Source organism: Cupressus sempervirens, chromosome 3 (assembly GCF_028749045.1).
Source record: "Cupressus sempervirens isolate cs-2001-9-10 chromosome 3, ASM2874904v1, whole genome shotgun sequence".
Taxonomy (NCBI): domain Eukaryota; kingdom Viridiplantae; phylum Streptophyta; class Pinopsida; order Cupressales; family Cupressaceae; genus Cupressus; species Cupressus sempervirens.
Window position 1 is genome coordinate 17,421,322 of NC_143120.1, and position 144,179 is coordinate 17,565,500.

A 144,179-nucleotide genomic window follows, 5' to 3' on the forward strand; every position below is an offset into this window, starting at 1 on the left:
GTTCTTAATTTTAATATTTAATTTTCATTTTTTGAAAAATATTTTTTTCTATTTCCTATTGGTTCGTACTGGAAATAGTTATTGTGCAGAATGCTCATGAATTGTGCAACATACTAAATTGTAATGTTTTATCTTTACTTTGACATTGTCCATAGTATCATCGTTGTACTTTAGTTCTACGAGACAAATGAGAGAATAAGTTTACATTTAATACAACTCATATGAAACTCTGGTCTTACTCAATGCTGAATATTCCATAAATTTTCATTCTTTCTAGAGTCTTCTATCGTTTAGCACCTTCTAATAGTTTGTGATGGGGAAGAGAGGTAAGTGCTTTAGCTGCCTCTATGAATAAAAAAAAGTCTAATAGTCCTCTTTTTTCATTTTTAATACTTTTTAAAGTTTCTATGTTATATTTTCCTTCTCTACGTAAAACCCACTTATTCCTCCTCTTTTGGGCTTCTTTATTGTCGTTCAATGCTTGCACAAGTTTAGTCCTTATATTTATATATAATAGTAGATACATGTTCTAATGATTTTACACATCAAGTAAGGGGTTTTCCATTCACCGCACTACAACGAGAGGGGTCAGATCATTCCATATATTACAAGTTGGTGTTTCATGTAAGTATTGAATTATGTACTTGAAAGAGAGGAATTTATAATTTTTATTTTTATTTTTAAATTTTATCACTTAGTTTATGTTTTTTTATGTTTAATTTTAAAATAGGGATGCAAATTCAAATTTACTTTGGGAAATTCATTTTTAAAAGTTTATTGTGACCAATTTTAGAAAGTGTTTGTGTATAGCTCTCTATTATGTCTCTTTATCATTAATGTTGATCCATCCCATTATGATAGTTTTACTATAACAAGATTAATGTCATTATGTCAAGAGGAATTCTATCTAGTGAGAGCACAAATCCAAATTTCAGCAAGAGAATATGCCAAGATAGATTCCTTGTCAATAAAAAAGAAAAGAGAGAGTTACTAACTTTTAAATTAAATATAGCAAAACAAAACATTCTCGAAATAATAGTTGGTCGAAATAATTGAATGCCAAATGACAAACTCAAAGTATTAGAGCCCCAAAAAATAGGGGAAAATGGTGTTGACAAAATAGGGCCCGAAAATTAAGGGTTGAAAAATAGGGGCCCAAAAAAAAATAGGACCATAAAAATATAAAAATTGAAAAATGAAAAGACATTTTAGTATTCATTTAAAATAAAATAAAATACTTAAAAAAAACTAAAATCAATAAACATAAAAAAATCAACAAACACAAAATAAGAAATGAATAGATTAAATACAATATTTTTTAAAAAAAATGAATAAAATTAATTAAGAAAATCGTAAACATCAAAAGAATACCACCAATGCCCTTGCCATGGGGTGTGATGGGGTGGTGACCCAGTCATTGTTTATAATTTTTTTTTCTTACTTTTTATTAATAACGCCCACCACTTAGTGGTGGGATATTTTTTATTTTAATGAATAATGCTTGGTGACATTTTTTATTTTAATGAATAAAGCTTGGTGACATTTTAAATTTTGTTTACAAATTGAACATTTAGAAGGAAGTGGAGAGAGTGGAAATGAAGAACCTTTTGGTGGAAAACTAAGAGTCTTTATGAGATGGAGATGTGTTTTTATTATTATAAAACACTCTTCTCTCCTTTCACTCTTGCTTTGCAAAGAAGAGTAGATTTGGAGAGAAAGAGATGATATATTGCGAGAGGAAAAGAATTGATTTTGAGAGGGAGAATAGAAATTTTGTTAGGAAGAAACGAGGTTTAGAGAGGAAGAAAATAGATTTGGACATGAGTATTACATTACAAATTTGAAGATCACGAAGGCACATCAAAAAAAAAAGTAAGCTTCATGTAATGTTTTTTTGTTTTGCATTTGGTTTTATTTTGTATTTAGATTACTATTTTCATTTAAATAGTACTTGGATTTAGATTTTTTTCTATATATTGATGTTTATTTATATGTTTACAAGTTACTATTTGAATTATGGATACCTCTAACAAAAAATAAAAAATGATTGATACTAGCCCAACAACTTCAGTGGACTCAAATGATTTCTTTGAGACTGAATTTGACAAGTGCCTACGAATAATTAAAGAGTCATGCACAACTATAATTAAAGTCGTGAAGAATGCAAAATTGTCAATTGACTATGTTGAGGAAACATAAATAATGCAAATGGAAGACATTGCAAAATTCCTACATAGTAAATTTGCAAAAGTGGATGGGTTTCCCTGAATGATGAAAGAAGTATTTCATGATCACTATCCAAATGAAGGCAGCAATACAATCCTAATCATCAAATAATATGCCATGTGTATTTACCCCATTATGGAGAAATGTTTTGTATATAGTTCAATCTTGTCTTTGGTTTTAGACTTTTACTTCTTCTAATTAGTTATATTGGGAGTTGTATTTCCCTATTTTTCTATGTAACTTTTGTTGGAAAAAATTCTTCTATTGTGTATTATCATTGATGTTTACATAAATGTCAGTATTAACTGAGCAATGTAGAGTTTGCAGTATTAACCTTGCGTATCTCAGTATTAATCGAGTAGTCGAGTAAAGAAAACTTTCCAATATTAACCGAGAAGTTAGTTAATCAAATGGATTCCTACTTGCAATATTGACTGAGTGGTCTGGCATTGAAGGCTTGTGGTATTGACCAAGTGGCTGGGCATTGAAGGAGTACAATATTGTCTAAGTGGTCGAGCATTAAAGAGGTCACAATGTCAACCAAGTGTTCACTCATAGTGTTGGCTAAGTGAGAACATAATGAAATTGTCAAATATTTTATTATTGGAGGCTGACTATTTGGATATTTATTAATATTTTTAAAGGATATTCAAATTGGTTATTTTGAATGGTTCATAAGGCACAACACTTGGTGAAGGTTTTGCAAATGGGGTTGCAAGATTTGGGTTTAACTGTGGAGGAAACTCTGTAGTTAAGCCCGCTCAGGCTGGAGTAGTACTAGGATGGGTGACCTCCCGGGTGTACACTCAAAAGTGTCTCACTCTAAACCCTTCTATCCAAACGATTCCATGAGTTCGGAATGCTTGGATGCCGGCTTAGAGCTCCCTATCCATGGAGTGCAAAAGAGTGTATTTCAAGTTCAAGGGCTCTTAGATGAGCCTTAGAGATACTCTTCTTGCTAGTAAACTATGCAATGGGAGGTTCCAAAGACAAGATGCAAGAATGCAAATGTCCCAAGGAGTTCCTCAAGGATGCAATGCAAATGAAAATTAAGCTAGAATGAGATGCAAAGTGGAGCTATGCTAAAACATGTATGAGAGTGTTACAATACCATTATTAAGCTATGTAAGATTAAGCTACATGTAAAAATGAAAGCTAAGCTAAGCTAGAATGCCATGATGCCATGGATGAGAGAATGTAGACAAGAAATAGAATTTCTCCACAAAGCTCCAAAAAAACTTGTTAGAAAACCTGCAACATAACAATATTCAAAATGAGGATGGATTGAGGGGGAAAGCTCTCTCCCTTTTAAAGATGTATGGATGGTAGAGATCAAGATGAAGATGGTGGATGATTAACGATGGAATTCAAAAAGAGGAGTGATCCATGTGCACACACAAGTCAACCAATAGAATATAAGTTGACTTGTCATATAAGACAAAAGTCTCACAAGCCTTTCTTTTTAATTGTAAAACAGAAAAAAGGACTTTATGTGTGCACTTTAAGTGGGTTAGAAGAATGGGGTCTTTTATTTAATTAAAAGGGGACATGTTCTTTTAATCAAATAATGAACTTAGGATAGCATAGTCAAACTATAGGTTATAATTTAATAAATTGATTATTAGCAATTTGGTCTAGGTAAATGATTAAATTAATTTAGCCAAAATGTTGAAAAGGGGGCTAATAGTCTAGATGACCATTTTTAGGTGATTACACCGGAAAGTCCCGATGCTTCACCCCTGTGAGCATCACCTAGATCCAATGAGTGCTAAGTGTTCCATTTATTCTCATGAGAGATGGATTCATGTTGAATCACTACTCATGAAACATGGGTCATCGAGTTTGACTCAAAAATCACATAGTTAAATCTTGATATTCACATCACAATTTGACTAGCTATGGAAATCATCTCCTACTTATCAATTGATGAGCTTAAGGGGCTTTGTAATGAATGGTTCATAAGGCACAACACTTGGTGAAGGTTTTGCAAATGGGGTTGCAAGCTTTGGGTTTAACTATGGAGGAAACTCCGAAGTTAAGCGCGCTCAAGCTAGAGTAGTACTGGGATGGGTGACCTCCCGGGAAGTCCCGGTGCTTCACCCCTATGAGCATCACCTAGATCCAATGAGTGCTAAGTGTTCCATTTATTCTCATGAGAGATGGATTCATGTCAAATCACTACTCATGAAACATGGGTCATCAAGTTTGACTCAAAAATCACACAGTCAAATCCTGATATTCACATTACAATTTGGCTAGCTGTGGAAATCATCTCCTACTTATCAAAGGATATTCAAGCCGAATTTTCCTAGCTTTTGATATGTAAGAAAGGTCAAGTTGTTAGGATAAGATGTAACAAGTGGAATATGAAATATGATGGATATGTGAGCAAAGGCAAAAGGTAGAGTAGGAAAGTGTAAAGGATAAGATGCAAAGATGTTAGAAATTTGTTCAGCACTCCCCTTGGGATTTATGACAAGGGATTAACTGCATCCTATGTACTATAAGTTGAGTGGTTGTATCAGGAATTGATAGATCAGTCTTTTGGTGCAACGACAACCCCACTCTAACAAGTGGTATCAGAGCTTGGTCATAGGTTTGAATCCTCAGACCTTCAGGTAATGCTGAGGGGGAGATTGTTAGAAATTTATTTAGCACTCCCCTTGGGATTCATTACAAGGGATTAACCACCTCACATGTACTATAAGTTGAGTGGTTGTATTGGGCAATGACAAATTGGTCTTCTGGTGCAATGACAACTCCACTCTAACAAAAGATACATCTAATTAGGGAGAATCCAAAGGTCAAGCTAGAACAAAGATCTGACTATGAAAAGAAATTTTCTTCATAAGTCAAGTCAAATTGTTGTTTCTTTCTAACCATTGTAGTAGTAAATAAATCTCTTAACAGAGTTGAGTTTACAATCATTTTGTAAATCCTCTGACAAGGTGACATTTCAAGATTGAAGTGTTTGAAGACCTCTAAGAATGTCACTCCTAATAGGGTGATCTAAATCCTCTAACAAGGTCATATTTAATGGTATGTTTTGTAAACTTTAACAGGGTTGGCTCCTAACAGGGCCCACTTCAGAAGAGTAAAAATTATTGTGACTAGTTGCAAGGCAATTTTTTTCAAAATGGGCTTTGACATTAAATCTTGGTGTTATTTGTGTTCATGTTATTTTCTAATGCTTTAAGTCTCTACAACTAAGTTACTAAAGGATAAAATAGATTAATAAATCTTAAGATTTATTTGTTAATCAAGTAATAGTAAAATTCTAATGTTAACCGAGCTATCCAGTATTGCATGATAAGTGGAAGTTTGTATTGACATCTAAGGGACAATGATTTTTTCTTTTGGTAACTGATTCACCCCTCCCCTCTCAATTACTCCTCTTATATTTCCAACATCTTTCATGAAGAAGAGAACAAGAGAAAATTATATATATATATATATATATATATATATATATAACATCTTTCATGAAGAAGAGAACAAGAGAAAATTATATATATATATATATATATATATATATATATATAACATCTTTCATGAAGAAGAGAACAAGAGAAAATTATATATATATATATATATACATATGTATATATATATATATACATATGTATATATATATATATATACATATATACATATATATATACATATATATATATATATGTATATATATATATATATATATATATACATATATACATATATATATATATATACATATATACATATATACATATATATGTATATATGTATATATATATGTATATGTGTATATATATGTATATATGTATATATATACATATATATGTATATATATGTATATATGTATATATGTATATGTATATATGTATATATATATGTATATATGTATATATATATACATATATATGTATATATATACATATATATGTATATATATACATATATATGTATATATATATATATACATATATACATATATACATATATATGGATGTACCTACTATATATGTTAATTAAAATGGACATCTCACATATCTATGTTGCATGCTAAATTTAGTATAAATCCCATATTCTAATTCTAAGAAACATCTTTATTCTAAGTGTAACCCTTATTTTACTAACATTGATAAAAAAAATTGTAATTCTTCATTCATATCCTTCATGATAGGCAAATTTATTAAATACAATTCTTAGTCATTTTAATAAATCTTGCATTATCATTATTAAATGTTCAACAATATATAATGTTGTCAAATCATTATGGAGAAATGTTTTCCATACAATTTATTTTTATCTTTTATTTCATACTTCTATATCATCTAAATAGTTGTGTTGGGACTTATAAATTTTGATTACATGAACACAATAGAATTAAATAGTTTTCACTCATCAAGTCACATCTTAAATTTATATCAGAATTTTGACCATAGTTCTTTTAGAAATTTTTTAGAATAACTGAGGGGGGGGGGGAAATCAATTATTCAAGGTCTAAATTTCCAATTAAAATGTTTCAACAAGTAAGGTGTGCCCATTAAACTATTCATTCATCCAAGCTTTAACTTTCCTATTTAGCAAGTTACTGTAAATCAACATGCAAGCATGACAACAAGAAAATATCAACACATAACACAGTGATTTATATGAAAACTCAATTTGGGAAAAAATACTAGTAACATGCTACTCAATTCTCACTCTTTTGAAGTGATGCCCTATGAAAGGCCTGCCCTATTAAAGGATACAACACACTGTTAAAAGTGACCTAGTTAAACGATTTAACCATCTTGTTAGAAGTGGGCCTAGTTAGAGGACTTTAGAGAATTCACTTGGAATGGCACCCTATTAAAGGATTTACAAATGGCTATTAGACCAATGTAAGTCCATAGGATTTTTACCCTAATTGATACAATTGCTAGAGTAACAATAAGGGGTTTTAACCTGATTACAACATACAAGTTAACTTGCAAATTTTAGATCACCCTTTAGCTCATAACATTGCCTGGCTTTCAATCTCTGCAACTCTAACAACTTGCCCTCCTTGAGTCTCCATGCTCGATGGATCAGTGTAATCCTCTCTTTCTAACCACCTAACGAAGTAGATTCTCTGTACTCTATTTTTCCTTCTCCTAGATGCTTTCTCCTTGATACCCTTCAACCACTTCGCAATTTGGCACACCAAAAGCTCTTGCTTCTTAGCCTGTGACTTCTTAAATAGAATTATGGAATTTCTTTTCCTTCTTGATTCTTCCCTCCTTTGATTTTAGTTCGAATGGATTAGGTAGGCTTCATCGAATCTAACCCATATTTTGTTACTTCTAGAAACATTATGAAGAATCCTCTTGAATTTGCTCAAAAATAATTTATATAGAATTCTATGCCACTAGCTCATCATCCTCATCCTCCAACTGGTTCACAAAATTCAAAGTAACACTATTGAAATTTTGGTGCTCAACACATACTGTGTTACTTGGCATCAACTATGTTTTACTGATACTTGGCACCTATTGTGGATTCACTTGGCATCCACTAAGTTTTCTATTTGCTTGGCTCTTTCTATATCACTTGACACTTGAACTTCACTCGACACCTGAAGTTTACTGATCACACACCAAATTTTTCTTCTACTTAGCTTCAACTGAGAATTTTCTTGGCTTAAACTAACTTTCTTGACACTCACTAATGAACTTAGTTTAAGCTTTGTAGTCAACATTGTTACAACTTATACTTCTAGCATTTCTAAGTGTGGCCAACCTCTGTATCTTTGAGTATGTTATCAATACATCATTTAACCATTGTCTTAGCTAATCCTTGCACTTCATTAAAAAACCATAACTCAACATTTCCCTTAGGTGCTATTGTTATATCTTATTGATTAAATCCTCTTCATCTATCAACTAAGTGATAGTACTTGGATCTTGTAAGCAATTGTCATTCTAGCAAATAGCAGGTTTGACATCAATGACAAAACAATGATTAAAAAATTTCTTTATCAACCAACTTCATTCCTCTTTCAATAAATCTTCTTCTCACAATGATCTTTTCAATAAGATTTCCAACAATCTCCCTCTTTGGCATTGATTGAAAAGAAAACTGATCAACCATTAGACCAACTATTATACCATGTTATCAAAATCCTAACTAGGTTAGAACTGCAAGTGAAATGCCAAAAAAAAATTGTGTTACCATCAGTTTTTACATCTCCCTCTCTTGATCTGCTATCCTAATTGCTTTACTTCAATTTATTCCTTTTAGCTGTTGTATTCTTTTTCTCCCTCTGCCATTCTGGTGTCAACTACTTCTCTCTCTGTCCATAACTTTGATCAATTTTTTTCATTCTTCTCCCTCAACTATTGTTGATCAGATTTTTCTATTTCTCCCTCTTTGATAATAATGCCAAAGACATATTATCTCAGTATCTTATCATGCAAGTGTAGCATTTGCAAGTTCTTTCAATTTCTCCCTTTGTCACCTTGCTTGTGACTAATTTGAAATTTCAGCACTCTAATTACTTCAGGCATGAATCCTAAAGTAAGTATCCTCTACATCAATGTGTAATATTTCAACAATCAACTCATTTGATGTAGGGCAGTCTTTTTTTTACTTTAAGTAGCCTTGGCTAGAGGTATCATCCCTAACTTACCTCTAAGATATTCAAAAAAATCTTTAGGTAGAGCTTTTGTAAAGATGTCAACAATTTGTTCCTTGGAATTGGCATATTCCATCCTTGTTTTTCTTCCATCAGTTCTCTCACATAGTGATACTTGATTGCAATATGCTTTGTTTTGGCATGCATTACATGATTCTTTGATATGTTGATGACACTTGTATTATCATAGTAAAGTATCATAGGCTCATTCACCTCTTCCTTCATGCCTTGCAATAGATGTTTGATCCATACAATATTGGTGCAATTGATAGCAACTGCAACATTTTTAGCTTCTACTGTAGACTGTGAGGTACAACTTTTCTTTTTGTTGATCCAAGTGGTCAGTCTTTTACCTAAGAAAAGTGCTCCTCTACTAGTGCTTTTTCTGTCATCAATATTACCTCCCCAATCTACATTAGTGTAGGCTCTTAGCTCAAATTTTTCACTTTTGTAGTACAAACCAAAGTCATTAGTTCCTTTTAGGTACCTCACTATTCTCTTTATCGCCATCAAATGATTTTCTCTTGGATTTGTAGAAAATCTTGCCAGTATCCCAACAACTAGTGCAATGTCTGGTCTACTATTTACAACATATTGCAATTTTCCAATCATTGATCTACACATTGTTTGATTCACTTCAGATGACTTATCGTTCTTGGATAGCTTATGTCCTTTTACCATTGGTGTGCTGACTAGTTTTGAGTCTTCTAACCCAAATGTCTTGAGTATCTCATTGATGTATTTTGATTGGGTCAAAAATATGCCATGCTTTAGTTGATGTACTTGCAATCCAACAAAGAATTTGATTTCTCCAAACATTGAAATTTCAAACTCATGTTTCATTTGATCAGAAAAATCTTTGCATAGAGCATCTTTACCTCCATATATTATATCATCAACAAAGATTTTAGATATAAAAATGTCTTTACCTTTTTCTCCCTTGATATACAGGTTGTTGTTTTCATCTATTCTCTCAAATCCTATCTTCACAAGATATTTGTGTAGTCGTTCATACCATGCTCTAGGTGCTTGCTTCAAATCATAGAGTGCCTTATGCAATTTGCAAACCATATCCTTGTTATTGTCATCAAAAAATCTCTCTGGTTGTTCTATGTAGAATACCTCTTCCAGTATACCATTCAGAAAAGCAGACTTTACATCCATTTGGTAGACTTTGAATCCTTTGTAGGTAGCATATGCAAGTAATGTCCTTACTTCTTCCATTCTTACAATAGGGGAATTTTTTTTGCCATAATCCAGTCCTTCCTCTTGTGCATAACCTTTGCAAACTAGTTTGGCTTTATTTTTTGTTATTTCACCATTCTCATAAAGTTTATTCATGAACACCCATTTGGTACCAATTACATTCTTGTCAGTTGGTCAGGAACTAGGCTCCAAGTTTTGTTCTTCTCAATATGATCTATCTCCTCTTCCATAGCTTTATACCAGTCATCATCTTATAGTGCATCTTTTACTGTTTTAGGCTCAGATCCATAATCCATAATCTTCTAACTTCTTGGATTCATCAACTTGGACTTCTTCATGCTCATCAAAATTTACATTTGAATTCTCCACAATCTTGTTAATGTTAGTGTTCAAAGACTTAAATGCTTTTCTTCTAGTCAAGTATCCAAGGAATATGTCTTTATCACTTTTTGCATCAAACTTGCCATTTCTAGTATCTTTAAGAATATAGCATTTGCAACCAAATACTTTGGAATGTTTTACATTAGGTGAGTGACCATACCATAGTTCAAAAGATGTTGCATTTATTCCTTTCTTGACTTGGACTCTATTCAGAGTGTAAACAACAGTGCTTACAACTTCTCTTCAGTACTTTAGAGCAACATTTTTCTCTATGGTTAAGGTTTTGGCATTGTCTATCACTGATCTATTCCTTCTTTCAATAATACGATTCTATGGTGGAATTCTTGGTGTTGATGTTTTCCTTTTGATACCTTTATCATTGTAGAATATCTCAAACTCTTTTGTTGTAAACTCTCCTCCTCTGTCCAATCTTAGGAATTTCAAACTCTTACCTATTTCCTTCTCAACTTTGGCCAAATACCACTTAAACATTTGAAATACATCAGATTTTTTTGCTTCAAAAACATAGCAGACATAATCTTGGAATAGTCATCCACAAATAACATTATATATCTATCTCTTAGGTAGCTTTGTACTTCTATTAGTCCACTTAAATCAATATGGACTAGTTCTAGTACTTCTTTGGAAGTGTATGTTTTTCTTTTGAAACTAGACTTAGTCATCTTTCCTAGTTGACATTGTTTGCACATTGTGTTTTAATGTTTCTTTAGTTTGATCAAACCTCTAACCTTGTTCTTTTTGCAGATGCTAATTAGATTATCAAAGTTAACATGACATAGTCTTTTATGCCATAGCGACACATCATCAAGTCAAACAACAAGACAGGTTGCATCTTCCATATCTAGGTAAAATAGATTACTCCTAGTTTGTTCACCTTTTCCTATCAGATTTCCATTAGTATCATAGATTTTGGCAGTTTTGTTTCCAAATTCTACTTTGCAACCTACATTGCCTAACTATGATACACTCAACAAATTGTAGTTCAATACTTCAAAATAGTATGCATTATCACATGAAATTTTCTCTTTAAATTTAATGAAACCTTTTTCTTTGATTTTATATGGAGCATCATTACTAAATCTAACACTATTTTCATCATATTGGGTAAAGGTATTAAACTTATTTTTGTCTCCTGTCATGTGATGTGAACATCCACTATCTATGATCCACTTGCCATTCTTGTTCACACAGGTTACTAGTGTTGTTGCTTCATCTTCATCTGATTCATCCTTCATGGCCACATAGACTACTTCATCATCATTCTCATCAAAATCTTCTTTAACAATGTAGCATCTTTTTCCTTTGTCCTTGTAATCTTTGCTATCATCTTCTCTTTTGTTCTTGTACTTATTTCCTTCTTTGCAGTTCTTCTTCTATGTACACCTTGCAACAATATGACCTACTTCATTGCAATTAAAACATATGATAGGTAGCTTACCTTTGAACTTACCTTTTTCCTCTATGAAATCTTCTAGCTAGTATTGATTCCAACTATTCCACATCTTCTTCATCTGTGCTACTATCATTAGATGCATGTTTTTTATTTTTTCTCTTCTTCTTTGATTTCACTTCCTTAGTAATTTTTAATGTCATCTTGGCCTTCAAAGAAGATTCAAGATTCTTAGGTTTGTATTTGTCAAAGTTGGACAATTCAAATGCAGTAAGTCTTCCTATTATTCCTTCAAGGGTTAGTGTGTTTCATTATATAGACCTTAGCTCTTGAATGGCTAAAATTCTAATAGCATAGATAGGTAGCAGGGTCCTCAAGTATTTTCTATTGACAGTCTCTTCTTCCAATTGACCACCCAGGCTTCTTATTGCACTTACCACTTCTTTCATTCTATAGTCATATTGAGCAACATTTTCACCTTCCTCCATTTTCATATCATCAAACTTTCCTCTTAGGCTTTCTCTTTTTGCTCTTTGAACATTCTAATCTCCTCCATGGATATATGTTAGGTCTTTCCACATCTTGAATGCAGTGTCGCATCCTTTGATGTCATCAAATTTAGCATCGCTGAGTGCAGAGGCAATCTCCAACATTGCTTGATTGTGCTCCTTCCTTTTGCTCAAATCATCTATAGTAAGAGGTCCAGTTGGGTGTACATGTTTTGCTCCAATTGAGGTTTTTGCATAATCACCTATTGATCCAAGGTGTAGTTTCATTAGACTTTGCCATGCAGTGAAGTTATCTCTGTTAAGCTTGGGACTTCTCTCTTTGATATCTTGATCTTCCTACTTCTAGTACTTTGAACCTAAATTAGCAGATGTCTTTGATACCAATTGTTAGAAATGTTTTAGAATAAATATGAGGGGGGGGGGGGGGGTGGTAAATCATTTATTCAAGGTCTAAATGTTCAATTCAAACTTTTCAACAAGTGTGCCCATTAAACTATTCATTCATTCTGGCTTTAACTTTCCTATTTAACAAGTTGCTGTAAATCAATATGCAAGCATAACACATGAAAAGATCAACACATTACGCAGTGATTTACATGGAAATCTAATTTGGAAAAAACCACTAGTAACATGCTACTCAATTCTGATGAGGTGGAGGAGGAAATGGATACTGATGATTTTGACAAGGTTTCGAAGGAGGAGCTGGATGAGGAGAAACTGAGAAAAAGACAGAAGAGGGAGGGAGAGAGCATGGAGCGCTCCAGTAGTCAGGGAAATGATTCTCTGCACATTCCCCTCTCCCCTATACATCCTCAGCCTCCTTTGGAGGAAAATGACAACTCTGGATAGATTGAGGGGGAAGTGCAAGTTAATAACAGAAGGAAGGCTTGGAAGAACTTCAATGTGAGAACGGCCACTATGGGAATCTACAGAGAGGCGATGAACCCCCAACTCCTGGTGGACGACCTCGAGAAGCCTAGACTCAATGAGCTAATTAACTCGGCTATGGTGGCTATTTCTGATAATGCAAGAGAAACGGGCATGAATCTGTTGAACAATGCCCGAAATAGCATGATCGACAACTTTAGATCAATTAAATGGCTTTTCCATGAGCTCGAGGATGTCAGAGATAGGGTTTCCCAAATGGAAAAAATCAAGAGCAAGACAGGTGCAGAAAGCCAAGGTGACCGGAACAGCTAGGAGACTCTGATGGAGAGGAGAGTAAAAAATATTGAGAACTACAATCACAACCTGGCAAGTCAAATGATCTCCCTCCTCGCTTCGATCAATGACAACATCCTCTCTCTCTTGGAAAATCTCAAAGACAGGAACCAGATGGAGGAAGATGATAAACAGAACAGAGAGAAAGATAGGCTGGATGTGGATAAAGCCAAGGACAACACTATGGAGCAGGATTTGACGAACGCCCAGGATCATAAGGCAAAAGAGCAACAAGAGTGCGCCGAAGCTGCCCAGACCATGCTTGAGATGGAGAAGTAGTCTGCTAGGTTGGGTCTCTGTCCTTTGGTTTTTGTTTCTCCTGGCTTTGGCTTTTTGTCTGGTCTCTATTTTTCTGGTTGGTTCTTTGGCCTTTTAGTGGGCAGTTGTTTCGGGCTGGGCCTTTGGGCTTATTGTCAGCCGTAAGGCTTATGTTTTGGCTGGGCATTTTTTCGCTTATTTTCAGCCTTTCTTGTTGTTAAACTTATGGGTTTTAGGACCCCTTAAAACCTTTTTACCTTATGAAAAACATGCTACTCAATTCTCACTCTTCTAAAGTGATGCCCTGTGAAAGGCTTGCCCTGTTAAAGGCTACAACACACTATTAAATGTGACTTGGTTAAAGGATTTAACCACCTTATTAGAAGTGGACTTGGTTAGAGGACTTTAGAACATTGACTTGGAATTTCACCCTATTAAAAGATTTATAAATGGTTATTAAACCAACCTAAGTCCATAGGATTTTTACCCTAACTGATACAATTTCTAGAGAGTAACAATAAGGGGTTTCGACTTAATTATAGCATACAACTTAACTTGCAAATTTCAAATCACTCTTCAGCTCATAACATTGCTTAGCTTTTAGTCTCTACAACTTTGACAACTTGCACTCCTTTCAAGCTTTGTCTTCTTAAGTTTCCATGCTCGATGTACTAGTGCAATCCTCTCTTTCTAACCACTTAATGAAGTAGTCTTTGTACTCTGTTCTTCCTACTCCTAGATGTTTTCTCCTTGACTCCCTTCAACCATTTTACAATTTGGCACACCAGAAACTCTTGCTTCTTGGCCCGTGACTTCTTAAATAGAAGTTTGGAATTTCTTTTCTCACTGGATTCTTCCCTCCTTCGATTTCAATTCAAATGGATTAGGTAGGATTCATTGAATCTAACCCATATTTTGTTCCTTCTAGAAACATCATGAAGAATCCTCTTGAATTCACTAAAAAATGGTTTACGTAGAATTTTGTGCCACAAGATCATCATCCTTATCCTCCGACTGGTTCAAAAAATTCAAGGTAACAACTTTATCGGCTCAAATTTGGCGAATCTTTGACATTTTCAATAATGTAGTAGGTCAACACTATTGAAATTCTGTTGCTCAGCACATACTATGTTACTCGACATCAACTACATTTTACTGATGCTCAACACCTGTTGTGGATTCACTTGGCATCCATTAAGTTTTTTGTTTGCTCAGTTCCTTCTATATCACTCGGCACTTGAACTTCACTTAGCACCTAAATTTTACTCAACACACACCAAATTTGGCTTCTGCTCGGCTCCAACTAAGAATTTGCTCAACTTAAACTAGCTTGCTCAGCACTCACTAATGAACTTTGTTCAAGCTTTGCAGTCAACCTTGTTACAACTTATACTTCTATCATTTCTAAGTGTGGCCAACCTCTGTATATTTGAGTATGTTATCAATACATCATTTAACCAATATCTTAGCTGATCCTTGCACTTTATTACAAAACCATAACTCAACCTTTCCCTTTGGTGCTATTGTTACATCTTGTTGATTAAATCCTCTTCATCAATCGACTAAGTGATAGTACTTGGATCTTGTAAGCAATTGTCATTCCAACAAATAGTAGCTTTGACATCAATGAAAAAACAATGATTGAAAATATTCTTTATCAACCAACTTCATTCCTCTTTCAATTAATCTTCTTCTCACAATGATCTTTTCAATTAGATTTCCAACAAGTTCTACTCCAAATACTCGTACACTACACCTAAAATTCATACTTCCCTTAACCATGTCCCTTATTTTAGTGTTACACTTAACCAATTATTTATTGGAAATGTAATGACAAGCAAGTGACTGTGAGAGAGGGGGGTGTGAATTAGGAACCAACTAAACTTTCCACACTTAGATTACTTTTGCTTTATTTCATTAGATTATATAATCTATTTTCATGCATGAACATAAAGAAATCAACACCATTACACTTTGACAAAATATTTGGTAACTCAAAAAGCCTCTAAGGAGAAGGTAAAACTAGGGTGGGGATGAAACCCACAATGCTTCACTACTACAGTGATAAACTTGGCCTGTTAGGGCTTACAATTGATCACTTCTAGTGATCTACCATTTTAGGAGTATGAACGATTGTTAGGTCCACCTTGTGAAAGGATTTTACAATACAATGAAGTATGTACTCTATTAAGAGATTTAGTAAAGGACTACATTAGGTCCACCTGATTAGAGGATTTGATAGACACACCTATTTAAATGAATCAATAGGTTGATTGTTGGAAATATATGTATTAGGCTAAGTTACTAAGAGGGGAGGGGTGAATCAGTAACCAATAAAAATTAATCCTTAATTAGCAATTAATCTTTCATAAACATTCTAATCTAATTGCATGCATGAGAAATTAAAAACATAAAAGCATTCATAACACTTTTGACACACAGTTTGGTGACCCAAAAACCTTCCAAGTAGAAAGTAAAACTAGAGTGGGGATGATACCCATAAGCTTTAGTACTATAGTATAAAGTTGGTCGATTAAGGCTTACAATGATCATTTCTAATGATCTTCCCTATTAGGAGCAATAAGGATTGCTAGGTCCACCTTGCAAAAGGATTTACAAACATACAATGAAGTATGCACTCAGTAAAGAGATTTACAAAAGACTGTCAGGTCTACCTTATGAAAGGATTTAACTGATCCACCTATTAGGATAAAATAATACTTGATCTCTAATCTACAACTTGGTTTACTGAATGATATTCTTTGAGTGTAACAATCAACTTGTTGTGATAGATAAATTGTTGTTGCTCCTTATACTACTGTAGCCTTGTATTTTGCTCTTCTACTTTTCTTTGCTTGTTACAAATTAATTCATACTATCTCTTTGGATGTGATACAATACATTACATATATACCAATCCAAATTATAAATTAAAAAGTTGGCTACAATACAAGTTTACACAAAATACACAAAGTTGGCCCAACTGCAGAAACTCAAGTTTTGAAGACTAGCTCGGCGAGGTTCTAATACTCGACATCCATTGTCAATTCTTGGCATTGTTATGCACTTGGTAGATGTAGAAGCTTGGTCCATACTGATCACTTCCAAGTTCTTGAACTTGGTCTACACTAGTGACTCAGTGAATATTGTGAAACTCGACATATAAATTGAGTTACTTGATTATGACTGCATAGCTCGGTAAATGCTATCACTATGAGCTCAATATAAACTAAGTCACTTGGTTAATACTAAATGGCTTGGTCAACACTGGATTCACATCACTATAACTATGAGCTTAGTAAGCATTGCACAACTTTGTTTGCACTAAGGAACTCGATCAAACTTATGAATCTTCGTTTACACTATTGATCAACAACTTGGTGGAAACTGCTTGGTGCAAATTGAATGCTATTTCTTGGATTTTGTAGCAATTTTAGAACTCAGTAGAGTCTAAAATGCTTGGTTAACACTGTTAACTATACAATATGCTCGATAGATACTTACAAGCTAAATAAGTGTATGTCATTAATAAAAAACATGACTGTAATGTCAATAATCTCCTCCTTTGGCATTAGTGACAAAATTACTTATCTTTCAAAATTGAATTCAAAATAAATGTCCAAGAATACCTTTTATTCATCACCTTGTGTCTCCAACTTGGTAGAGTACTCTATTTTTGAGATTTTTCAAAATTGTTTTTGTAAGAGATATATTTCTGAGTATTTGTAAATGTATACTATGATAATGCTCACCCATACATTATACTTTACATCTTTTCTCATGTAATATATACATTCTCTCCCCCTTTATGTATACTTCCTCTTATAATATACATCTTTTTAACAATATACAATCTTCTCCCCCTTTTTTACATTAATGCCAAAGGTTTATGTTATATATTATATAGTAATGCCAAAATGTGACAAGAAATCTACATGTACCTTTAGGATTAGTGCCATTTTCTTGTCCCAATTTTCTTGCAACACCTTGCATGTGTGCAATGCAATATGCACTTCTATTGATAGTTCTATCATGTGGTCTGTAATTGAGAAGTTGTTGTCATGGATGAGTGTTTTGGCATATGTAATATATTTCTATAATGCATCCATGTATGGGATAATCATGCTATGAATGTTTATCAATGTAGCTCTTATTCTGGCTTCTTCTCTCATCAATTATGCTTGCATATTAGTTAAGAATCTGATCTTTGTGTAGTGGGAAGAGTTGTAACTTGGGTCAAGTTGCAACTGTTGTGCACTTTCCTTCAAATCTTCATCAATCTTTGACAATTTATCTCTTATTTCCTTGGCAAAAATTGAAATGTCACAAAGTTTACCAAATAGTGAATATCCATTATGGAAGAAGTCTTCGGTGAGACTAGAATAGTAGATAATTCTACTTGATGAATAGCAATCCCTTGAGCAATAAGTTTCAAAACTTTATTCTCGAATTTCTTCTCAACTCTCTACAACAATTTCTCTTGTCCATTCAAATCTTCATTGAATTTCTGGGCTACCTATGCTAATTGATTCAAAATTGGTTGAGAAGTATCAACCTCTGTGTTTAATGCCTCTACTAGGATATTCTTTGCATCTTCAATTATTTAGAATTCCTTATTTCTTTCATCTCTAAGCCTCTACTACTTAGCTTTCTTTTGAATAAGTTCTCCAAAAATATGCATCTGATTAGGATTAAGATTTGAGATGTCCAATTCGGAATTACAATCTCCTCATCTAGATCAATTTCTTCTTCCTTCTCTTTCCCTTTACCAAAATATTTTGTACTTGATTTAGACTTGGTCTCAACTATCCTTGCACTTATTATTTGCATGTTAGGAATGGAAAAAATAGTAGATATAGTAGGACTAGCTGAAAAAGTAGATACTGCACTTATTGCCGAAGTACCAATTGTAGAAATACCTAGTGTAACCAAAATTGATGTAGAGGGAAGTGCTGGCTACTCGGTAGATGAAGTACTGAGTTGGATAGGTGCAAAAATTGATTGAGTTCTTATACTTACAATGTTTGACACAATCAATCCTATTGTATCTTTCTTAGGACTTGATGTTTTCAATGTTTGGCTTGGAGAATGAGGAAGTGAGGCTATGACTATTGCAACTATTTTCTCTAGGTCAATCTTCTCAGTGTTCTACACTTCAGGTAAGTCTTCCTTGGTAGCTTCTTGCTCCTATTACTCTTCCTCATCATCTATATTTTCATAATGTGTAACTTCTTCATTATCAATTTTCTCATCTTTTTCGTGTTCATCATTATCCTTGTCACTTACATTGACAACAAAATCACATGGCTTGTGAAGAAGATAAATGTTCTTCCATGTATTTGTAGCATTCTTCACCACACATTCAATGTCATTCAATAATATAAGACAAGTGTTGAATCTCAAGATAAGTTTTTCTTCATTCTTCTTCAGAGATTCCTTTACCTCCTTGTCATTCAAACTTGGCATGAGTTGCCTTAGGGTCTACTCATATATGTCTTGTGCAGTTTTCATGATATTCTCCCATCTTGGCTTGATCTTCTCCATTAGATTACTCTAAATATATTGAGCAAGCCGGTCTGGGGAATACTTCCAATTACCCATTTTAGATATTAATACATCTTCTATTTACTTTTGTTCCTCTGTAGTCCTATTCTCATACTTCAGTGCTTTGAAGTTTGGTATGCTTGATCCTAACTCTATATCTTTCAATTTTTCCTGGAAGGTGGGTGGACGTTTTTAAAAGATTACATCTCCTCTTTCTTTATCTAGTTTCTTCGTAGATGATCTACTTGTAAACACAATAGTAGATGGTTTGGTAGGCTTGGTTATATAACTTTTCCTTTCTTCTTTAATGGCTCTTCATCCTTTTATTTTTCTTCAACTTCTACTTTTTCATCCTCAATATCATCTCCTTTTCCTTCAGTCAATATAAGAGTGGTGCTGGTTTTCAATTTTGCAATTCTCTTCTATCCTTTGTTGACTGCTTGAGGGAGTTTGATTTCCAATTCAATTCTTGCCTTAGCTTCATCATAAGTGCCAAAGTATACAGCTTTAGGGTCAACAGGCTCATTAATCAATGCCTAAATATGTCCTTGGTTTCATCTATGTTCACCTCATAACCTAAAGGTTTAACCCATACTATTCTCGATCTAACTGCCTATATATATACTTTATCACTATCAACCATAAAACAACCACCTTCTTTGTAATCATTAACTTGTTTCTTTAGAATCCTAAATTTGTTATTCATCTTATCCTTGAATGCATCAAAGTAATTGTCCATAATACTCGCATAGTTTTCTCTCATTTCAACTATATATTCATTAATCTAATAAAGAATATGTATGTCCTTCCTCCATACTATTCTACCTTTAGATGGGAAAAAATTTTGCACATAGAAAAATAGACAAGTCAAAAGTGAATCGAACTTACAAGGATTGTTTTTGGAAGTTCTTATACTCTCCATGTTCTTGTTGAACTGGTTCAACATTAACTCGGTAAGGTCAAGTGATAAGTTATTTTTGACCACCTTGTATTCGAGATCCATTGCTTTGCATGACACACTATTGAGTCTGCTCGAACTATATATTTTGTGTGCAATGACATGTATCCCAAAATTCAATTCCATGTCTGTGACACAACTGATCTTCATTCCCCTTGCATCCCACTTAGCAAGGGTTTTCTTTTCAAGCTCAACCTGATTGAGGGTTTTGGTTGATTTTGCTTTTGCCAACATAGGAAGACTATTTATCCTATGGATCATCTTCTTGGTTATCAAAATATGTTGTGTCAACCACAACTGACCATTTTGCACATGACTAAGGATATATCTTATCTATTTGATTTGAAATCCCATGAAATATGCAGAATGTGAGTCAAACCCTTTGCTTCACGATGTTGATTTTCTAGTTTCAACACACCATTCACACATAATTCTCTCAATGATTCATCCATTTCCAATGTTTCAATATATTGAATAGTACACTTAAAATGTGAATGAATATTGTTGATTAATAGTACCTTCAATGGAATTTGTGATTGAGCTCTGCTTGGATCTAGGTTTTCCATGATGGTAGGACTCAGCTTAAAGTCTGGTGCCTTCCACTCCATGCCTTGACCTAACATATCAAATCCTTTCTTTGATTTTCTAATGGTGGATGCCATTTCGCTTGGTAGGGTTTTCAACAACACAAAAATCTTTGATAACTCACTTGAATCACTTGAATGATCTAATATTCACTCTGTATAGATAGCTCTCAAAAATTTGCGGTGAGAAATGACTTCAATTTCATCCTTTTATCAGTTTTCCCCTTTTGATTGCCATAAATTCCTGGTATGATTGTTCACTCAAATGATAGGTTTTTATCCACTTCGCTTGCATTAAAAGCTCTAAAGAGTCATCCATAAATCGGTAACCACACAAAGCTTAGTTACTCCCGACCTTGCTCAGTAGAGTCTTATAATTAGACCTTGCTTGGTAAGGTCTATAGCCTTAGTTTTCTTGGTAATGTCTAGAATCATTTGAATACTCAATGATCCCTTTGCATCTTGAATGCTGATATGAATCTTTCATTTTGCTAACTAGAACTGATGTGAGATGTCTTCTTTAGAATCCTAGTTCTAGTTCTCCTTGCAAGAGGTCAAGTAGAAATGCTCGAGTCACCCAATTCTTGAGTGACATGTTCGTTATTGCATGGACTTATATTCTTAGTAGATTTAGGAATCCATTGTTGTCTCATCTACTTTCTAATGTTATTAAATTTTGTCTTCTTTTCATCTTCAATTCTTCCAGTGCTCGTAGAGTTCTTGGTAAGATGACCAAGTTCTGCACAAATGAAACATCAATTCTTCCAGTGCTCATACAGTTCTTGGTAAGATGACCAAGTTCTACACATATGAAACATCTTCTAGTAGTGTCTCTTGTCCTCATGTGATGTTTTACACAATTCATTCCAATATGTCTAAATTCTCCATAGTTATGACATCTGCACCAAGTGTTATAGTCCCAACTAAATATAGCTTTTACAATCTATTCTCCTAGATTCAATATCTTAGTTTTTCATTCTGAGAATTTGTGCCCATGCTTCTTGCATTTGTGACATTTGCCTTCAAATTTAGGTTTCTCTTTGCATTCATTAGCCCTATGACCATGTTGATTGCAATTTTTGCACTTTCCATTAAATTTATCTTTCCCATTGCTCCAAAATTTATTTGATTTATGTCCAATCTTACCATAGTGACTGCAAGTAGGTCTTTCGTTCTTTTGATCTCCTTGCTTGGATGATTCACCTTCTTCTATATATCCAATCTCTACTTTACCCTTTTGTCTATAATGACTTTGATCATTCAATTGATTCATATTTTATTTATATTTCATCAATCTCTCATTGGTTTTCCTTTTACTGTTTAGATCATTCTGCAATCTTTAACTCTCTGATCTTAGATTTATGATTTCTTTATTTGCATTGGTGAGCTGATTAATAAATTATGCTTACTGAAGGGATAGGTGTTGAATTTCATTGTTCTTTCCTTCTATCTCTTCTTTTGTCTTATTTTTCTCTTCCATGACTTCACATAATCTAACTAATAGAATTTCTTGCCCCCTTCTTAATTTTCTTACTTCTTCTTGAATAATACCATTCTTTTCCAATAGTTCTTTGAATTCCTCATTAGCTTCATCTAAATTGCTTGAATGGATGTCTTCAATTCTTTCTTCAATGTAGATTTGGTCATTCATCTAGATTGCCAGACCTTTTCTTCTTTTTAGGAATTGGGAGAGTTGCTCTTTTGGTTTCTTGAGTTGTTAAATAGCCAATTTCAAATCTAACTTCTCATTGTCAATAGCCTTATCAATTCTAAATACCTCCATAGTCTTTGATCTTTACTCAAGTTGTCAAACTTTTCTCTGAGAACCACAAAACTCTAATACCAATTGTTGAAAATATATGTGATAGGCTAAGTTACTAAGAGGGGAGGGGTGAATCAATAACCAATAAAACTTAATCCTTAATTATCAATTAATCCTTCATGAGTATTCTGATCTAATTACATGCATGAGAAACTGAAAACATAAAAGCATTCATAACACTTTTGACACACAATTTGGCGACCTAGAAACCTTCCAAGTAGAAAGTAAAACTGGGGTGGGGATGATACCCACAAGCTTTAGTACTGTAGTATAAAGTTGGCATGTTTAGGCTTACAGTGATCACTTTTGATGATCTGCCCTACTAGGAGCAATAAGGACTACTAGGTCCACCTTGCAAAAGGATTTACAAACATACAATGAAGTATGCACTCAGTAAAGAGATTTACAAAAGACTGTCATGTCTACCTTGTGAAAGGATTTAACTGATCCACCTATTAGGATGAAATGGTAGCTGATCTTTTCTTTGCAACTTGGTTTGCTAAGTGAGATTCCTTGAGTGTAATGATCACCTTGCCATGATAGATAAATCATTTATGTTCCTTATACTACTATAGCCTTGTATTTCGCTCTTCTACTTTTCTTTTCTTGTTACATTACTTCATACTATGTCTTTGGATGTGATACCAACATGGTTTCGAATTACTCTAATGAGGACAAGATACATCTAGGGGTAGGTACTTCCCATCTTCAACATACTATTTCAAACACTAGGCCAACTATAAGGCTTGACCCTTCTTCTACTTCAAGCTCTGTGAATCCTAGGCAGGTGGACCTATAGATTCTTTATATGGTACCAGTTGTCAAAGCATACATTGTATCTAAACAAAATAGATTAAACCCCAATTTCTCCTATACTTATGCAATGAAAAAGATATACAGTAGCGAATTGTAACTCTATGAAATCCATAAGCTGAGTGAGGGTAACACTTTTTAGCTCTTCAACATTAAAGGGAAAAATATTTGATTAATGATGTTAATTTCAGAAAAAGCCCAAATATGTAGCAGTAAGAACAAATTAATCTTGGAGCTAATTAGTGCCTTATCTATTGGACAATTCCACAAATTAAATACATACATCTGTGATACCAATGACATATTCCATACATTAAGATACCATATCTATCTTATCACTTTGTGAATTAGATATCAATGTTCATAAAGACCTCATTCTTATGAAGTATCCTTCTCAAATAACCAAAAACCCTATCAAACACATCAAGCATTTACTTGGCCCTTTGTTCCAACAACAAAACATATCAGACATACAACCTTAAGGGGATGCAAATGGGTCTTATTTTTTTGTCCTTAAACCATATAAGACTGCAGATTCAAGAGATATTGGATGACAATCAAAATAAAACTAAAGATATTTTTCTCATTTATATTCATTTCTTTTAAAACTATACATTTAAATGCATGTAAAACAACTCATAAAACTACTAAACATATCAGAACTAGCTATATTATGTTCACTACTATTGTTCGTACAAGATAAAATATGCTAAGGAATGCGGTGTCACAATGATGAGAACACATCAAAATTGGATCCATGGTTTCACAAATCTGAGAACACTTAAGATTGGAGCACATGGTATCACAATAGTGAGTCATTTTTTCTCCCAAAACCGGAACAAACCCCTACAATGAATGAGAAAGAGAAAGATATAGAGGAAGAATGGAATCTTGGATCTAATATAAAGATGACATGTGTCCACTTGAATCTCCATCCTTTTTTGTTATAAGACATCTCTCCTATTTCTACCCCTCTGATCTGATTTAGTTTTCATCATTATTCTATAACAAACTTGGAAATATCTCATATGAATGATGATAATCCTTGTGTCACCAAAATATCTAAAGTCCCTCTTGGAATACTAATAAAATATGGATTTAATTGACTTGAAGGTGACCAAACTCACCCCTAATTGCATTTTAACTACCTATTATGCACATTTTTATCAACCTGCTAGAAATTACATTTGAACTTCAATACCTGAATATGGTTGCAAACTGAGAATTTGAGAAAAAAAACCACATATAATCTGAACAGATGGCCTCTTGAGCAAAAAAAAAATCTATAAACATAAGGTTCATCTTCTCCTGATTCCGTCGATATATAATATCATTATATTAGCCTATCATAAATGCCTAGAGTATTATTTTGAAAAATATACCCCTCGTTAAAAGACTTTGGTCTGCACTTTTATTTTTCAAAAATTGAAAATAATCTAAAGTTCAAACTTTAGGTTTATCTTTTTTTGAATTTAAAAGCTCTGTACATGACTTTTTTTTCGAATAAAACTATTAAAAAATCACTTTTTAATCACTTCTGAATTTTCTCCTCACCATGCATTTTGGGTCAAACCCACTTTGACCAGGCTTATTGGTCAACCTTTAAATCATCAATTTCCATAGGGAACCACATGGCACCTTTTGATTTGTCTGCTAATTACCACCACATGGCACTACCTCATTCGTTACTCGACCATCCTGTCAGTGCCATGTCACTGCTTTGTTAGCACTTGCCACATCACCACCACGTGGCACTTTGTTATTGGCTGGGATCTACATTTCCATTTCATTAAGAGCCTCACTAGGCACTTCCTCGCATTGCTTATCTTTTGAACATCTTTGCAATGCAAGAATGCACTAACCGTCAGATGTGGCCATGTGTCATCATTTGGTGCATCCATCTTGATCCTGCCACATCATCTCTGATTGGGGCCTACTAATACATGTCAGCTAGGTGCTTCCCTATATTACAGTCAGTAGGTTGCTAATTGTACATGTGGGGATGCACCTTTGTGACATGTGTCCACCATGCCATGTCAGCACACTAGAACCCGCACCTAGCTGGAGTCTTCTTTGACACTTGTCATCCCATGACTATTCTTAGGTAGCCATGTGTCAACTTTGGAATTGTTCTCAGGTCCATGTGTTCTGCCATGTCATTTTCTCAATTGGAGCCACGTATCAAAATTTCTTTACATCTTCTTCTAGCTTGGGACCCATGCACAAGTCTGGGCTTCCAAAAGCATTCTATCTTCAAGACACTTTTTGTTATTTGTAATTTGGTATTTGAACAACTAAGACATCATCTTACCACTCAATGTGGGATTTTTTTTTTATGGGTTTCACCTTCTCTCCTCCATTACACAGTTTTCCTAAGAATATGCTTGCAAAGCTATCTCAAAATAGGTGGCCCGATGCTCAACGTCCATAGCAAAGTTTACCCTAAACATGCAACAGGGTCCCCTCCTTTTCTCTTGGTCGATTTGGGCCTAGTTAAATTGTATTTGGGTATTGACATTGATATGGAGGTGATAAATGCATGTCCCCTGCTACAGATTTTTTTTTGAATTAATCATGTGACCATGATACTTTGGTTTTCCTCCTATAGGCAGGAAAAGCCCATACCAATGTAGATGGCCACCTTATGATGATGTGGCAGCGTGATCTAGAGCTTGTTGTTGAGATGACATCAATAAAAAGGCAAGCAACAATGCCCACCATCCTACTTCCTTTCAAACCTCTATTTGAAACATGTAGTGCTAGATTCTCTCTTACATTGGACTACTTCATTGCCATATTTGCATCATGCAGTGTTGAATTACCCCCAACATTGGACCTGGACAGTATCAGAGCAATGTTTGAATGTCACAGTGCTAAATCCTTGTCATTTGTGGATTCATTTTCACTCTCATAACTCTCCTTAGAAGACTCCTTCTCTTCTCCCTCATTATCCTTAGAAGAACCCTCTTCATCTCCCACCTTCAGCTTGCTTCTCTAGATCAGATTACATTTTGTGCCTTTACATGTTGTCTCTACCTCCATGAATTTGGCCCCATCTACAATTTGCACAACATGTATAAGCTTCAAACACTACACCTTGTCATTTCTGGTCTTTCAAATATTACAAATTTTCCATTGTGAAGCTTAGTAAATAAAGGTGAAAGGTGGTATTTTAAAGCCACCCATGAAAAACAATGTTAAATTATGTGAATGAGCCCCAAAGAAATTTTAAAACAAACATCCTTGTTAATTGGTCAAAAAATGCTTTTCTTCACGCCACCATCATACCACCATCATCTATATTGTCATTGGAGTGGGATTCTTTAAAAAGACAAAAACTTTTTTAAAAAAATTCATCTCTAGCATCTAAATTTTTTTTATGATGTTCTTCTTGAAACTAATTCACCAATCTTCTCATAGGTAAAAATAAAGTCAGACTAATTTGTAAGAAATGCCCATATTCATTGTTGAGTCTACATCTTCATAATCTCATGACATTTGGAACATGGATGTTTTATTTTGCTTCTTTGATTATATGCACATTTCTCTTATTTAATTGTCCATAACTTTCCCCTTTTAAAACATCCTCTATTCTCCTTGAAATTGGTCAAGCCTGGTGGAATTAGTCAGGTCCCAAAGTGGGTCTGACTAATTTTTTTAAATTTTTGGACAACTAACATCTCAAATTGATCTATTCACCATTTAGCATTGATTTGAAACAAATTCAAGCTTTGGAAACAAATTTACAACTTGCTTTACATCTTTTTGCAACTTGTTAACTTAGTGCCAGGAGGTCCTTTGACTAGCCTTAAAATCTAACCAAAACATCTGACAGGGCTTTGAAATCCAACACTTTGATTCTCTATTCCACATTCCTGCACTTTGTCAAATCTCATCTCATAAAAAATTCATCGTCAAAAGAGATTGAATGTCAAAATTGCCCTCTTAGAAGTGCTTGCAAGAAAACATGTTAGAAAACCATAAAACACGTTCGGATTTGGCTTTGAAAACTGGGCAAACTAATGCTTGGGGGAGTGGGAATCGGGATACTAGTTCGATATAATGAGAAGAATATGAATCTACAATTAGGGCTCATGACGAAAAATAGTGTGAAAATGGCAAACAGTCAAAGTGGTCTACTCAGAATTGCAAACTAGAAACACTAGCAGAATAATATTTTTTGCAAAAAGAATGAACTTGGGAAAGTGTGCAAACGAATTCATAAAGATTTTAAAATTGGCATGCTTAAAGTATTTTCAGAAAGGAATGCAATGGTACAATCCACTTGATATCATGGATTCAGAGATATGACATCACAAACAGGGGTACCGACAAATCTACACTTTCTTGACACTAGTAAAGAGTTACAAATTAAATTTGGAATCACATTCAAAAATTGATCAAACGGATTCATTATAAGCTCAAAATTGAAACATAGGAAGTCTTTGACCTCTATAATGTAATGCAAAAGTAATTTTATCATTTTGGTCAATTAGGTCAAAGTTATAACAAGTCAAACAGGGCCTCCCAAAATTTTGAACAATTTGCATCACCATGACAACAATAAATGACCGACTTTGAGGGATTCAAAACCTAGTTAAAACATGTCAAAATGACTCAAAATCTGAAACATAAGTTCTCTAGTATCCACGCTAAATAATCCCAAAATGGTGAATGATGGAATATAACTGGGTGCAAGATATTCAAATGCAAACAAGGCCTCCTGTCGTTGTTTGACACTCAGGTAAAAATATAGATTTGGACATTGCTCAAAACAAAACTTCATAAGATGACTTAGAATGGAAATTTTTCTTTATAGGATGAGTGGATATACTAAATCCAAGGTGTTAGAAACATTAAACACCTCTTAGGCCTCAAATAGACAACTGGGTACACATGCATCAAAAGCACTTATAGGACTTGATTTTTTCAATGGTACTCAAAATCAAGGCTTCAATTTTGTGTCTCAACACAATACATTACATATACCAATCCAAATTATAAATTAAAAATTTGACTACAATACAAGTTTACACAAAATATACAAAGTTATCCCAACTGCAAAAACTTGGCTTCTGAAGACTATTTTGGTGAGGTTCTAATACTCGACATCCACTGTCAATGCTTGGCATCATCATGCACTTAGTAGAAATATAAGCTCAGTCCATACTGATCACTTCCAAGTAGTCTTAAACTCAATTTGCACTGGTGACTCAGTGAATACTATGAAACTTGACATATAAAATGAGTCACTTGATTCTTACTGCATAGCTTGGTAGATGCTATCACTACAAGCTCAGTATAAATTGAGTCACTTGGTTAATACTATGTAGCTTGGTCAACACTAGATTCACATCATTGTAACTGCGAGCTTGGTAAGCACTGCACAACTTGGTTTGCACTGAGGAACTCAATAAACCTTATGAAGCTTGATTTAAACAACTTGGTGGAAACTACTCGACACAAACTGAATATTGTTTCTTGGATTCAGTAGCAACTGTAGAATTCGGTAGGGTCTAAAATGCTTGGTTAACACTGTTAACTATACAATATTCTCGGTAGATACTTACAAGATGGATAAGTGTATGTCACTAATAACAAACATGACTGTAATGTCAAGATTGATCTCTTCTTTGCAACTCTATTTGTTGATGTAGATCCTTTGAATAATATAATCACCTGATTGTGATAGGTCTCTGCTTTCCCTTTATACTACTTTGTAGCCTGCTTACTCAATATGATCCATATTCTCTTATTATCTTCAAATAAACATATATATCACATCTTATACTTATTACACACCTTAGAAAAATGAATTTGTCATCCTTATATACCCATCAATCAATAATTTCATACCAAGTCAACTCAAACAAGAGATATCTTCATAATAATCAAGTTATACCTTCAAGTCGACCCAACTGCTGATGCTTGGGCAAAATTGTGCATTTGATGTTATGTTGATGCTTGGGAAAAATAGTGAGCTCAGGTGATACTGTAGCACTCAGGTAGCATTGGATGCTCGAGTAACACTTTATCACTCGGGTGACACTCGAGAAATATAACTTGAACTAGTTAGCTCGATTCATATAAAGAGCTTGGCTAACACTTTGAGCTTGATTCACACTGGGAACTTAGTTTCCACTGACAACTCAGATAACTCTATTTATACTATGAGCTTGGTTAACACAGAATGACCTTCATTTTCTTGGGCTACACTAAAATCTTCTTATTGATGGAAAGCTCGATTGCAGTATTAACTGACCTTTTTGGATAGCTTAAGTGGTTTGTCACTAACTGACATCATAACTTGCCATAGGGTCAACAATCTCCCACTTTGGTATTAGTGCAAAAAAAACTTATCTTGAGTAGTTCTATCAGTAATAAAAAATTTACTTATTTAAAAGTTTATGTCAAAATTCATCTTTGCATATGCTTGGTTCTACAACTTGGTTTGAACTGAAAATTGTGGCTTAGTCACAACTAATCTAAATTTGAGTTTTTGAAAATTGATTGTGTTCATTTGTACATCTAATCATCATCTGCATCATATACATATTCCTATATACATTTTGACTACATGTTTCCTCTGTGTTTACATATTATACTTTCCCCCTTTTTTTTATTACAAATGCCTTAACATGTACTTACAAGGTAATGCCAAAATGTGTGAGGAAATCATTATGCACTTTGAAAAATAAAGACATAGTTTTATCCCAATTTTCTTGCATTATGATCTAGTTATAAAGATCTAGGAAATTATATACTAAGTGAAAATTTGCATCGAAGTGTACAGATACTTAATGTCTAATGTTTAACTAAAAATACATTAAATTTTAAGAATGACATGAACTAGATGAAAGCTAAATACAGAGAAAGTGAGTGTTCTAAAATCCTCAATGTGCTAGTTCAATGCGTTAAAACACTAAACTCTATGCCAATTTACTTAACCACTTCAATTTAGTTTAATGTGGAATAAAGAACTTAAATGATAGTTAAGTGAAACTAATAGCACATATCAGCACAAGAAACAGAGAGTGAGTGAGAGAGAACCAATTTGATTTTGAAGTTCGTCCGGTTGAACGGACTATATTGCCAGGTCTAGCTCAACTAAGTGACCGGTGTATAATTGATGCTCTAAAAGTTGATTTACAACATGTTATAATCCATCCACAAAGTCATTATACATATCTCGGCTCGAACCATCTTGTATGAAAGCTCGCAAGGCGCAAAACTGGTTACTGAAGAGTAGAGAAGACTTTGCCTGAAAAGAGTCAACTGCAAACAAAGAACATCAACATCGTGGAATGGCTTTCAAAAAATTTCCTCTTCTCAAATGCTCTCTAATGGAATGCCCTCTAAAAATATCCTTTAGAATTCTCTAGGATGCTCTAGAATCCTCTCTGGATTGTCCAAAATTCTCTCCTTCGGAATGGCCTCTAAAAATATCCTTTAGAATTCTCTAGAATGCTCTAGAATTCTCTCTGGATTGTCCAAAATTCTCTCCTCTGGAATGGCCTCTCTGGAATGGGAAGAATGCCCTCATAGGAAAAACTTCCCCCTTTTTATACAAAAATTTAGCCTAAAATGGGCTTAGCCCAATTTATTATGAGATAACTCTTTTATCTTGATAAGATAAAATGTATCCCATAATAATCTTTGATATAAACAAATCCACCAACAACTTAAACCCAATTATAATCTTTTACAATTTTCAAGTTCTTAACAATAGTTTAAATTTGGGCTATTTAAGTTAAAAGATCCCATGAAATTGGGGAATGATGGAATTTGGATAAGGACAAGTATAAGTAATCCCAAAATATTTGCATGGACTAAACATAGTGCAATGGCCACTAAAACCTTTGTGAAACCGATGGTCAAGTGTTCCATCCCTGCCAGTCTCACTTTCCTCCATTTGGTGATTTCATTGAAAATAAAACTGTGAACAATGTTAAAATAACATAAGCATGTAGTATTGTTCAAACAACATGTGCGGTGTATTGGTTATCGAAAAGGCACTTAAGGCTTTAAGGTTGGGAGAAGGTTGTGGGTTCAAGGCTTACAACTGCCCACTTTTTGTCTTATCCCTATTTTGTCTTATATGGAGTAAAAGACAAATTACAAATCTATGCGCCACTGCATATGGTGTGATGGTCAATTAAGGGATTATAAAGGTAGAGGTGAAGGGTTTGAAGTGTATTAGAAAATTTTGTATACCTATTTCCTTGAGATGCCATGTCAATTTGCAATTAGTCCTCTAATAGCTGAATGTACTTTTTTTGACATCATCATTTGACTTGGTCAAATCAACAACTTTGACTATCCATAACTCCTACATACGAACTCCATTTTTGACTAAACAAATTGTTTGGAATCATGACAATGAGACTTTTGACTTGATGCCATTTTCAACTGATTTGGTGATGGTCAAAATTTCATGCTTATTTTTTGTTAACCCTGGATATGCTTGTTTGACCATGACTTTGACTCGGCATAACTTTTGCATCTAGGCTCCAATGAAATGAATATCGTCAAAAAGCTCTTGACAGACCCTTCAGTTTGATGCCAACTTTGAACAATATCAGAGAGTTTCAAATTTTTTCCTTTTTTACGGCCTCTAGTCCAAGGTTTAACCCAACTTTGACCGGTCGTAACTTGAGCATACAAACTCCTGTTTCGCCCATTCAAGTTGCATTAGGTCTAGAATTTTGAGGACTTCAATCTAATGTAGATTCCTATTTCCCCAAATCACAATACCTTTAAGATGTATAGTTCAATCTGAAGTTCAACTGATAACTCTATCATGAGATCTACAACTGAGAATTTTGTATCATGAACTAATGTCTTTGCATGTGCAAGATTCTTTTGCATCACATCCATGTGAGGTAGTATCATAGTCTGAATATCTGATATAGTTTCCCTTATTCTGACTTCCTCCCTCAACAATGCTTCTTGCAAATCTATAAAAAATATGACCTTTACAAAATGATTAGACTTGGAACTTGGGAAAAGTGCTAACTGACTAGCACTGTTCTTCAAGTCTTCATTAATCTTTGTTAGTTTATCTTTTATTTCCTTGGTGAAAATTGAAGTATCACATAATTTTGGGAGCAAGGAAACAACATTATTTAATCTAATCTTCATAATCTAATCTAGTTTCATACATGAACATAAAGAAATCAACACCATTACACTTTGAGACAATATTTGGTAACCCAAAAACCCTCCAAGGAGAAGGTAAAACTAGGGTGAGGATGACACCCATAATGCTTCACTATGACAGTAATAAAGTCAGCTTGTTAGGGCTTACAATTTATCACTTCTGGTGATCTACTCTGTTAGGAGTATGAAGGACTGTTAAGTCCACCTTGTGAAAGGATTTTACAATACAATAAAGTATATACTCTATTAAGAGATTCAATAAAGGACTGTTAGGTCCACTTGGTTAGAGGATTTGACTAATGCACCTATCAAAATGAACCAACATGTTGATCTCTTCTTTGAAACTTTGTTTGCTAATGTAGATCCTTTGAATAATATAAATACATGACTATGATAGATAAGTCTACGCTTTTCCCTTTATACTAGTTTGTAGTTTTCTTACTCAATCTTCTCCATATTCACTTCTTGTCTTCAAATATTCATATATATCACATCTTATACTTATTACACACCTTAGACAAATGAATTTGTCTTCCTTATATACTCATCAATCAATAACTTCATAACAAGTCAACTCACACAAGAGATATCTTCATAATAATTAAGTTATACCTTCAAGTTGACTCAACTATTGATGCTTAGGAAATACTATGCATTTGATGTTCTACTAATGCTTGTGAAAAATAGTGAGATTGGGTGATACTATGGCACTCGGGTAGTACTAGATGTTCGGGTAACACTTTATCACTCAGGTGACACTAGAGCAATCTGACTTGAACTAGTTATCTTAGTTCATATAGAGAGCACGACTAACACTATGAACTTGATTCATAATAGGAACTTGGTTTCCACTAGCAACTTGGATAACTTAGTTTATATCATGAGATTGGTTAACATATTATAACCTTCATTTGCTTAGGCTACACTACAATATGCTTATTGATGGAAAGCTCAGTTGTAGTATTAACTGACCTTCCTAGATAACTTAAGTGGTAAGTTACTAATTAACAATATGTCTTTCCATAGGGTTAACATTATTAACCCTAACCATAACACTGAGTGTCATATAGATAAAATTGTAAACCTTGGATCCTAACTCTAATCCTATCTCTATATGTAATTGTACAAATTGTTTAGTAAATTATATACCTAACCATAACACAACACTAGTAAATAGATTTTTTTTTGATAGGTAATGTTTTTAGTAGAGTTCAATATATTAGAGATAGGGGAATAGATATGAATATAATGGGGTGAGAGAGAGAGAGAGAGAGAGAGAGAGAGAGAGAGAGAGAGAGAGAGAGATTAGGGGATGCATCTAGAGATAAGAGGAGGATTACATTATAGTTTTTATAGAGTGATGTTTTCAGTAGAGCTCATTATATTAGAGATAGGGGTAGAGATATGCATATAATGGAGAGAGAGAGAGAGAGAGAGAGAGAGAGAGAGAGAGAGAGTAGGGGGAGAGAGATTAGGGGGTGTATGTGGAGAGAGAGAGAGAGATTATGGGTCTATCTAGAGATTAGGGGGATATTTGTATATTAGGGGGCATATCTAGAGAGAAGGATCAAGGGGTTTGTCTCTCATACTATAAAATACATCTAATCTAAAAACCTAACCCTAACCTTACTCCTAATCATAACAATAACTATAACCCTAACCCTAACCAAACTTCTAAATGTAACCCTTTCCCCAATCATGTTTCCTAAGCCTTAAATATAATATCAAGTTACTTAGTATTATAGGTCCTAACTCTACTCTATCCCTAATCTTATACTAACCCTAACCCTAATCCTAACCTTAACTATAACCCTAACTCAAACCCTAACCCTAACCCTAACCCTAACCTTAAACCTAACCCTAACTTTCTTTGGTAACTGAATGAAATCAATTAGCACTGGTTCCATCCAACTTTTCTTTGTTAACCAAGTGAGCTCGGTTAACACTCAACTTCTACTAACTTCTCTTCGATGCTCGAGTGAACTTGGAAGACACTATCTTTTGAACTTGACAAACACTAGAATACTCATTTGACATAAGAAACTGTCTTTATTGTCTGATTGAGCTTGACATACACTGACTAGTAAAGATATGACATTTTGTGTAACTATTGTCACAAAAGCTTCCACCCTTGTCCAAATTTTTTACCTAAGGACAAACTTGTGAAACATGGAAACAACTTCCAAGCTATGGAACTTGAGCTATGAGGTTGAGTCTCCAGAGAAGGTTGACTTCCTCTACTATTAGGATGCACTTCAACGATTCTTGAAGATAAAAGGGAGAAGGAATGCATGGAAGTAACTATCTAATCTATTTTAAAGAGGTGATGCACCAAAATAGGGTGTTCGTACCAGTCTCTGCCCATACATGCACAGTTCCATTATTATGACAGTCTAAAGATATATAGATTCAGACTTGCTTTAATCTATCAACTACATAGAGATCAAGCAGCCACATGAGTGACTCAAGGAAAAAAATGCTTCACTTCTTATCATTCATAGGCCAAAAAAGATATAGAAATGTAGATTATAGATATTAATAGCACACCAAAGAGAGGTAGATAAAGCTTGCATAGTACATCAGTGGTTGGAGGAGATAAGATAGGATTTCATATAGCTTATAGGAAAAGAGGGAATTTATAGTAGCATGCCAAAGCAATATCAGAGAAACAAAGAAGATCCGACCATAAGAAAGAGTACAACATTTTCTTTTATATTGCAAGCATAACTTACATAACTTCCATTATAAGGAAAAATTAAACCACTACAATCAAATCCACAGAGAATAATCACTGCCAAAACTAGAATGATCTAATCATAACTTGAATCCGTACACAAGAAAAACATTTCTCTACCAAAGAAGGCTCTAAGAGATTATGAATGATGATCATTAACTTCTAACTGAATGGATGGATCAATAGGTGCTAGTGGAGCATCTCTTTGCATTTATCAAACCTAGGGAATGATGAAGGTGGTTGCAGGAGATTGAAAAGATTAGGTTCATCATCAAGGAACTACTTCTGCTAAAGTTATTCTTGCTAAATTTAGCCGTGTTATTTGGTCAATTGGATTTAACCATCAAGTCTTGCCACATGGACCACAATTCTTACCATTTTGCCACTCTTTCAGAAATTCAACCTTATGCCTTGTGTTTGACCATCCATGATTGCAACCTTGCCACCAACTTCTCTTAATAACAGTTATTGCTTGCAAAATTGTGACCATTAGGTTATCACTACCTTACAACTCACTCTTAACATTCTTCTTTAACTATCGCGACCTTGCAAAGGATGAAATCTGACCATATCCACATCGTCACCACCTTAACCTAAGTTTCCTTTCTAACCTTTACGACCAAGTGAAACAAGTGGAATCACTAGATCACAACTCAAATATTAACCATTTCTTGACTTGTTGTGATCGTGCACTAGCCATAGATCTAAAAGATCTAATGGTAAAAAATATATCTTTGAAGTATTGAAGATCTTCTCTTTCCACACTGTCACAACCTAAACCATAGTGCATTAACATAACAATGCAATCAAGTGAAAACAAAGAAATCAAGTCCTTGCCATCTTGGCCTTGGTTAGTGCTCAATAAACTATAACATGCAAATCTCATGGGCACGACTTAAAATATTATAAGGCATAATATGAAATAGATCCAATGCTAAATTAAAACCTTACACAACTGTTAAGAATATTATTATTTGAATTTGGTTTCTGATGGGAGGGCATTTTGGGTAACATTTTCGATGACTCAGAAGGAGTGCAAGGCTACTTAGTATATGAATAGTAGCCATCAAAAGATCCATTGGGCTATGGAGTCCATGAAACCACAAAACTTATCAAATTTATTGTTTATGCCACATTTTGAGCCATAACATGCCTTTCTTCCTCTTTAATTTACCAAAACTGTCTACTACAAAAAAAAAACATGTGCCCATGCACATCTTGGAAAATAGGAAAGAACAAAAAGAAGAACTACTCTAATTATGTACAAGAACATTTATTTTCATCAAAAACAAGGGTTCATATATATTCCATTGACTAGAATAGGAAAGATTTCACCATTAAACCTGCTCAACTAAAAAGCATTGGCTTGCTTGCAACTGATGATTACATAGGGACCACTCCATAAGGCATCAAACTTTGAGTGCCTCCCTTCTTTTTCCCGTCTGCATCCCATTTCAGCACAAGATCACCTTCCTTGAAATTTTTGACCTTAGCCTTCTTATCAAAGCTCCTCTTTACCTATTACTAATGTATTTCTAATGTATGTATTGCTTGACCTCTTTTCTCCTCTAGCTCCATCAAATCTGCCATTCTTACAGACATAACATCATTTTCAATTAATTCCAGCTAATGAGCTAGCTCAAGAGTAGGAAACTTTAATGAGATAGGAAGCCTAGCTTCCCTACCATATACTAACATGAAAGGATAATTTCCTATGGCTCTCTTGGGTGTTATTCTGTCATCCCACATGGCAGTCTTTAATTTCTAGTGCCAACACCTTTGGTTATCTTCAATAGTTCTCTTGATGATTCCGATCAATTTTTTATTGGACAACTTAGACAAACCATTGCCTTGGGGTAGTGTTTAGAAGATGTGCTCAAGTAAATTTCATGATCAATTTCCCATGTACAAATCTAAGCCCCTACAAATGATTTAGCATCATATGATATTATGATGGAAGGAGCACCAAATCTTGTGATAATTCCATTAAGAAATTCCATAATTGAAGCTTTTGTAGAATCTTTTAGGGCTACTACCTCTGTCCACCTTGTAAAATAATATGTAGTAGCTAGAATCATTTGTGACCAAAGCTAGAAGGAAAATTAATAGGACCAATAAAATCTAATCCCCACTAGGTAAAAGGTTGATCAACCTGGATAGGGTGAAGTGGAAGGGCTGCAAGTATTTTTTATACCTAAGAAGAAGGAACAATTTTAACACTTATTTACATGCCTATGGCAGTCATGGAACAAAGATGGCCAGTAGTGACCAACTCTTATGATCTTCATTGCAATGGTTCTTGTTGAAAAGTGGCCACCATCAAAACCATCATGAAGTTCTTTAACTATCCTCTCTGCTTGCTCTGCATCAATACATCTTAGCAAGGCTTCATTAAAGTCTCTCCTAAAAAGAACACCATTAACTATAGAATAAGGAATGGACTACAGTCTAAACTATCTTTTTTTAAGCTTTATCCAACCCTTGAGGATATCCAGTTCTAGCTAAGAAGGTCTTCATATAATCTATCCAACTCCTTGGATTGCCATTTCTTGCCTCCTACTATCTTTCCAACACCAAGACAACTTCTTCATCCAAGCTCATGACATGAGATCATCTGTTTGCACAATCCCTTCCTCCTTACCAGTTTGGTAATCTGAATGTCCACATCATACTCCATTATCTTGGTGATCCAACTAGCTCTTTTCTCACTAATATCTTTGCTCAACAAGAAATCTTATCACTTAAATGAGGAACCAAAAAATAAATTTTTTCATGAGACAACAATTGTCTAAATTTCTTCAAGGCTCTTATGATCGTAGGGGCCTGCTTTTCCACATAGCTATACTTATTTTCATACTCTTTTCATCCTTTACTAAAGAAATCAATAGGCTACTCTTGATTTTTTTCATTTAATTGAGTCAAAATAGCAAAAATACTTGACTCACCTCCCAAGGTGTAAAGAATGAAATCTTTATCAAAATTTGGATTAATGAGAGTAGGAGCTGAAGCTATGGCTACTTTGATCTCTTCAAAACTTTATTTTCCTATTTTGGTCCATAAAAATGCCATATTCCTTTTGAGCATAGCTATAAGAGGTTTCACCATGGTAGCTAGGTTAGGAATAAATCTTCTCACAAAATTTATTGTACCAAGAAAACTTTGCAGACCTTTCTTATGACTAGGAAGAGGAAAGGGAAAGTATTGCCTTTGTTCTCTCTGGATCAATAGTCAAACCATCCTTAGATACAATATGTCCTAATAATTTTCCTTGATTAGTGGCAATGACACACTTTCTTGGATTCAAAGATACTATGTACTCTCTACATCTTATAAACACTTGTCTGAGATGACCAAAATGCTCTGCTACATCATTTGAATATATTGCGATATCATCAAGGTAGACTAACACAAACCTTTCAATCATATTTTTTAAGGCCATCTCCATTTCTTTTTGAAATATGGCATCTATATTTGTTAGTACAAAAGGAATTTTACTATAGGCATAGGTGCCCCATTTGGTAGTGAAAGAAATTTTGTATCTATCGGCTTCTTTGACTAACACTTGATTATAACCCAAGAATCCATTTAAGTAGGAGAATCTCTCTAAACCACTAACCTTAGAAAATATCTATTCCATGGAAGGGAGAAGATGATGATCTTTAAGGGAGGTTTGGTTAAGATCCCTATAATCTACACATAGTCTAATTTCTCCATTCTTTTTCCTAACAGGGACAAGGTTTTCCACCCAAGAGGAGTGCTTGATAGGGAAAATAATACTAGGGTCAAAACCCTTTAAATCAGAACATGTCCAAGAAAATATATCATTAAATTATTGACATAGATGAAACAAACTTTCTTGCTCAGTTTTAGAACATACCTTCCCCATATTTAACGTCCTTCCATCCGCAATTGTGATTGGCATATGCTCTGCAATTTTTTAGCAAGATTCATGCCTCTATCTCTCACTTGATCATCAAGATTGAAGACATTTTCTAAGGGAATGATACCCTTAGGAAACCTATTGGAGTTGAGGTTGATTATTTGATCACCATATTGATCGTGCAATCTCGATTGATTTTTATCTAAGAACTCTGCTTCATTCTATAAGAAACTCACAATTGGTGCATCAGATTCAAAAACTTGCCAATTGATATCATTACCAGGGACAATGAGTTTGACCAACACTTTAATCTTCTGCTTTCTCTCATCTTTGAGGCTCCGTGGGACATCATAAGATGCACCCACTGCGGCAAGTCTATCAACATGTCTACTTCCTCTTATATGGATGGTTTGAATAATAAACATGTCAAAACCTTCAAGCTAATCCCATACTCTATATTTATAAGGCTTGAGAAAACTATTCTTAGTAACATTTTGACTCCTCACCTAATTGATCACCAACTCACTATCTCCATACAAACTTAATGCTTGAATTCCTCTTCTTTGAGCAAGCAAGAGACCCTGAATCAATGCCTCATACTTTGCCACATTATTAGTACAATTGAATTGAAGCCTAAATGAGAAGTAGTACCTTTCTAATGTAGGAAAAATCAACATTACCCCAACACTTACTCCATTCTTATTTCTTGACCCATCAAAATATATATTCCATATCCCACTTGTACCTTATTTAGTTTTCACTAAGTTGGGGATAAGAGTATCCTTCTCTGATATACAATAAGTACCTAGGCCTATCTCTAAGGCTTCTGATATAGGATCAATCTGGTATGCATTAGTCTACTCATCCAAGAGGTAATCAGGTGTATTAGCTAAAGAAGTGGCATGTTCATTTGTTGTATCATTTTTATCTATTTCTAGGATGGTGTAATTCATATTGATGAGATTAAAAGTGTAGGGCTCAATATGATGGAAGGTTAATGGTTTTACTCTGATTGAAGATTTGGTTCCATATCTAGTTCTAAAAAAACATATATGACCAATTATAAGATATGTAACCACCTATTTGAGCAGTAAAGTCTCTTGAAAGACAAAGGGAAAAGTGTGGCTTAACCTCAACAGTTGATACATCTTGAACTACGATACAACTTGGGCATGCATGTAAGGTCATTTCAAAATTTCTAAGGATTATCATAGTCTTGATAGTACTATAATCTAACTACAATACATCCCTAACAATAGGTTCATATTTCACTTCTAAAATATCAACAACACATTTGGGCATTAATGAACTACTAGCCCCTAAATCAATTATGTAGTTATGGACTAGCTTATCTCCTATAATCACAAAAACATAAAATGGAGGAGATCTAACCTTTTTACTTATTTATAATTCCTTTGATGGTTGCACCGAACTCACAACATCCTCCATCCTAGGGGCTAGTCTCTGAGTTCAATGCTTTCCAACTCCTACTGTAGTAGCCTCCTTTGTGATGGCATGGTAGTTACAACATCCCACATAGAAATATTCACATTGGTCTTCCTCATTTGATCTACCACACTAAAAGAAGCATTAGATGTTTTGGTAGAAGCTTTAGAAGTTGAAGCTTGAGGTGGGACAATCTGTGGGTTATCCATATTATCTTTGCTTTCAGTCTGCCTTTGCTACCGACGGACATTAGCAGGCTAGTTAGCATTTTTTTGTTGGGCAACTCCTTATAAATGTGGTGCTACAGTTGATGTTGAAATCTAAGTAGGAGATTGAGGAGCAACCTCTTCCACAACTCCTCTCTTGCTTCTAGTATTGTAAGCACATGAATCCTGGTTTACATTACCATGCTCTTCCACTAGGCAGTTCATGAAAGAAAAATCACCTAGCTACAAAGTATTAGCAGGATTAATGGCATTGTATTTTTTGGCAACTACTCACTGTGGTACAGTCAAAGCCAAGTAAGATTCTATCTTTTGACACATGCAATATCCATAGGAGTAGTTACAAGAAGGGCAAAAATCTTGATCTTGGGAAAGGTTGTTCTAAGGGACTAAAGCCGTATTTAGGTTGATGTTTGAAGGCTAGGGGTGGTCGATAGGTTTATTTTGATTGTAGCAGACTTGACTTTGGTTTGGTGGTCTACCATGAATGGTACCTTGACTCTGGAGTTGGAGAGGCTTATTATTTGAAGTTTTTTGCCTCTTCATGGTAACCAACTCATTTCCCATGTTTTGTATTATGGTACTATTGTCCTCCATCTTTTCTTGATTCAACATCCTCCTATCAACATTCTGTATCAGTGTCTGCATCATGGCCTCAATCCTATCAATTCCATTAGAGGATGTAGAAGCTATTGGAACCATAGCAAGAGGCTAACTTACAGAAGAAACATGAATAGGGACTATAGTAGGCTGATGATTGGGCAAGTTGGGGAAGAAAGGCATTGGGGGCCTTGGAGATAACTTCCCTCCATATATCAACATGTTTTAATCTCTTATAGCAACCTCATAAGCATTTGGTAGAGTTTACCCATCCATAGATTGTAGAGTGGTAGCAATACCACTGTTAAAGGCTCTGAGATAATACAAGAATGCATTACTAAGAGAGGGCTTCACTATAGTAGATATTTTTTCCCATGTCTTCTATAATTAAAATCAGTCATACATTCATGGGGGGGTCTCTTGATAGTTGTCAATTGTTCTAAAAGTGATAGGTGCTCACTTTTATCCTCAAAATGCTTGCATAGAGTTGCCCCTAACCCATCCCAATTAGTAATAGAGTTATGAGGAAAACCTCTATACCATTGTAGTGCTTTTTCCTTTCAAGGATGAGGAAAAAATCTAACTTCTACATTATCCTTGGTGATACTATGAATGTTACAGAGATTAGACACCTCTTGAATATGCTCAATAGGGGAGATGGAGTTTTCACTAGTAAACTCAGGTATACTTTTGAGAGCTGATATTAGTATGTCATGCCTTTGGGCTAATAGAAGGAGGCTTCCACCATTAAAGGTAGCAAAAGCATGAGCTCTAGCCATGTAAGTATGTTTTATGTTGATATGAGCAAATGGTATTCCAGGCTGAGACCTAACAACAGGAGTGGAGATATTTCTTGTAGGGGTATGTGTTACTATCACACACGTAATTGGTGATAGAGATACTCTAATTTTTCTTCCTGGATTAGAAAGAGAAAGCTCTTGGTATTGTAAATTACCTATGGAAGATGCCCTTGTGTGTTACTTGAGCATGAATCATAACAACTTTAGTCTGGAAACCAGATTGTGGTTGAAGCTTAGAGTTACCAAGTAATACTAAACAATGAGCCTCTTGAAGGCTTTATACTAAAGGAAGTAATATCTCTTCAATATGAACATGAAATATTTTCTTGATGTCAATGAACTTTAAATGTTTAAATATATTGTCCCACCAGGCACGCAAAAAAATATTGTCACAAAAGCTTGTGCCCTTGTCCAAAATTTTTACCTAAGGACAACCTTGTGAAACATGGAAACAACCTCCAAGTTGTGGAACTTGAACTATGAGTTTGAGTCTTCGGAGAAGGTTGGCTTCCTCTACTATTAGGATGCATTTAAACTATTCTTGAAGAAAAAAGGGAGAAGGAATTCATGAAAGTAACTACTAAATCTATTCTAAAGAGGTAATGCACCAAAATAGGGTATTCAGACTAGTCTTTGCCCACACATGTGTAGTACCATTATTATGACATTCTAAATATATATGGATTTAGACTTTCTTTAATCTATAAACTACATAGAGATTAGGAAACCACATGATTGACTGAAGGAAAAAATGCTTCACTTCTTATCATTCATGGGCCAACAGAGATACAAAAATGTAGATTATATATATTCATTGTACATCAAAAAGAGGAAAATAAAGCTTGCACAATAGATCAGTGGCTGAAGGAGATAAGATAGCATATCATACAACTTAGAGGGAAAGAGGGAATTTGTAGTAGCATCCCAAAGTAATACCAGGGAAACAGAGAAGATCCAACCATAAGAAAGAGTGCAACATTTTCTTTTATAGTGCAAACATAACTTAGATAACTTCCATTGTAAGGCAAAATTCAACCACAACAATCAAATTCATAGAGAATAATCACTACCAAAATTGGAAAGGTCTAATCACAATGAAAATCCATACATAAGAAGATCACTTATTTATGAAACAAAACTTTGAGAGGTCAAGAATGACGGTCATTAACTTTTGACTAAATGGATGGATCAATAGGTGGTGGTGGAGTGTCTCTTTGCATTTATCAGACCTAGGGAATGATGAAAGTGGTTGTTGTTGGAAATATAAGAGGAGTAAATGAGAGGGGAGAGGAGAATCAGTTACTACAAAAATAAATCCTAGATCCCTTAGATGTCAGTACAAAATAAAGTCTGAAAGATGAACTTTGCTAAAGCTTGGTAAACACACAGAAAATGTTGTAACTTGGTAAACACTCAAATTCTCTACAAATACTTAACATGAAAATCTTAAGATGTTATCTATGATTACTTATTACTTTAACTTTGTTGCAAAAACATAAGAGAAATAACATGAACACATTTGACACTAGGATTTAATGTTGAAACCCAATTTGGGAAAAACCACCAATTGCAACTAGTTACTAATTTTCACTCTTCTAAAGTGAGCCCAATTAGGACCCAACCCTATTAAAGGTTACAAAAAATTTTTTTAGGTGTGACCCTCTTAAAGGATTCAATCGCCCTATTAGGAGTGGCCTTGTTAGAGATCTTTGGACAATTGAATAGAAATGCCACCTTGTTAGAGGATTTACAAATAGTTGTTAGCCCAACTTTGTTAAGATATTTAGATCATTGCTACAATGGTTAGAGTGTAACAATGAGATGATCTGATTTCTAATGCAATTGAATTACTAATTATAGATCTCAATTCTGGCTTCTATACTTGATTCTTCTTGATCAAATGTATCTTTTCAGCTTCACAAGGATATTCTGCTTTATCCTTCTAATTCTCTTCCTCTTAGCATTGTCAGATCTTCAATTATCATCCATGAATTCACACTTTCTAAATTTCAACTTAACCTTATATTTATATCTTTCATATTGTCAAGTCGACTAGAATATAAATTAGAATAATTAATATTTATTCATTTCCTTAGTCAGCTAGAACCAAATACCATTCAATTGAACTTAATATGCCAAAATAAAAAAATCCTTCGTTAGCTAACCTTTCTCGATAGATACTAACTTGGAAAGAATTTTCCTATGTTAACCAAGTGAACTTGATTAGCACTACATACTCACAAATCTTGTTTGGTAATTGAGTGAGCTCAATTTGTATTGGTTCCATCCAACATTTCCTTCATTAACTAGGTGAGCTTTGCTAACACCCAACTTTCACAAGCCTTCTCTTTGATGACCGAGTGAACTTAGTAGATACTATCTTCTAAACTAGGAAAACTCTGAAATGCTTGATAGACACATAAAACTATCTTCAATGCCCAAGTGAGCTCGGCATACACTGACTAGTAATGACATGAAATTTTGTGTAACATCAAAGACAATACACAATTAATCAATTGTTTCAATAATCTCCCTCTTTGGAATTGATAGAAACACAATATATCATAATACAATGAATTTTTTGGAGCAAAAATAAAGTAAGGAACATATCCTTAGTTTCATTCATATTCTCATCCATGAGAACTCCCTCTATTAGTTTGAACTCTTTCTACCTTCAACTTCTCCCTTTGTTAGAAAAATTTTGTTTGCTAAAACTATGCCTTTGATATAAGACCAAATTCATTCTCCCTCTTTGAATCTCTTTCTCTTTACAAAATTTCTAGGAGATATGATAGAAAACTTCTCCCTCTTTGAAATCTCATGCCAAAGACAAGAATCAATGAATATCAATGTACCTCAAGTACTGATTCATTTGCAATATGCCCTTGTCAATATTGCACTAATTGAATGATCTTTAACATGTGCTGGTTTATGCATCACTAAACTTCATTTAGTGAGCTTTAGATAGGGGAATGACCCCTAGCTTACCTCTTAGATAAAAAAATGCATTCTTAGGTAATGGCTTGGTGAATATGTCTGTAATTTGTTCTTTAGTATTTACATATTCCAATCTGACTTCTTTATCTTGTACCAATTCTCTCAAGAAATAATATTTTATAGCAATGTGTTTTGTTTTGATATGCATTACTCAATTTTTTGATATATTGATTTCGTTTGTGTTATCATATTATATGACTACTGGATCCTTGATGTCTATCTTCATACCTACCAATAGTTGTTTGAACCAAATAATGTTAGAATAATTGACTGCAACTGCCACATATTTTGCCTCTATTATGGACTGAGAGATACAATTTTGTTTCTTTATTGTCTAAGTCACTAGTCTTTTACCAAGAAAGAATGCTCCACACTGGTGCTTTTTCTGTCATTAATAATTCCTACTCAATCAACATCTATGAATACGTTTAAGTCCAAATTGCCTCTTATTTTGTACCATAAACCATATTCTTTAGTACCTTTTAGATACCTCATGATTCTTTTGATTTCCATCATGTGATTCTCTTTGGGATTTGCTGAGAATCTTACCACCATACCGATTGCTAATGCAATATCAAGTCTTGTTTGCACTACATACTGCAATTTTCCAATCATTGATTTGTACATGTTCTTATCTACCTCTTTGGAATCATCATTTTTGGAAAGCTTATGTCCAGTAGAATAAGGGTTCCAATTTTTTTGGAGTCTTCCATTCTAAATTTCTTTAGTATCTCCTTGATATATTTAGACTGAATAATGTAGATACCATCTTTCTTCTATTGTATCTGCAATCCAACAAAGAATTTTATCTCTCCAAACATAAATATCTCAAATTCTTTACTCATTTCTTCTAAAAATGTCTTGCACAAGTCATCATTTCTTGTGAATAAAGTATCATCAATGAATATTTTTGGCAACACAATCTTCTTATCTAGTCATTTTTGATATACAAACTATCGTTAGCATTTGTTCTTTGAAAGCCAATCTATACCAAGTAGTTGTGGAGTCTTTCATACCAAGCTCTAGGAGCTTGCTTGAGACCACATAATTCCTTTTGTAATTTGTAGACCATGTCTCTTTTGCTATGATCTAAAAAACCTTCAAGTCATTTAATGTAAACTTCCTCATCAAGAATTTCATTCCAGAATGTAGATTTTACATCTATTTGATAAGATTTTTATCCTCTGTGAGCTGCATATGCTAGTAAAGTTTTGACACTTTCTAATCTTGCAACAAGAGAAAAAGTTTCACCATAATCAATACCTTCTTCTTGAGAATAGCCTTTACATACCAACCTTTCTTTGTTTCTAGAAACTTTTCCATCTTCATTTAACTTGTTCCTGAATACCCACTTTGTGCCAATTACATGTTTATCCTTGGTTCTAGGAACAAGAGTGCAAATTTTTTTCTTCTCTATCTATTCTATTTCTTCATTCATTTCTTTAATCCAACTTTCATTATCCAAAGCATCTTTAACATTTCTAGGTTCAAATTTAGCAAGTAAACATGTACCTTTCAATTTATTTCTTGTCATTGTTCCATCTTGTTTGTCTCCAATGATCTGATTAGGTGCATGATACCTTCTGACCTATCTTTCTCACACAAGTTCTTTGGATTTGGAGTGTGTTTCACTAATATCATCATGAACTTCAATATTAAGCTTGGGTCTCACTAATTGTGACTCGGGTTCATCAAACTTAGTTTGCTCTTGTAGTAGCTTGGTAGCTTTTGACTATGACTCAAGTCCTTTAGACAGTGACTCAAGTTATACTGTCTACAACTCGATAGTTGTTGGAGATTTTGAGAACTCAGGAGGTGAAGCCTCCTTTCTTTGAGATAGATTTGGCAAGGTTTCAGGTTCATAGTAAAAAAATCTTCTATAATCTTCTAGCTTTTTGTTTCTTTCTTCTTCACTCTTTTCTACAAACTCATCAATTCTCACATGTGCACTTTCTATGATTTTATGAGTAGACAATTTTAAACATTTGTATGCTTTACTTCTACAGGAGTATCCTAGGAATATGGTTTCATCACCTTTGACATCAAATTTACCTTTCCTAGATTCCTTCAAGATATAACATTTACTGCCAAATACTTTCAAGTAACTTACATTAGGTTTGTAGTCATACCATAGTTCATAAGGAGCTTGATTTGAGTCTTTCTTCAATCGCACTCTGCTCAAGGTATATACTGTAGTGTTGATTACTTCCTTCCAGTATTTGATTGCAACATTCTTTCCTATCATTAGTATTCTTGCACAATCTATGATAGATATGTTTCTTCTTTCGGCTATACCATTATGTTGAGGTGTACCAGGTGTTGACACTTGCCTTTTAATTCTTTTTTCAATATAGAATTCACCACCTATATTTGATCTCAAACATTTTAGCTTATTTCTAGTTTCATTTTCTACTCTTGCTAGATACCACTTGAATTTTTCAAAGGCTTTAGATTTTTCTTTTAGATACATTAGAGTCATCATCCTAGAATAGTCATCAACAAAAGGAATAAATAAATAATCTCCATTGTAACTCTCTATTCAAATAGGTCCACATAAGTCTGCATGCACAAGTTATAAGAATTCTTTAGAATGATAGTTCTTGCTTTTGAAACTAGTCTTTTCCATCGTACCAATTTAATTTCTTTTACATAGACCCATATCAAGTTTCCTCAAGCTAGGAATACCTCTTACTCTTTTCTATTTGCTTACCTTACCCAGGTTATCAAAGTTTACATGACATAATCTTTTGTACCATAACCAACTTTCTTCTACTTGAGAAATAAAACATGAACTTTCAGTTAGATCTAGGTAGAATAGATTACTTTTAGTTTGCTTGCTAGATCCAACTAGATTTCCTTTTCCATCCAATAGTTTGGCCTTCCCATTAATAAATTCCACCTTGAATCCAATGTTTTTCAACTATGCCACACTCAGTAGATTATGCTTTAATCCTTCAACCCAATAAACATTATCACATATAAGTTCATTGGTTAATAAGATGCATCCCTTTACTTTTATGTAACAAGGTTCATTGTTTCCAAATCTCACACTACCACCATCATAATATTCCATGTGTTCAAATTTTGTTCTGTCTCTAGTAATATGATGTGAGCAGCCACTGTCATTAATGCAGATATAATTTTTGCTAACATGAGAGATAAGTACCATCTTATCTCCTTCATCATCAAATTCATCTTTTACAGTAATATATACCATTTCATCTTCACTGTTATCAAAATCTTTAACCATAAAACAAGATTTCTTACCTTTGTCCTTGTAGTTTTTAAATTCTTTCTTGCCTTTGAACTTTTCTTTTTTTTTTTCATCATTGTTTTCTCTATTTGGGCACCTTGCAACAATGTGACCAACATCTTCACAAGAAAAATAGATTAGAGGAATCTTACCTTTGTATTTTCTTTTGCCTTTGGAATATTTCCTTGCGAGTAGGGCTTCAACAACTCAAGATCACTGTCTGAACTTTCTTCTTCATCTTCTTGATTGATTGACCTTTGATTTATTACTCTTTTTCTTGAGTGAGAGTTTGGCTTCAAATGCAGACTTAATACCTTTGGAACTAGGAACATAGCTATCATAGTTATCTAGCTCAAAAGCTATCAATCTTCCAACTAGAGCATCCAAAGTTATCTTTCTATTTAGATTACATCTCATTTCTTAAATAATAGATACTCTAATTGTATAGATAGGAAAAAGGGTTCTGAGTACCTTGCTTACAACATTTTTGTTATAAATTTCTCCTCTAGATGCTTTGATTGCACTTACACTTGCTTTGATTCTTTCAAATATTTTTCAATATTTTCATCTTCTCTCATCTTCATTTGATCAAATTATCCTCCAAGATTTTTGGTGTTGGCTCTTCTTACATTTTCATCTCGTCCATAAATGTCTTTTAGTTTGATCCACATTTCATGAGCTATAGTAAAACTTTTGACTTCATCAAATTCAACATAATTTAGAGCAGCTACAATGTCAATCATCATGATGTTATGTTTTTTCTTTTCAGCAATATCTTCAACTCATAATGTTCTTGTAGGAGTTTTATATTTAGTATAAAGATACTTACAACTTGAATCATTGATATTTTCTAGATGTAACCTCATAGGTGCTTTCTATGTTGCAAAGTTGTCTCAATTCAACCTGAGAATCTCTCTTTTGTAAGACATCCTGATCTTTAGCTGAAGTCATTGAAACCTTCTCTACAAACACCAAAAGCTCTGATACCAATTGTTATAAATATAAGAGGAGTAACTGGGGGGGGATGGGTGAATCAATCACTACAAAAATAAATTTTAGATCCCTTAGATGTCAGTACAAAATAAACTCTGAAAATTGAACTTTGCTAAAGCTCGGTAAACACACATAAAATGTTGTAACTCGGTAAACACTCAAAATGATCGAAAAATACTTAACATGAAAATCTCAAGCTGTTATCTATGATTACTTATTACTTCAACTTAGTTGTAAACACATAATAGAAATAACATGAACACATTTGACACCAGGATTTAACGTGGAAACTCAATTTGGGAAAAAACTACCAATTGCAACTAGTTACTAATTTTTCTCTTATGAAGTGAGCCCTATTAGGAGCCAACCTTGTTAAAGGTTACAAAACACACTGTTAGGTGTGACCCTATTAGAGGATTTGATCACCATGTTAAGAGTGGCCTTATTAGAGGTCTTTGGACAATTCAATAAAAATGCCACCTTGTTAGAGGATTTACAAATAGTTGTTAAGCCAACTTTGTTAAGAGATTTAGATCACAGCTAAAATGGTTAGAGAGTAACAATGAGATTACCTAATTTTTGATGCAATTGAATTGTTGATTATAGATCTCAATTTTGGCTTGTATACTTCATCTTTTTTGATCGAATATATCTTTTTAGCTTCACAAGGATATTCTGCTTTATCCTTCTAGTTGGATTCCTCTTAGCATCATCAAATCTTCAATTATCATCCATGCATTCACACATTCTAAATCTCAACTTGACCTTATATTTATATCTTTCATATTGTCAGCTAGAATATAACTTAGAATAATTAATATTCATTTCCTCAGTTGACTAGAACCAACAGACCATTCAATTGAATTTAATATGCCTAAACAAGATACTCCTTTGCTAGCCGAACTTGGTCGGTAGATTCTATCTCAAAAATAATTTTCCTGTGTTAACCAAGTGAATTCAATCAATACTACATACTCACAAAGTTCATTTGGTAACTGTGTGAGCTCAGTTAACACTGGTTCCATGCAACATGTCCTTCATTAACTGAGTGAGCTTGGTTAACACTCAAATTTTGTAAGCCTTTTTTTTAATGACTAAGTGAACTCAGTAGATAATATCTTCTGAACTAGGAAAACTTTGGAATGCTTGACAGACATAGAAAATTATCTTGAATTCTTGAGTGAGCTCGACATACACTGACTGGTAATGCCATGAAATTGTGTGACATCAAAGATAATACACAATTAATCAATTGTTTCAACAATTGTAGGAGATTGGAAAGATTTGGTTCATCATCAAGGAACTACTTCCATTGTCATTATTCTTGCCAAATTTAGCCATATTATTTGGTCAATTGGATTAAACCATTAAATCTTGCCATGTGGACCAAAATTTTTACTATTCTACCACTCTGTCAGCAATTCAACCTTATGCCTTGTGTTTGACCATCTGTGTTTGCAAGCTCGCCACTACATTCCTTTAATAATAGTTACTACTTGTGAAAATGTGACCATTAGGTTGTCATTGCCTCACAACCCACTCCTAACATTATTCTTTAACCGCTGCAACCTTGTGAAGGCTGAAATTTGACCATATCTACACCATTGCCACCTTAATCTGAGTTTCCTTTCTAACCTTTGTGACAGAGCAAAAAAAGGGAAATCACTCAATCGCAACTCAAAACTTAACCATTTTTTGACCTATTACATGTTAGAAATTCTTTATAATAACTGAGAGGGTGGATGAATCAGTTATTCAAGGTCCAAATGTCCAATTAAAACTTTTTGATCAAGTAAAGTGAGCCTATACAACTGTTCATGCATCCAAACTTAAACTTTCCTACTTAGCAAGTTATTGTAAATCAACATGCAAGCATAACACATGAAAGATCAACACATAACACAGTGATTTATGTGGAAACCCAATTTGAGAAAAACCACCAGTAACATGCTACTCAATTCTCACTCTTCTAAAGTGATTCCTTGTGAAAAGCCTACCTTGTTAAAGGCTACAATACACTATTAAATGTGACCTAGTTAAAGGATTTAACCACCCTGTTAGAAGTGAGCCTGGTTAGAGCATTTTAGAACATTCACTTGGAATGGAACCCTATTAAAAGATTTATAAATGGTTGTTAAACCAACCTAAGTCCATAGGATTTTTACCCTAGCTTGCACAATTGTTAGAGAGTAACGACAAGGGCTTTTGACCTGATATAACTCACAACTTAACTTGCAAATTTTAGATCACAATTCAACTGTTCATAATTTTCTTGGCTTTAAGTCTCTGTAGCTCTGATAGCTTGGCTTCCTTTCAAATTTCGTCTCCTTGAGTCTTCATGCTCGATGTACCAGTGCAATTTTCTTTTATGACCACTTATCAAAGTAGAGTCTCTATGCTTTGTTCTTCCTTCTCTTCTTCTCCTCGACACCTTTCAACAACTTTGCATTGTTGCACCCCCAACTACTCTTGCTTCTTGGTCTATGACTCCTTAAATAAAAGTCTAGAATTTCTTTTCTTGCTCGATTCTTCCCTCCTTTAATTTCAATTTGAATGGATTAGGTAGGATTCATTGAATGTAATCCATATCTTGCTCCTTCTAGAAACACTATGAAGAATCCTCTTGAATTCGCCCAAAAATGGTTTACCTAAAATTATGTGCCACCAGTTCATCATCCTTATCCTTCATTTGGTTCACAAAATTCAAGGTAACAAACTTTTCAGCTTAGATCTGGCAAATCTTTGACTTTTCCAATAGTATAATAGCTCGACACTATTGAAATTCTGGTGCTCAACAAATACTATATTACTCAGCATCAACTGTGTTTTACTGATGCTCAACACTTACTATGGATTCACTCAACATCCACTAAGTTTTATTGATGCTTGGCACTTTTTACTTTTCTCAACACCTAAACACACTCGGCTCCTAGCTTGCTCAACACTCACTAATGAACTTAGTTAAGCTTTGTAGACAACCTTGTTGCAACTTATTCTTCCAATGTTTCTAAGTGTAGCCAACCTCTGTATCTTCAAGTATATTATCAATACATCATTTTACCATTGTCTTAACTAATCCTTTATACTTTATTACAAAACCATAACATAATCTTTTATGTAGTTATTCTTTTTACATCTTGTTGATTAAATCCTCTTCATCAATCAACTAAGTGATAGTACTTAGATCTTATAAGCAATTATCATTCCAAAAAATAGTAGGTTTGACATCAATGATAAAACAATGATTGAAAAAATTCTTTATCAACCATCTTCCTTCTTTGCAAAAATTTCCCTCTTTGATAGTATTCATTTTCAATCAGATTTCCAACAGTTGTGATCATGTACTGGTCATAGATCTAAAAGATCTAACGGTGCAAAATATATCTTTGAAGCATTGAAGATTTGCTCTTTCCACATTGTTGTGACTTAAACCATAGTGCATTAACATAACCATGTGATTAGGCAAAAACAAAGCAATAGTGCTCTTGCCATCTTGACTCTAGTTAACTCTCAACAAACTAGGACTGCGCAAATTCCATGCTGACGACTGTGCAAATCACATGGTCGTGACTGTAAACATTCTAAGCCATAATATGAAATAGAGCCAATGATAACTTAAAACCTTTGGTGACCATTAAGTAGATTATTATTTAAATTTGATTTCTAGCGAGAGGACATTTTGGCTAATAGTAACATCAAAGACAATTGATCAATTGATCAATTGCTTTTGAAAAATCTCCCTCTTTGGCATTGATGGTAACACAATATGTCATAATACAATAAAATTTTAGAGAAAAATAATATTAAGCATAATATCCTTAGTTTTATTCTAATTCTTAACCATGAGAAATCCCTCTATCAATGTGAACTCCCTCTGACTTCAATTTCTCCCTCTGTCAACAAACTCTGCCTTCAACATCTTCTTCTGATAGCAAGCTCTAGCTCTTTGATATCAGATCAAGTTCTTCCTCTTTGAAATCTTCAATTAAATTTTTTTTGATAAGTATACTCTCCCTCTTAATAAAAATTTGGTGATATGACACATCAAACTCTCTCTCTTTGATATGTTATGCCAAAGACAATATTTAGTGAATATCAATGTACCTTATGTACTGATTTATATGAAATCTTCTCTTTCATTACTACAACTTGACTGATCTTCAACATGCTCTGGTTGATGCATCTCTAAAATTCATTTAGTGAGCTTCAGATAGGAGAATTGGAACAATTAATTGCTGCTGCAACATACTATGCCTCTACAGTAGATTGAGAAATATAGTTATGCTTCTTACTTGTCCAAGACACTAATCTTTTCTCAAGAAATAATGCTCCACCACTGGTGCTCTTGTTGTCATCAAAACTTCATGCCCAATCAGCATAAGTGAAGGCTTTCAAATCTAAATTGCCTCCTTTATTGTACCACAATCCATAGTCTTAAATACCCTTCAAAAACCTCATGACTCTCTTGATTGCCATCATATAATTTTCTTTAGGATTAGCTAAAAATCTTGCCACCATACCAATTGTAAGAGCAATATTTGGCCTTGTATGCACTACATATTGCAGTTTTCCAATCATTGATCTATATGTGGTTTGATCTACCTCCTTAGAATCATCATTTTTGGAAAGCTAATGTCTAGTAGACATAGGTGTTTCAACTGGTCTTGATCAACTTGACTGATTTTCAACATGCTCTGGTTGATGCATCACTAAAATTTATTTAGTGAGCTTCAGATAGGGGAATTGGAATAATTAACTACTACTACAACATGCTATGCCTCTGTTGTAGAATAAGAAATGTAGTTCTACTTCTTACTTGTCCAAGACACTAGTCATTTGCCAAGAAATAATGCTCCACCATTGGTGCTCTTCTTGTCATCAACACTTCATGCCCAATCAACATAAGTGAACTCTTTCAAGTCTAAATTGCATCCTTTCTTGTACCAAAATAGATAGTCTTCAGTACCCTTTAGAAACCTCATGACTCTCTTGATTGCCATCGTATGATTCTCTTTAGGATTAGCTAAAAATCTTGCCACCATACCAATTGTAAGAGCAATATCCGGCCTTGTATGCACTACATATTGCAGTTTTCCAATCATTGATATGTATGTGGTTTGATCTACCTCCTTGGAATCATCATTTTTGGAAAGCTAATGTCCAGTAGACATAGGTGTTTCAACTGGCCTTGAATCTTCCATTCAGTAATGTAGATATCATCCTTCTTTTGTTGAATCTACAATCCAACAAATAATTTCATCTTTCCAAACATGGACATCTCAAATTCCTTACTCATTTCCTCTAAAAAAGATTTGCACAAGTCATTATTTCCAGTAAACAATGTGTCATCCACAAAGATTTTTACCAACACAATCTTCTTATCTTGTCCTTCCTTGATGTATAGGCTGTTGTTATCATTTGTCCTTTGAAAACCAATCTTCATGAGATAATTATGAAGTATTTCATACGAAACTCAAAGAGCTTGTTCGAGACCATACAATGCTTTGTGCAACTTTCAAACCATATTCTTTTTGTTGGGATCTATAGAACCTTCAAGTTTCTCTATGTAGACTTCTTCTTCAAGAATTACATTCAAGAATGTAGATTTCACATCCATTTGATAAAATTTAAATCCTATATGTGAAACATAGGTAATTAAGGTCCTAACACCTTCTAATCTTGCAATAGGAGAAAAAGTTTCACCATAATCAATACCTTATTCTTGAGAATAACCTTTGTATACTAACCTTACTTTATTTCTTGAAACTTCTCCATCTTCATTCTGCTTATTTTTAAAAACCCATTTTGTGTCAATCACATTCTTATCCTTGGTTCTAGGAACAAGAGTCCAGGTCTTATTCCTTTCTATCTGTTCTATCTCTTCATTCACTGCTTCAATTCAACTTTCATTATCCAAAGCATCATTAACTGATCTAAGTTCAAATTTAGTAAGAAAACACGCACCTTTCAATTTTTTCCTTGTCATTATTCCATTTGACTTGTCTCCAATGATCTAATCAGGTGCATGGTGTCTTCTAACATATCTTGCTAACACAAGTATGTTGGATTTAGAACTTGTTCCACTTTCCTTGATATGATCTTCTACATCATGCTTGGGTCCCAATTTCTGTGAGTTGAGTCCTTTGGATTCAAACTCAAGTTGCACTGGTTGCAACTCAGTAGCCTCTAATTGCAACTCATGTACTTCTAATGTAATGTTAATCCAGGTGTACCCCAAAATGATGTAATCCAAAAACCAACAAACAAATACACAGTGGAAAGTGAACAATAGGAAGGAGATTCAAATCCAAAGAGACAATATTTCATATATTCGAATCAATAAGTTTACATCCAACATGCCTAATTGTACAACCTTCCAGGTTACAACCATTACAAAGAAGAAAACATAATTCAAAGAAGGACAGATCTTCAAACTCAAATGTAGAGTTGTATCTTTAAGCTACTCCATGGTAAGAGCCCTTAACTAAAATGACTTCTGCAAGCTTCTCTACATCTCCATGCTTGAACAATAATCCAACATCGAATCATAATGCCTAAAACTCTACCCAAGACCCCTTTAAATAATTGCATAGCCACAAGTCAGCCTATTATAAATTACCAAATAAAGAAACCCTTACATTAAATATATAACCAAGGCACAAGTTAGCTCTCAACAAATATTAAATACCCATCAGGCTTAAACTAGAAACATACACATAAAACTAATACTGGCACTCAACACATATAGGAAAACTTGGCACCAACAAGAAGACTCAGCACACATTCCAACTTGGCAAACACTAAAACTGACCAACTCAGTACTTGAATGATTGCTTGGTCGAAACTAGTAGAATAAATGGGATAACACGCTAACCAGTATGTTGACATGACATGGGATAAGTTCAACTCGAAAATAACTAAAACTTTACTAGCACTCAATAATTGTTGCAACTCAGCAGCAACCAACAGAGTTAGTGGGATAAAGAAACAACTAGGATGCCCCTGCATCAGACTACTGGGGTAAATAGAAAAAACCTCAGATGCTCCTACATTAGACTCACCAAGTAAATAGAAAAATGTGTCCCATATTTTGCTTTTGAAAGAAAATTTTGTACTCAGCTTCATCTTTACAAAATGTTTCCACTCCATAAAAGAAAAGAGATCAAATCTGAAAATCAACCATCTATGCTTCATCCATTAAAAAATTAGAATCTCATTCAACCAATCAACATACAAACTCAACTAAAAATCACAATGCTCCATCTACAACTTATCATTAGTATCATCCATATCATCATCCTTATACATGAAAACCAGATCAGCAACAATATCCAAATCATAAACCTGACCAACAACAACATATGAACTCAGATCCATAATAGCAACAACATACAAGTCCATAATAGAAACAACATGTATATTCATTCCTCCAGAAACAAATAGATCAACAACATCATGAAAATCCACATTAGTAACAACATCTGTATCCTTCAACATCTCAGTAGCAACATATAAGTTTGGATCCATATCAGCAAGAACAACATCATGTAAATCCACATCAATAACACCTCTAAAATCCTCAACCATATTACCAGCAAGTAAATCCATCTTCTTCCCACAAGCAACATCCAGATCAACATCATTCATAATAGAATGAACATATAACTCTATAACAGTAACGAAAACAATAGATAAGTCCTCAATCACATCCATTCCAACATTAACATCATTCAAATTAACAACATCCAATTCCTAAACCAACATAAGTAAAACCCTCCTCTTTAGTAATTTCATTGCATACAACAAGATGCTCTACAACTTTCATGTCAGATCTATTCATCTGCTCATGAAAACCAAAAGATACTTCCTCTATTTCAGCAAAATCATCATGTACTTCCACGATCTGTCTTCTTCTCTTCATGATCTCTTTAACTAGCCAACAAACCTTCTTTATAATCTTTAAATGCCAACTCAAATTAGACTCTTCTAGATCATCAATCCTTTCATGTGATTCATCCCAAAAAGAAGCATACTCATTGCTCTTAACATCATCAAGATGTCTTCCATGGTCTTGTGCTAACTCAATAGTTTTTACTTTGGCTACAAGTTTCCTCAACATGTTGAATAATTCTAGATTTGCATCTCTCCTTCCACAAACCATCTTTACACATATAAACAACAGGCCAAAATCACAGATCTACAACCCTACACCAAATTGCTAACTAGCTAGAACTTCCAAAATCAAAACCCTTCTCTAATAAAATTTTCCTAACCAAGGTCCTGGTACAAAATGCCTCACACTTTGGCAATTTTCTTGCACACTTAGGAACAACTGAGCTTTGATACCACCTGATGTAGTGTTAATCCGGCTGTACCCCAAAATGAAGTAATCCAAAAACTAACAAAAAAATACACAATGGAAAATGAACAAGAGGAATGAGATCCAAATCCAGAGAGACAATATTTCATATATTCGAATCAAGAAGTTCACATCCAACATGCCTGGCTATACGACCTTTTGGGTTAAGGCCATTAAAAAGAAGAAAACATAATTCAAAGAAGGAAATATCTTCAAACTCAAATGTAGACTTCCATCTTGAACTTACTTTATGGTAAGAGCCCTTAAGAAAAATGACTTTGTCAGGCTTCTCTACATCTCCATGCTTGAACAATAATCCAACATCGAATCATAATGCCTTAGACTCTACCCAAGACCCCTTTAAATACTTGCATAACTATAAGTTGGCCTATTATAAACTACCAAATAAAAAAACCCTTGCATTAAATGTATAACCAAGCTAGAAATTAACTCTGAAAAAATATTAAATACCCATCACAAAATTAAATACGCTCTAGGTTGGCTTAAACTTGAAATGGACACAGAAAACTAATACTGGTGCTCAACACATATAGGAAAACTTGACACCAATAGGAACACTCGGCACACATTGCAACTCAACAAACAATACAACTCAAAAAACACTACAACCGACCAACTCAATAATTGAAGGATCACTCGATCAAAACTAGTAGAATAAATGGGATAACATGCTAACCAATATCTTAACATGACATGGGATAACTTCAACTCAACAATGACTAAAAATTTACTAGCACTTGGTAATTGTTGCAACTTGGCAAAAACCAATAGAATCAACAGGATAACGTGACAACTAGGATGCCCCTACATCAGATTACTAGGGTAAATAGAAAAAAGCTCAGATGCTCATGCATCACCTTTTGACTATGACTCTGTTTGTGCTGGATGCAACTCGGGTGCTTCTGGAGATTTTGGGGACTTGAGAGGTGAAGTTTATTGACTACTAATTGGATTTGGCAATGTATTAGGTTTGAAGTAAATAAAATTTCTATAATCTTTACGTTCTTTGGTGCTCTCTTCTTCACTCTTTTCTGCAAACTCATTAATTCTCACGTGTTTTTTCTATGATCTTATGAGTAGTCAGATTCAAACATTTATATGCTTTACTTCTACTAGAATATCTTAGGAATATGCCTTCATCACCTTTGACATCAAATTTACCTTTCCTAGTCTCTTTTAGAATATAACATTTTCTACCAAATACTTTTAAGTTACTTATATTAGGTTTGCAGCCATATCATAGTTTGTAAGGAGTTTGATTTGAGTCTTTCTTGAGCTATACTTTGTTCAAGGTATGAACTATTGTACAGATTGCATCCTTCCAGTATTTGATTGCAACGTTCTTTTCTATCATCGAGGTTCTTGCACAATCCATGATTAATTTATTCCTTCTTTTTGCTATACCATTCTACTGTGGGGTACCACGGGCTGATACTTGTCTTCAGATTCCTCTTTTAATACAAAATTCATTGAAATTATTAGAAATGAAATCACCTCCTCTATCTGATCTCAAAAAATTTAGCTTCTTTCCTATTTCTTTTTCAACTCTAGCCAGATACCACTTATACATTTGAAAGGCTTCAAACTTATTTCTTAGATACATTACAGTCATCATTCTAGAATAATCATCAACAAAAAGAATAAAACACTTATCTCTATTGTAGCTCTCAATTCCAATGGGTCCACAAAGGTCTATATAAACCAACTCCAAGACTTCTTCAGAATGATAGTTCTTGCTCTTGAAACTTGTCATGCTCATCTTACCAATTTGACAATTTTTACAAAGGCCCATATCAAGTTTCCTCAAACTAGGAATACCTCTCACTCTTTTGTTTTTGCTTATCTTGATCAGGTTATCAAAGTTCACATGACACAACCTCTTATGCCATCACCAACCTTCTTCTACTTAAGCAATGAAACATGAAATTTCACTTAAGATCTAGGTAGAATGAGTTATCTTTTATTTGGTTACCAAATCCAATTAGATTTTCTTTTCCATCTAGCAGCTTGGCCTTCCCATTCATGATTTCTACCTTGAATCCAATGTTATTCAATTGTGCCACACTTAGTAGATTATGTTTCAGTCCCTCAACCCAATAAGTATTATCACATCTAAGTTCATTGGTTAGTGAGATACAACCTTTTCCCTTTATGCAACACGATTCATGGTTTTCAAATCTTATGCTTCCACCGTCATAGTGTTCCATATGTTCAAACTTTGTTTTATCACCAATCATAATGTGTGAACTAACACTATCAATAATCCATGTATCATTTTTGCTAACATGAGAAATAAGTGTCATTTTATCTTCTTCATTATTAGATTCATCTTTTACAACAATTTAAACCATTTCATCATCATCACTACTATCTAAATATTTCTCCATGAAAGAAGACTTCTTACCTTTGTCCTTGTGGTCTTTGAAGTTCTTGAAATCCTTCTGGCCTTCATACTTGATGTTATTCTTTCCATATTTTTCTTCTTTGTTTGGACACCTTGCAGTAATGTGACTAACTTCTTCACAAGAAATGAAGATTAAAGGAAATTTATCTTTGTACTTTCCTTTGCCTTTGGGATACCTTCTTGTAAGTAATGCTTCAATGGCTTCAAGATCACTATTAGAACTATCTTCCTCTTCACTTTTAGATTATTTTCCTTTAGACTTTGTAGCTCTCTTCTTAAGTGACAACTTGGCTTCAAATGCAAACTCAAGATTGTTAGAACTAGGAACATAATTATCATAGTTATCTAGCTCAAATGTTGTCAATATTCCAAATACTACATCCAATGTTAGATCATTCTTTTAGTTGCATCTCATCTATTGAATTGCTGAAACTCTAATTGTATATATAGGAAGAAGTGTTCTAAGAAACTTACTACTGTCTCATCTTCAAGCTTTCCTCCTAAGGCTTTGATTGCACAAACACTGGCTTTGATTCTATCACTATACTTTGCAATGTTCTCATATTCTCTCATCTTTATTTGATCAAATTGTCCTCTAAGACTTTCACCTTTGGCTCTTTTTACATTATCATCTCCACCATAAATAGCTTTCAACTTGATCCACATTTCATAAGCAATACCACAATCTTTGACTTCATCAAATTTGACATAGTTGAGAGTTGAATCAATATCAATCATACTGGCGTTATGATTCTTCTTCTCTATAATTTCTTCAAGTCATATTCTAGTAGGTGCTACTTACTTGGAGTTAAGATATTTCAAACTTGAATCACTATTGGTTGCCAAATGTAACTTCATAAGTTCTTGCCATGCATTGAATTTATCCTTGTTCAACTTGGGTATCTCACTTCTGTAAGACATCTTGATCTTTAGCTTAGGTCATTGAAAACTTCTCTGCAAGAACCAAAAATCTCTAATACCAACTATTGGAATTATAAGAAGAGTAATTGAGAGGGGAGGGGTGAATAAATTACCACTAAAATAAATCCCAAATCCCTTAGATGTCAGTACCAAACATAAATTCTATTGAAGCTATTGTTACTCGGTTAGGACATAGGTACTCAATTAACACTAGTAATATGTTGTAACTTGGTAACCACTAGAAAATACTAAACATGCAAAACTTAATATATTATCTATGATTAATCCTAATTAACTTAGTTGCATACACATGAAAGAAATAGCATGAACACAAGTGACAACAAGATTTGACGTGGAAACCCAATTTGGGAAAAACCACCAATTGCAACTAGTTACTATTTTTCACTCTTTTGAAGTGAGCCTTATTACGAAACAACCTTGTTAAATGTTACAAGACAAACAATTAGGTGTGACCTTGCTAGAGGATTTAATCACCTTGTTAGGAGTGGCCTTTTTAGAGGCCTTTAGACACTTCAATCTACAAATGCCACCTTGTTAGAGGATTTACAAATAGCTGTTAAAGCAACACTGTTAAGAGATTTAGTTCATTGCTACAATGGTTAGAGAGTAACAATGATATGAACTAATTTATAATGCAACTATATTGCTTATTTTAGATCTCAATTCTAGCTCGAATACTTGATCCTTCCTGATTCAATGTATCTTTGTAGCTCCTCAAGGATATTATGCTTATCCTTCTAATTTTCTTCCTCTTAGCATCTTCTATTCTTTCATACACTCACACACATTCAATCCTCAACTTGACCTTATATTTATACCTTATTCATTGTCAAGTTAGATTGAATTCACCTTAGAATGATTAATATTCATCTCCTTAGTTCGCTAGAACCAAAAAACAAATCCATTAAACTCAATATGTCAAAACAAAAAGTCCTTTGTTAGCTGACCTTGCTCAGTAGACACTAACACTGAAATGATTTTCCTATGTTAACCAAGTGAACTTAGTTAACACTACATCTTTGCAAACTTTCTTTAGTAACTAAGTGAGCTCAGTTAGCATTGGTTCCATCCAACTTTCCTTCATTAATCGAGTGAGCTCAATTAACATTCAAATTCTACTAACTTCTCTTTGCCACCTGAGTGAACTCGGTAGACACTGTCTTCTAAACTTGGGAAACACTGGAATGTTTAGCAGACACTAAAAACTATCTTTATTGCCCTAGTGATCTTGACATACACTGACTGGAAAAGATATGACATTTTGTGTAACATCAAATACAATATACAATTGATCAATTATTTTCAACAAAATCATAGTGTAATTATAACCCTAATTCAACTTCTAAGAGTAACCCTTGTCTGTAGTCATATTTTGGTTGCCTTAAATGTAATCCTAAATCATTGATTATCATAGGTCCTAACCCTAATTCTAGTTATAACCCTAACCCTAACCCTAACCCTAACCTTGAATCTAACCCTAACCATAACTGCAACCCTAAACCTAAACATAACCCTAACCCTAACCCTAACCCTAATCCTAATTCTAAGCCTAATGCTAACCCTAACTTTAAATCTAACTCTAACTCTAACTCCAACTCTAACCCTAAGCTTAACCCTAACTCTAACTCTAAGCCTAACCATAAGTCTACTCATGATTGTAACATTTTGCGTAATACTTTCCTTTAAAAATAATAATCAAAGTGGTGCAAATTAAACACCATATATAGAATTAAAAAAACAAAATTTTGAAGAATAACTTTATGGTAACATTATACAACTATATACAACAATAAATTTAATGTAACTTTATACAACTATAATATGAAATTAAATAATAATCTAACATTAACCTTAAAAAAATAGAAAAATTAAAAAATACTTTTTTTTTTGTTGCATTGCGACTGCCACTAGCTTATATATACGTATATATATATATATATATATTACGCCAAGAGTAATCATTCTCAAGGCACCTATTTTTATAAATCCCAACTGATACAAATAACCTTGGGATTAAATGAAAATAGGTGCCTCAAGAATGATTACTCTCGATGTTATATTTAAGCTAGTTAGTTTTCTATTACATAGTAGGAAGTTCTATTTTAGACTTGTTAGATAATGCAATAAATGTCATTGCTTGACTATAATTTTTGTATAAATAAAAAAATATTTGCACATAATAAAAAAAGGACTCTAGTTTTTGTCAATCTCTAACTATTAATATATATTAAAAATATTAAAACCATAAATATATAGGTACAAAAAAACATAGAAGCAATGCTACAAATATGATAGCATTTGACTATAATTAAATTTTGAAAATATTTGAAGTAAAATATAAATAAGTCCATTTGCGTTGTGCAAAAAATAAAAATTTATGATAGAAGAGATTCAAAATTTAATGATGTTATAAATGAAAAATTCTAACTAAATCGTTATAAATTTAAAAAAATATTAAGACACATAAGAAAAATACCTCTCCAATCATGATGTCTAAGTTGTTCATTGTATTGAACTCATTTTAACTAAAAATAAAAGGCCATAAAATTTATGCAATATTTGAGTAACTCTAAACTTTATATTCGAAGTCAAATTATAACATATTCTACAAATGTTTAAAACACTATTTTTCATTTTCAAAAGTGGGTTTCATTGCAAATTTATTTGTTGTCATTAATAAGTAAATCATGTGCTTAGTAAGTAATTATATGGTAAGATACTCTTTTTAAAGTTTTCCTCTCATTTTTACAAATGAATTTGCATTGGTTATTTTTCAATAAAGCTCAATCATTGTTGATTGTTAAATTGCTAACTTGTTTTGATAAATTGTTCCATCAGTTTCGTACATGAAAATAAAATTACGATGTTATATTATATATAAAACAAACATACCTCACAACTCATATAGTTGTCTTTCACAAAAAAAGTTTTTATCTCTTTACAATTTGTGGGGCACAAGATCAAGTAAATATCCTATGTATTAAACCATTTGTTTTGTGTCATGTCCAAGTATTCTTTATTTTGTACAATATGTTACTAAAGACAAAGGTCATCTATCCTCATCCATTTGCTCAATTTGTTTAAAATATCTTATAACTCACACCATAACACTTGCTTTAAATAGAGCAACCCTCACCTCAGTCAACATAAATAGTGGACTTCTAAATTTGAACTTGTTTGTAATCAAGTATTTTTAAATTTTATCAATCTCCTTTGACTATGAATTAGAATTGTTATCAATCAACAATTCATAGCTATTGAAAACAATGAGAAGCATGAAAACCCCAAAGAAAGTCTGGGTAGTTTTCAAATCTCATAGCTTTGGCTCTTGACATCTATTTTGGAAGCAAAAAATTCTTCTTAATCTCCCATTTAAAAAAATAAAAATTGTGCCCTTTCCAAATAATTTTTTTATTTAAGTCAATTTTAAGACATTTGTAATCTGACACTTCTTCAAGAATACTACCTTCAAAGTAAAACTTATATTGGTTATGTTTTCTTTTATTAAAGAAATCTTCCATTTTTATCTTGCTTATATCAACTTGCACCCCCACAATTCTACAAAAATGCTTCAAGTAAAGTAAGTGTTTTGGTAAGCCAAGAACATAATCAAAGATCAAAATAAGGTCGTCCACATACAAAAGAATCCTTATAAAAAACTTGTCCAAGTGGACACCATCACCTCCTTTAAGTTTAATGAATCTCCAAGTTTTTCAATATATAAACCCAAAAGGGTAGGGGATAATGGGCGCCCTTTCTTGACACTGATAACACTTGTAAAAGATTTGGAGATGTTGTCTAAAGTTTTAATTTTGACTTCAACCTACTTATGTAGCCTATTAACAACTTCTCTATTATGAATAGGGACCCTAAGTTCCTCTAACCTAAGCAAAAACATGTTCCTAAGGACTGTGTCAAAATATTTTTTGAGATCTATAATGCAACAAAATGCTTCCTTCTTTTTCTCCAAAAAAAATTAAATGATGTACCTTAAAATTATACCATAACCAATTCTAAAATGCTTTGGTTGAAACTTGTTTTCCCTTTAACTTGTTTATCCCTATTTTATACCCACTTGTTAATTCGATTGTTTTAGCATACTTCCAAATAACTTTGTAAATAAAAGGCTTATCATAATGGTTCTATGACTGGTAGGTCCTGAATTGCCACTCTTGAAAAGGCGAATAACAAGACTAGTTATCCAATCTAAAGGGAACCCTTGCCAAATGATGTTGTTTAAAAATTTTATAATGTGAGTTGGAATAATTTTTGTACCCCACTTTAGATGCTTTTCTTGAAGATTCATAAGGCCTTTCACCTTTCTAACACCCAATTACTTGATACCCATTTGTATCTCTTGAATAGTGAAGAGTATAAAAGAAGCATTGACCAAGTGGGGGTTGTCAACCTTAGACTCTTGCTCATAAAGTCACCCAGCATAATCAAACCATTGAGAAGTAGTAATATTACTCTCAATTTAATTTTTCTTAGAGTCAAGTCCTTCCAAAATAATTTGGATTTTTTTGTTTCCCAAGAAAGATTAGCTCTTCCTGCCTTGTAATGATCAGGAAATCAATTGTTTTTCTTTCTTAAAATATAAGTTTGTAAACATTGATGTTTATTTTCTCCTTATTTGAGTCTTTCAAAGTTCTCCTTGCCTCTTTGCATTCTCATCAACCCAAGCATTAACTCATGAACAATTTGTTGTAGGTTTCTTATTTTTTTCCCTTTTACATTATAAATAATTAATTTGTGATCAAATATTTTCATACCATCCTCAAATGATGAGCAATTGGAATTTAAAATATATTCCCATAAAGCTTTTCCAAGTTTTACCTCCATTATTAATATATTTGGTCATCCATATATACAATGATAATTGTATTATTTCGATTCTCAAAAGACAAGCTCATTGCCCTCTAGAATGTAGAATTTGTATTAATATAGCTTTAGAGAATTGAAATGAATCAAAGTGATTTGATATGGGGTATAATTATATGTTTTTGTTCTTACACTAGTTTTGGAGATTTTATGATGATTTATATATAATATGACGATGGTTAATATAATAAGATATTTGATCGATCTAAATTAGAATATAGATGTATTATTTAATATTATTTCATATTCTAAAAATGCAAATAGAGCATAAAACATGTCCATTATATCTGGAAGTGTTATATTTTTTGAAATGTGAGAACCTTGTAAAAACTATGAAATATGACATCATTTTGACCCTTAAAATGTCAATATTTTTTCAAGGCATTGAAATGCAAAATTTTAGTAATAAAAATAAGAAAAAGTATTTACACAATCATCCACAAAAAAAATCTTATTAAAATGTAATTTTTAAATAAAAAACTTAATAAAAAGGTCTTAAAATAATAAAATGATTTCTTCTATTAAAAACACACATTAATTTAAAATTAATAATAAATGATAAATTACATATTTACATAAACATAGAGGCCTAAGATAAACAAATTGTATCCTCACATGGTTAAATCTATATATTCATGTTACAAGACAAGGTGAGACTGTAGTGAAAAATCACACTTCTATTTGGCATAAGGTTATTGTTTTATTATAATTGTAGATATATGAAAGAGAAGGAACAAAGGAGAAGACTAAAAATATTGATTTCCCCTAATTTCATATTAAAGAAATGACAATACCCACCTAGAAGTGAGACCATTGCAAAATACACATGAATCTGATAATCACCAATCACTAGTGTGTTGTGTAATGAAGAATAAATTGTATAATAATATAATCATAAAAGTCTAAGGTAAAATAAATCCTAGCTCTATACACTTAGATCTACATAATCCCAATACAAGAGAGGTGAGATTTCTCTAAAAGAACACTCCTAGATTACATAAGCAATTGTTATATTATTTTAACATTATATGGTAGATATGAGAAAGATAAGGAAAGCAAGAGAAGCCTAAAAATATCTATAGCTCGTAATTTATATCAAATACTTTCAATTACCCACCAAGAAGTGTCATCATTGCAATAGACACATGAATCTAGGAATCACCAATCACTACTATGTTGCATTATGACCAACATCTTAAGTGGGTCCATCTTTACTTTTTCTACACCACAAAAATGCAACACTACTCTTCATAGGTTGCTCCATGTTTTCACTTTTATTTTTGTGGCTTCACTAGGCAAAGCATTAACTTTCAATGTTGAAGGGCTCTCTTTTCCTTTTAGGGGAAGAAGAAGGGCCATTTTGATGACCACTCTTATTGTTCTTCTAATTTCTTATTCTTTTAAGAAATAAAAAATTTTATTGAAATTTTATCAATAAATATCACATCTATCTATAGTCAATTCCTTGTTTTCTCAATAGTTAAAGTTTGTCTACTTTAATTGGAGTAATTGTGTAGCTTTATTTGTACTCGTATTACACAAAATTTGGGGCACTAGTGCATGAGCATTAGTAAAAATAATTCTTATAGGAAAGTGTATTGGTTTTTAGAGGAATGTGTAATGGATTAGTTGTGAAAATTCTTTAGGTAGCTGCAGTAAACAATTATTGGGGAATCAATAAGTAAGTATTTGGGTGACACTTCCAGATGAACACTTTTTGGCCCTTGTGTAATTAACAAATAAAATGCCTATATATTTTGGATACCCAAAATCCATAACAATAGTTGTAAGAAACTAAGTTTCATAAAACGACATTCAAAATAAATAATTGAAATCTAATGTATTGTTTAGAAGCATAGATTGCATTAAGTTAGGTAAAACAACTCTAGAAGCCTTCCTCTAGAATTCAAAGTTAATGCTTTTATGGATGTGCCTAACACAAAGTTGTACTTTTATTAATGCTAAATCAGGATTTTTTATTTAGTAAGATTAATGTTGTTAATATTATCTATTAAAATATCTTTAATTAAGCAAGTTATGTTATTTCATAGTAAATGAAAAAGTGATCTATCTTATTGATATTTCATTTCTTTGTTGCTTAGTCTTTAATTTTATTCATTGCAAGCTATCTTTTTCTTATTAAATTCATTCCACTTGATGAAGAGTGTGGCATTGGGTTTATCCTCCTATATGTCATTAGATATGCACCTACACACACAAAATGGAGGAAAATGATTATTTTCTATAGGGGCTTGCCTATTTCAAACCTTATGTCGGTATTCTAACATCTACAATATCAATGATTGATGAAAAGGGGAATTTATTCTTAGAAAGGAGTAAGGCTAAATTGACAATAGAAATGTTGGAATGACAAGACTAAGAATGGAAATGTTTGTGATGTAATTCTCTTAGAAAATTTGTTAAAATTTAATACAATAATGTATGCTAGAAATTCAACATGAATTTATAGCTAAATCTTGAGTATTGTAGCTTGCAACTCAATATGTTAAACACCCAAATTTGAAATGTGTGTTCCATAATGATAGATCGATTAAAATTCATCTTAGATTTTTTTAGACCTTACAAATGATAGAAGATTGCTTTGTATAGGTTCTTAATGGTGTTTCCAAAATTATGTTGGCCATTATTTGCCAAATGAAGAGTGGAGCCAAATCATGAATGATAGAGGTCAACACTCCCAAGCATCTCAGTTCGGGTGCTTGTTAGAGGAACTAAGAAACAAGGTGCCTTATCCCATTAAAAAGGATTCTTAGAGTATCATGTATTTAAGGGGAAAAGGGAGATATTTTAGTAGGATTATAGATCTCCACTTTACGCCACCAAGCCATTCCAATATGTATGTGAGGGTAAGAGAGAATATCCTAATATGATTCTTTTTTAAATCCAAATTAGATTAGCAAGGCCAAAAGGAGAAAGGGCACTAATACTTAATTTGAATTGTAGGAAGGAATAAAATATAAGGAAATGTATACTCTATGTGTGTGATAATATGAAAAAGTAAACTAATTGACTGAATAATGTAGGTCTAGATGGTAAGTGTATACAATCAGCCCAATGAAGATATAGATCTAAGATAAAGATATGAAAGGAAATAAAATATAAAAGATTCAAATTGAAATATGTAGTAGAAGATGTATTTTAGCTCAAAAATCCATGGATCCAAACCTATTTTTGAATATCCGATTGTGGGTACCTAAATAAAATGACAAAAGGAACAAATTCTAAAAGTCATTCGTCCAGAAAAGCAGTAAGGACCAGGTTGTCCAGGAAGGACCACTTCTTGAGGAGTTTACATAGTCCAAATGAACTATAGAAAATTCAAACCAACCTCTCCAAGAAGGACTCTGGAAGTGTTTTCTAGATCTACATGTAAAATTTTTCTATCTTGCTCCTACACATAGAAAATGAAGGGTTTTTGTGTTTTTCAAGTGAGGGGTTGCGTTGGTCAAGCCCTAAATTGAGGAATCAACCTTGAATTGAAATGTAATTGATAAAAGAAATGATAACATGTAGTAGATTTAATAATATCAAATGAAATATACAATTACCTTCATAGATGCAATTGCATTGATATGTGATCAAGTATGTAAGTGTAATAGCCTTGACTCAAAGAATCCATAAGGAAATCAAAGAAGCCAAAACCTACTATATGGAAATGTATGTGACATGCCATGATGAATAATATAAGAACTTGAATGGATTAGAATGATAGATCTTATCCTTAGAGCGAAAGTCCACTACCACTTTGAAAGAAGAATCTTGATGCAAGAAGGAGATGCCTAGACTTCAATGCTTGAAGATACATTGCTTGTTGATGCCTTAGCTTGTGAATATGAGATATGAAAATGAAGCCCCCAAGACTCCTTTTATACTAATTTTCGGGTAGGAACACAACTTAGGCTGACTGAGAAGTAAAACTCGAGGTATTTCAGGTTGTGAACCCCACAACCACAAGGGACAAGTTCAACCTGATCAAATTTGACCTAGATGAGGTCAACCTAGTCAACCTATACCCAAGGGAGGTGATAGGAAGATGTCAAAAATTCCTAGAAGGAGGTGCAAGTGATACTAGAAGATAATAGGTTGATCAATAGATATGGTCAAAAAAGTAGTAATGTGACACCTAGAAGACCATATTAGAAAGTGAGAGGTGATGAAGAAGCATGAAATAGGAGGGAGGAGAAAATGAAACTAAGACCACACTAAGGAGGGATAAAATGTCTCAAAATAAGTGTGTTCATTTTAAGACGATACATCATGATCCATATTATAAGACCTAGTCTTGAAATTAGCATGTGATGAAAATTAGTTGTGGGTTTAACAATTTAACTATAAGACATGATAGATCTCCAATAGGTTTTGAATGATCTAGGAGGAGGAACACTAGGGTAGGTGTCAAAGTAGAATGTGAAATTACACACTGCAAAAATTTATTAGTATTTATGAGTCGCAAGGTTGATTTTTTGATAAAAAATGAGATAAAATGATCATAAACAAAAATTGTGACCAAATTCCATAATGAAAAGGTTGAAACTCAAATATTTAAAATTTTGAAAGACTTGGTAGGACACATGTGATAGTACTTAGGTCCCACTAATCTACCACCTTCAAAGGGGATATAGAAGAATCTAGACATGTGGTGTTAGATCTTGTCCCAATTTCAGTTTTTCCACTAATTAAATGTGGAGCACAATAAAAATAAAATATGAGACATCTTCTTCACTTGAGGGGAAAATTCAAGACTAGAAATGGTCCTAAATTTGACTAGAGGAGTAGAAAGTATTTCAAGTAATAAGGAGAATTAAAATTGGAATTACAATTTATGCCACTATAGATAGATAAATTTGGCCTAGTTGATAGTTCAAATAAATAATTATTAATTACTACATAAATATGGAAATAAAAATATTAAATTGTGAGGTGCTTTGCCCAAACTTTGATGTATATGTCATTTTGGACTTTATTTCTAACTTGTGAGTCTAGTTATGCATAAACTAGGTGATAACAATGAGTGTGTAAGGTTATGAGTTGAAAATGAAAATGTGAAAGAGTATCTATATATCACACACCTAATATGGCTACTTTCTAGAATTTCTAACTTATTTGCCTTGATTTCTGAATATGTATTGGGACATCTAATTTTAACAAAGGTCTTTATGGTTACCAAATCATAAGATTGAAATTCTTCTCAATTAGATACTTAAAATATATATTTAAGAAATCTAATACAAAGGTTTGAAGATAGAATCAAAGAATGTAATGTACCTATGATAATGCATTGTGTTGGAACTCTTTGGAAATTCTACTAAATTCATTTCATCCTCATTAAGTGTCATTTTAACATGAGACAATGACTATGAATTTGGGATATAATTTCCCCTTTTAAAAAAATAATAGAATTATTCCTAAGGTTTATTTAGGTTCTTTGTCAACTACCTGGATAACTTAATTGAAGACTTATGTGAATTGTTCATGAGGAGGCCTTTGCCAATCCAAAGAAAATTGTAGTTTGTAAGCAATGTCAGTAACAACTTTTTTTTTATGGCATGCAATTCTATCCATGCACATTAATCTGTTGCTAAAATGAATTCCTATTTAATTAATATTTCCAAAAACATATAAGGGGTATATGTTAACTAGGATAATCACATTATTGAAATTGAAAACCTAACAAACATAAATAATCATTGTATCATCTTGTGAATTAAACCACTAGGAGCATGAAGAAACCGCACAAAACATAAACTAGAATTACTCATAATTTATGCTTTGTAGATGCAATCAACAATGAAAAATATTCAGATTTAAAATATGTCAATTCATCAAAATTGTGAAGCCACTATGAATGTATGAAACCATGAGATAAATTTATTTAATAGAACCAATAGAAACCTTCCTTATGGATCATCACAAAAAGGTAATCGAAATAATGTTAATGTCCAAAATTAAATGATTGTAGATATAAATCACAATAAACACAAATGGCTCTTTAGAACTCATAAACTAACATCACCAATTCACAAAATTTGCATAGATTATAGAACTTGCACACCATGAACGAAGCAACAATTGCATATAGATCTATTCCAAAAAATATTGACCTTTATTACATTTTTTATGGTGTATATATAGTACTTCACCTCTAAAATGAAGAACACGGTAGCTAGGATGATAACCTATAATACAACGGTAAATTGTGAACCTCTCATTGAGGAGATCTTGGGTTTGAATCTATTCAAGATTAACACATAAAAATAATAATTAATCTTAACAATAATAATAAATAATCTAGGCTACGATTGATTACCTATCAAAAAAAAGTAGCGGCTAGGATTTCAACTACGCATGAAATTAAAAATAAATAAAAAATCTTGTTTTATATGAAAATCCACTTCTAAAAAAGTTGATAATTACTATGCATTAATTTAAATCCATTTACAACATGCATTTATGACAAAAACAATTTAATATCCATCCAAATACAGAGGAAAATAAGTTGCAACTCCACCATTCTTCATCTCTAGTTGAACATGAATTTGGAAATATTTTCTTGAATCCTTTACATGGAAGCCCTTGCACATATGCAACTAATTATGAACTCCAAGGAATGCAAAATGACCCCAAATGTGCATGTGAATTGGCCAAAAATATATTCCACATACAAAATTGTGAAAAGATGTGACTCCCTAGAAATTTCTGGCCCAACCCTAACTTTGAAAAAAGAAGTCCAAAACATGGTGAAGTCTGGAACATAATTTTTAGATTTCATTAATCTTGATTTTTTTTGGACTTTGAAAGTCTAAAACTCCAAAAAAATGGATCCCAAAAATTTCTAATCTTGGAAAATTGAATTTTGCATCCTGCTCACTTTTGGACTTAATCATCTTGTAGAATTCTTGGATAAAGTGCATAGAGTCTATCTATCATTTTATTCACTTCTTCATTACTAGGCATTGACATTGATTTCAATATATTTTTTTTTTTACCTTCTTAAAAATATTTATTTTAAGGTTGATCTTCTCCAAATCTAGAACTCCTATCATGATATGTTGATTGTCTTCCTTATCTTTGAATGATTGTTGAAGATCATTCTTAGTGTTCACTATCTCAATGATACCTTGGAACTATTGGATATCTTTTCCGACTGGATACATTTGGATATTATTTGTAACTTGGTATATCTTGAGATAGTGTCCTTCATAAAACTTGTCTCCTTTTGCAACCCAAAAAATTACATTTCTTCTCATAGCTTCAATTTCCCCAAACATGGATGCATATTCATTTACACTGATATAAATAGTACTCAGCCAATCATCAAATTTATCAAGCTCATCCCTCTGATAAAGTTTGAGGAAATTTGGAATCTCTTCTTCCTCTTCTTCTTCAAGTGAAGCCTCATAGCTTCCTAAGTTTCTATCAAATAGTATACTCTATTGACACTTTCTATCATACTTACTTGTTGGGCTCTACAATTGACAATGATCATAAAATTTTGTAATATAATGTCCAAACTTACTATGTTGTATGTTTAAAAACTATATTTCCATTCTATATAGACCCTTATAAAACAATTAAAAGAATAAATGTTCTAGATCACTCACTTTTTGAGCATAGCCTATAATGTGGCCTCTTGATTATTTGGGTCAATTAGAACAATAATTCCATTAAAACTTGATTTTATATCTTCAATTCCTATTTTAGAATCCCATCTTGATTAATGTACTTAGAAAACTACTTTAGACCTAGTGCAACCAATGCCTCCCACCCTCTCTCATGGTTTCACCCAAATTGACCTTCTCTATGATGTACACCATGTATAATATCTATAATATTTTGCCTTGTAGGATTGAACAAAGATTAGGCAAGCTTAAGGAGAATCAACTCAACTTAATCCTACCAACATTCCCTGCTCAAAGTTATGCATGGAAGTAACACACAATAAGGAAAGATTCTAGACTTTAACTTAGGTGTAATTAATAAGAAACACATTGAATATAAATCTTGGTAATTGGTTGCCACACTATTGTAATAATTAGAAGAAATCAAGAAACACGACCGATTGTGAGGCCTTTCGGTTAAGGCCATATACAAAGAGATTAGGAAATGTGAATCCAAACTCCTATCCTATCTTTTTCTTCAATGTCCTCTCCTATATATTGGCTTCTCTTTTAGTTCTAACCAAGCTTCTTATATAGCTAACTGAGCCACAATTCAGCTAGTCAGGAATTTAATTACATCATAGGTCCAACCTTGGAGATATAAACCACAACCAAATAAAATATAAACATGAAATGACCTGCACTCAAAGGTGGATCCACACGTGTCCAAGGAGTCGACCCCTAACTTTGCAACATGCCAACATGACTTAGAAAACTATACCAAGAAAAATAATATGCCTCACAGGGAGAAAAACAGAAGGAAATAAAGGCTACAAAGAACAATATACAACTCAAGGAAAAAAAATGGCCAAGGCTTGTGCACTTAGGATGAAGATCCCAAATAGGTCCTCAACAAGATGTTATTTTTGAATGCCACGAAACTTTAGATAGAAATGACTACTTCATGAACAACAAACTAGTATAGAAAATAAGAAATATTTTTTGGTTGGTGCAAGATTGTTCTTCGACCCAAGATGCTCTTGCATCAGACACCTTGGATTAATAAAGAGTTATGTCAACAATAGGCACTGCTCATATTCTGACCTAAATCAAGAAAATCTAATTTAGCTTGTGTAATCGATAAACTATCTTCAATTGGTTTGTATTTCCACTGAACAGGTATTCCATGTAGTCCTTTCGTGTAGTACTCTTTCTTACTTTGCTATTTAGAATCTTCTCAACATTATCTTTCTAATTTCTAGGATAATTTGGGTTATGGTCATTCTCATCTTCAGACTCATAGTACTCAAAGATGTATGTAATGTTGAATATACATGATATATCCATAACTTTTGGTAATTCTACTTCATAGGCACTTCCACTATCTAGCTTCTTCAAAATATTACAAGGCCCAAAATTTATCAATTTGAACTTATTATAGGTACCAATTGGAAATCTATTATTCTTTAAGTGAATCATAAGCTCATTACCAACTTCAAAAGATTTGTGTCTCTTTATATTATCAACTCTCTATTTATACTTTTGATTATTGTCTTCCAAATTCCTTTTAACTTCCTTATATAAAGTCCTCATGAAAATTGCAAAGTCCTTAGTTTCATCACTCCTTGTCTTAGTATGAAATTCTCTCAACTCTATGGTTCTTTTAGGATGAAATTCTGTAACAATCTCAAAATGTATCCTCTTAGTGCTTCTATTGACAAAATTACTGTAAGAAAAATCTTCTTGTGCCTAAACTAAGTCCCAATTAGCAGAATTATCTCCAACTAAACATCTCAATATGCTACTCAAACTCTTGTTCACTATTTCAGTTTGTCCATCTATCTGTGGGTGAAATGCAGAGCTAAACTTCAATTCTATATTCATTTTTTTCCAAAGTGTTCTCCAAAATTAACAAGTAAACTTAGAATCTCTATTTGAAACAATAGTCTTATTCAAACCATGCAATCCTACCACTCCCTTGAAAAATAACTTGGCTACATGAAATACAGGATAGGTCTTCCTACAAGGTATGAAATGAGCCATTTTTAAAAATTGGTGAACCAATACCAAAGTAGAATCACTACCTCTCTGATTTCTAGGAAATCCAGGAACAAAATTGATGCTCACATCTTCCCAAGGTCTATTAAGTACACATAAAGGTGAATACAATCCCACATTCTTACTAGTTCCTTTTTCCACTTGACAAATTCTACAACCTCTAACCATTTTTTGCACATCTCTATAAATCTATGGCCAAAAGTATCTCTCCAAAATCAGTTTAACACTCTTATCAATTCAAAAATGTCCAGAAAGTCCACCACTATGTTTTTCCTTCATTGTGTTCTCTTTCATAGATCCTCTAGGTATGTAAATTTGAATTCCTCTGAACAACATATTGTTGATATCTCCAAGTCTTGTTGTCTATTAGTGTTGAAGACTTTGTCATATATAAGGTAGAGTTAGATGGTCATCACTATGACCAAGGTACTCTATATAGGTTGAGTCATGTAAAGACTTGTAAATAATCATGTATATGTCGAGCTTCATTGGAGTTGAGAAAGTATTTGATCACTGAGTATTTTTGGTATAAGTCAAGACTAGTGAATGTCAAGTAGGCAGGGCACATTGATGCCAAGTCATACAAAAGGTGTCGAGTACAATTAAGGCTAAGAAACAACAGAGATAATAGTTATGAATGAGCATCAGAAACAATGAGTTTTGAGTAACACAAAGAGAACATAAAATTATAGAATGATACAAACTTCGAGGTAAACTATTCCAAGCTAACATGGACATTACATTTAATAATCGTAGAGTTTGTTATATAGGTTGTTGCATGCTTTGACATGGATCATCGATCCCTATGAGGAATGAACAACCAATCAAATGAAGAGGTAAAAATGGAAGCATCTAGAAGACTCCACATAGACATATCCAAACCGTATTTTTATATAGAGGATTGAGCTATAGCAAAAGATTTTTTGAAGTATGCAAAGAAAGAAAAGTATTTTTAAGTTTTGTATTGTTAAGTTTTGGATGTTGCATGCATTAGAAAGTTGTGAAGAATAGAGTATAATGACCTTATGAAGCAATGAAGGACTAAGTAAAGATATAACAGATTGGAGATATGATTAGATATTGGAAGGAGGAGATCCATAATCAGCAAATACAATCTAAACTGAAGGATCAGGTACTGAGAAAGTTCTAACAAATTGAATCTAGGCAAATCTCTTAGCAAAGTGGTTATAACAGACCTTTGTAAATATCCTATCAAATTCCTTACTTTAGTGTATGTGTAAAATCCTTTAACAAAGTAAGACCAAATAGTCTTGAATGCCTTTAGTAGGGCAGACCCCTCATAGGGTGGATCATCAAAAGTAATCAAGATTTTAGCCCTAACAAGTTAACTTTGTTACTGCAGTAGTGAAGATTTATGGGTGTCATCCCCACCCCAATTTTTTCTTCACCTTTTAAGGTTTCTATATAACCAAATATTTTGTGTAATGTGTTTACATTTCATGGATGTGATTGATATTTAGATCTATTTATTATAGCATTTGATTTTACAAGTTATAATATGCATAAACTAGACATGAGAAGGTCAATATGGTGAATGTAGTAAAGTTGTTTTAGAGGATAAATTTTTTATAGATTATGATTCACCCCCCCTCTTAGTATCTTAGTTTCCCAATCAAACTTTCGACAATTTGTATTAGGGGATTAGTTATCTTAGAGGAAGTCTAACAACTTGTGAGCTTAGATCTTGGATATGGCGGCTTACAAATTTGGAAAGGTTATTGATAGTTAGGTGATTGACATCCAACTCATACCGCAACAAATTGAAGTAACAAGAGAGGAACTGAGAAAATCAAGCAAAAAGAGAAAGGACCTGGTTATTCAACATAATGATACACATTATGAAGAAGTAGACAATGGAAATTTTAATGAGAAAGATGCATCCATTGCAAATCTACTGGAGAAGAATAGTATCCTAAATGAAGAAGTTAGAGGATTGAAGAGAAAGCATGATATCCAATCAGTAAGGCTATGTGAAGTGATTGAACAGAAGAAGAAAATTGAAGAAGATAAAGCTATAATTATGGAAGAAAAACAACAAATATCATCTAATGTACAAAATCTTACAAACACTCAACTAGACATGACGAATCAATTGATGCTTGCAAATCAGGAATTGAATATTAAAGACATGAAGATAAAAAAAATTGAGATCACAGACTAACCTACTGAGGAATGAGTTAAAATTTGAGAAAGAACTTGTGGAAAAGATGAATAAGCCTAGTGAAGCATTTCAATACTTTGAAGAACTAATGAAATCACTTAGGTCATCGGGCAACACTTATGGATAAGGACATACAAAGAAACATTCATCCAAGATTGGAGAACTAAGGAATACAAAGTCAAAAGGAAAACCAACATGCTATCATTGTGGTAAGTTTGGACATACTATGAACATTTGCAGAAGTAACAATGATATGAAAAACCCCAAATCTAAGTTTATTTTTTATTCATTTTACTACAAGAAGTAAGGACATCAAATACATGAGTGTAGATCAAGAATGAAAAAAACACCTACTACACCTAGATTTGAAGGTTATTATTACTGCATTATTTTATTATATTTTATTATTTTATTATTTATTTAGGTGAGACACTTAGGAGTTTGCATACTCTCATGAGTTATCATGTTGACAACATTGTAGTAAGCAACTCTAATTTAGCACATGGTGTCTACAACACTAGAGTTTGCATCATTCACTGAGTTCTAATGTAGACAACATAGTTATTCACACTCCCATTTTAGCACATGTTGTCTACAACATTATTTTGCATGCTACATCATTGTAGGCTTATCTTATCATCATCGTACTTACTCTTGTGCTTAATGGAGGATAACCCATATCTGATGGACATTTGCCTAGTTGTATGACTTATCATGTTGCTAATTTCTATGCATTCTAGAAGCTTTCTAATTATACAGGCACTCCTAGTGTACTTTCATATTGATTATTTAATGAATATATCATCATTCTGATCATACTCTCTTTAGTCTACTGTTGTGCTTGTGTTTGAGTTCCTTGGTCTTGGGTGAATTCTGCCCTAAGGCAAATTCTTATATGGTATCACAGCTCAGGGAGATTCTCTTCACATAGCCATTTGAGACCATTGTCGCTTCAGCACCTCAACCCAAATCTAGAGAATCTGTAGAAATTGGGAGCATTTAGAGCCAAATTAGACCTCATCATTACGTCTGAAACATCGATTCGGTAAAAAATGGCTATAAATTTGCATATGTTGGGCTAAAGTTGATTGTGAGGAAATTTTTTTTTGCAAACTGGCACTCGAAGGCACCAATTTGCAAACTGGGTATGATCATTTAATCGATCTATGCATTTATTTTTCGATCTAAATTTAATTTATTCTCTACTTTTTTTGAATTTGTCAGTATTTTCGAAAACAATTTGCCAAGTCGGGCTAGCAGAGATTTTTTTTTTGCAGGAACTGGGTAGTCACACCCTAGCTCCTGTAAGGAGTATTCCCTAAGTAATTCAAAATATTCCTTATTTGGCATATCATTTTTTGGTGGCCATACCAAATTTTTGGCTGAGCACATAATACCTGATGGGCACCCCAACTAGTGGCCACAAATAAAGGAAAGGGAAAGAATAAGAAATCGAAGAATAAAAAATCAGAGAATGCAGAAAAGGAAACACCACAATCAAATCAACAAGGCAAGTCTTTAAATTCAAATAAAAAGGGAGATAGTAAGAAGGACAAGAAAAAGTGTGCTTATTGCAAGAAATTGGGTCATACAGAACATGAGTTTTATCATAAAAAGATTGATGAGTTGATGACTATCATGAAGAAACATAATGTTCCACTTCCTAATGCTTACAAGGAGAAAGGATCTTCTTCAGATTCAAATGGCAAAGGGCAAGCACTCATGGAAAATTCAAATTCTTCAAAGGAATGGATTCTTGACTCTGGTACCTCATTTCATATGGGTTCTTCAAAAGGAGATTTTTCTTCATTGAAGTAGTCAAAGGTACCACATATCTTTTTGGGAGATGATACAAAAATGGAAGTTGAAGGGAAAGAAAATGTGGAGATCAAAAATGGAGAGTTCAAATATGTTCTCTATGTTCCAAACCTAAGTTCTAATCTCCTCTCAATTTACCAAATCACTCACCTTGGAGATGGTCATAAAGTTGAGTTCCTTCATGACTTGTTAAAGGTGCATATTCTAAAAGATGACTCATTGGTTGTAGTGGGGAATGTTAATCATAACACAAGGTTGTATTCTTTCTCTCACTTTGTGCCCAAGTCTCCTTCACAAGCCTTTTTGACTCAATCCAATTCTCAAATCAAATTATGGCATGAGCGGTTTGGTCATATTACCTTCTATTATCTTCAACAACTTTGCACAAACAATATGGTCAAAGGTCCACCTACAATCAACTTTTCCCAAGGTGACTGTTTAATAGGTTTAGTGGATATGCATCTAGAGGAGAAGTTAACTAAAGGGAAGTCTTCAAGTGCACCAGTTGTTCTTTAGATGGTTCACATGGTACTAGCAGGTCTTCTTGTAGTGACATCAATCAGCCAGGGTCGCTATATACTTACTTTCATTGATGAGTTTTCACAATATACTTGGGTATACTTTCTTCATCACAAGAATGAAGTGTTGGACAAGTTTCTAGCCTTCAAGAATCATGTTGAATAGAAATCAAGAAAAGCCATCAAAGTTCTAAGGATGGAAAATGAAAGTAGATATGTGAACAAAAGACTTAAAGAATTTTGCAAAGTTGTGGGTGTTGATCTTCAGAATCCACTAGCATTCAGTCTACACAAGACATATATTGTAGCATTAAGGATCCAAACTCTTAAGTCCATGGGAAGTTGCATGATACAAGCCAAGTCTCTAGATCCATCACTTGAAGTTGAAGCAATCAACAGTGCCAATCACATAATTAATAGGTCTCCTCATCCTACCTTACATGGAAAAACTCCTTTTGAGGTATGGTGTGGTAGAAAACCAATTGTGACACACTTAAGAGTCCTTAGTTGTCCAGCATGGGCAAACATATCATCAAGGGGATGCAACACACCAACACCTAGGCCTTGTACTTGCATTAGATATGAAGATGGTGTGAAGGTATACAGACTTATGGATCCTGAGACATGAGATCTTTGTGGAGAAGGATGTACACTTTGATGAAATTTCGCCCAACTTATCCTCTAATCCTCTCGACACATCATACATTGTGGAAATTGATAGTGACACCAACAATAGTGCTTCAAAAAATTTATATACATGGGGTTCTATCGAGAGTTGTAGCTAGAGGTCATGATATCAGCACATTCCACATGCATCTATTGCCACAATGATAGGTCTAGCAAAGCAAGGTACACCTAGTCTTCTAGCTCCAGCATTAGAGGATGACTACATAGCATACATTTTAGGTTTGTTTGTGGAGTCATACATAATGGATTTGGGGGACATCATTGACAATATACATCTTCTCTTTGATGGAGAAGATTCTTCTATAGTTGTTGCTAGGGCTCACTCTAACCCTCATGTCCATTTTCTACATGATCAATCTTCACAGGTTGATGTGATTGTGGATACTTATGTACAATAGTTACAGGAGGTCTCTTTATTAGTTGGGAAGACTATACATTCTTTGTGACAAGTTCTACATTTTTTCTTCACAAGGATAGTTGAGCAGGTTTCAGGGGCATCAATGTTCATCAAGATTCTTTCTACACACAGCAGAAGCATCTCTATTGTAGCTATGGTATTGTTTCTTCCAAAGGGGAGGAACACTATTCTGCATTCCTGGATTAGCTTCTACATTGGAGCAGCTATCACTATCGACACTCTTCTTTTGTGGGGCAAGGGGAGAGGGAAGACTATCTTGTCTCTCTTCTTCTTCTCTCTTGTGGGGGGGGGGGGGGGGGGGACCTTTTCCTCTTTTGGGATAGTGTTCTTCTCACATTTTTCTATTGTATATACTTGATGTATGTCATAATGGGGGGGTCTTGATTACTCGATCCATGCATCAAGTCTTTTCATCTCTCTTTTTAGGGGAGGATTTTTCCCATGAGGTTTTCCCTTTTTCTCTGTTTTATGAGAGATTGCATTTCATTATGTACATGGGTACCTAAAATGGCCTAGTAGTTAGGACCCATTATGCATTTTATCCTAGTTTTCCTAAGCTTAAGGGCATTCCCCTAAGTTACACTTAAGGGGGGGTGTTGGTGTAAATAAGTATTTACTATTTACACTTTACTTAAGTTTATTTAGGTTAATTCATTATTTTATTATTTATTTAGGTGAGAGACTTAGGAGTTTGCGTACTCTCATGAGTTGTCATGTTGATAACACTAGAGTTTGGATTATTCACTAAGTTGTCATGTAGACAACATAGTTATTTGCACTCCCCTTTTAGCACATGTTGTCTACAAGATTATTTTGTGTGCTACACCATTGTAGGCTTATCCTCTCATCATCGCACTTACTCCTGTTCTTAATGGAGGATAACCCATATCTACTGGACATGTGTCTAGTTGTATAACTTATCATGTTGCTGACTTCTATACATTCTAAAATCTTTCCAGAGGCCTTTATATACAGGCACTCTTAGTGTACTTTCATACTGATTATTGAATGAATATATCATCATTCTAATCACACTCTCTTTGGTCTACTGTTGTGCTTGTGTTTGAGTTCCTTGGTCTTGGGTGAATTCTACCCTAAGACAAATTCTTATAGTTACAATTGTCAAAAGCTTGGGCATAGAGCATATGAGTGAAAATCATAGACAAAAACATACTAGACAAATAGGAATGTACCAAAGAAATTTTATTCTAATTGTCACAAGATTAGACGTGTGAATAAGAATTATAGGACTTGAACACCAATACCAAATAATGAACAAAACAAGGGTAAAGGAAAAATAGATGTTGGACAAAAAAAGGAGATGAATCAATCCTTGAAGAAAAAGGTGGAAACTAGAGACAGTGGAACAAATGAAGTTAAGGTCACCCAATCCAATGGAGAAGGTGATCATATCACCTTAAACTAATCAAGAAAGGTATATAAGGAGTTGAACACTTAATGATTTATCTTACATCAGTTCCTAACATAAAATGTGCAAAATTTTATATTAGCATGAAGAAAGATGCATTAGAATAGATCTATGGAAAGAATAGTGCAAAAGAATCATTTACACAATGGGTGTTGAACATTAGTCAAATTATCTATATTGACTGAGCATTACAATATAGACCGAACACCCCAAATGTTAGACTGATGTATAGGCCAAGTTAGATTGAATTGGCTGAATTAAACAGTGGAGATCAAGTTCAAAAGTTTAGTAATGACTAGGAGATTTGAATTCCACCTAAAAAAGTTTACAATATTAATGGAGATCCTAACTTGAATGAATGAAGGTATATATTGAGAATTCAAAGGTATTTTTCACACCTTGTCTTTAAATTTTTAGAGCACAAAGTGATTTTACCAATTAGTGAAGCAATTTGAAAAGTGATTGGAAGCAAAAAACTAGTAGCGAAAGAGTGATTGAGGGACGAATAGTTTAGAAAGAAAAGTTTCAGTAAACTAACATGAGAATATGACATCTTCATCATCTATAGTGAAGAATCAAGGAGTAGAGGTAAGAAATGTTCAAAATTGGTGATGAGTGACTCTTGTCCTCCACCAAATTTTCGTGCTATTCTTGATATTGCTATGAAAGGATATTCAATAGGTACCTTATCATCAATACCACCTAAGGTTATCATGATACATGATGTATGGAGCTGCTACATGTGTAAAATTGGTGAAGTTGGAGACTATGAGATTCATGTGGCATATGAGAAACTATGTGATGAAGGTATACTGAAGGATGAGTTCAAAATTGTTGAGAGGAAAGGGTTAACTTGTGCCCTAGATTTTCCAAGGAATTTTAAGATTGAATGGATTAAAGTGTTTCTAAGAAGAATTCATGACATGAAGTTGTGGTTGAAAAATGGACAACATTTTGAAGAAAGTAATTCATAACGTAACCCAGTATCCAACGATGGATAAGAAGAAGACAATGTGTTGCCTAAGAAGAGAAGATATTGAGGCTAATAAAAAATCCAAGTGGAATGGACAAGGATTGTCTCTTTCAACCATTACAAATTCAATGATTAATTTCATAGTGAGGATCATCTCTCACAAATTTTATTAGTCAAGTAGACTAAATAACGTGCCTTGTATGGCAGTTGACCAAGCATGAAAGATCATGATGAAGGATCATGAATATGATCTTGCGGAGTTGTAGAGGGTCACAACTAGTAGAGAATGTGACATCAATAAAGAAGGCTAAAAATTCTATATAAGTTTGGACCATTGGTAATGTGTATTTTCTTCTATGTTTAGAATTATTTTCATACTATTAGAAATATTTTTTGGGAGAAAGGCAAACCAATTACAAGACAGATTAGTGAGTACATAACACAGTTAGGAGAAAATTTTGAAAATTTTATAGGTAAGTATTTAAAGGAATTCAAACTAAAGATGAGACAAAGAATGAGGATCCCAACATCATTAGTGATGAAGCACTACAATGATGTGTGTTTTTTGGTAGATACAGATAATACATTTGTTTAGGAAGTTAAGCCTTAGAAAGCATGGATTAAACCCTTTTATTATGAGATTGAAGCTGATAATGTCAGTGCAAGCATTGCTACACTACTCAAGGAAGAAATTGATGCAAAGGCAGAGCCCTTTGGAAAGTTTGAAGAAGCAAAGGCTAGAATAACAGTTGATATCAAGATTGCTTCTACAAATAAGAAGCAAAAGAGAATGATTGAAGACCTAGAAGGTAAACTAGGAAAACAGACAAATGGAAAAGACCTTTGATGCTGACCCAAGGTCCAAGAGAAGATGAAGAAAATGATAGTGGTGATGAAGAAGAGAAAGAAAGTGAAGAGAAAAAGGGCAAAGCCCTAACACTGGTTCCCCCACTAGCAAAGAAGGCTAAGACAGTGAAAATCACAAAGCCTAAGGTGGTAAAGGTTGTTGAGAAGACAACACCTAAGCCAATCTTTCCTCCTACACTAAAAAGACCAAGGACCAGGGTAGCAACAAAAATAAGTGTCGAATCACCAATGAAGAAAGGAGTGGTTAAAATCATGAAACCTAGTAGCACCAGTACAGTGAAGAGGAAAGTAGCATACTTTAGAGGCTAGACAGTAGAGACCAGACAAAGAGGAGAAGATAGTAAAGAAGAAAGATATTCTAAAGGAAGATGTAGAGAAGATTGAGTCTGATGAACCTAGACATCACCAAGTCATAGTACCAACAAAGCCAAGAAATATTGACCAGGTATGTGCCAACATCAGAAGCTCTGCATGATTATCAAGTTGTATAGATGTAATTATGATACATTGAGAAATGCTAATAAATCCAAGCTAGAAGAGGCCATGATAGATATGATGGTTAATAATAAACTAACTCCTACTAAATTGGAAAAGAAGATCCCAAATAATTTTTATAGTATATTAGATAGAAGATGGGAATAAGAATCAATAGTAGAGAAACAAATAAGAGAAGGCACAAGATTATGCCTGATCTATCAAATAAATAAAAGATAACATTTTTGGAGAAGCATAGGAACTGATTCATTCCTAAATTTAGGATATTCATGATTTTACTAAATAATATTGAGGCTATTGTACAACAAAATGAGTTGCTATGGAATAGTATTTTTGGATTAACTACCAAGAAAGTTGAACTGGAAAAAGTAGTGGACACAATGGCTATTGAAGATGATCAAAGTAATCAAGAAAGCTCAGGTGTACTAAGTCCTCAAGGTAACTTATCACCTATTCATGATACTACACCTAAAACTCTCATTGTTGAACAAAAAAGACCTCTGAAGCCAAGGAAGAAGAAAGGGAGAAGGAAGAGCAAGAAGAACTAGTCAAGTAAACCAATGAAGAAACTTCTACTATAGGTCAAGGAGGACCACATATCTCAATACCTCAGGGTGAGGGAGATAAGGAGACTAGCCAAGAGGAAACAATAAAAGAGAATGTAGTACCAAGTGCTACCATTGTTGTTCCAAGAATTGAAGTACAAGTAATACCTCGTGGCGACCTCTCATTAACTACTCTTACTCTAGCAGTGTGGAGAAAAAGCATTCCAATGTGAAGTAAAGGAAAGAAAGCTAAGAAAAACTCTCCATATATTACTGTTAGTCTGGATGAAGTAATTGGTATGCAAAAATGGGATCTAGCCAATCTCACTCTTGAGAAAATTGTCACTTTACAAGAAATATTAGCAAAGAAGAAGAAGCAAGAAGATATGAAAAGAGAATAGTAACAAAAAAAAGTGTTGGATGACATTAAAAACATATATGTTGATGCTTTTGACATTCAGACCATTGATGAGAAGGTCCCCATTATCTCTTAGTTGGTATATATTGTTGAAAAGGTCAACACTAAAGATATTGAGGTGAATGAAAAATTGATGGCATCATTTGAGAAGAAATTCAAGAAGAGAGTCATAGAGAATGTTTTTACTACCATTGTAGTTAGAAAAGTGGTTTTACAAAAACTTGTATAGTAAAGAAAGCACAAGATCTGTACAACATACTTTGTGACATGCCTAGGTTCATAGATGAGTTTCAGGAAAGCATGCAAAGGATTCAAGATGATATGAAGCAATTAGGAGAATCTATTTCTTAGTTAGCGAAATCAAGCTCAATTCACTATAAAGAAAAAATGTTTGCACAAGGAAGGCTACCTAAGCTAAATACAACAAATAGTGGAATGAGATCCAAATTGATCTCTATACAATCAATATTGATACCTCATTTGGACGTTATGCAACAAGAGCTGATTTCAACAAAGGATCTAGTGCAAAAGGATCATAATCTTTTGATTGCTGACAACTTGATTGACTTAGCAACAAATTTGGAGTTCAATATTCATGTTTTGGAATCAACATGAACCACATGGGATCATACATTTTCTATGATCAACCAAATTCACAAAACATTATTGATAAATATGGTATTATTCCACCCTCACAACCCCAAAAGCTAAATCATTAGACACAAGTGTCAAAAATAGAAATTATACAAGGTATAACAAAGTTCCAATCATACTATTTTTAAGTCATGTAATGTATTGTATTGTAAAGGGAATTTTTATAGTTCTATAGGAACTGAGTCATAGGCTTAGAGGGAGTACCATTATTCTTTGTTTTGTAAAGATGTAATCATGAAAATGTACTTTTACCATTAATGTCAAAGAGTGGGGTTGTTGATATCTCTAAGTATTGTTGTCTATTAGTGTCAAACACTTGGTCATATAGAAGGCAGAGTTAGACGATCATCACTACGACCAAGCTACTCTATATAGGTCAATTCATGTAAAGACTTGTAAATAATCATGGATATGCCAAGCTCTACAGGAGTCAAGAAAGCCTTTCATTACCAGGTATTTTTAGTACAAGCTGAGCCTAGTGAATGTTAAGTAGACATAGCACATTGATCTCGAATCATATAGAAGGTTCCAAGTATAGTTAAGTCTTAGCAACAACATAGATAATAGTTATGACTATGCATCATAAATAGTGAGTTTTGAGTAACACAAAGAGAACATAAAAGTCTCGAATGATACAAATTTTGAGGTAAACCATTTCAAGTTGACATGGACATGATATTTAATGATCGTAGAGCTTGTTATGTGTTTTGATGTGGATCATCGATCCCTATGAGGAATGAACAACCAATCAGATGAAGAGGCAAAAAGGAAAGCATCTAGAAGACTCCACATAAGTCTTTAAATTAGTAGATTGAGCTATCGTAGAAGATTTTGTAATGTGTGTGAAGGAAGTGAAGTATTGCTAAGTTTTGGATGTTGCAAGCATGAGAGAGTTATGAAGAACATAGTATAGTGACCTTATGAAGTAGTGAAGGACTGAGGAAAGATATATTATATTTTAGTTCTAACAAATTGAATCAAGGAAAATCACTTGACAAAAAGCAAGTATTGTTTCCCTTGATTGAAAGTCCAAATGAGTTTTATTGTACTACAGTTCAAGTTTGTGTGGCCAATGGGAAGCAATTTGAAAAGGAAATGAAGAAGAATCAAATTTGTTTTTCCATAATTCTTAGAAGAGAAATTTGTTCTAGTAGTAATTGAGTGAGAGAAAATAGTGATGATCGAGTGGCAGAAAATAATGGCTAAGTGTTAGAGGATAGTAGTAATTGACTGAAAACAAAAACTAGTAGTATTAATCAAGTGACATTAGAAATTAAAATTTTACTTGATGAATAAAAGGAGATTAGTGTAGAAGTTATACCTAATGGTTTACCCCCAGTAAGAAGTATAAGTCATTGTATGGATTTGATTCTTGGAGCTAGTTTGTCGAATAAAGCACCATATAGATTGACACCTACAGAAAATGAAAAACTTAATAGACAAGTGGAAGTGTTGTTGCGGAAATGTTTGATCAAAGAAAGTTTGAGTCCATGTGATGTACCTATTGTATTAGCACCTAAGAAAAATGGAGAATGGAGAATGTGTACTGATTCTAGAGCTATTAACAAGATCACAGTGAAATATAGATTTCATATGCAAAGGATGGATGACATAATGGATTGTTTGAGTGGAGCAAAGCATTTTACCAAGATTGATTTAAAGAGTTGTTATCATTAGATCAAAATCAGAGAAGGTGATGAATAGAAGATTACTTTCAAGACAAAAGATGGTCTATATGAATGGTTGGTTATGCCTTTTGGTTTGACTAATTCACTTAGTACTTTTATGAGGTTGATGAATAAAGTTCTCAAGATATTTTTGGGTAAGTTTGTGATTATTTATTTGGATGATAGTCTAATCTTCAGTAAGACTAAGGAAGAACACCTTGAGCATGTTAGACAAGTATTGTAGAAATTTAAAGAGGAGAAGTTGTGGATTAATTTGAAGAAGTGTTCCTTTATACAAGAGGAAATTGTGTATTTAAAATTTGTGATTTCAGCTGATGGTTTGAGAATAGATAATGCAAAGGTTAAAGCAATTTTGGATTGGCCTACTAGTTGGTATTAAAAAATGTATGCAAGATTATACAACTACCCAAACATGCAATTATACAATGTAATTCTTATATATAAAAGAGATAGATACAAAAACCTCTTCACCATTGTCTATTGTACTTTGCAATCTTCTGATCATACATCAGATTTCACATCACATATACCTCACATAGCCTTCACGTAAGTTCACATATCATATTCAACACATTTACATATTACACATGTCAACACATTACTTTGCATAATTTCATCTTTTACTTATACCTTTACATTTTACAAAACTTGACCTACTAGTCTTCAAACATTCACACACATGGCATAATAGAAAAATAAATCTTGCTAACATAGAGTTAATATCTAGGATTTCATCCCTATTTAGTTAAGTAATTATTTCATAACTAAAAAATTTCATTAACCTTTAATTCACCTTTTTCTATTGTGCTATGTTTACTGCCTTTACTAATAAAACTAATATATCTGATGTCGTATTGTCCATACCATATCTCGCACCTAGCCATTTTATCAAGACACTTTGTACTACCTGTCCTTAACTACACATTTGCCAAATATCTCTATATACTACACATTATCAAAACTGCTCATGTGTTGCTAGTTAAACTGTCTAAGACTTAGACAATTTTTTGTCATAGACTACGAGTTCTTTAACTATCAATTGTGCCTTCAAATATTGATATATATGTTTCCATAAATGAAAACTCCAACTTCTCTTACTTTCTTTAGTGAATAATTTTAATGATGGTAAAAGGAAGTATTATGTGTATGATCAAGAGTTTTATGCTATTGTTCAAGTCTCAAAGAAGTGGAGGCATTATTTGATCCCTAAAGAGTTTGTGTTGTATACTAATCATAAAAATTTACAGTATTTGGGAAGTCAATATAAGTTGAATTAGGGACATATGAAGTGGGTTGAATACTTGAAGAGTTTCACATTTGTGATCAAACATAAGAGTGGAGTTACCAACTAAGTTACTGATGCACTTAGTAGAAAATGTTCTTTTTTTACCAAGATGTAGGTTGAAGTTCTTGGTTTTGATAGCATGAATGAATTGTATGATATTGACCCTAATTTTTCTAAGGTGTGGGTAGAGTCTAGAGCACCAAATCTATTAGATCAAATGAGTAAGTTTGATGAGTATTTCATTCATGAAGGTATGCAGTTCAAAGGAATTCAGTTGTGTATACCAAAAAGTTTTATGAGAGTTAATTTGATTAACAAAAAGCATTCATCTGACATTGAGTTTTCTTAAGAATAAGTTGTAGAACAAGAATTTGGTGTGCAAAGAACATTAACAAATAAAGTAAACATTCAAAAACCAAAAACTAAATTCACATATATGCTTAGACTAAGAAAGAAAATAAGAAGTGCAAACCTCACAAGAGAAAACACTCCATGCTTTCTTGATTCTGTAGATGTGTCCTTTTGCTGTGGATGTATGCTCAAGATGCTCAAAAGTTGCTTCAATGGAGATGGGTAGTTGAAAATTGGTAGCTTTGTGAGCTCTCAATTTGGCATTATAAGGGTATGGTTGATGGCTTTGGTTCTCAAAATAGCATGGTAACTTTAGCTCAAAGATTGTTGATGAAATGGCTTGGGATGGGATTCAATTTATAGGCTAAGGGGTAGAGAGATGGAGGGCTTAGATGCAAGGATGGATGAAGGCTTAAGGAGGGCTAGGATGCACTCAAAGGAGAGCACATGGATTGTGCTTGTTTAGCACCAATGGGAAGGTGAAACTTGTCACAAGGAGGATGAGTGTGAGAGGGTAGGGTAAAGGGTTGGTTAAAGGCATGATGAGTGGGGTTGAGTATGTAAGAGGGATGTAAGAGGAATGAGTGTGGAAGAGGGAAGAGTGTGGGAGATGGGTGTAAGAGTCATGAGTGGGCTTGTAAAAGTCTTTATGTTTTGTAAGAGCACTCATGACTTAGTGGTTGGGTTTTTTGAGGGGAGACTTTGGTTTGGATTAGGAAAGTCTTAAACTTGTTTAAGGAATGTGACAACATTAGGGGGTGGATTAGGCTTGGGTTTAGGATTAGCTTAGGGATGTTAGAGATGTGCAAGTGCATGGCATTAATGAGGGTGGGTGAGTTAGTGGCTAAGCTTGGTTAGTATGGGTGGATGGGGTGGATTAGGCTAAATGGAGGATTAGAGATAGGTTAGGGGTTTTTGAATTTGAGGATTTCATTTATTAAATAGATTTATTTAATAAATGGGTATTTTTGGAATTAGATAGAAGAATAGGATTTAATTGATATATAATAGATTATTTGATTTATCAATTAGGACTATAGATGATTAATTAATTTAATCAACTAGGGATGGCAAAGGATTAATTAAATAAGAATTTAATTAATGATGCCTTTAAAGACGGCTAAATTAGATTACCAAAGCAGTGTAATCAAATTTAGGTGTCTACATAAGTATTATTGGCCACAAATGTATAAGAATGTTTAGAACTCTATAAGGAGTTGCAGAATTTGGTAGGTTACAAAATGAGTAAGTCAAAATATTGGATTGTATACACCTATTTTTGTTCCAAAAAAACCTTGGAATGACATCGGTATGGATTTTGTTCTTGGATTACCTAAGATAGCAAGAGGGTATGATTCCATATTTGTTGTTGTGGATAGATTTTTTAAAATGACACATCATACCATGTCTAACAGAGAGTAAGTTTTGGTTTTTTTTAAGGACTTTATGGAAGAAGTCAGATACTGAGTTGGAGTTTAATCTATATTCCATCCACACACAGATGGATAAACATAGGTTGTGAATAGAAGCTTGAGTAATTTGCTGAGATGTTTAGTTGGAGATAAGCTGAGTAATTGGGATAAGATATTGGCACAAGATGAGTTTTCATATAATAATTTTGTGAATAGGAGTAGAGGAAAAACACCTTTTGAGATTGTTACTGGAATGCGGCCAAGAGGAGTATTAGATTTGAGGGATGTTGCTAGTGAAGAGAAGAGAAGTGTTGAAGAGGAAGAATTTGTTGATTTTATGAAGTCTTTTCATTAGGATATGAAGTTGAAGTTGAAGTTGGAACAAAGTAATCAAAAGTGTAAGGATAATGCAGATAAGTCTAGGAGACATCATGTTTTTGAAGTTGGTGATGAGGTGTTGGTTTGTTTGAAGAGAGACATATTTCCTATTAGAACATATAGTAAGCTAAAAATGAAGAAGTTTGGACCTTGTAAGGGCTTGAGGACATTTTCCAGTGGTAATGCTTATGAAGTTGAGTTACATGATGACATGGATATATCTCCTATATTCAATGTTGCTGATTTGTATAAGTATCATGAATTAGATGATGAAGTTGTTCTATCAAACGATTATCCTAAGAAGTTGATTGAAGAGGTTGAATAGATATTGGATCTGAGAGTTGATAAAAGCACAAGAGGAAAATATTACTATGAATATTTGGTGAAGTGTAAGAATAGACAAGTTGAAGATGCTACATGGTTTTCTCAATTTGAGTTGGATTCAACTCAAACTGTGACAACTTAATAATTTAGGAGAATCATGCCTTTCAACCCTAAGTGTTTGATGCAGAGCATCTTGAGTCACCTTGTTATCTTTAGGACTAGGAAAATGGGTTAAATGAATAACATATTATGAGAAAATCACAAACTCAATCAATATATGCTAACACCCACTAGTCTACCATGAAAGCCAAATGACAAAACAAGAAAGCAAATATAAAACTCCCTCTTTCATTTGTAGCTCCCATGTCCTTCTTTCTTCTCCATGTGATGTAGCTCCAAATTGCCTATAATGCATACAATTATGAAGAAAAATCCTAAGATGATGATAATTCTATGAGAATAATTGAAGTTGTGATTTTAGTGTGATAACAAGAGTGCAAAAGATGAGAAAACTAGGGACTCAAGAACTCAAGAATTAGGAGCGGAAATGAGAGGAAGAATGCTCATTTTATAATCAACACGGAGGATGAGAGCATTGGAATTGTCACCTTGGATATGCAACATGGAAAGACATTCTTTGGAGAATCCATAATGCATATGACACAAGATGCCAAATGCAGGATTGTATGATGCTTGGAAGTCAAACTTGGCTAAAGATGGAAGAGAATCTATGATGTGTCATAAGACACCTCAAGCCCACTTAAAGCCAAGAATCTATGACAAAGGAAGGTAAAGATAGACATGCATAAGGGAATAATAATATTGGATTATGACATATCTTAGTCAAATGTCAAAGGAGAATCCACGAGGTGTCATACCCGAGTGTCATGATGATGTCAATATTTCATGGAATATTTGAATTAAAAATCTTTTATTCCACAAAATAGAAATTAGTAAAAATGGAATTAATGGAGGAAAATGTGACTTAAGAAATTAAGAATTTCAATGGTTTGCAAATTTTGAATCAATTAATTAATTAATTAATTGAGGATGTTAGTTAAGAAGAATAATTTGTAATGACATAGGATTAAATTATGGGTTGTTTAATCTTATAGAGAAAATTAGTAGATGATTGGTCATATTGATTAAATAAGTGTGATAGTATCCTTTGATGAAACGTGATGATGATACAAATTGAATAGGATGATGATAGGTAAACCAAAGCCATGGTCAAATTGATTGATTGATTGAAATTGATAACATGCCTAGGAGACATGACAAGAACTAAAGATATGTAACATTTAACTAACATTGTAAATGCTACAAGATCGAGATTGATTAATAAGGTTGATCATAAAAATATCGACAAAAATAGTCAATATTATTAAAGAGGTTGATAATGTCATGATCCGACACTGAAAGCCTTAACAATGTCAAAGATCGGATGACATAAATGATAGTTTGACCTAGCATTGAGAGCCATGATAGTATTAAGGTCAGATTGATAAGTTTCCAAGGCACTAAAAGCCACAACAATGTCGAGGATCAGATAAATGATGGTTGATTTGGGATGTTTGATATGTTTTGTGATGATTAGGATCGATTCTGAGTAATTTCGAGTTGATTTGGGGTGATTTTGAGTTGGTATGAAATGATTTCAAATTGATATGAAATTGATGTGAAAGAGGATACAAATGATGAAAAATGATTAGTTTGGCCAAAAGATTAGAGTTAGTGGAATGAGAAAATGGGGCAAATTAGTATGAAGAAGTGATGAAATCGTAGATGTGAACCATTTTTTAGCATCTACATTTTGCCCCTCTTTGATACAATATGATTTAGAGTGTTGTGTCAAGGAATAACTGATGAGAAAGCCACAACATGCTCTTTTTGGTTCATTTTGCCAATTTCTATCGAGTTCCAGTGTTAACCGAGTTCCATTGTTGACTGAGTGTTCCTTCATGCGCTGAGTGAACTTGATTTTTGTTGATGCTCGGTTCTTTCTTTGACTGATTTTGTTTGTGATTGGTTCTTAGTTTGAGCTGACTTATGTATTTAACTTAGATCATGAATTTAATGATAGGATCTTGTCTTGGGATGTGTTCAGACCATTTTAAGGTCGACCTTTCTATTTTGTAATAATCTAGAATCTTCTGTAAGCCATTTTGGCAAGTATAAGTAGGGATATTTGGTTTAGGTTAGGTAGAACTTAGAGAGTTTAAAGTAGATATTTCTAGAAGTTCTCTTTTGTATATAGCCATAATCTAGAAGGCCTTATAGCTAGGCATGTATGCTGATAATTGGATGACTCAATAAAATGATTTTCATTCTCTCTCTCCTTAGTGTTGTTCTATGTCTATTTTCTTTTATTATGTTTGCTCAGCAAAGTGTTTGGATAGTTAGGTGTGCCTCTGGCCCTAGCTATTTAAATTCCTCCTTGTGTCATATTTTGACAATAGTTCCTACAAGATTGTAACCTTCTACAAGGTGTAGGTTAGATCTTAGATCTACCACCCTACAACCAATCCAATGAGGTTCCCCACAATCCAATCTACAAGAAAGAACCTGCTCTTATACCACTTGACACAAAGAGATTATTCAAGATTAAGGAGAATCAACCCAACTTATGCCTACCAATATCCCTTTCTCAAAGTTACACATATAAGAAACACACAATAAGGAAAGATTCCAGACTATTACTTAGGTGTAATTAATAAGCAATACATTGAACATAAAGCTCAACAATTGGTCACTACTTTTTTGTAATAGTTAGAAGAAAACAAGCAACATGCCCAGCTATGAGGCCTTTCAATTTAAGGCCATATATGAAGAGATTAGGAAATAAGAATCCAAACTCACATCTTATCTTCTTCTTCAATGTCCTCTCTTATATATTGCCTACTCTTTTACTTCTAACCAAGCTTCTTATATAGGCAACTAAGCCACAAGCTAGCTAGTCAAGAATTTAATTAGATTATAGGTCCAACCTTGGAGATATAAACCACAACCAAAGAAAATATAAACATGAAGTGATGCAGACTCGAAGGTGGATCCACACATGTTTGAGGTGTTGACGCCTAACTTTGCAACATGCCAACATGACTTAGAAAACTGCTCCAAGAGAAATAACACACCTCACAAGGAGAGAACACAAGAAATACAGACTGAAAAGAATGTCACACAACTCAAGGAAAACAAATGGCTAGGGTGTGTGCACCAAGGTATTTTTTAGTGGCTAATTTTAGAAATTTTTCGCTGGTAATTTGTCTAGTAATTTAAGATTTAACTAGTGCAAGGGCACCTTGAAACATAGGGCCCTCACCACTTGCAATTTTGTTGTGCTATTCTTTAAGGGAGCCTTATAGTTAGAATAAAGGTTTGAGGACCCAGGTGTGTGTTTTGGCAACATTGGCTAGGGGATAGGAAGTCATTAAATGGCCTTGCAATCAAGGTATTCCTTGTCATGAAGTCATAAGTGACCTTATAATTTAAGAGATTCCATGAAGTCATAGAATAGGTCTCTAGCATATGGAAGGGTCTCTAGCATTAAAAAGCTAAGAGATAGCCAATTTGGCAAGAAAAGATGTCAACTAGATGTCAACATAAAAATTGTGAAAAGTTGCAATTTTGCAAAATTGTTGATTAACTTGCAAAAAACCCTTGCAAGCATGGTGGAGGCCAATGGAAGCCCTAATTATGAGGTTAAAAGACCTAAGAGGCCATATATAAGCCTACTAAACCCTAAAGTTACCAGAAGTTGGGAGTCAGTGTATGAACTATATGTTGTAGCATGGTTTTTGAATATAAAAAGAAAAAATATAGACCGAAGAAAGTTTTTGAATGTTAATTTCATTGTTGTATTCATTTGGCATTATAAATAGGCTTGTTTAGGACACTTTTGCTTCAGTAGGTTAGGTTTCCTTGTGTTTCTTTTCATTGATTTGTAAATCTTTCTGTTCCAACCAGTTTGTTGTCTTGAACTAGGCAGTTGGCATTGAAGGAGATGTAACTCACTATCCCACCATAGAAATAGTACAACCTCTTGGGGATAGTGAGTGTACTCTATTTACTTCCTTTTTTTTTTTTAAAGGACCCTCAAAAGCCATGGAGGCATTTTTAGTCTCTTTCCCTAGGTGAGCAAGAGCATGCCCGACTAGGGAACATTAACATTACAAAGCTCCATGACAACAGGGTTATGGAGATCATCAGCAGAGAAATTGTGGAGAGTCAAGGGGAGTAAGTGAAGGTCCCTTGGGAGGAAGGAAAGGGTGCTAGAAATATATTAAGGCACCTAGCCAATCTAAACAACAGATTGGCCTTGTAAAGGCCTAGAAACCTTTAAAACCCTTAATTTTTGTAGAGGTATTGTATGACAGTTTTGAGGCCCAAAACCTAGAAATTTAGTTAGTGCTAATAAATTTAATGGAGGCTTATGAATGAAGTTTTAGTTTATTAGTGGAGGAAATTCGAAGAAATCCCTAATTTCTAGGAATAAGAGGGCTAATTGGGGTTCTTTTCTAGTAGCCCTATTTTGGTGCAAAAGTCTGAAATTGGTAACAAGGTTAATTACATTGAGTTACCTTGGACAAAAAAGAAGTGCGTTACAAGGTCTTACATGACCTCCATGATCCTACAAGTTGAGTGTGAGGATTAGTCAAGAAATACCTAGATCAATTTTTAAACCTTGAGTGTTCTCCACCTAGTATGAAAACCTAATAGTTGGCAAGAGGAGGATTTGTTCAAGATAGAAGAGTGGGGCTTAGGATTGGGGGATATCTCCCTAATAGGGGTCCTATAGGTCCATTTTGTGAACTTGGAAGTCACCTTAGGTCTTAGTGGCAAACTAGGAGCATGAACTAATGATTAGTTCATCCCCTCTCCCTATCATTAACACAACCTAAATTGCCATATATTATTGGAGAAATTAAAATTAATTCACTAATCATTATCATAATTATTAGTTATGTTATGGATATGTCACCAATATTTAGTATTCACTATTGATTTAAAATATAATGTAATGACCCTCATAATATTCCACGAGTTAAAAAAATATTCAATTTTCATTTGTAATATTCTATGCCAATTAATGAAATTTCTATTATTATTGAGATTTGACAATATTTTCTATAGAAAAATTATGATTCCAAAATAATCACAAATATAAATAATATTTAAACTTAAAAATTTGAAAGATTCATGAATAGACTTTTTTTTTCAAAATAATGAAATATTCACCAATATTTTATATCTTTTTTTGGAGGCAGATTTCCTAAAGTTTACCCTATTGCACACTTAGGATAAATATCACAAATAGGTCCTTGACAAGATGTTAACTTCATATGCAAAAAAATTTGAAGTAGCCATGACTACTTCATGAATGACATACTAGCATAGAAAACAAGAAATATTTTTTGGTTGATGCAAGATTGCTCTTAGACTCGAGATGTTCCTGCATCATACCTACTTGTTCCTTCCATCATCCAACATCAACCTATGTCATGTATGACATGTGTTGAGATACTAAAATAGATTTATCTCTATGGAAATATTGCCAAGGACAAGCATATCCACATCCTCATTTTCTATATAGGTCATTTTCCTTGGTTGAGCTTCCTTAGCCAACCACACAAGCTTGGAATATGCAAACACATGCTCATATGGTACAATCAGATTTTTACCAATAGATGAAACTTTAGGTTTATAACTTTCTTATATTTGTTACATTTTCATCTCGAGAGTCTTTTCTTTATGTGGTTGTGGAAAAGGAATAGTTGGTGGTGGAAGCTCCAAAGAAACCTAATCTTATTAATATGTGAAGTTCATGACATAAGGTAGGATGATAGCTAAGGCCAATGGCTCACCCAGTTACCATGTAACCACACTAAGTTAACAAAATGAAAGAAAAAAAACCAAAAGACAACACCAAAAGGAGAGAGAATAGCATATCTATATTGATTCAAAATTTTACTTCATGCATGTCGAGCTATAAGGCATTCTCAGTTGTGGCCAAATACAAAGATTTGATTACATATTAGAATCCTCATGCATCATGCATGATCCACAATCTTCTTGACTTACTATTTCCCACTTCTCTCTCTCCCTCTCTCCTAAACTGAAAAACTCAACTCTCTATTTACACTTTCCAAACTAGCTTACATAAGATTCTAGATCTGCATTGGATAAAGCAACAAGCTAAAATAGGTCCATACACTTCTCAGTGACCAATCTCATTCATAAGATCTAGATCATAAATTAAATACATAGGTTGGTTCTTAAAGAAGAACCAAATAGACAACTCGATGAAAAAAGAATCAAAGCATTCTCGAATAGATAAAGACAAGACAATAAAGACACTCAGTGAATAGAGAAAATCATCACTCGACAAATGAAGCAAGAATCACTCAGCAAAAATTTATATGAAGCCAAGCCAACTTGGTGAAAGAAGACATAATGAATAGGTTAGCCATCTTTTTAGCTAAGTTTTATTTGAATTCTCATTGTGATCCTGGGTTTTAAAAATTGATATTATTATAATCTTTTAGGTGCCTTTTCAAAATTTTAGAGGCAAGCCCTAGGTAAAAAAATTAAACCCTTTTTATGTCCTTTATTTTCTCCTAGTTTGGCATCTCATTTTAATTAAATGTCTTTACGAAAGTCACATTGGTGGGATTATTGCTTTCTGGTAAAATGTAAGCATACGTGACAGTTTTGTCTTTCAAAATGTTTGAATTATCTGCATTTGTCACATTTCTATTGGTTGAATGTTTACCCTGTTGAGAAAAAAAAACCAAAATAATTGCCTCATATCCAACCATCATATCTTGGAAGATCTATGGGCATCATATAGTTGCTATGATAAGATGCAAGGTTCTTACCTTTTGCAAAAATGTGAGAACCTGATGCATGTCCAGTGGACCAGGCAAAGCATAAAGTCTAGCTACATAACCACCTCACTTCAAAATCATCAGATCTTTCAAAATCAATGGATGTCACTTTTTCTCTCTAATAAAGTGTGGGTTTGTTAATGGAAGCAAGAATGTGATGTTGTGGCATGCGTCCAAGAGTTTCCAGTTTGTACTAATCTCCTAGCAACTGTCAAATCTCAACAAATCTATGGCCATTTCTTTCTCACCATGAGAAGATGTGTGAGATTGACCAAAAGAAAGAATGCAATAGATAGACACCTATTCAGTGGGACCATTCATAGCGAGACAAAAGAACATTTTTCATCTTTTTTTGCAATTGTTAGATCTTTTAAGATCAATGGTTGTCATTTTCAAGGAAAGCAATAATGCGATAGCATGACATGTGTACATGGTGGGCATGATGTAAGGGAAAGAAATAAAGGAGAAAAGGAGGATGTATCGAAAGATTATGGATTTTATTAATGCTATTGATCAAGATTATGACCCATTGAGAGATGCAAAGCAATCGGATGACAAATTGAATAAGCCAATGACACATTTTGCTAAGATTTTTCAAGTTTTGAATGAAAAGAAGAATGCCTTAGTAAATGCATATCTAGATAAGGAAAATGAGGTGATGACAAGAGTCTAAAATGTATCTTAAATGAACTTAGGAAGATACACTCTCCAAAGGAAGATTGGGTTTGTTATTGTGAGGAACACATTTATTCATCCTACCTCTGTCTATAAGAGACAATACTCTAAGAGCCCTCCTAGTAAGCCCTCTGCAAAGAAGCATAAATTGAAGGAAGGAACATCATAAAAGGTTGAGAAATATTTTACTTCCCATACCCCAATGCATTTTGATAATGAACAAGAAATGGTTGAACATTTCAAGCAAATGGGAGGTCGAGATGATGTTTTGGTAACTACTAAAAAATTAGAGGAGAGGATGTTATAGGAGCTGCTAATGCTAGTGTTGGATCTTGTTGTGGCCTCACAACACATGTCCTATTTTGAGTCACAAAATGGGCACCCTCAGAGGTGCTCACCTTCAAAGTTCCCACCTGTGGGGTTGTGCACTCTGACCCCCCCCCCCCCCCCCCCCCAATGTAAGACCCCCTTTGCTTGCACAATGAAAATGAAAATGTGCACGTTTGTGCACATGTAAACCATTCACACCTTGTCAAGGTGTGCATGTGTGCTAGTGTACAACAGTGCACTTTGCTATTTCCAGGGAAAATTACTACACTAGCACACCTTCCAAGGTGTGCTAGTGTGCAAAACTAGCTTTTTTGGGGGGAAAATTCATTGTCTTGTTTACCTTGACTGGTATTGACCCAATTTTTTGTTAGTCTAAGTCTTGTGGAGTCCTCTTTTGGGTTTTTCAACATAAGATAACTCGTGTTTGTTTCTTTGTGTAGATAAATTGACATCATCACTATCTATAGCCCAAAAAAATCCATGATATTGCATAACTTGTTGGCATCATAACATTTGACCTAGAGCTCTGATGAAAATTTCAACTTAAAATTTGGGGCAAGAGACCTCCTAAAAAGCCAATTAAAAAGGCCTAAAAAATCTTGTTAAAAAATATTTGAAATTTTTTCAAACATTTGATCATTTTGGATAATTTGGATCACCCGGTCTCTAACCGAGAAATATCAGACAGTTAGAGAGAACAAAAAATCAAGGAATAGACTTCACAGTGCACAAAGATGTGCATAACACAAAGGTGTGAAAGTGCACATAACATGAAGGTGTTGCACATAATGCACAAGTGCATAGATTATCATAGCATCTTCATTATCAGCAGCAATATAGATCTCACCTAAGCTATTAACATTCACCTTCAATGGAGTCACACATATGTTTTGATTCATGAATTTACACAGAAGATCAAAGAAATAGAGGTTGGACACATGAACCAAAACAAGTTCCTCATCTTAGGAAACTCTTAAGGATAAGATTCAACACATGTACTTTGGGAATTTAGATAGAAGAAGCAAAAGGAGTTCAAGTCTATGACAATGGTGGGCTATAAAGAGGGTATAAATTATCAAAATTTTGAAAATAAGCACAAAGGAGTGCTCCTAGACCTCATCTGAGAAAAACCCAAAAACTATTTTCAAAACAAAGAACTTTGATTTTTTGGTGAATTAAGCACCTTGCACAAATTCTCTGAAGGTGCCTAGGTGCACAGGTACACAGATGCACTATTGATAAAGGTGCATCGACAATTTTGAAGAAGTAATAATGCACTGATAGTTAACTAACAGTTCCTAATTTAGAGCTTTCCATGCACCGAAAACACATTCTAACAGTAGTTCAACTCCTAGAAACACCCAGAGAAAGTCAAGCTTCCATTTTTAGAGTTTACAGTGACTCTCAGATCCTCTTGCACCTTCCTTCTTGTTATCTCCTTCTTTTATTATTTTAAGTCATGTAAAGGCTCATAACCAATTAATTGATATAAATGAGGGTGAGGACCTACTTAGCACCAGATAGAGCTAGTTTGTATATAATTAGATTTTTTAAATTAGTTTTTAGCATGTGTTTGCATTTTAAGAGCTCACACTCTCAACACAAAAATAGGAGATGTTTTCTTATAAATACATGGATGTAATATGTACTCTAGGCTGTTATTTTGATGCAATAATATTGGTGCTCTCATTTTGAGTGTAGTTATTCTTGCTAAAGTGTGTTATTTTTGTGAATGCATGTTCATGAATAATAATGGATTCAATGATTTTGTTGTGTTGATTTGATTGTGCAATCTTTTAGTTCTGGTTTTTGCCACATGTTAACGAATTCCATTCACATACCAAGTTGGAGAAAAGATCACATATTATTCTTGCATAGCTTCTTGTCTCACATGAGCACACTTTCTATGGCCTTGCAATTTGACGAGAAGGGAAACATTTTTAGGTTATCATTAAGTTCTCATCGATGATTGCATCAGTGGGATTGAGGAAGCATTGCTCCTATTTTTATTGGTTTCCTACCTGATATTTTCAACGATTTAACTCACAGATGTGTTGTTACCATCATTTATGTCTATTAGGAATTTTCCTTTCAAGTTATTTATTTTAATCTCTCGTTACCTTATCTTTGTTATTTAATTTTATAAAACTTGGTTAAATTAGGAATTCATATAGTTGCATTGACAAATTGCATTCATCATAAAATAGAAAATACCAAAATTATATCTCTTTTGTTGTTAATTTTGAAAACAGCAGGTCAAACGTCATATTTGAAATTGGTTGGAACCAACAAAAGCCTCCCTATGAAAAAATACATTTTTCTTCAATTGAGTAGATTCTAGTAGGTTGCAAGAATTCCTAGAACCTTGGATTTGATCCTAGATTAGCCTTTCAAGAAAAGAGTTTGAAAGGATTCATGTCATTAAGCATTGTGCAAAACGACAGCTCAATAGATCTTACAGTAGAGAATTTTAAGGGGAACGAGTTGGACCTTGTTATAGAGAAACCTTGCAAGAAATTCATCTATGATGATGATTTTGTTAAATCAAAGGCTTTTGTTCATTTTTTATGGAGGTCAAGTATGTCAAATTTTGAAGAAAAGTGCAAAAAGATGAAAATAGAGCAACTTGATAAAGAGGACTTTATTATAAGAGAAGAGATAAAAGAGGAATTGATGGAAAGATTCAATAAATTTACTCTAGAAGAAAGGAGACAACTGTTAAAGGATAATGGTGTATTGAATATCCATGAGTGAGATATTGCCAATGCTATGGTATTTGATACCATCATAAAGGAAAATGATACTAGGTACCGAACCAAAGAAGAAGTCAAGGAGGCTCATAAAGGAATAAAGTATAGTAAAGACCATGATGCTTTGGTGATGGGGACTTTACAAAAAAGTGATAAGTCAAGGCATCAAGAAGCCTCTGACACAAGCCAAATGGGAAGCTTAATGATGCTTAAAGTGGTGGAGACTGATAATGAACAGTCAGCTCTCATGAGAAAAGAAATATCTGATTTCAACTTGGATGTGGCTAGAAAATTTTAAAAAACAATTACTGATTTAAACAACAAGTATGAAAGGGTGCTAGAAGCATATGAAGAATGAGAGAGAAAAATCAATGAAATGGACAAGATTATTGCAATGTTTGAGAAGCAACAAGGAAAGCAGAAGGCGGTGGGTGAATCTTCTTAGATAATGATTGCATCATCACCGACTCCCCATCCCCCTACTAGCCTAACCATTGAACTTCCCCAGACCTCAATAAATTATGGAGAATTATCAAATGAAGAAATTGAAAAAGAGAAGAGTAAGCTCAAAATTTATCAATTGGAAGTTGTGAGGAGATATGAGGATAAAGTGAGGAGCACTATTTTGCATCTAGCATCAAGAATTGACACTAGGTTGCTTCATCAAGAGATATCAAAGCTCTTGGTTATTGAGAAATCCTTGAATGAAAATGAAGATATGTTAAGGAAAATTTTGCATAAGTTGTTTGATCAAGAAGAAGAAATGGTCAATGCATGTACAAATATCATAGACGAAGACCACATTGATGATTGAATTGAGAAAATAGGTGATTATGTCATGGGTTTGATAGAGTTTGATATAAATAGAGAAGTAATATAGAGAAAGGTAAAATTTAATCTCTCCAAATACATGAATAAGAATTTTGACCTATTTCGATCTATTTTCAATAAGGATCTCAGTTTGAAAACTTTTGAAGAGTGGGATGAAGATTTATATATCTTGCTCAACAACAGAATGAATGACATAATAAACAATGATGGTAATGATCTATTTGCCAAAACTACAAAGAGAACAATAGAAGTAAGATTTTTTTGTAAATCTTATATTTCTAATGTTAAGTAGTTGAGGGAAAAATGGAAAGAAGTTACTGTTGGAAGCTTGGGAAGATTGTTGGAAGCATGAATTCTGATGATATTCCTATGGAGGAGTACTACTATGATGATATGTTACATTCATGACTGAGTTTGTCATTGATGTCAACATAGTAGTTTTGTATGATATTTGATAGAAGAACAGTGGAAAGATCAAGTTGGTATGGACGGCTAGCTGAGCATTATAACCACCCAAGGTTATGGGAGATACTTCTAAGTATCTAGTATATGTAGTTAATGTTAGAAGAAGAAAGGATAAGTCTAGAAGAAATTACGTAAGTTTTGGTGATGTTTGTTCTAAGATAGAGTTTACAAAGGCATGTTCTGGTAAACTTGTTGTATCTCTTAGCAGAGCTAATATCTTGAGGATCAAGGTTGAGGACATAGAGAAGACATGTTGAGGATGATGTGGCTAAGCTTGATCATCATAATATTGCATGTACGGAAATTTATTTATGTTGCAAGGCGAAAGATTAATGTTATCACTAAGTCTAACATGTTCTTAATGTGGTCCTATAATAATTAATTGAGAAGGTCTAGCAGATGACTCAAGGAATTGTTTTATGCACTCGGGAGGCAAAGGAAACTTCATTATTGAGGTTTTGTATTTGAATTTGATGTATGTGACTTGGTCTACAAGGTCTGACAGTGATTGGATTGGTTGACATGACAAAGGAAAGAGAAAAGAAAGGGAGAAGATAATAGTAAATTACTTGTTTGGGCAGTGAGCTCTTCTTGTAGTTGAAATCAAGCATGTTTGGGTAGTGGGCTCTTCTTGCATACATTATAACACAACTCCTAACAGGGTTGGAATCTCCTAACAGGGATTCAAAGTCTCCTAACAAAGACTCATTGTACTAAATGTTGTAATAGAATCCTAATAGGGTCCATCCTCTAACAAGGAATATTTGTATTAGTACATCATCTTGTGGGCATCATTCCCACTAAGGTTCTCCCTCTGATGAAGGGTTTCCCTAGTCAACATATCTGGTATAATTGTCAATGAGCATTTTATTATGGTTGTTGTTTACTTTGGTTGAATGGTTAAGCTTATTTAAAGAAGATAAATGTTTTAATTATTGGATAACTAATTCCCCCCCCCCCACCCCCTCATTATCTTGGTGGACTATTGTTTCTAATAGTTACTAGCATGGAAAAGGAGATCATGGAATTTAATTGGCCCAGTGATACTACTTACAATGAATTGATAACAAAGTATGCATCCAAGAGTGGGGACTCATAGGTGGAGATTGAGGGATAGTTATAGGAGCAAGAAGAAACATAGAAGGCTTTACAACCTACTGAAGAGGTTAGCTCTCAACCTGTTGAGGAGGTTGCTCTAGAACCTGTTAAAAAGAATGTTCCTGAAATAAAAGAGGTTACAAAACCAATTAAATAGGTTCGTGGGTATGTAGATAACAAAAGAGGTTACAAAACTAACTGAATAGGTTGCAAGGTATGTAGATAAAGTCATTGAACCAATAGTTGAAGGAGACACATCAGAAGAAGCAAAAGAAGAAAACCTACATGTAGTAGTTGATGAAAAAAATTAGGACAAAGTCGGAGAAATCGTTACCCCATCAGAAATAAAGGATAGTTGAGAAGCATGCTGGAAATAATCATCTATAAATATCAAAAGAGAAAGAAGCAGATATCTAAATAGCGTATCTTACTTTTTTTGTTCATCCACTATGGATACGCCTTCTTGAAAAATTATGAAACTATCTTCAAAACATGTAAACTATCAACTATATGTTTTGTAAAAGTTGTTGATAACGATAATTTGTCTCTTGTGAAACTATGTTATGTATCATATTATTGAAAGACATGTGTCTATCACTCTCCTATGTTTGAATCTTGTTACAATCCTTGTTTGTAAAAGGATTTCCAAGATTGGTATTCAGGGTCTAAAAATTTGGAAGAGAATAGAGTTTCTATGTTTTCTCAAAGTCGGCCTAGTTGTTGTGTATTTTTATGATTTAGAATGGTGAAGAAAACAATTGCATATCTAATTTTGAGTTGATATTTACAAGGTTTCAACATAAAGATTGTATTATTTTCAAGCAAAATGAATACAAAGGAAGAAGTATTTTAAGTGCCCAATTCTAATCTTGTCTCTTCTCATGTTGTTTTCTAAGAAAAAATATTCTGAACTCCAATTATGATTCATTTAGAATCATACCTTAGGTCATATTTTTCTGATAATAAAAAATGATTATATAAATGCTTCATATGATTTAAGGGAATTGGAAATATCATAGGGACATGTGATAAGTATAGGATTTAGAATTAATTATTGATGTTCTTTTCACAAAGTGAGAGAAATAGATCCATTGCAATATGTCCAAGTTCTATGAATAAATTCCCAAATGGAGAAAGCCTGATCATATGTTGATGATAAATAGATCATGTAAGGATGCACATTATTAAAATCATAAATCAAAATCAAATATCTTATTTGTAGATCCACAATGATACCGTATGCTTGATTTAGAGAAAAGGTCTAGGGTGTGAAATAATAGTTGAATTACATTCCATATATAGTCTTTCAGTTAGAAGAATTAAAGGAAAAAATTTGTTATACAAGAATTTATGGTGAATAGTGTTATAAGAGGAAATACTAATAAATTCCTGGGTATACGCACCTAAATCCTACAAAATTCAAAGGGAAGAAGATTGCAAAGCCTTTTCAATTGGTCCTTTTGGTTTTCTTGAGAATATTTTCTATGGTATTTAGCTAATTCCTAGGTTTTATCTGCATTCTCAAAAGGTAGTTAAAATCATTGTCAAATCAAGAGCCAACAAAATCCATGAAGCCAACTATAGAAACTATTGAGAAGGTTCAAAGAAGTAACCGAATACATACACAATGACCTAAGAAGGATAACCAAACAACCCAAGATACTCCTACATTAGACATTTAAGGTTGAAATAAATGATTCTCTAAACCATGAAGGTATCACAACCTAATTTGAATCCAACTTAGATTGAGAAATCCACGTAACATATTCAATAGGTCTATTTTTTCTACTTTACCAAATACTCCATGAAATATTTTTCTCTTGTTTTCTTTCCAACTCTTTTGTTCAAAATCTATTCAATCACTTCCATAATTTCTTAGGATAATCACTCAATGCAAAAACTTCTTCATTGGATTCATGATATTCATACAAATTAGCAACATTGAATACAAGTGATATTTCCATGTCATCAAGTAACTCAACTTCATAAACATTGGCATCGTAAAATCTTCACAAGATCTTATAATGACCAAACTTCTTCATCTTCAACTTACTATATGTGCCAATAGGTAATCTACCTTTCTTTAAATGAACCATCACCTCATTACTTGCTTCAAAAAAAACAAGTCTTCTTGATCTATTTTCATTGACCTTATATTTTTTATTACTTTGTTCCAACTTGTGCTTCACTTTCTCATGCAAAGACTTCATGACTTCAACAAATTCTTTTCCTTCAACACCCTGCTTCTCTTTTCCAACAATATTCTTTATATATGATATACCTCTTTGTTGTATATCTATAATAATCTCAAAAGGTGTCTTTCTAGTACTCCTATTCACAAATTTTTTATATGCAAACTTTTCTTGTATAAATACTAAATCCAAACTACTCAATTTATCTTCAACTAAGCATCTCAATAGGTTACCCAAACTATTGTTTACAAATTATGTCTTCCCATCAATCTATAGATGAAATTCAAAACTAAAATTTAACTCTATACCCAGCTTCTTTCACAAAGTCTTATAGAAATAACAAACAAACTTACTATCACAATCATAGATGATGCTACTCAGTAATCCATGTAATCTGACAACCTCCTTAAAGAAAATTTCTACAATATGTACAACATATGATTTTTTCTTACATGGTATGAAATGTGACATCTTAGAAAATATATCCACAACAATAATATAGAGTTGTTCTCTCTTGTTGTACAATATCCATGTTGATATTAGTCCAAAGGTTTCTCAGAAACTGAAATAGATGTATAAAATATAATGTTTTGACTTACTCCTTTTGCCACATGATAAACTCCACAACTCCTTACAAACTTTTGAACATCCTTTTACAACTGAGGCCAATAATATTTCTCCTTAAGAAAACTAAATGTCTTATCAATACCAAAATATCCAACCAATCCACTATTGTGCTTTTCCTTTTTCAAATTAGTTCTCATTGATCCCCTCATTATACATAATTGAATTCCTTTAAACAACATACCTTCGTGAATGAAATAATCTTCATACTTAATTGGTTTATTCAGTTGATCTAAAATATTTGATGCTCTGCATGCTCTCCAAGGCTCAAAAAAATCAAGATCAGTTTCATACAAAGGTTTCATCTCATCAAAACTAAGAACTTCAACCTTATTCTTGATCAACAAAGATCCCCTTCTAGTCAATGCATATGCAACTCAGTTAGTGACTCCACTTTTATGCTTCATGGCAAATGTGAAATTTTACAAATACTCAACCCACTTCATATGCCTCTAATTTAATTTATGTTGACATTCCAAATACTATAAAGCCTTGTGATCAGTATGCAACACAAACTAATCAGGTACCAAATATTGTTTCCACTTCTTCAAAGATTGAGCAATAGCATAGAGTTCTTGATCATACACATAATATTGCTTATTTGCATCATTCAACGTGTCACTAAAGAAAGCAATAGGTTTACCTTCTTGAGTTAACAAAACTCCAATGGAGCTACCACTTGCATCACATTCAACTTGAAATATCTTATTGAGATTAGATAAAGATAGCACAAGTAATTCAACAACCTTCTATTTTAAAGTCCCAAAACTTTTATCAACTCGATGTATCCAATTTCTGATATTTCTAATGAACTAAAATTTCTGATGAACTTCCTATAGAAACTTGCTAATCCATGAAAGGATTTAACTTCCCTCACATTCTCAGGTGTAGACCAATCAAGAATTTATTTTACCTTTTTAAGACCCATGTTCGAACTATTAGCAAAACTCATAAATCCCAAATCTACAATCTCCTCTTTCAAGAATGAGCACTTTTTCAAATTAATCAACAACTTCTCTTCTTTCAATTTCTCCAACACTTGTCTAATATGTAACAAATGTTCTTCTCTAGATCTCTTGAATATGAAAAATCATCAAGGTATACAATCACAAACTTGCCCATGAATTTCTTAAAAACCTCATTCATAAATCTCAAGAAGTTACTCAGTGCATTAGATAAACCAAAAGGCACAACCATCTACTCATACAAACCATCCTTTTTTATAAAATAAGTCTTCCATTCATTACCTTCTTTGGCTCTAATCTAATGATATCCACTCATCAAATCATTCTTTGTAAAATATCTTGTACCACTCAAACAATCTATTATATCATTTATCCTCGACATAGGAAACCTATACTGTACTATTATCTAATTTATTATCCTGGAATCAGTGCACATTATCCATTCTCTATTCCTTTTAGATGAAAATACAACAAGTACTTCACACAAACTAAAAATTTTTCTAGTCAAATATTTTTTCAATAATTAATGCACTTTCCTATTAAGTTATTCATTCTTGATCTATGTCAATCTATAAGGTGATTTACTAAGAAAACCAGCTCCAAGAATTAGGTCCATGTAATGACTTATACTTCTTACTATTGGTTAAGCATTAGGTACATTCTCTAAAATAATCCCCTTGTACTTGACAAGTAACTCTTCAATTTCTATTGGAACTTAGTCAATACTATCACTACTTAGTTTACTAGGGATTACAACAAAGAAAGCATTTTTCTTCTTCACATTTTTGACAAATTGATGTCTATTTACTAGGAAAACCCTGACTATTGTAGAGTGATCATCTAGTGTCTCTATCAAAGGTAGTGACACTTGTCACTTTCTATTATCCCAAATGGTATATTCATTAGTCTTTCATTATGCACTTCTTGTGTATCATACTATGAAGGTCTACCTAAAAGTATTTGACAATAATCCATAGGCATGATATCACATAGGACTTCATCATAATATCTTCCAAACTTGAATTTCATAATTCATTGTTCACTTACCAGTATGTTATGCTCATTTCTAATCTAACTAATATGGTATGGTTTAGGATGTCTCATGTAACTGTAACTTGTTAACCAACTCCTCTAATGCCAGGTTATCTAAACTCCCACTATCAATGATTAACTTGCATTATCTATTTGCAATCTTGCATCTAATCTTGAACAAACTTCTTATAATAGGTTCTTATTATCTTTCTCATTCCACAATGTTCTCCTCATCATCAAGTTCCTTCCATTTTCAAGTTTATTAGGTCTTGAGCCACTATATTTTAACTACTATTTCACATCTTTTTAGAGTGAGTAAATTCAAAGGCTCTATGACCGTCTTCTCCACACTTAAATCAAGTTCCAAAAAATCCTTCTCTTCTATAACTACCTCAATGAAAACTACTTCTTCCTTAGTGTGAACTACCACATCTCCACTCAGTCTTGTCTCTATCTTGTTCTTTCCATTGACCTTTTCCTTTATCTTGCATTATGCCATCAAATCTTCTATTTTCTCCATAAGATATGCCTCTACCTCTCTGAAATCTTCATCTTCTTCCTCTTTGTCTTTTTCATGTCTCTTTGCCAAGACCTCTTCAACTTTCAACGCATACTGGTATGTTTCCTCAACATAATCTATCTTTACATAGTTGATCTCATCTTGAATTATAGTCCTCAATCCATTCAGCTATCTAGAAAAATTGTCAACCTCATCATCCACATGTATAGATCTGATGTCTAACTTGTAGAACTCCTCAGTATGAGCCTTCACAATCGTATCTTTCAATCTCAAATTTTGCATTCTCCTAAAAAAATTAACCTGGTAATCCATAGGGAGGAACTTCTTCTTCAACTTACCCATTAGTTTCTCCCAAATTCTAATATTCTCTTTTCCTTTCCTCTGTCTATTTATTTGTGAATGTTTCCACCAAAGTGAAGTGTGGCCTTTCGATTTGGTGACTGTTATTTTCATTTTCCTATTATCATGGGTTCACTCATACTGAAAGAACTTCTCCATCTCAGAGATCCAATCCAACAAGGCATTGGTGTCCAATTTCCCATCATAAATAGAAACTTCAACGATAGGTTTAGATTTTTCCCAAGAAAAAACCCTTAAAATCCTCTCTTCATCCTTTTCTACTTTAGGTTCTAGATTAGGATCCATTATTGCTTCATCATCCCTAACATCATCAAGATGCACTCCTCTCCTTTAGAATATCTAAAAACATTTAGTCTAGTTGTAATTTGTCTCAATATATCCAGAATAACATTTCCTCTATCTCAAACCATCTTGACAATAGGTTCTTGCAAGATCATAACCCTATGCAAGATATAGGTAAGAAATAAGATTTTCTACCCTACGACCAATCCAACTAGGGTTCTCCACAATTATGATGCAAGAGCATCCTAGGTGTAAAAGGAAATCTCGCATCACCCAAAAATATTTTTGTTTTTCAATTTTCAATAAGGGCTATTTCAGCACAAAGTTACTATTTGTGGAAACTTACTATTTTTAGTAAGTGGTCATATAATATTGAATGTTTTGATTTCACAAGTGGAGGTTCATCTTAGTCAAATTAGCCTACAAGTGGAGCCACATTTTTATACCATATGTATTGCATAAGTTCTTGAGCTTTTTGGGCATGAAATCTTTGAGCTTAGATTTGAATGAGATGTTCTAGAGTGAATTTGTGCTTTGGTTGACTTAGGACTGATGTTTGTGCATGTCAAGCATTGTAGTTCAAAAGTTATTGATTTTGAAAAGTACTTATAGTTGAAAATTAAAAGTATGGTTTGAAATTTATGGCCTCCAAGACTTGGGGTACCTAAAAACATAATTAGGGTCGAATCAATGTAATAATTTAGGAAACAATGTTTAATTAGATTTTTTTTATCCGCAAGGTTTAGTAGGGTTAATGTCTAGAACCTTCTCGGGAGATGACATATTTCTTATATAAGGAAGGCTCATAGTGATGTTTAGGCAATTTTGGGTGGTAGTTTGTGGCTCTGTGTTGAATAATATTGTAAAGAATTAACCCATGTAGCTTTTCATATTTTATTTATGAAATTTGTAATTCTACATTTCTGGGGATGATAGAAATCCCATATTTTGTTCTTGGCAATTGTTGTTATTTCTCTATTTCTATTTTGTATTTGTGGTATTAAGGGGAGCGCTCTTAATCAAGTGGTATTAGAGGAGTTCTCAAGTTTGTAAATGGATCACCGACTATGAGGTAGTTGCACTAGCACTATGTTTTGGGCTAAGCATGTAGGCAGATTATCAATTGTGAGGCAATTTGCACTAGGGCTTCAGTGGAACTACGAAAATGCCTCCATAAAGAGAGTGTGGTGGAAGAGTCACAGGTGTTACACCTAAGTGTTTAAGAGCCTTCTAGAAAAAACTACAAGAATTGGAAGAACACATGTGTAGAGGAATAATCCTTGTCTTAAGAGATGAAAGTGAGGATGAAAGAGATGAAGAAGAAAATTTTGAAGATGAATTAGTTCTTATTCTAGAAGAAGAGATTTATTTTAGGATCCCACATTTTGGGAAAATCTTAACCCAGAGGAATTAATTAATTGGATCAATGAATTAGAAGAATACTTTGAGTATGAAGATATTGAGGATCCATATAGGGTCAAATTTGCAAAGGGAAAAATAAAGGGGTATGCAAAGATCCGGTGGCTAGAGATTTAGTTGGAGAAAAATAGAAGAGGAAAGGATAAAATCACAAGATGGGATTGGATGATAGCTAATTTGAAGTGGTAATTCATTCTCATGGATTATGAGTTTGATCTATTGAAGAAAATACAAGGTTTGAAGCAAGCGGGGAGATTTGCTCAAGAGCATATAGAAGAGTTCTACTGAGTTATTATTAAAATCAGCCATACAAAAGCTCAAAAGGATAAAGTTGTCCATTATCTTAATGGGTTGAGGCCAAGAATTCAAGAGGAATTGAGCCTAGTCCAAATGAACAAAATTGAATAGACATAATAGTTTTCCCTAAGAGTTGAGGAAACGTTGAACCAGAAGCTTGATAACAAGAATAGTGAAAGAGGTTACGGTGGAATATTTGGCAAACGACCTTATAGAGGCCGAAATGATGATCAAAATAATAAGGATGAGGCCAATAATAGTAGTTAGAACCAGAGGGGAAATAATTCCAATCATTTCCATTATTAGAAAAATAGATATCAAAGAGGAAGAGGAAGAGGGAAAGGATCTGGAAGAGGAGGTTTCTATGGAAAATATTTTCACTATGGAGAAGAAGGGAGCAGAGCATTTGAATATTCTCAGTGCCAAAGAAGGACTAATAGAAGAATAGAAGTCCAGGCCAGAATTGTGCATGTTGATGAAGATGCCAAATCATCACATTCTAAAGATGCTAAGAGAGGATAAGTCCTAGTTAACAAAAGATTCCTATTGACTGGTGAGAATAAACCTGATCAAATGAGGAACTTTTTTTCAGACAAGCTACAAATGTGAAGATAAGTGTTGTGATGTGATCATTGATAGTGATAGTACTAACAATCTGGTGCTAGAAAAGATCGTCACCAAGTTAAAAATAAAAAGGAAGAAACATCTACATCCATATTGTATTTATTGGGTATATGATGACCATAAGGTCATGATAAATGAGCAATTCTTAATGAAGTTCAACCAAGACAAGGTGCTTTGTGATACTATACCTATGGACATATGTCATATATTGCTAGGTAGGTTGTGGCAGTTTAATAGGCATGCAAATACCTACACTGTAACAGAGGATGAAGTGTAATATAAGATGAAGTCATTGAAGGATACATATGAAAAGCATGTACTACTACCAACGAATATTTTTTTGATGTTTGTAGAGGGTATGAGGTGTGAACATATGTGTTTTTCTATGATTCCAAAAGATGATAAAGAAGAAGTAGAAGAGGTTCCTATAGAAGTTGCAAATTTGTTAGAGTTTTTAGATATTGTTTCAAATAATGTCCCTGATGAATTACCACCAGTGTAGAAGATCAGTCACCAGATGGAATTGATTCCAATAGCCACTTTTCCAAACAAGGCAGACATAGAATGACACCGATAGAAAGTGAAGAGTTGAATAGAAAAGTCCATGAGTTATTGCAAAAGGGATTGATTTGAGAGAGTCTCAGTCCATGTGTTGTAATAGTAGTATTAGCACCAAAGAAGAATGAAGAATAAAGGATGTGCATAGATTTGTCAACTATCAACAAGATCACAATCAAGTACATATTTCTTTTTCTACAAATGGATGATATTATTGACTATTTGAGTGGAGCTCTGTATTTCACAAAGATAGATATCAAGGGTTGGTACCATCAAATTCACATTAGAGAAGGAGATGAGTGGAAAATTGCCTTCAAGACAAGGGAAGGATTGTACGAGTGGTTAGTAATATCTTTTGGGCTAGCTAATGCACTGAGCACTTTCATAAGGCTCATGAATGAGGTAATGAAGGAGTTTCTAGGTAAGTTTTTTATTATTTACCTAGATGATATTTTGATCTTTAGTAACAAAATTAGAGGAGCATTTGATGCACATTCATAAGGTGTTGGATAAGGTGACGGAGGAAACATTTCTGATAAATTTAATGAAGTTTAGTTTTTTGAAGAAGGAGTTGGTGTACCTAGGGTTTGTAGTTTTGTCAAAAGGTTTAAAAATGGATCTTAAGAAATTGATGTTTATCCTTGAATGGACTATTCCAAGGACTACAACTGAGGTTAGATCTTTTCATGAATTGGAAAGTTTTAACATAAATTTCATAAGGGTTTTTAGCAATATTTGTGGACCCTTGAGTAAAACAATGAGAGGGGATAGGAAAGAGTTTATGTGGACTATGGGAGAAGATAAGAGTTTCAATTTGTTGAAATAGAAAGTTATAAAACAACTTATTTTAGCACTTCCAAATATTAACAAGGTATTTCAATTAGACTATGATGCTAGTTGTCTATCAAAAGGGGTTGTTTTGAGCCAAGAAGTTAGACTTATTGCTCATTTCAGTGAGAAGTTGAATCATGTCATAAGATAATATTTCTTAAATTATGATTAGGAATTTTATGCTATAGTTTAGGCATTGAAGAAGTGGAAATACTATCTTCTTCCTAAGGATTTTGTTTTGTCTATTGATCATCAAGCTTTGCAATATTTGAATAGTCAAGGAAAATTGAACCAAAGGCATTTGAAATGGGTTGAGTTTTTGCAGAGTTATACATTTGTTTTGAAACACGGAAGTGGAAAGTGTAATAGATTTGCTGATGCTCTTAGCAAAACATGAATTTTGCTGACATAAATACAAATTGAGGTGGTTCGGTTCAAGGAACTCAAGAATTTGTAGCTAGATGATCTTGATTTTTGTGAAGCTTGGAGAGATTTTACAAATCATGTTACACTTGATAGGACAAAGTGGTTGGATTACATAATCTAGAAAGGTACGTTGCTCAAATGAAGTTAGATGTGCATCCCAAGAAGTTGTATGAGGGAGAATATCATCAAGGAGAAGCATAGTGGAGGATTGACTGGATATTTTGTAAAATATAAAACCATTACTTTGGTTGCTAAGAATTATTATTGGCCACAGTTGCAACAAGATGTGAAGAAGTTTGTGCAGAGTTGTAGAGTATGACAAATAGCAATGGGAGTGAAGCAAAACACTAAGTTCTACCAATCTTTACTTGTACCTAAGAAGGTGTGGGAGGATCTTAGCATGGACTTCATCCTTAGTTTTCAAAGGACTTGGTATGGTCATGATTCTATATTTTTGGTGGTTGACAGATTTGCAAATATGACACATTTCATTCCCTGCAAGAAGAATATTGTTGATGTTTATGTGACAAAGGTGTTTGGCAAAGAAGTGATAATACTACATGGTCTACCAAATAGTATAGTTTCGGATGGAGATACTAAGTTTGCAGGGTACTTATGGCATACACTATAGAAGAAATTTAAGGCATATTTGAATTTTAGTCCATCACATCATCCATAGACTAATGGATGGACATAAGTTGTGAATAAGAGTTTGGGGAACTTGGGAAGATATTTGGTTGGACATAAACCAAAGGGCTAGGATCCTATTTTACCACAGGAAGAATTTGCATGCAATAATCATATCAATAGAAGTACTAGTAGATCACCACTCCAGATTGTTTATGGGAGCAATCTCAAAAATGCTTCTAAATTGAGGGGGTTGGATAAAGGAGAGATAAGTAGTGCTGAAGTAGAGGATTTTGTAGAAGATTTGAACAACATCCATGAGGAGATGAGGAACCACATTACAAGGATGGTTACATAATATAAGGCTAAGGAAGATGAGAAAACAAGGTATAAGGAATTTTAGATTGCAGATGAACTCATGGTTCATTTATCGAAGGAGAAACTTTTAGTCCATAAATATAATAAGCTGAAAATGAAGAGATTTGGACCATGCAAGATAGTGAAAAAGTGTGATTCTAAAAATGCCTATGAAGTAGAGTTACTTGTCGAAATGAATATTTTACCAATATTTAGCATTTCAGATTTGACAAAATATTATGAAGGAGGTGAGGGAGATGAATTTGCAGAAGCATAGTGGAGTATTTTAACAATTACTTCAACTACAATTGAGATTAAGGACATTATAAATAGTCAAGTTGGTAGAAGTACAAGGAACAAATAATATGCATTATATAAGGTCAAGTGGAAATGAAAACTTGTTGAGAATTCATCATGGTTGACCATGGAGGAGGTTATCTTCCTTGGTTTTCCTCTAAACACCTAAGATGTGACAAGGTCACTTCTCAAATTACCCTAGGTGTTTGATGTAGGAGCATCCTGGGTGTAAGAATCTTGCATCACCCAAAAATATTTTTGTTTTGCAATAAGGGTCATTTCAGTACATGGCAGCTATTTATGAAAACTAACTACTTTTAGAATGTGTGTCATACAATCTCAAAATGTTCTGATTTCATAGGTGGAGGTTCTTCTTAGTCATATCAGCCTACTAGTTGAGCTGCATTTTTTAGAAATATAAGAGGGGTAATTGAGAGGGGAGGGGTGAATCAATTACCACTAAAATAAATCTCAGATCCATTAGATGTTAGTACAAAATTACAAAATAAATTCTAAGAACTGAATACTGTTAAAACTCGGTAAACACACATAAAATGATGTCACTCGATAAGTATTGAATATGAAAATATTTATATGTTATCTGTCATTATCCTTTCTTTAACTTAGTTGCAAACATATAAAATAAAATAGCATGAAAACATTTGACACCAGGATTTAATGTGGAAACCCAATTTGGGAAAAACCACCAACTACAACTAGTTACTATTTTCACTCTTCTGAAGTGAGCTCTATTAGGAGCCAAATCTATTAAAGGTTACAAAACAAACTATTAAGTGTGACCCTGTTAGATGATTTAATCACCCTGTTAGGAGTGGCCTTGTTAAAGGTCTTTAGACAATTCAACATAACTGTCATCTTGTTAGAGGATTTACAAATAGTTGTTAAGCCAAATCTATTAAGAGATTTTGATCACTGCTATAATGGTTAGAGAGTAACAATGAGATGATCTAATTTGAATGCAACTGAATTGCTGATTATAGGTCTTTGTTCTAGCTTGTACTTGATCCTTCTTAATTGAATACAACTTTTCTGTTCCACAAGGATATTCTTCTTATCCTTCAATTTGCTTCCTCTCTTCATCATTAAATCTTGAATACATTCACTACTTCTCAAACTTCTTGAACCCACAACTTGACCTTATACTTATATCTTTCATATTGTCAAGTTAGCTCATATACAACTTAGAATAACTTAATATTCATCATCTCAATCAGCTAGAACCAATAGATAAATCAATTAAACTTAATATGTCAAAATATGAAAATTCTTTGTTAGCTGACCTAGCTCTGTAGACACTAATTCAAAAATGATTTTCTATGTTAACCAACAGAAGCTTGGTTAACATTGCAAACTTGAAAAATCCTTTGGCAACCAAGTGAGCTTGGCTAACACTACTTTCATCCAACTTTTCTTCATTAACTGAGTGAACTTGGTTAACACTCATCTTCTACAAACTTTCCTTTGATGCCTGAGTGAACTCAATAGACATTGTCTTCATAGCTTCGCAAAATCAGGAACGCTTGGTAGATACAAAACACTTTCTTCATTACTCGAGTGAGTTCAACATACACTGACTAATGATGATATGACATTTTTGTAACATCAAAGATAATACACAATTAATCAATTGTATCCAACAATCTCCCTCTTTGACATTGATGGCAACATGTCATAACACAATGAAATTTTGGAACAAGAATAAAGTAAGAAACATATGCTTGGTTTTATTCATGAAAACTCCCTATGTCAGTGTGAACTCTTTCTGTCTTCAGTTTCTCCCTCTATCAAAAAACTTCTTTCTGCATCAACTTATGCCAAGTTCATTCTCCGTCTCAAATAGCTCTATGATAGCAAACTTCTCCCTCTTACAGCAAACTTCTCCTTCTTAATAAAAAAAATGTCTCTGAGATATGGCAGTAACCTTCTCCCTCTTTAACAACACATGCCAAAGATAGCAACTCTATTAATATCAATGTACCTTAAGTAATGATTCATTTGCAATATGCCCTTGCCAATTTTGCACTAGCTAATTGATCTTCAATATACTCTAGTTGATTAATCACTAAACTTTATTTAGTGAACTTCAGATAGGGGAATGACCCTATTAGTGAACAGATTGTCCTTCGAGAAAATGTATGCATTTCTAACCCTGAACGCCCAAGTGAAAGGAAAAACTAACACCAACAGTTGGATAGGTTATCATGGGATTGATAACCTTCCTCTAATTTTTTATCGAGTACAACTCCTCGTATAAAATATAAAATGAATTAAATATAAATGCTTTTACCAGAAAGCATAAAAGGACCATAGACATCTACCCATAAACATAGAGTAGATGTGAAACCTAAAAACCTAAAAAAAAGAAAAGCAAGGAGTAGCAGATGACACAAAGTTCATTTACTGAATGCTACATTATAAAGGACAAAGGCCAAAAGAACAATTGCCATTCTCCTGAGAAAAGACGAATCAAAGCTTCCAAAAGATCTTGATATCAAATGCATTTAGAAAATAGCACATCTGATACACTTAAAGAAAACTGAAATTTACAGCAACATAACCATCAGTGGAAAGAAAACTACATAGACTCAAAGTTCTAATTTGCAGATATCTTTCAAACCTCTCCTCTTTAAGATGTAAAAGACTACATAGATCCTATTACACATGCATCAGAAAATAAAAACCATCTCCCTTAAATTACATTTCAAAATCAAATTCCTCTTTAATCATTAACACAAATTCTAGCAAGTATAGCTCTATTCTGCTATAGCTCCAAAGTCTGCATTCTTTTCCTTCAAAACTGAAAAATCTCCCCCTACTGACAGCACACAGTCTGTAGCTACTGGAAGAAAAAGTGGAACCCCTAAGGTAATGTGAAAATCTTCAATAAATAAGCTTCCCTCTGCCTTTTCGGTTTCTCGACAGTTTAAATAATTGATTCTTGGGAGTTCAATATTTATAAAAGTTACTCAAACTTTTCATGAAAATCCTTATGATATTTATAACTTTGGAAGCGAGAATCAATATTAAATTCATATCCCTAGTGCTATGAGAAATGCTAAAGCCTTTTCTCATTACGATGAAAAGAAAACTGAGCACAAGGGATCTCTGCAATAATAACTTCCTCAAATTGCCATGGTTCCCACTGTTTTCACTTGATAGGTTAACATATGCCAACCCCTTATCTTCCCATGGAATTTCTAGATGATCCTACTATCGTTCCTCTATTCAAAGCTTAATAGGAAACAAACTCGGATAGGCAATTTATCAAATAGTTCATGTACTTTGCCAGTGCCAACCTCTATGTCATTCATGAAGAACAAATTATTTCCATCGGTACACACTGGTTATTATATTCCTACATATGGAGAATGTTGTGAGTTGTGAAACCTGTGGCTCTCTTAATCCATGTTTCCAACCAAGACACGTGTGACTTTGTGTTTATCCTTACATATCTTGCTGACTCATGACTGCTCACATTTTACCTTTGAACATTCAGAACCATGGTGACCGGGTTTCCATTAGCAAATCCTCTCCTAAGTTTTGCGAATTCCAAACTTGGCTACCATTTTAAGATCTAATTTGAGTATCCCATACCGTGGGTCCCTGAGTTTTAGATGCTCTTCAAACCTTTAAACTATGTGTCTAAATTCTTCACTATACACCAGGCTACTACTGCCTGTGTAATCAAAGGTTGTTCATTGTATGGATTTGCGATCGAGCTTTGCTTTCTTATAAGATCATTGATGGTGTAAAAAGGATCAACATTTGAAAGATGCACAACAAAATCCGTGTTTCTCCAAGACTTGATTTTAACCATTGTTGAGCTTGACTAAATTCAATGTAACTATGCTTAAAGAAAGCATGGGTTCTGGAATCTGTTAGAACCGCTAAAACTCTTCACTTGTCGTTTCTCACAGGGCTTCGATCTTTCTTATGTAGCGGCATCCAATACTTAGAGCTGCATGCAGTCATCAGTGGTAGACACATGCTATATCCGCATCATTTGGGCCTCGAAAGGAAAAAGCAACGTGCACATACCCGATGAAACACATTTATGTTGCTTTGTCATACATTAGGGAATTATTGACATAATACAATGTTGCTTTTGATGTTATTTCTTTGTTTGAATATAAACCTTCTCACCCACACCGAGCTGGGAGATTTAGTTTATAAGGATCCTTCTTAGCAAATGATGAGTCATACTACATATATATACACTTGGGGCCTCAATCACAATGTGGGTTTGTATGTTTATGTGAAGTTTCTAGATAACTCCCCCACCATATGAAAATAAATTAATTTTTTGACCTCGATATTTCTATGCCTCGGCTCATGTAGGTCAGTATAATTTGAATAGTGTGCATTCATCACTCTAGAACCAAAATTCATTATGTCGGTCTATGAGTCTTTGATATTTATGGAATCAGGAAAAGAGAATGTTGAATGGGTTGGGACTTGTCGTGATTAGATATGGAAGTGAAGAGATCGAATATCATCACCGTGACATGATACCATTTGTAGAAATGAAAATGTCTAGCATGATTGATGAGGCTCGAACTTGGATCTTTGAATTTCATACCATTTGGCTTTGGGAAGGCATACCAACATATGTCTATGGTCTCCTTCTTTATATGAGATTTGAGTTCGTGTTCCCATTTCAAACTCAAAAATCAGATCTGAACTTTGCTTCAGTATTTCCATTCTTGAACCTCTTGGGTTAGGCTTTTAAATTCATGAATTGATAAACTGTATCTCTGAATTGGAGACAAAACACCACACCTAGACCATTGAACCAAACATGTGAACTTCTCAGAATAGATCATGAACCTGCAAAACAATTTGCTTCGAGCCATTTCATTGAACTGATTCGAACTATCTTGAACCTGTCACATCACATGAAACTTGAAGACACGAAACCTGTATCTTGTTTCTGAATTTTGCATATTGAATCAATAAACCATCTTGGACTTTTGAACTATTTTGAATTAATAAATCTAAATTTTTTAACCTATTTGAATTGATTCGAAACTGTAGGATGGATAATTCGAACCATTGAACCTCTTTGAACTACTTCAAACTTCAATTCAAAGTGGTTCAACCTCTGAACTTGAAGTTTTAAAACTGTGACCACCTTGGGTACTAATAGGGGCTCTAACTACGGGACTGATTTTGATGCAAAATTAGAGAACTCCAACAATCTCTGGGAAAGAATAGTGCCTTATCCATTGGGAAAATAGAGTCAGCAAGAGAAGAAAATCGGGAGCTGGTTGCAGAGAGGGCAGAGGGGAGCAGGGCAACACTAACAAACCAAAACCAAAACCAAAACTACCAGCAAGCCTGAAGCTTGCTCATTATTCCAACTACACTACGCACAACAAAACTTATTTACAAAATATGTACAAAGGTAGGAAGAGAACCTACCATGAGAACCAGAAGAAAGGAAAGGAATCATGCAAATCCATTTAACGGCTAGGAGAAGTAGCATCCTTTCTGGAGCAGCAAGTCATGTCTGATTGGAATAGCTCCAAACCATAGTGTGTTGACGACTCTTTCAATGCCAAACTTCAAACTAAGTGCGTGCATGCATATGTTGACCCAACACTCTTTCCCGAACAACCATGATTCATCATAGTATTCATTTCCATTGAAGAATTGATCCCTTACATCAGTAGGATCTTATTCTTCCTTGAACTGAAAAATATGGAATAAAGAGGCCTTGCCAAAAGATGATGTTTAATCCTTAAGGATATTGTCATGTAGACTCAATTCTTGTGTGTGGTCATGATCAGTTTGTAGCCATAATGATGCCTCCATCAGCATAGAATCAGCCCTCGGATATATATCTTCTTCACCCCTTTTGAGGAACCAACTGTCATCAATCATGCCACAAATCCCATCCCTTTCTCTTTTCAGAATGTCATCATATATCCCAGCATTTTCTTTACACTCCAAATCAAAAACATCATGCATAGACGGATGGAAAGAAAAGTTTTCAATAAATGCTTCATTCTAAAACTGATTTGAACAGGTACCTAAGGCATCCTCAAAGAAATGATCCAGCTTGAGTGGTGACGAAAATGTACCTATGATTTCTTCTTCTTCATAGATGAGAATTTCACATGGTGTTTTGGCAGAATTTTCAACTGATTGGGGACTAATCCCAACTTTTCCTTCTTCCATTAGAATTTGAGAATTTGTTAATATGGAAGAATTGAATAGATTTTCACTATTTAATTGTGAACCCTGAGACTAGAAAAGGGGATTTTCTTTGATAGCAGCATTCTCACAAAATCCCATCGGTATGAAAAGTGAATTAAGGTTACTCCAAAAAATTTTACCCTCCTGATTTTCAGATTTTTCTCCACCCTTCTTTACTGCAACTAAATTTGGTTGATGCCAAGTTGCTTCCATCTAGCGTAAACCATGATCATCTCGTTGAAAAATTCTCAACTCAAAGGACTACAAATCTATCTTTGTTTTAGCATTCTTACCATTCCGAACAAAGGTCTCATGCTAAAACTTATCATTTCTAAATTCAGCTGGTAAATTTGTCTCCTCAAGAAAAGTAGGAAGATTTCCTCCTTTATCATCTTCTATGCATGACGAAAAAGATTCCAACTCTTTACTTTTAGCCAGGTGTGGAACAACAGCTGAAACATGCACATAGGGATTCTTTTTATGATGACACTTTTCCTCTTCTTTTCGATCATTAGTGTTGGGATTCTCATTTTCAACCCTAGTATTCTTTTTTTCCCATCTTACTTCATCATGGTACTCGACCTCATTTACACATTCTGAATTTCTCACAGTGGGATTGTCTTCTTTGAAAACTAATCTTTCTTGTTGTTGTGGCATTGCATATGAATGGTTATTTTTCTATTTCATCTTAGTATTCACATGGTAAAAAGAACTTTTAGTGTAAGATAAATCCTCATCAGCATATGTCACCTTATTATCAGCACAAGTTCCAAAAGGAGAATATAATATGGCTTCATTATCACATTTGACAGATTCTTTAACTTGTTGATTACAATTTTCAGAATGCAAAGAATCATCAATATTCATTCTCTCAGTGAGACTAAACTTCTGAATAACATTATGAAAATCTTTATCATCTGGACCATTTGAAACTAGATAACATTATGTACTTGTGGATTTGGGAGATCTAGTCTTTGGGTTGAAGAAAGAATGTGGTAAGACTTTGTTACCTGAATTTACGAGCTCTTTAGCATTGCTTTGCTCCTCCTCATCACTTTCAATATGCGTGCAGTAGAATCCTAACATCTTTAAAGCACCATCTTCAGCCAGCAAGGGTTCTTTAAAGTCTCCCTCATTAAAAACCGTCGAATTCTGAAAATGAGCAACCTTGGGAGTAGCCTTGGCTTCTTCTAAAATGCGCTTCTTTTTTTTAGCTTCTTCATCAATGTACTGTTGCTATCCACAAAGGTACTCATTCGTTGGGAGAGTCTTTATAGATTTCATACCACTAAGAATTAAGGCATCCTCTAACCTGATTGCTTCTTTTTGCACATTTACCAAATTTTGCATTCCAAGGCGTTGTAACCAAAACTTGACTTCAACATCCATAGCAGAAATAAAGAAGCATACCTGATTTCTTTCATTTGGTTGGTTGGCTAGAGGAATTTTACCAACAGTCTGATCAAACCTATCAATGAACTCCCTTATAGATTCATCATCTTTCATTTGAATTTGAAGAAGATTCACCAATAATTGATGGGAATTGGTTGTGGGCTGAAACCTTTCAGGAAATCTCTACTCAAGATTGTCCCAAGTCACAATGCATCCATCTTGCAAATGCTGAAACCATTCTACGGCTTTTCCCACGAGGCTTTGGACGAACAATCTGACAAATACATCTTCTTCCTGCACACCAAGAATCTCGCATGCAACAATAAAAACTTTGATGTAATGAGTCGGATCTTGTGTTCTATCCTCATGAAACTTGGGAAGGTATTCCCATGACCTTTTAGGTAAGGTTGAATAACAGGCCAGGGCAAAGGGTCCTATTTGAGCCCCCCATGGCTGAATTACAACTGCTACCATAACACAGGCTGAAACTTCAAAATCAAAGATTCAATAGGTTTGTAATGTAGAGTCACCAATCTCTTGCATGCAGAGATAACCATAAAACTGAGGAAACTAATGTTACGCAATGATCTTCATTTCCTCCCTAGCAGAGTCGCCAAAAATCTATTAGTGAGTTAGTGAACAGATTTTTCTTCGAGAAAATGTATGCAATTCTGACCCTGAATGCCCAAGTGAAAGGACAAACTAACACCAACAGTTGGATAGGTTATCATGGGATTGATAACCTTCCTTTGAATTTTTATCGGTTACAGCTCCCCGTATAAAATACACAATGAATTAAATGTAAATGCTTTTACCAGAAAGCATAAAAGGACCACAGACATCTACCCATAAACACAGAGTAGATGCGAAACCTAAAAGCCTAAAGAAAAGAAAAGCAAGGAGCAGCAGATGACACAAAGTTCATTTACTGAATGCTACATTATAAAGGACAAAGGTCAAAAGAAAAATTTCCATTCTCCTGAGAAAAGACGAATCAAAGCTTCTAGAAGATCTTGATATCAAATGCATTCAAAAAATAGCACATCTGATGCACTTAAAGAAAACTGAAAGTTACAGCAACATAACCATTAATGGAAAGAAAACTAAATAGACTCAAAGTTCTAATTTGCAGATATCTTTCAAACCTCCCCTCTTTAAGATGTAAAAGACTACACAGATCCTATTACACATGCATCAGAAAATAAAAACCATCTCCCTTACATTACATTTCAAAATCAAATTCCTCTTTAATCACTAACACAAAGTCTAGCAAGTAAAGCTCTGTTTTGCTACAACTCCAAAGTCTACATTCTTTTCCTTCAGAACTAAAAAATCTCCCCCTGTTGATAGCACACAATCTGTAGCTACCGGAAGAAAAAGTGGAACCCCTAAGGTAATGTGAAAATCTTCAATAAATAAGCTTCCCTCTGCCTTTTCGATTTCTCGGCAGTTTAAATAATTGATTCTTGGGAGTTCAATATTTATAAAAGTTACTCAAACTTTTCATGAAAATCCACATGATATTTATAACTTTGGAAGCGAGAATCAATATTAAATTCATATCCCTAGTGCTATGAGAAATCTTGAAGCCTTTTCTCATTATGATGAAAAGAAAACTGAGCACAAGGGATCTCTGCAATAATAACTTCCTCAAATTGCCACGGGTCCCACTGTTTTCACTTGACAGGTTAACATATGCCAACCCCTTATCTTCCCCTAGAATTTTTGGATGATCCTACTATCATCCTCTATTCAAACCTTAATAGGAAACAAACTCGGATAGGAAATTTATCAAATAGTTCATGTACTTTGCCAGTGCCAACCTCTATGTCATTCATGAAGAACAAATTATTTCCATCGGTACCTGCTGGTTATTATATTCCTGCATATGGAGAATGCTATGAGTTGTGAAACCTGTGGCTCGCTTAATCCATGTTTCCAACCAAGACACGTGTGACTTTGTGTTTATCCTTACATATCTTGCTGACTCATGACTGCTCACATTTTACCTTTGAACATTCAGAACCATGGTGACCGGGTTTCCATTAGCAAATCCTTTCCTAAGTTTCACGAATTCCAAACTTGGCTGCCATTTTAAGATCTAATTCGGGTATCCCATACCGCGGGTCCCTGAGTTTTAGATGCTCTTCAAACCTTTAAACTATGTGTCTAAATTCTTCACTATGCACCAAGCTACTACTGCCTGTGTAACCAAAGGTTGTTCATTGTATGGATTTGCGATCGAGCTTTTCTTTCTTATAAGATCATTGATGGTGTAAAAAGGATCAACATTTGAAAGATGCACAACAAAATCCGCACTTCTCCAAGACTCAATTTTAACCATTGTTGAGCTTGACTAAATTCAATGTAACTATGCTTAAAGAAAGCACAGGTTTTGGAATCTGTTAGAACCGCTAAAACTCTTCACTTGTCGTTAATCATAGGGCTTCAATCTTTCTTATGTAGCGGCATCCAATACTTAGAGTTGCATGCGTTCATCAGTAGTAGACACATGCTATATCCGCATCATTTGGGCCTCGGAAGGAAAAAGCAACGTGCACATACCCGATGAAACACATTTATGTCGCTCTGTCATACATTTGGACATTATTGACATAATACAACGTTGCTTTTGATGCTATTTCGTTGTTTGAATATAAACCTTCTCACCCACACCGAGCTGGGAGATTTAGTTCATAAGGATCCTTCTGAGCAAATGATGAGTCATACTACATATATATACGCTTGGGGCCTCGATCACAATGTGGGTTTGTATGTTTACGTGAAGTTTCTAGATAACTCCCCCACCATATGAAAATCAATTAATTTTTTGACCTCGATATTTCTATGCCTCGGCTCATGTAGGTTTGTATAATTTGAATAGTGTGCATTCATCACTCTAGAACCAAAATTCATTATGTCGGTCTATGAGTCTTTGATATTTATGGAATTAGGAAAAGAGAATGTTGAATGGGTTGGGACTTGTCGTGATTAGATATGGAAGTGAAGAGATCGAATATCATCACCGTGACATGATACCATTTGTAGAAATGAAAATGTCTAGCATGATTGATGAGGCTCGAACTTGGATCTTTGAATTTCATACCATTTGGATTTGGGAAGGCATACCAACATATGTCTATGGTCTCCTTCTTTATATGAGATTTGAGTTTGTGTTCCCATTTCAAACTCAAAAATCAGATCTGAACTTTGCTTTAGTATTTCCATTCCTGAACCTCTTGGGTTAGGCCTTTAAATTCATGAATTGACAAACTGTATCTCTGAACTGGAGACAAAACACCAAACCCAGACCATTGAACTAAACATGTGAACTTCTCAGAGCAGACCATGAACTTGCAAAACAATTTTCTTCAAACCATTTCATTGAACTAATTCGAACTATCTTGAACCTGTCACATCACATGAAACTTGAAGACACGGAACCTGTATCTTGTTTCTGAATTTGCATATTGAATCAATAAACCATCTTGGACTTCTGAACTATTCTGAATTAACAAATCTGCATTTTTTAACCTATTTGAATTGCTTTGAAACTGCAGGATGGGTTATTCGAACCATTGAACCTCTTTGAACTAATTCAAACTTCAGTTCGAAATGGTTGAACCTCTGAACTTGAAGTTTTAAAACTGTGACCACCTTGGGTACTAATAGACCCCTAGCTTTTTTCTTAGATACATAAATGCATCCTTAGGTAATGGCTTGGTTATATTTTATAGCAATATGTTTGTTTTGATATCCATCATTGGGTTCTTTGATATATTGGTTGCACTGGTGTTATCACAATATATGACTACTAGATCTTTGATTTCTATTTTCATACTTGACAATAATTGTTTGAACCAAACAATGTTATAACAATTAACTACTGTTGCCACATATTCTACCTCTGCTATGGATTGAGAGATGCAATTTTGTTTCTTGCTTGTCCAAGACACCAGTGTTTTACCAAGAAAGAATACTCCACCACTAGTGTTTTTTCTTTCATTAAGACTTCCTACCCAATCAACATCAGTAAACACCTTCAAGTCCAAATTGCCTCCAAGTTTGTACCATAAGCTATAGTCTCTAGTACCTTCTAGAGATCTCATGATTCTCTTGATTGTCATCATGGGATTTTCTTTGGAATTTGCTAAGAATCTTGCCACCATACCAACTACTAATGCAATATCAGTCCTTGTATGCACTACATACTGTAATTTTTCAATCATTGATCTATATGTGGTCTAATCTACCTTTTTGAAATCATCATTCTTGGAAAGCTTATGTCTTGTAGACATAGGGGTTCCAACGGGTCCCTATTCTTCCATTCCAAACTTCTTTAGTATCTCCTTGATATACTTAAATTGAATGATGTAGATACCATTTTTCTTTTGTCTTCAAACACTTATCATTACAATATCCTTCACTAAGGAGGGGATTTCATCGAGGGATTCTCTATTGTATATGCAAGATGTATGTCATTATGGGGGAGTCTCGATTACTCCATCCATCCATGCATCTTTCTTTCTTGTACTTTTCTCTCTTTTGGGGGGATGGTTTTTCCCATGAGGTTTTCCCTCTTTCCCTATTTGCAAAGAGATTGCATTTCATTACATTTCAGCATTACATTTGTATTTAGGTACCTAACATGGCCTAGTAGCTGGGATCCATTATGCATTTCATCATAGCTTTTGTGAGGTTAAGTGCATTCCCCTAAGTTGCACTTAAGGGGGAGTGTTAGTGTAAATAATTATTATTTGCACTTTACTTAAGTTACTTAAGATAAATGCATTATTTTATTATTTCTTAGGTTAGATACCTAAGAATTTTTGTACTCATATGAGTTGTCATGTTGACAACACAGGAGTAAGCAACTCTAATTCAACACACAGTGTCTACATCACTAGAGTTTGCATAATCAAAGTTTCATGTAGATAACATAGTCATTCACACTCTCAATTAAGCACATGGTGTCTACAACATCATTTTACGTGACACACCTTTGTAGGCTTATCTTCATATCATCACACAAATTCATGTGCTTAATGGAGGATAATCCATTCCTGGTGAACATGTGCTTAGTTGTAGAGCTTATCATATTGCTAACTCCTAGACTTTCTAGATGCAATTTAGAGGCCTTTATATACAAGCACCTCTAGTGTACATATCATATCAATTACAATCAATTGAATATCATATTGTTATTCTGATCATACTCTATTGGTCTATTTTGTGCTAGTTGTTGAGCTTCTTGGTCCTGAAAATTTTTTCCTAAAGAAAATTCTTACATGGTATTAGAGCTATACCAAATTCTTACATGGTATCAGAGCTATAGAGGTCTCATTTCATAGCCATTGGAGACCAATCTTTCTTCACCTCTTCGAGGATACCTTCACTCAAATCTAGAGTATCCGCAGATATTGAGAGTGTCTAGAGCTAAAGCAGACCTCATCATTACATCTGGAGCATTGATTTGGCAAAAATTGACTATAAATTTTCTTATATTGGGTCATACTTAATTTTGAGGCAAAATTGTAAGAATTTGGTATAGCTCTAATATCATGTAAGAATTTACCTTGGGAAAAATTCACTCAACGCCGAGAAGCTCAAAAACTAGCACAAAATAGACTTATAGAGTATGATCAAAACAATAATATGATATTCAATTGGTTGTAATTGATATGATATGTACACTAGAGGTGCCTATATATAAAGGCCTCTAAGATGCATCTAGAATATCTAGGAGTTAACAATATGATAAGCTCCACAAATAACCACATGGTGTCTACAACATCATTTTATGTGACATAGCTTTGTAGGCTTATCCTCGAATCATTGCACTAATTCATGTGCTTAATAGAGGATAATCCATTCCTAGTGGATGTGTGCTTAACTGTGAAGCTTATCATATTTCTAACTCCTAGACATTTTGGATACATCTTAGAGGCCTTTATATATAGGCACCTCTAGTGTACATATCATATCAATTACAATCAATTCAATATCATATTGTTATTTTGATTATACTCTATTGGTCTATTTCGTGCTAGTTGTTAAGCTTCTTGGTCTTGGGTGAATTTTTTCCTAAGAAAAATTCTTACATGGTATCAGAGCCATAGAGGTGTCATTTCATAGCCATTGGAGATCGATTTTGCTTCACCTCTTTTAGGAAACCTCGACTCAAATCTGGAGTATCCATAGATATTGGGAGTGTCTAGAGCCAAAGTGGACCTCACCATTGCGCCTGAAGCATCGATTCAGTAAAAATTGACTATAAATTTACCTATATTGAGCCACAATCAATTTTGAGGCAAATATTTTTTGCAAACCAGCACTCGAAGGCCCAATTTGTAGAATTTGGTATAATCATTTCAGATCTCTGAATTTAATTTTCAGATCTGCATATTTTATTATTTCAATCTCTACAACTTCTCTATATTACTTTTTGGATCTGTGTATTTTTTGAAAAAAAATTGGCCATCAGACCAGTAGGAGAAATTTTTTGTAGGTGAAGATTGGAGTTTGTTGGTGCTAATCAAATATTGGCATCATATTCAGAATGTCAAAAAAAACCCAAATTGACTTTTGTTTCATCAAAATTGGACATATGAGGTGAAATCTAGAGTCAATTGATTTTTGGAGGTGCAATAGGGGCGATTCGAGAAAAAAAATAATAGAGGTGATTTTCAAATAGTGATATCTCCCTCATACGAACTCCTTTTTTCAAGCATTTTTTTTTGTTTTGAGGTAGAATTTTGTGATCTACACATTGGTGCGGAATGTTTGAGATCTATGTTCCTGAATATTTCTACAAATCAAAAATCCCAATTTTATGAGCTCATCTGGACACATAAACAAGTTCCTTTTTTTTTTAAAGTGTATAATTTTTTGTCTACTTTCCAAATCTGCAATCAGATTATAGGCTTTTGTGTATAGAAATAGTGCTTTCAGAAATAGGCCCTAAATTGGCTATTGTAATCGCACTAAGTATAAAGTGTCAAAATCTTTCATTAGGAGGTTTCATTGATTATTTTTACATTTTGGGGGGTGTATACATTCATTGATCTCACGGAGGTTTGTTTCATATGTTGGGGTGGTCTTAAACCGAAGTTGACAAAGAGGAACTACCAAAAATGGAGTGCCTTAATCATTAATCATCTAAGAAGAGAGCATAAGGAATTATTTCCTTATTTATGTTTCAACAAAATTATCTCTTCCTTTCAATAGCCACCTGTTGCAAGACTTTTGGACATCATTTATTTCAATGTCACTCATTCTTTCTTTAAAGTCATTAACAAGTATAATTATCCTTATGACATTTGGCCAGGTCTTTGGGAAGCATATGAAGATCCAAATATTCCTCCCTTTCCAAAAGACATTATATCTTTAGTCACTTTAGTTATGGTACCTCCAACTCCATATGAGATCACACCTCTTGATACTCCTATTGATTCTACTAATCTAGTTCCAGCCACAAATGCTCCTGATTTAGTGTAGTAGGTATCACCATGTCTTCCTACTTCAGCTTCATGGGATGACTTCCTTCCAAACATTGCAAGGTTATTCATAGAGTCTCACATTGAAGACATGAGAGACACCATCGATGACATCAATCTTATATTTGTTGAGGAGACTTCTTCACTCATTTCGAGGGCACACTCTAACCCTCAACCACTTGATTGTGGCTTCTTTACAGCAATTAGAGGAGGGATTGTGGCTTCTTTACAACAATTAGAGGATGACTCTTTCATTTATGAGGAGACATATCAATCTGTGGAGATTGTATTCCAATTTCCTCAGACTTCCTATTTTTTGAGGATTCTTCCTACAATTTGGGGAGTGTTCTCTACCACACCTATGGCACCATTTCTTCCTACAGGGAAGAAAATCATTCAGCTTTCATGGTGCAGCTTCTTCGGTCATCAAGGAGCTTCCATCACAGGTGTGTCTACTTCATTAAAGGGAGGCAACGTTGCTTCTCTTCCTACATTTTCCTATTTGGATGCTTCATTTTCTTTGTAGGATGATTCAACGTCATGCATAGACATGTTACCTTGCTTGCCACCATATTTTGGGCATCCACTAGATTGGTTCATGGCATCTTCATTCATCAAGGACTTGTCAACATTTGAGTAGACTTTAGAGGCAACATCCACCACATACTTCATCTGGATCCCTCTTCCATCTTCCTATCCATAGTGGGAAGCATACTTTCAGCTATGCTTGGTGTATTTTTTTCCTAAAGGGAGAAACATTGTTTGTTAGCATTGGATTTTCTTCTATCTTCAAACACTTATCATTATGAGATCCTTCACCAAGGGGGGGATTTCATCTAGGGATTCTCTATTATATATGCAAGATGTATGTCATTATGGGGGGGGTCTTGATTACTCCATCCATCCATGCATCTTTCTTTCTCATACTTTTCTCTCTTTTTGGCGGAGAACTTTTTTCATGAGATTTTCCCTATTTCCCTGTTTGCGGAGAGATTGCATTTCAGCATTACATTTTTACTTAGGTACCTAACATGGCCTAGTAGCCGACACCCATTATACATTTCATCACAACTTTTGTGAGCTTAAGTGCATTCCCCTAAGTTGCACTTAAAGGGGGGTGTTAGTGTAAATAATTATTGTTTACACTTTACTTAAGTTTACTTAGGATAAATGCATTATTTTATTATTTCTTAGGTTCGACAACTAGGAGTTTGTGTACTCATATGAGTTGTCATTTGAAAACACAAGAGTAAGCAACTCTAATTTAGCACATGGTGTCTACATCACTAGAGTTTACATAATCAATTTAGTTGTCATATAGACAACACAATTGTTCACACTCTCAATTAAGCACATGGTGTCTACAACATCATTTTGCATGACACACCTTTGTAAGCTTATCCTCACATCATTGCACTAATTCATGTACTTAATGGAGGATAATTCATTTCTAGTGGACATGTGCTTAGTTGTGGAGCCTATCATATTGCTAACTCCTAGACATTCTAGATGCATCTTAGAGGTCTTTATATACAAGCACCTCTAGTGTACATATCATATCAATTACAATAAATTGAATATCATATTGTTATTCTGATCATACTCTATTTGTATATTTTGTGCTAGTTGTTAAGCTTCTTGGTCTTGGGTGAATTTTTTCCTAAGGAAAATTCTTACAGCTTCAACCCAACTTTCATTTTCCAAAGCATCTTTAACATTTCTAGGTTCAAATTCAGCAAGTAAATATGTACATTTTAGTTTGCTTCTTGTCATTGTTCCATCAAATTTGTCTCCAATGATATTGTATCTTGCTAACATAGGTTCTTTTTATTTGGAATGAGTTCCACTATTTTTATCATGAACTTCAATATCAAGCTCAGGTCCCACTATCTATGACTCGGGTCCTTCAAACTTGGTTTCAACTAGCTCGGTAGCCTCTGACTGTGACTCAAGTTGTACTGTTTGCAACTCGATAACTGTTGGAGATTTTGGAGACTTGAGAGGTGAAGCCTCCTTTCTTTCAAATAGGTTTGGTAAGGTATCAGGTTCATAGTAAACAAATCTTTTGTAATCCTCTAGCTCTTTGTTGCTTTCTTCTTCACTCTTTTATGCAAACTCATCAATTCTCACATGTGCACTTTCTATGATTTTATGAGTAGACAAATTCAAATATTTTTATGCTTTACTTCTGTAGGAGTATCCTAAAATATGCGTTCATCACCTTTTACATCAAATTTTTTTTTTCTAGATTCTTTCAAGATATAACATTTGCTTCCAAATACTTTCAAGTAACTTATATTAGGTTTGTAGCCATACCATAGTTCATAAGGAGTTCAATTTGAATCTTTCTTTAGTTGTACTCTATTCAAGGTATGAACTGCAATGTTATAGCTTCCTTCCAATATTTGATTGCAACATTCTTTTATGTCATCAATGTCCTTGCACAATCTGTGATGGATCTATTCCTTCTTTTAGCTATATCATTCTGCTATGGTGTACTAGGGGTTGATACTTGTCTCTTAATTTCTCTTTCAGCGTATAAATTATTAAATTCATTGGAGATGAAATTACCACCTTTGTCTGATCTTAAACATTTCAATTTTTTTCCAGTTTCTTTTTCTACTCTTGCCAAATACCACTTGAACTTTTGAAAAGCTTCAGATTTTTCTTTTAAGTATATTACAGTCATCATTCTAAAGCAGTCATCAACAAAAAGAATAAAAAACTTAACTCCACTATAACTCTCTATTCCAATAAGTCCACATAAGTCTGTATGAACAATTCTAAGACTTCTTCTAACTAATAGTTTTTTCTTTTGAAACTAGTCTTTCCCATCTTACCAATTTGGCAATTCTTGCATAAACCTATATCGAGTTTCTTCAAATTAGGGATATCTCTTACTCTTCTATATTTTCTTATCTTAACTAGATTATCAAAGTTTACATGACATAGTCTTATGTTTCATAACTAACTTTCTTCTACTTGAGCAATAAAACATAGGCTTTGACTGAGATCAAGATAAAATAGATTACCTTTTGTTTGCTTGTCAGATCCAACTAGATTTCATTTTCCATCTAGTAGTTTGGCCTATCCATCCATGAATTCTACCTTGAAACCAATCTTATTCAACTGTGCCACACTCAATAGATTATGCATCAACCCAATAAACATTGTCACATACAAGTTCATTGGTTAATGAGATACAACATTTTCCTTTTATGCAACAAGGTTCATTGTTTCCAAATCTCACACTACCTCCATCATAGGGTTCCATGTTTTCAAATTTTATTTTATCTCTAGTCATATGATATGAATAACCACTATCAATAATCCATATATCATTTTTGCTAACATGAGAGATAAGTGTCATCTTATCTCCTTCATCATTAGATTCATCATTTACAACAATATATATCATTTCATCTTCACTATTATCAAAATCTTTAGCCATAAAACAAGATTTTTTACATTTATCATTGTAGTTCTTGTAGTTCTTGAAATCCTTCTTGCCTTTGTGCCTATTGTTTTTCTTTTCATCTTTTTTTTCTCTATTTGGACACCTTGTAGCAATGTGACCAACTTCTTCACAAGAAAAGCAGATAAGAGAAACTTTACCTTTGTACTTTCCTCTACTTTTAGAATACTTTCTTGCAATTAGGGCTTCAACAACTTCAAGACCACTTTCTAAAATCTCTTCTTATTCTTGTTCTTCACTTCCTGTTTGACTCGACTTTGATTTCTTACCCTTTTTCTTGATTGAGATTTTAGCGTCAAATGCATATTCAATAACCTTTAAACTAGGAACATAGCCTCTAACTGTGACTCGAGTTGCACTATCTACAACTGGGTAACTATTGGAGATTTTGGGTATGAAACCTTTGAGATCATATTCAAAGGTCTTAGAGGATCTAGAATGAGTTCATGTATAGGCTGACAGGTGCTTGTGTGTGTTAGGTGTTGTAGTCCAAGAGCCGATGATTCTGAAAAGTGCTCATAGTTGAAAATCATATGTATGGTTTAAAGTTATGGCCTCTAGAAGTTGGACCCAAAAGAAATGAGTAAATATTCTTTGTTGGATAAAAGCACTAACTTGTGTCACCCTTTTAATAAGGAAAAGGCTAACAAACGTAAATCTTTTCAACTTCAATTACATTAAAGTGGCATTATTGCTTAGAATTTTGAAATGAAGTAAACTAATGAAATGTGTAGAAACAAGTGAACGTTAGGATTATTATTTTTTTAAATTATTTGGAATAATAATCAATATATATTTCTAATTTTTAATGATGATTTTTTAGCATCTAAAAAATGCTTAAAATTAGGGGTCTAGTTCCCACCAAAAAATTATATGTAAATAAATGTTTGTATCCTTGATATCAAAATATGTTATAGATGACATCTATAGCTAGTAAAATCAAAAATAAAAAATGGTTTATGACCTATATTTTCTCTTTTATAACAATTTCATTTCTATGTCCCCTAAATTGACATTTTTCATTTCCAATCATATTTCTCATAATAAATATATTCCAACCAAAACAATAATTATACATTCGTGAAGATTACTCTCTTCTAAAACACCAAATCTTTTTTCAATTTTTTTAATATGATTTATGTTGTTTTTCTTTCTCAAAATCCAAATCTTCCCATTTTTTAAAATATGTACTTTTAACATTTTTTAATTACTATATATTACGTCTAATTAAAACACTATAAATTCTATATGACCATATTCTTGACTCTGAGGTCTATAAAATGGTTTCTTTTATATTATTAAAAAAAATTATCATTAAAGAGAGTAAGAGTTAATCAAACCTAACTTTTTTGAAATACTTTTATTTCTTTAGCAAATGGCCATAAATTGGTATAAAGCATGTATGAAATAAATATTTCCAATTGCAAGAGTTGGACCACTTATATAACTTAACTTGAATAAATCTACCTATATCATATGTTTGACCAAAATTTATTATAGTTAGCAATACTCAAATTCATTCGTTTTGATAAGTCAACCTAAAAGATGACACAGTTTTGTGCTTTTACTCATTGTCATGTAGGCAGGGCCCAACTTTACTGTATTTCCAAGTGCACGAATAGAAAGAGATGGAAGAAAGTTTTAAATTTTTTTTGTAAAACATCTATTGATGCTATTTTGAGCGCTTTAAAATGATGTGATGTGCAACATTTCCCCTAGGATTTTAAAGCTCGAAAAAAATACTCAAATTGCTTGTTTTCAAAATATCTAAAATAGACACCAACTTAGATTTGTCATTTGCTTCGATAAGATTGAATCTGAGGGTTTTGGTGTTGTGGAGGTTCAAACCCTTATCGGTTGTAATCTTTTTCAGCTCACTTTGGGACTTGAAATTATAGTACCTTGCACACATTTTTTGTAAGGTGCTAAAATATTCGGTCTTGATATTCGCAAGGTTTTAGTCATTGCTTTCTAGATGACTTAACTTAGGTGTCAATATGCTTATCTCTTTGATATAAGAATATGTTAATTGGGTGATATAAGTGAGTATGAGGCTTCTTTTTTTTTTTTTTTGTCCTTTTGGGAACTTGAGACAAAATAAGTTGTGTAGATTGTGAAATCTTCTTCTACATTGCAATCAAGAATTCACACAATCGGCAACACAAATTGTTTTTATGTTTCCCTTCTCAAAGATATTATTTGAAACAAAACTTTTTTTATTTTTACCAAAAATATATTCCCTGGTTCAGGAGCCCTAATATCAATTTTAATATTCTTAATTTTTCTTTTTACTTTTCTTATTAGCATTAGTATTAATTTTTTTTTAAATTAATTTCTTTAATATAAGCCTTGTAGATAACAATCAAAAAACATATAAGTACTTAACAATTCAAATTGCGGGGAAAAATGATTATGATATTGCAACATTAATTTTTTAAATCTTTTCTAATGAAAAATTATATATATTATTTAATTTTTAAATTTTGATGTTAGATTTAATTTATTTTTAATTCTTTTTAACATCTAGGAGTATAGTGGTTAGAATGCCAAAATTTTGTAATGCTATTGTAGTTTAAATTTATTTTCCTATAGTAAGCACAAGATTAGACAAAAGTAACCAGCCACAAACCAAAGTTGGGTTATAGGAGGTCCCTCATCTATCAATGGTTGATGTCCTCAACTAGCATCAACATTTGTAGTCATCCCAGAAGACTTGGAGTCATAGGTTTGCTACTATTTGGACAACCATTACTGAGCCAAAGACTGTGCACTTTGTTTGGTGCATCCTCTTTCAAGGGCTTCCTTTGGGTCCTTGGCTTCACCATTTGGGGGTTCCTGGCCCCAAATGTCCCTTCTGTAGGCAACCAGAGAGCTTCCTGCATATTTTTTGGTTCTGCAGGAGTGCCAATATTACTGGCATTGGATTCATGATGTTTTCAAACTATTTCACCCAGGATGCTTTCTCTTGACATATGGTTGTTTTGGGAGATACAATCAAACTTCCTTTTAAGTATTCCAAACTTTGGCATGCTTTCTGTATGGATATTTTGTTCTCTCTACAAATATTGAAATGTTGTTTTATTCTCTCACAACTCTCTTGATATAAATGTATCTATGTACACTAAAACATGTATTTGTAACAATGTAATGATGCAGATTCGAGTACAAACTGACAAGGTGGCATTGGAGGTGGCCTACCTCTAGGAGCTTCTTTCTCATTGGGTAAACACACCTTGCATGGTCAGTAGGGTACTTCTTGACACCACTTTCGGAGATCATATGTCATTGTGTGGCCTTTGGTGAGGCCAGAGCAGTATTTCTCGCCACTCGCACAACCTAAGACTGCAGCTCCCTCATCACTCCACTAGTGGCGAGTTTGACGGTCATTGCCACTTAGCATCATCTTCTCAGAGATCTGGTTCAGGCATGTTTCTCCAGATGCTCCTAATTCTAGGTGGCCTTCCTCTGCTCATGATCCTAAGTGATTGTTCTCTCAGTTGGATTTATCCATTTCCCCTACTAGGCTAGAGGGCAATAAAAATGCTCCTGATACTACTACTATTGATGATTGGTGGGCTCCCCATGTGCCTCCCCATAACCCGATTCATGTATGTGGTTTTGGTGAAAGAGATCCTCCCCCCTCTAGTGGCACTGTCCTCGCAGCTTGAGGGCTTTCTATGTTTTTATGTTTTATCTTTCTTCAACTTCAGCCTCCAGACTTTATATTTTTTGATGAGTAGCTGAGTTTTTGGCCCTAGGCCATTTGAACTTATGTGGGTAGATATTGTATCCCCCAGCCCCTCTTTTGTGAATATGTAACTTTTATATTTAATAAATAGAAAGGGACTATTCATCAAAAAAAAATTATTTAAGTGATTATAATATTTAAACATGAATTATTTTCATCTTTTTTATTTAAATATTAAATATTATCTTATTTTTAAAATTGCATGTTGTTTTTTAGTTTTTTTTATTCTTTATAATATTTGGGAGTAGTAGTGATAGAAAGTCAAAATTTTGTAACACTATAATAGTTTTAAAAAATTCCACTTTAAGTACAAAATTGGACTACAACCCAAACAATAACTTTGAGTAAGATCGTATGGGGCAGCTAAGGTAAATCCTGGGCTGGCAGGTTGTGGGGGATGATAAGGAATCATCATGGTTGTTGTCTTGCAGCAGTGGTTCTCCCCTTGGGAATTTGGACAAACCATTTTGTTGAGGCAATGGCACCACTTTAGATAACTTCAAATATCTAAGTTATGGTTGGAAGGAGACTCTTTGAATATAGTCAATTGTCTTAATGGTGTCTCTCAACCTTCATGGAATATAGATAATATCATTAGGGAGGCCATTAATGTTCTAAATTCTATGGAGAGATACCATATTACCCATGTGTACTGCAAATGTAACATGGTTGCTAACACCATAGCTAATGTAGCAATTAGGAGTGAAGAACAAATGACATGGTAGGGTGATGACATATTACAAAGGAATGTCATACCTTGCATTGATTATGATATAATTAATGGTAAAGAAGGTGAAATTATTAGTAAGGATGAGCACTTATAGAAGTGATGTTTTGATGAATTCAAGGTGTAAGGACAAGAGGAAGGAAAACATTTGGTACAATTGATTCTTTTTCTCACACAATTTTTGGGTGATTTTGAGGACTTCTACAATTCTCATTTTTTCGCATTGTCTTGACAATTCTCTATGTGGTGGCTCTCTACATTTCAATAATTTCAATCAGGCCATGGGGGGACAATGTAGATGTTGGGAACCATCCAAGTGTGACAAATGGAAGAGAAGAACAAAGGTCTGGGAAATTCTAGAGAGGGGTGGTCTAGCCACTTTCATGGTGCGGCTCCATGGTGGTAACCCAAATGTTACTCAACTCTTCTTGCATAAGTGGAATGATGGCATTCTAGAATTTAGTTAGTAGGAATATCTCTATTACAATGGAGCTATTTTTCATGGAGATGGAAATTCCTATAGTTGGACAAAAATTTTGCAAAGACCATAAGTTCTCATACTTTGTTATTAATGACTTCCCAAAGGATTCAAATGAGAGTGAAGCTCTCATGAAACAAGAAGGTAAGACCTACTTCTAGCTTGTCTATATCAAGAAACTATGGCATTTTGATTTGTGGGCTATCATTTACTATGTGACTCTGGATGGTAGATTATCTAGAATTTGCTCACATCATTTTGTGTTGTTGAATCATTTCAAGCATGGTATCAAGACTTCTATAGCTTTTATCTTTTATCTTCTTTAACTGCTAGCATCAATGATGTAAGGGGGAAAGTCCTGGCTAACCCTCCCCTCCATGAGGGTTTAATGTTGCGCATTTATGAGAACATTAAAATCCATTCCATCAATAAATTTATGGAGGCTAAAGATGTAGAGGAGGTAGATGATAGTAGTTCAGAGGAGTCTCTGGATCTCTCCAACATTGAGGACAATGAAGTATTTCAATCATAAGATGAGGAGGTAGGGCTTAAAAAAAAGGGGAAGGGGAGAGCTATTGCCTATAAAACCCTTGTAAACACTCAAAAGAAGAATTTACCTCAAGGGAAGAAGCAGAAAAAGAAACTAGTTGAGTTGAACAAGGAGTTGTATGAGGAGTCTATGGATACTGGGTCTGAAGAAGTTGGCTATAGCAAGAAAAATATTGGAAATTGAATGAACAAGAAGAGGAAGGCTATGCTAATTTTGAAGTATGGTAGAACCCCTATGCCAAAAAAAAAAAAAGGTATTTATTTCATTAGATGAGTATGAAGATGATGATAATGAGATGGACATAGACATTAGAGAAAAAGGCACCAACAAAACTATTTATAGGGCCAAGAAGAAATGAAAAATTGATAGAGGGGCCCTGAAGGGTGGTCAAATATCAATTTCCCCACTGGATTTTATAAAATACCAGTATGAGGATGTCTCTTCTTTGGAGAAACATGTTTATGATCTTGAGCCCACCCATATTGATCAAAAACATAGCTACAGAAGGGACTTCTGCCCCTCACAAAGGTAGAAAGATGATTTGGAAAAATATAAGCATGGACAAAGTGAGGTTGGAGATTGCGAGGGAGAAATTTGACCTAAAATTTGGTGTGGTGGAGCCAAGTAACATGGACCTCCAAGTGCTAATTGATCTTGCCTTGATCATTCTTAGTGACAATAGCAAGGAGGATATAAATCTTTTGAACTATGCCAAAAACAGTCTCTTGGACAACTTTAGGTCTATCAAATGGTTGTTCCACCAGGTGATCGACTTGAAAGAAAGGATGGGGACTATGGAAGGGAAGATTGAGAAAGACAACATTCAGGATGTTGTTGGGGAGACAATATTCCTATGGGCTCTCTCATAGGCAAGGCTACTTTCTATAGGCTAGAGGCTCAGGTGCTGGAGCTAGATAATAGAGTTAATAGTATTGAAAGCACCCTTAGCACTATAGTGGATCAAATCTATATAATCCTTAAAGCTTGCAATAAGCATGTAAAAATTCTCATCAGTAAATTGGAAGGAAGTCTAGGGGAGAAAGCCATTGTCTTTGTCACTGATGAATTAGGGTTTTGTTTTAGATAACAAGGACGGGAGTAGGGGGACTAGGGCTAGCACAAGAAAAATAATAGTTGAAGTCTCCTCAGATGTTAGTCAGATCAAAGAAGTGTCTAAGGAGATGGACCAGCTGGAGGAGCAGGCAACTAAGTTGATCAAGAAGATGGGTTAGGTCCCTTTTGGTGTCCTTCTAGTCTCTTTTGTGTCTTTTGGTTATGTCTTTTGCTTGTTTTATGGGCCTTTTGTAGTTGGTTTTTGGATGTTGGCTCTCTCTCTTTTTGTTATGTTGTTCCCATTAACTTAATGTAATATCTTTTCATCTCTCATGCATAGGGTTTTAAGGCCCCTTCAAAACCTGTTTTTCTAATTAAAAACTTTGAGTATGACTATGATGATTATTTTTTGCTAAGAGTGAAAGTTTCAAATTATTTTTATATAAATGAATATTTCATATTATGAAATTAGAATATTAAAAAAATTATAGTTAAATTTAGTTTTTGCTTAATGATTAAATAATAACCATATTTATATGAGGGAAATAATTTTTTGAATGTTATGTCTAAGATGAAAAGGATTGATATTAGAGAATACTAATTAGAGTAAAATATTATAAAGATTTTAATCAAATGGTAATATGTGTAATCTTAAAGTTATTTTAAATGTAAGATCATGTATAAGTCAATATCATGAAGATTAATGTACAACTTCATAGAGTCAATATTGTTAAGAGTAAATGTAGAACTTCCTTATATAGGAACTATATTTAGAAAAATATTAGAATTACAATCTTATGAAATTATGTATTGAAATGAAAAAAATTCATTCATTCCATCTTTTTCTTCTTTGCATCTCTTACTCATAACTTTTTTGTTAATAATTTTGTGAAATAATTTTTTTAAGACTAGGTTTAACGCTAATATACCATATGTACCACTAGTAAATTTGTACGCATTTTTTATGCCAATTTATCAATTTTTCTACGTAAATTGGTCATTTTTTTTACGATTTCCCTCATCATAAAATTTTGGTCGAATGGTCAACGACCATCTTGAGCATCAAAAAATAGGTAAAAGGCTACCAAATTGTGGTGTCAAAATTCCATTGGTTGTCATCAAAATCTTTGAACTTCAACACTGGCAAACATCATCTTTCGATAAGGGTGCTATATGATTAATGTAGTCCTTGTTGAAAGTTTCATTGTTGCTTGAGTCAACCAAACACATTTCGACAAAAGAAATGTTAAAAATTATGAGTTGGATTTGAAATTTTGACGGCAACAATTTTTTTTAAAAATAAAATAAATTTTGGTATGCATAATTATGAATGTCAACACCAAGTTACAACACAAATGCAACCCCATATCCGAACTCTACAACATGCCTATCCCCATGCCATTCATATATTCATTTAGTTTATCTACTGACCTTGATTATGATTTTATTTTAATTCTAGTTAGTGGGGTTTTCATGGAGAAATCTAGGTGGGATTTGATGAGATCAAATAGCTCAGATTGGATTGAAATTAGAAACATTGATGTCCAAATAAGTCAACATATAGAATGTGCTTATCGACAAAAAACAATAATCTCAATACAGTTATCAATACATATCATCGCATTGATAGCATATTTAATGTTACCATCAATTAATTATCAGTCTTAGTTGAGACACGAAGGAAGTGTTTAGATCATTCGTATATGGTTGATTCAAGAATTTGAATTCCAAAGCACAAAACCTATAATATCTCAACAATTTTGGATGTCCTTATTTTTAGTACAACCCCATCATATTGCATGCACTTGCACACCCACAAATGGAAGGATATTTGTAGGGAGATCAAGAGAGTAAGGTATGAGCATAAGATAAAGAAGAAAAAGAAGGAACAAAATAAAAATTTCAGATGTAAATATGCAGGCATCAATGGAAACTATTGAAAACCAGATTATGAAGATATTTGTTCAAGGGAACAAATAAAATAAAGTGTTATTAAAATGGCCAGTGAATAGACATAGCTTAGTATTGATTCTCATTTAGACTATTACTTAACATTATATTTTATGAATTTCTCAAATCAAGAAATTATCTAATTGGAAAAAAGATATTGTAGGAATATATTTTAACCATGAATGCAAAGACAATCAACAATGCATTATTGGCACTTTATCTGATTTGGAATAAAATATTATCTTGTAACTAAGGTGAC